Source organism: Quercus robur, chromosome 5 (assembly GCF_932294415.1).
Source record: "Quercus robur chromosome 5, dhQueRobu3.1, whole genome shotgun sequence".
In the NCBI taxonomy this organism is placed as follows: Eukaryota; Viridiplantae; Streptophyta; class Magnoliopsida; order Fagales; family Fagaceae; genus Quercus; species Quercus robur.
In genome coordinates, this window is record NC_065538.1 from 66658477 (window position 1) to 66765409 (window position 106933).

General features: G+C 38.6%; 8 protein-coding genes and 1 long non-coding RNA gene across 10 annotated transcripts; all 9 read right to left on the reverse strand.

Moving 5' to 3' along the window:
• Positions 1 to 2108: 2108 nt before the first annotated feature.
• Positions 2109 to 4073, reverse strand: LOC126726748 (berberine bridge enzyme-like 13). The gene has a single exon (XM_050432101.1). It carries the CDS (start codon positions 4007 to 4009, stop codon positions 2399 to 2401), a length of 1611 nt encoding a protein of 536 aa, XP_050288058.1. The 5' UTR covers positions 4010 to 4073; the 3' UTR covers positions 2109 to 2398.
• An 11072-nt stretch (positions 4074 to 15145) lies between these two features.
• On the reverse strand, positions 15146 to 22178 carry LOC126728577 (berberine bridge enzyme-like 21). Its single transcript, XM_050434375.1, has 2 exons — positions 20919 to 22178; positions 15146 to 15193 (listed from the first exon to the last, which is right to left on the reverse strand). The coding sequence occupies exons 1-2, from the start codon at positions 22176 to 22178 to the stop codon at positions 15146 to 15148; spliced, it is 1308 nt and encodes a 435-aa protein (XP_050290332.1).
• A 3737-nt stretch (positions 22179 to 25915) lies between these two features.
• On the reverse strand, positions 25916 to 27759 carry LOC126728578 (uncharacterized). Its single transcript, XM_050434376.1, has 3 exons — positions 27415 to 27759; positions 26606 to 27091; positions 25916 to 26485 (listed from the first exon to the last, which is right to left on the reverse strand). Exons 1-3 carry the CDS (start codon positions 27757 to 27759, stop codon positions 25916 to 25918), a joined length of 1401 nt encoding a protein of 466 aa, XP_050290333.1.
• A 1810-nt stretch (positions 27760 to 29569) lies between these two features.
• LOC126726749 (berberine bridge enzyme-like 21) lies at positions 29570 to 31229 on the reverse strand. Its single transcript, XM_050432102.1, has one exon. It carries the CDS (start codon positions 31227 to 31229, stop codon positions 29649 to 29651), a length of 1581 nt encoding a protein of 526 aa, XP_050288059.1. The 3' UTR covers positions 29570 to 29648.
• Positions 31230 to 34965: 3736 nt separating this feature from the next.
• On the reverse strand, positions 34966 to 36809 carry LOC126728579 (uncharacterized). The gene is made up of 3 exons (XM_050434378.1): positions 36465 to 36809; positions 35656 to 36141; positions 34966 to 35535 (listed from the first exon to the last, which is right to left on the reverse strand). Exons 1-3 carry the CDS (start codon positions 36807 to 36809, stop codon positions 34966 to 34968), a joined length of 1401 nt encoding a protein of 466 aa, XP_050290335.1.
• A 1810-nt stretch (positions 36810 to 38619) lies between these two features.
• LOC126726750 (berberine bridge enzyme-like 21) lies at positions 38620 to 40440 on the reverse strand. Its single transcript, XM_050432103.1, has one exon. It carries the CDS (start codon positions 40289 to 40291, stop codon positions 38699 to 38701), a length of 1593 nt encoding a protein of 530 aa, XP_050288060.1. The 5' UTR covers positions 40292 to 40440; the 3' UTR covers positions 38620 to 38698.
• A 7333-nt stretch (positions 40441 to 47773) lies between these two features.
• Positions 47774 to 49744, reverse strand: LOC126726752 (berberine bridge enzyme-like 21). The gene has a single exon (XM_050432106.1). It carries the CDS (start codon positions 49615 to 49617, stop codon positions 48031 to 48033), a length of 1587 nt encoding a protein of 528 aa, XP_050288063.1. The 5' UTR covers positions 49618 to 49744; the 3' UTR covers positions 47774 to 48030.
• A 22380-nt stretch (positions 49745 to 72124) lies between these two features.
• Positions 72125 to 76153, reverse strand: LOC126726751 (berberine bridge enzyme-like 21). 2 transcript variants are annotated; one of them, XM_050432105.1, is made up of 2 exons: positions 74263 to 76153; positions 72125 to 72329 (listed from the first exon to the last, which is right to left on the reverse strand). In XM_050432105.1, the coding sequence occupies exons 1-2, from the start codon at positions 75881 to 75883 to the stop codon at positions 72202 to 72204; spliced, it is 1749 nt and encodes a 582-aa protein (XP_050288062.1). In that variant the 5' UTR covers positions 75884 to 76153; the 3' UTR covers positions 72125 to 72201. The 2 variants fall into 2 exon arrangements, with proteins under 2 accessions (XP_050288062.1, XP_050288061.1); XM_050432104.1 differs by having other exon boundaries at positions 72125 to 72347.
• Positions 76154 to 77732: 1579 nt separating this feature from the next.
• LOC126726754 (uncharacterized) lies at positions 77733 to 80291 on the reverse strand. Its single transcript, XR_007656059.1, has 2 exons — positions 80012 to 80291; positions 77733 to 79428 (listed from the first exon to the last, which is right to left on the reverse strand). It is a non-coding gene; the product is annotated as an uncharacterized LOC126726754 (long non-coding RNA).
• Positions 80292 to 106933: the final 26642 nt, after the last annotated feature.

The window sequence follows — 106933 nt, forward strand, 5'->3', positions numbered from 1 at the left end:
CTTTTTGCCTACCTACTGTTGGGAATATTACACAAAGTAATAACGGAAGAACAAGATTAACAGAAAAGACCAAAAAAAAAAAAAAAAAAAAAACTTGGAGGCACTATATCGTTTTCCTTAACTAATATTTGTCCTCCACACTTTTGTTGCTAAAGGGTTATCGCAAATTTGTCTCCAGGATACAACCAAATTGTTAGGTTCTACAGATAGCAATTTTGGAGAATGACCATAGAATTTCTTGTGTTTCTCTTCAACTTTTGATTTTGTGAAGTTAGTTTTTCAAGAGAGCATAAGCCCCTATTTATACCCATATGATTATATTTCATGAAAAGGCACGTATGGAGAATTAGTTACTTTTTCATAAAACGGTTAACAAAGATTGAAACCTCATTATGTTTCATAAAAAGGTACGTGTGGAGAGTTAGTTACTTTTTTATAAAGCGGTTAACAAAGATTGAAACCTTTTCAATCTTTCTCAATAGTCACCAGAAAATTCTAAAAAATTCCAGAAATTCAGATTTCAAATTTTCACTTAGAAAATTCCAAAACTTGAATTTTCACTTTATGAAACCATATTCTCCAAACTCAACCATCATTATTACAACCTATCATTGTATATACCTATATATACAACACCTACTTTTTCAAGTATACTTTCCAACAGATTCTTTATCATTTTCTCTATCCCATTTAAATATTATTTTTTCATTCATTTTTTAATATTTCTTTTTCAATCTTCTTTCATTCATCTAATTTTAATGAGAAGTGTTACGTTTATTTTTTTAAGTACACTTTCCAACAGATTCTTTATCCTTTTCTCTACCCCATTTAAATATTATTTCTTCATTAATTTTTTAACATTTCTTTTTCAATCTTCTTTCATTCATCTAATTTTAATGAGAAGTGCTACGTTCTTAACATTTTATAATATTTTTACAATAAATCATATGTGGTAAGTTATTATTGATTTTAATTTGAACACATCACTTAAATATTTTTTTTCATCAGTATTAGTTAGTAACAACTCACCACTTAAGATTTATTATGAAAGTATTGTGAAAATATTGTAGTAGCATTTTTCAATTTTAATTCCTTATTCTTTATTTTATTTTCCCTTATCATTTTTTTTTTCATCCACACGTTTTTTTTCCCTCTTTTTTTCTCCTCCACACATGTATTCTTTCCGTTATCTCTATCTTCACTTTTCTTCGTTCTTTTCTTCTCTAGCACTTCGTCTACTCCAGAGCATTCAAGGAGCTCTCTCTCTTTCTTTCTCTCTCTCACACAGAGATCGCCCGTGGATGACAAAGGCTAGAGGACAATCTTTTAAATTGGTGTTTACGCATGTTTGTCCTCCGCTTGTCCTCCTCCCACCACCGCATGTCCTTCTCCCTACTGAGGCTCATATGGGTCAGCTTTGCTTTTTTTTTTTTTTTTTTTTTTTCCTAATTTGATTAGTTTTAAAATTGTGATTTGAGTTTGTATTTTGATTAAGAGCTCCGTTGATTTTTTGCTTCACTGTTGTTTTTTGATGAGAAGCAAAGAGAGAGTTTTTTCTAAAGAGAAGCAAGAGAGAGAGAGAGAGAGAGAGAAATGGAGGAAAGAGAAAAAATTATTTTTTATCCAACAAGTTGATTATTTTAATAGGTAAAAAGATTTGAATGAGCTACAGTAAAGCTACAGTACTCTCTACATCAAGAGAGCTACTATAGCAACTCTAAAAAAAAATTTGGAGATGGAGAGGCTGTTGGAGGGTTTTTTTTTTGTGTGTGTGTGTGTGTTTACTCTCCATAATTAGCTTTAGAGAGCCTATTAGAGATGCCCTTAGCCAACAATAATAATTGATTGAGGGCGCAAATTGAACTGACTTAAAAAATTTAAGTTTTATTCTTTATTTTTTATTGTAACTTGGTTAAACTCAGGTTTTAGACTTTTAGTTTGAAACCTTCTTAAAATTATAAAACATTTATACTATAATTGACTCAAATCTTTAATAAATGGTAATCTTTTTTTTGATACACATTTTTTTGGTAAGCCTTTTTGATACACATTTATTACCATATATTATTTTTTAATAAATGGTAATCACTTGATACAAGGAAGATCACTTTAATAACAGAGAGTAATATCACTTTATGGAAAAGAGAAAGCATTACATCGATTTTCTACAATACCTTTTTTTTTTTTTTTTTTTTTTGGAGACACCGATTTTCTACAACACTTGACTCTACATAAACATAACATTCGTTTATTACATAACATAACATTCGTATCAAAAAAAAAAAACATAACATTCGTTTATTACAATTTTGACTAACCGACACTAGCTATAGTAACAGAGACAAAGTGAAGTTGTCCAACCAATCCGAGCATTTACTATCTGTATCATTCACACCCATTACTTTGAAGAAACTGGAAGAACTGGGATGCTCTGTTCGTGCCTGAAGAAGTTGTCTGGGTCAACCTTGCTCTTCACTTTTACCAATCTGTCGAAGTTGTCCTTGAAATACCTGTTCCCCCAAGAACTTGCTTGTACAAAGTTTGTGTGGTTGTTTATCCCCAAATCAAGATCTCTATAATTCACATAAGCTTGCCTTGGAAACGATGAAACATAAGGAGTCATGTAGTTGTAAAGCTTCCTAATCCAGTCAAAATGCTTTGCTTGAATTTGATCACCTGGTTCTTCCCACAAAGTTACGTACTGGATTTTGAACAAAGTTCCATTTCTGTGAGGAAATGGGATTTCTGACTCTGGAATCTTGCTCATCATTCCCCCATATGGATTAAAGATCATCAAAGGACTGTCTTCTTGAAATAACCTTTGCCAGAGTCCCTCAAGTCCTGTCTCTGGAATTGGTTCTCTGACAAAGTCTGATTTGGCTTTGAAATAGTTCTTGAATGTGGATTTTCCTTGGAGCAAAACTTCTGGGGGCGTACCACTTGGGAACTGAGCAATATAAAGCACTGATTTAATCCAGCTTGTTTCAAGACAATCCTTTTTGGTTAAACCCAACTCTGGGAAACTTCCTTTCATAACTTGGAGTAATCTATCAGCACCACCAAGAAATAAAGCATTGTAAGAAGTTGTGATTGTTTTCTCACCTTTAGCACCAGCTTTGGGTGCAGGTGAGATGATGACTCTGATAAAGAGGTCTTCATCAAGCTTATCAGCAACTTGTTGCCATTTATAGAGGAGCTTTGTTCCACCTTGTTCTAAGGTCCTAGGAACTGTGAAAACTGTCACAGTTTCTGGGACAGGAACTAGCTTTATCTTCCACCAAAGAATGACTCCAAAGCTTGCTCCTCCACCACCTCTAATTGCCCAAAAATGATCTTCTCCCATGGCTTTTCTGTCAAGAATATTGCCATTTGCATCAACAATTCGAGCATCAATAACATTGTCAGCACCAAGGCCATATTTTCTCATCATGGCACCATATGCACCTCCAGTTATGTGCCCACCAATGCCTAAGCTGGTACAAAGACCAGCTGGGAAGCCATGGACTTTGCTTTTCTCATAAATTCTGTAGTAAACTTCGCCATTAGTAGCACCGGCCTGAACCCATGCACTATTGTCTGCTATATCAACATCAACAGATCTAAGCTTGGCCAAGTCAACTATTATGAAAGGTGATATAAGTTCTGATACATAGGAGAGACCCTCATAGTCATGGCCTCCACTACGTACTCTGAGATGAATTCCAAGCTTTTTGGAACAAATTACAGCTGCTTGGACATGTGCTTCATGCATAGGCAAGAAAATGAACTCAGGCTTTGGCGCTGAAGGCACTAAGTACCTAAGGTTTTGTGCAGAGGAGTTGAGGACAGTAGTGAAGGAAGAGTTGTTTGGGGTGAAAAAGGCTGTGGCTATTGGAACAGAAAACTCGGAATTGTCGTCGAGACATTGGATGAAATTTTCTTGAACTGAAGCTGAAGCTGCCAATGAAGCAGCTGACAGCACAAGGAACAAAAACATTGAACACATTGAAGAAGATTTTGGAGACACCATTGTTTTTGTTTTTCTTCTTCTTTTGATTAATTGTTTTTTTGTGTCCCCTAAGTATAATGTTAACTGAACATAGCACTCTTATTTATGGGCTTTGGTTTTGGTCTCTTATCGTGACCCCAACGTATACTTGACCTAATGCAAACGTCAAGGGTTGATTGGGATCAACATTTACGTCATGAACCTCAAATGGGTCTTCCGCGTAATTAGGTGATTGTGGAAATAGACTTTTTAATTTGTTGCAGCATGAGTCCCATGATCCAAGATATTTAGAGATTTAATTTATTTTTTCCTAGCTTGTAGAAAAAAAGGCCTCAGAATTGTCTAGGCTCTAGAACCACTTTCGGCAATTCAAACCAAATTTTGCTAGTTTACAGATTAGTTCTTCCCTGTGTTCAGATTTAGGGTCCGTTGGAGGAAAGGAAAAGTGGGAGGATAGAAAATGGTGGGAGGATAAAAAGTATTTTATTTTCTCTACTTTTTGTTTGGTTGAGAGTGGAAAAGTGGAAGGATGGAAAAAATGAGTTTGAATAAATTTACTCATATATCCTTGTTAAAGAATGATGCCCAGTTAAAACAAAAAAGTGACAAATAACCACCAAAAAAGAACAATCACCCAAATTTATTAAAAAAATAAAAATCACATCCTTAAAAAAAAAACTATCACACCCATGCCCTAGAAAATCAAAAGAAAAAAAGGGGGAAGAGGCAAGTTACTGCCCAGAAAAAAGAAAAGAAAAAAAAGGGAACGCCCAGGCCTAAAAGAAAAGAAAAAAAAAAAAAAAAAGCAACGTTACTTATTGCCCAAGGAGAAGAAAAATAAAATAAAAGGCATGTGAACATATGCATTTTTGTCTATCAAGAAAAAATTCATCCCCATTAAATTTTCTCTTCATTTTAGAGAGAAAACATTTTGGTGGGCTTGGAGAGAAAACACCTAGGCTTTACCATTTATTTTCCTTTCTCCTCACCCAGTCAAACATACTCTAAAAAAGTTTTCATTCTTATTTTTTTTTCAAAGTTTTTCATCCATCCTATTTTACCTCCAAATAAACACACCCTTAGTATAATTATTATATAAAGAATAAAATTTAATGCAAGATTCATATAACTTATAACCTGAATTTTTGTTCAATACAAACGCTTTATGCATTTAATAAGCACAGTTTGTGTTGTGATTTGAAGTCCTAACTAAGGTTCCTTTATCAATGTCACATGTGATTGTAATGTCATGACAATTTTTCGATGGCCTGTATTGGGTTCATTGGTTATGATAAAGATTCAATTTTCCTAAACCAGGAGCAAACGCCATCACTAGAATTTTCAAATTTATGTTCTATTGCAATCATATGAGATACACAGTTTTTCAAATTTACGTTCTGTAGCAATCAAATGAGAGAGAGAGAGAGAGCAGCTGATTGTGATTGTGCATTTAACCATTAACTAAAGGCATAGCAATCACATGACATGACATAACTTGTTTTCTTCTTGATAAACGGACAAGCCAGCTTAAACCAAATCAATAGTTTAATTATTTGATGTCTACATATATAATCACGGGCTTGAAAAAAAAATTAATAGTATTAGGCTGAATGGGAGAATTTATAAACCACAATAAAACAGTTACAATTTCAACTCACAGACCAAGAAGAAACTCACAGTAAAACAACATAATTGCAATAATTTCAAGGCAAAAAAAAGAAAAAACACTCATGAGGAAGAGTACGTTGTAGCCTTTGTAAGACCACCCTTACAGGCAACCACAATCTATACAAAAGTAACAAAAGCCATTTAAGAAATGCTTTACAGAATCTTCAAGCTAAAACTCCAAGTGTTGCGTATAAGTTTATAAACCCTGTTTGAAATAGAGCTTTCATATCAACAAGCTAAGAACTTGTCGGTTTGGTTTAGCTTGCTTCTACTTCTTCTTTTTTATTTTTCCCTATAATTTTCTAAAACCTCATTTCAATTATACTTCTGCTCAGCATATTTTTCAAGCAAAAGCAAATCAGATGACAATAAGTTGTTTCATTAAAAACTTATAGTCTATATCATATTTAAATGTTTAAGGCTTAAGTTAAGCCCCCTAATTCGGAAAAATTAAAATTAAAATTAAAATTTCATTACATTGAGTTTTTGATAGGATATAATTTCTTTTTAAAATAAGTGTATGCACACTGATTTGAGATATTGCATGTATCCAAATAGACTAATGGTGATGATTTTCAGGTCAAGTTTTCGTAATTTGGATAGCTAAAAAGATATGAATGACAGAGATATCAACATTTTTATCTCGTAACAAGCAATATATTGAGTAATAAATAAAAATTGTGGAGTATAAATTCTTTGTCTCATTACGAGTAAAATAGGAGAATAATTTCTTACACGTGTTCCATAAAGTGGGCATCTCATAAATAGGTGGGTTCCATTTCTGTTATTGATAATTTTTTATTATGAATAACAAGGATTATGAAAATTTTGTTAAAAAATGGCATAACACATTTGAGAGGTGGGTCATGTGATGTTAGGTAGATTATAAGTCAATATTGTTCTAATGTCAAAAAGTGTAAAACTTTAAAATTAATCATAAAGTAGGTTAAAGTTTTGAGAGGGTCAAAAAAACAGAAAAAGGAGAAGGGTAACCAGTAATAGGAGGATCATAAAATTCTTCGCAATTAAATGAAAAAACGTGGGACAAGCCTCACATGATTATATATAAAAAACGCAAACAAATCAATAATAGAAAGGGAAAGCTTTATCAAATTTAGATCATGAAAAGAAATAAAGGAAAAAGATTGGTATGTTTTACAACGAACAATACACTATTGATTGAAATTAAAGCTTTCACATTGATTCTAGATAAAGGCTTGTGTCTGTGGCACCACCATGTACTGTTGCTGGTTTAAAAAGGCAGTGTCAATGTCAAAAAACTTAAGGACTTTGCCAGGGCCCATAATTCACATGAACCCCCTCAATTTTAACTTTTACTAATTAGACAGAAAAGACTGGTGGGAATGCTTTGCAATTTCTTTCAATAAAGTGACTTTATATTTTACAAAATAGTGAAATACTGTGTAATTTTTATTTTTATTTTTTTAAGTTCCTTTCTTTTTCTTTGAATCGACTGATGTGGATGTGGTCTTGGAGATCAGGAAACATGAGTCCTCAAGTGCATTATGTAAAATATTTTTTTTAAGGGTGGCCAACATTCCAACACATTTTTTTTTAGTTAATTACCCATAATTTCTATAAGAAGCACCACGTCAATCTTATGTAATGCTCGTTCATAATTTACTGTTTGCTGATACGATTGTACCCTTATTAAATTGGGAGGTGATGGAATGTACATTAATAATGTAAACATTATTCTACTAACCCATACTACCTAGTACTACCTATATCTCCAAAAATAAAAGAGAAAAATATCTACTAACCCCATACTTTTTGTACTTTACCTTTCGATGAACTGATAGAGAGTGGCTGCAAGAGTCATCTAATCTTCCCCCACATTTTCTAGTGAACTACCCACTCCCCCATCACTTGCTCTGGCATAATAGTTTTATCCCACACTAAAAGTTCCACTATCCAAGCTTCATATCTAGGAGGTCCTCCAATTCCATTTTCCAATTGATGGGAACACTAGAAATCATTGCAGCAGGGTAACTATCTGCTTTACTCCCATCCCTTGAGGATGTCAATTGTCAAACCACAATCCCACTTTACTGCCATCACCAATTTGTCGGTTGAAGTAGCTTCTCACATCCTCCCTTAGTTTTAATACCTGCCTCCATCTCTAGGAACAATTTTGAGGAAGTTTGAGAGATTTAAATGAAATATTTTTAGATATTTTGTGATTTAAATGGAACATTTTAGTAGTTTAAAATTTAAATGAAAAATATCCATAGCTCTAAAATTTAAAATTACCGCAAAACAATATCTAATACGCCGTCTATTTCACCGTAAAAAGTTTTTAGGTAAACATTTTCAATATTTTACTTTATTTATTTCATTGTAAAAGTTGGTCAAACCTGAAAATGTTTTCCATTGATTGCAAAAATCATTTTTAAAATCCTCGGTAAAATTTTGTAAAACATTTTACAAAAAAAAAAAAAAAAAACCCTTAGTAAAACATTTGGCAAAAACACACAATGGCTCTCCCCCCATCTAGTGGTTGGATCACAGGTTCGATAGTCTAGATCGTCGGTCAGGTGGTTGGAGTTGCCAGTGGTGGTTGGGAGGCATTGGTTTTGGTGGTTTGTGCCTGGAAATTTTATATCACATAAAACACCTAAAAATGTTTTCACTAAATACATTTTAAAGCAAAACAAGCGGAGTGTAACACAACTAATTGGGATAAAAATTGAAATGATTGATCAATATTTGAATAAGAATAAAACATATTTTGATCCATTAAGTTGAAGATTTATCAAACTCGTGTTGTATTTTCTATAATGGATATATGTTTTCTTTAAAAGTCATCTATGATTTTAGAGAAAATTATTATTGTATAGTCCCGAACTATACTCTTTCTCTCTCACAAAGGGGTGGGACCCGTATCTATGAGAGAGAGAGAGAGGGAGCATCATTTGGGACTATGCAATAACACTCCTAATCTTAGAGTGTGACTTGTATTGTACGCACAGCCTTGTTTACGGTGAACTAAAAAAAAAAAAAGACCCTTAAGTCTGTGACTACTGGGTGCATGTGTTGGTTTTAAAGGCATAATTTGGATCTCTAAAAAAGAGGCAATTATCGAATACTTCACAAGCAAGTCTTTTTTTTAGAGTGTGAGACATGTGTTGTAAGTTTTTTTTGTTTTTTATTTTGATGGGACATGTGTTGTAAGTTGTCTGTGTGTATATACATATATAGAAAATAGAAATGTTATATCACTGTGATTATATATGCAGAAAATCGATATGGATTCCTCATACAATTGAAAGGAATATCTCTGATTTCATAGACCTCTTACATAAAATACTTCAGTTTTAGATACTCTTGGGATGATCCATATACATAAAACACTTCTATCACGGTTCCATGTCTAATTGTCTAACACATGAACATGGGATTGCCGCTTAATGCGCAAGGACTGACTTCTTGTGTCCCGCAAATTCTGAATCAGTGCCATAACTTATTCCAAAGTCCAAACCCACCAAAAAGTCCGTAATGAAACTTCATTTTCAATCCCTTAGTGTCAAATAAATCAACTCCAATCTGACAAATCAACTACCCCCGACTCACAATCATGCTTGAATGGGTCTAAAATCTAATGCGCCAATATATCCGATCTCCATATTCAAAACAAAGCACCTATTCGTTTTTGAACCCACTTTCCACTTCATTTAGTGGTCAGTCTTCACATTCTTTGTTTTCTTCCATGGAAGTCTAATATCTGAGTATGCATAAGGTGCCAATTAACTATGTGTAAGATGCCAACGGTTCAACTACTTTTTGGTCTGAATAATATTTGCTCGTACTAGTAAGGATTTTTAAGTCTTTCTTTAATTCTTTCTCAAAAAAAAAAAAAAGTCTTTCTTTAATATATGGCCACTAGCTAGTTTGGATAAATTTTAACAAGTTATTTTAAAATGAGTGGAGTGGGTGATTGTTTGTGCCACTATTTCCTAGAGATTCCAATGAAAAACTATTACAGGATAATCGATGCCATGTAAGACCACACTGAGGTTTAAATTGATGCATTCACATCATATGTAAAACACCAAAGATTGATATCAACCAAGGATAATTGATTTTGATATCCCATGTGTGTTCAAAGATTTGGGACTGAATTGCTAATTGAGTGCGTTCCTACAATTGTTGAAAATAATTTAAATTTTCGATTACAGTAACTAGTGGAGATAATTTCAATTTTTATAATTGTCAAAAAAAAAGAAAAGAAAAGAAAAAAGAAAAAGAAAAAGAAAAAGAAAAAGAAAGAATAACTATATTCTCATGACTCACAAGCAATACTTTATGATAAGCAGATGGTATTACTGCTCTTAATATTCTTAAATTCAGATTCACTTCTTTTTTTAATAAACCAGTATCGGTTAAATTTAAACTCCAATTTCAAATAAGTTCTTTATTTATTGTACAAAGTTTGACTCTAAACTAATTTGACACTATATTTTCTACATTACATGGTGAATTATATATATATATATATATATCTCTATATATAGGAAAAAAAAATTTAAAATTGACTTTCTAACTTTCAGTTTTTTTCATTTCAGTCCTCTAACTTTTAGTTTTGTCTTTTCAGTCCTCTAACTTTCAATTATTGTCAATTCGGTATTCTGTTAATCATCGGTTAAGTGTCTCCGTTAAATGAGCAAACGACGCCGTTTTGGCTTTATTTTATTTTATTTTATTTTTTATATTTAATTTTCTTACTTAAAAGAAATTAAAAAAAAAATTGTTATTTAAAAAAAAAAAAAAAGTTGAAGAAAGGAAAACTCATATCTTACATTTTCATGTAATAATAATCAAAACCCATATTATATATTAAAGAAAGAAAGAAAGAGATTGAGTTGCGTTGATGCGTACCCATGAATAGTGTGCCATAGAATCTTAGCAGGAGTGCGAAAGTGGATGGGACCATGAGAAGGCTTAGTGCTCATGCGCTTACGAAGGAATCTCATGCATGTATTTCATTTTTTGGCGAACAAGTCCTCCTGAGATACAAATCTCTTCACATCGAACCACCACCACCACTTTCTGACCGTTCAGAAGCTCTTTCGCTATGATCGATGATAGTCTAGCATGTGGTGCCTTGCGTTCACCACCACTCTCTTTGCGTAGATCCCTAAACCTGACAGTCTCTTACACAGAGTTTTCATTTCTTCAACTTTGTTGTTGAGGTCTAAAAAGTTATAATACCAAGGCCCAAAATAACACAATGGGTAAACCCTATATAAAAGGGTTGAGCTCACCACAAGAGAAAAGGATGGTAGGCCCAAGTCCATTAAAAAAAGATTTAAAGCCCAAAACCCACAAAAGGATAGGCCTTAAGGCCCATGAAATGAAGAGAAGAAAGGAAAAATCCTAGCCTGTTAAGATCAGAAAATCAAAGGGAGTCTAGTGATAAGAACTGGGTCGGGATACCCAGGGACTACCAGAAGCCCGGGGTTCTCGGGACATGTAGCAAAGTTGGGATGAGATTAAGATAGCTTAAAAGAAGTGCCTAGAAAACACAAAGAACGAAGAACAAATACATCTTTATCAACCACCTAATGATGCAAAAAGGATTCAGAGAGCTTGGGACTAACAATTCATGAACAAAGGGCTGGTACCTCGGGGAACCCAGAAAGAAGAACTACGAAGGGAAGTATTTGGGAAAACTTTCAACCTGGCAGAGATGGAATTAGCTCATTCGGGAAAAATGATAAAAGGAAAGGTAACCAAAAAAGCTGAATTTGAAAAGGTGAGGTGTAGAAGTCTTGAAGGAAGAGAGATTAGAAGTCAGCTCTCTAGGGACACCCTAGAAAGGAAAGTTAGCTAGAAACTTTTGCGGAAAAAGCATCAAAAGAAAAAAACTATGAGAAAATAAGGAAGGGATCAGCCATCGAAGTGGCTAGCATGACATAGGCTCTGATACCCAGGGGAAAAGAGGGGTGGAATCAGTGGTACCCCGAAACCCTAGAATGACACTGTAAAAGGGGGAGGCAGCCAACAATGAAGGGGGATTAAGCAATAGTAAATCATAACAGAATCATTGAGAAAACTCTGTCAAAAACTCAAAGAAAGTAGTAAAAGAAAGAGAAATATCGCCCAGTGTCTCAAAACAGCCACTATAGAATATACTTGGATTTAAAGAGATTCAAACTTTGCAAGTCTTAGAGGCTTAGATAGCCATCTAAGTCTGTAATTTTTGAGCTTATTTGGACCTTGTGACACGTCTTAGTGAGCACATTGTAATTTACAATTAAGAAAAGTAATGAAATATTTCACAGTGTTTTGAAGATCCTTAATAATTATTTTGTCTCTCTCTTTATTACATTGTTCCTTTACTGTTTCTTACTGTTCAATACATATATAATCTTGCTTGTTAATATGTATATATTGTAGGATTCTTGCTCTGTGCACCACTTGGTTTGAAAACAGTCCATTTAGCTACGATGAGCCAAGCCCAGTCCCTTTAAATAACAACTAAAAGGCCCAGGGTCCTTGCTTCAACTTGGGCCTGGACACTGTCCAAAAAAGGACCCTTATGTAATAATAAAACAAATTTGAAGAAAGAAAAACTCATACCTTACCTTTTCAAGTAATAATAATCAAAACCCATATTATATATTAAAGAAAGAAAGAAAGAGATTGAGTTGTGTTGATGCGTACCCATGAATAGTGCGCCATAGAATCTTAGTAGGAGCGCGAAAGTGGACGGGACCATGATAAGGCTTAGTGCTCATGCGCTTACGGAGGAATCTCATGCATGTATTTCATTTTCTGGTGAACAAGTCCTCCTGAGATATGGATCTCTTCACATCTAACCACCACCACCACCACCACTTTTTGACCGTTCAGAAGCTCTTTCGCTATGATCGATGATAGTCTAGCATGTGGTGCATTGCGTCCACCACCACCCTCTTTGCGTAGATCCCTAAACTCGACAGTCTCTTAGACAGAGTTTTCATTTCTTCAACTTTGTTATTTATTTTAATAACAGGTTTTTATTTTATTTTTTTATTTCTTTTAATTATGAAAAAAAAAAGGCCAAAATGTGTCGTTTTGCTCATTTAACGGAGACACTTAACAGATGGTTAACAGAATACTGAATTGACAACAATTAAAAGTTAGAGAACTGAAATAACAAAAATGAAAGTTAGAGAATTGAAATGAAAAAAATTGAAAGTTAAAAGGTGAGTTTTGGATTTTTGCCTTATATATAAATATATATATATATATATATATATATATATATATAAAAGTCATATGACTCATTAAACTACGAAGAGAAAAACATAACATAAAATGTATCTCAAAAGGCTGAATGTATTGATAATTTGAATTACAAGATAGAGACACATTATATTGTGATTGGGAATGATATTAGACTTATTAGTAATCATTGCAATGGTACCACAAGTGGAATCTTGCTCAAATAACATTTTCACTTTGTAAGAAAAGGTGGAAAGAATAGGATTGTAAGCTTAAGATTCACTAATTAAAGAAAAAAGAATAAAAACTGTTGTAAAGGCATGAGAGATGAGAAAATTAACTCATCTTAAGAAGTCAGAATTTACTATCAAAACAAGTCAAAACTAAATTCAAGGTTTGGACTTTTACATGTTTTTGAAAAGAGAGATATTACATTTACAACATTTTTACAACAAATCACAGGTGGTTAGTTGTTATTGGTTCAAATTTGAAACAAACACTAAGATTATTTTTTTGCCCTAACAATAACAATAAGTAACAACCTGTCACTTAGGATTTGTTGTAAAAATGTTGTAGACATATCATTTCTCTTTTGAAAATAGGATTTAGCTCCTGTTACATAAATAATGAGTCAACTATGCCTTTTATCTCTCTTGAGGTTCTTCACGCATTCCACCAAATCTTCTTAAAAGTTATAATAACAAAAGGAACTAAAACATGAATGGGAAAACAAGAAAATTATCCACCAAATCTTCATAAAAGTTATAATAACAAAAAGAACTAAAACATGTAGAGGAAAACAAGGAAATTGATTTTTACGGCCAATGGACTACACTTTCTTTAAATGTAAATGTGAATCTTGTTTGGTGTGATTCACATGTAAAACATATCTTTATGTGAGAGAAAATAGTATAGTGAAGTACACTAGATACACTGAATAATTGCACGAGAAAAACATTGTAAAAATCATTGACTTGAGAAGGAGATTTGGGAGGAGGGGGGGGGGGGGCATTTATTCAATATTACAAGAGTAATGCTCCGTACTCTCATGCGAATAGTAAGTCCTATAATAAATTTAACTAGTGAGACTTACTATTATATGATAGAAGGAAGCAATGTTCCTAATTTTTGAGGGCAGACAAAAACAATAAACAACTTCTAATTAGCTCAGTTGTTCCCAAAAGAAGTACATTATTGCGATTCGCTAGGATCAAATGGAGGGTCCAAATGGCCCCATTTATATTCTTCGACAAGTACTACAAAACAAACAACCAAAGGATAGCAAGTATTAACTAGAACAACGAAATAGTGGTTAGAGAGCGTGCAAACGTGGAATGACATTCATCACTAAACCTATCCAAAAAAATAAAAAATAAATAAAAAGCATCATTCATCACTATAATTGAACAAGATATTAGTATTAATTAAATTTTAAATGGATAAACATATTGATTCTTAATCTCTTAGTTTTGCATTTACCGTCAAAAGTTAAATGCTACAATTCAGCTTCATTGTGATTTCAAATGTTCATAATCTCCAAATCATTCCCAACTCTTCTAATTTGAAAATCAAATATGTAAAGCTCAGAAATGTTTAGTACACGGTGCTGGACATGGAAAATACTTATAACAAAACTAAGTCAAGTGCTTTTGCTAAACGGCATTTCTCATAGGATCAGAAAATCATCCAGATAAGTAACTGTTATAATCCGTATTTTTATTACTTCCTTTTTATTTTTTTATTTTTTATTTTTTTAATTTTCTTTTTGTTTGGGAAGTTTCAGAGCCACTACAATTATGTGTAAACTGGTCACATTATCTGTAGAAAGTTCAAGGATAATAGAAATAGTTCAGTAAATGCAGAATTTACAGAGTGCAGGTCTCAGACCAGGACCAGGTAATGTTCCATACAACTTTGCTTTGTGTATCCTCTCTTTCTTCACCTACCACATTATGCAGATAAGACTTCACTTCCTTTTGAGAGCTGCCATTAACTTATATAGAAGTTAAGAAAATTCTTAGGCATGCCATTCCACATGTCCACCCTAAAATGTTGAACCCAAAGCTTTTTAATCTCTGTGAATGACCATGACTATCCTTGGTTTCTGAAGAATCCTAAACTTGCCTTAGGACTGAAGGGTCGCTCTGTCCTTACTTTGCCCTTAGTTCTTGAGAGAGAAGCAAGGAAAAGAAAATACCGCACAAGATTTTGAAAAACATATCATTGAGGAAAGGGCTGAAAAATCAAGAAATATTGGATTTACCCTTTAACGAGAATTCCATGAGGTGATTCTTTTGCTACAGCAACCTGCATAAAAGGGAATTAAAGTTCATCTAACAATGTCCAAAACATTCTAGGTGCCAAAACGCGCATATACAAAGGAATTTGGTTTCAAGAAATACAGGCTCATTAATTTGAACCATCACTAGCATCATAAATTAAAATGTGCTCAAATCCACATACATGAGCATCTCTATCTGTAACAAGGTAGTAAATTTACCTCATCAGATCTCTTTTATTTTGCAAAGCCATTTGTTCACAATTTGGAATCAATCTCTTTATTAACCCTTCATATTTTATACCATACATTTTAAGCAGCATAGTTATTCAAAATTTCCTTCAAATGTTTTCTATTAGTAAGAGCAATATTAAAAAAAAAAAAAAAATGAAAGCACACATAATGGCAAAGCCATTTGTACATTAGTTGTGAAAAATCTCTCAAACCCTTCATTTTTTAAACCATGCATTTTAAGCAGCATAGTCAATCACATTTGTCTTCATATGTTTTCGATAAGTAAGAGTAATATTATTAAAAATGAAAACACTTGCAGGGGTGTATGAAGTATGTAAGGATGCCTCTAAAACATTACAATAGGAAATTTAACATTCATTAAATTCCGGAAATATAGATGGTAGACTGCCCAAAACTGTTTTCATTCATAAAAGAGATTGTAAAAAGAAAGCTTTCCACTTCACCAATGACAGCTCCTCCCATTGAAAGTCCTGCTGTTTCTTTTATGCAAATAGTCCAATAATACACAGCAGGACAGCTTTCCATATCAAAATTTTGTTGTTGTGATCATACACTCCTCTTCCTCATTGAAGCACTAACAGCCCTCATGGGAATAACCTAATGAACCCAAAAGAATGAAAGAAAGAGTGAACGAAAACAAGTAAGTTCCTACCTAATGAGATTTAGACATGCCACTGAACAATGTATTAACCTATGATCAATTTTCTTCACTAGATTTGGACATTCTACATCAACTTAGTATAATAATGCTGTGTGTAATGAGATTATCTACTTTCAAAACCTCTCCCAAGGAAGCTGTCCCAAAAAAAAAAAAAAAAGAGAAAAGAAAAGAAAAGAAAAAGCAAAAAAGCAACATTCCGTCATTCCATTGCACCTGAAATACTTTTCCGAGGGAAAGAGATACCATTAGACTCTCTCAAACCCTACAAAAGTGAGCAAACATCGAAAACTCCATTATGTTTTAATCTCCCAAATCATCCTATCTGCCCCTCCACTGGACATGTAATTTAGAATACAGCAACAAAAGGAACAATTTATGAATTCTAGTGTTCAAAAGCACACATATCTAGAATTTCTAAGCATGAAGGAAGATTGATACTGCCAAAATCAAGCATCAATTCCTAATTAAATTCTAATGTTTCTTTCTCCCCAGCTGGTCTGTATGAAGCCAAATGAAATTACTTTCCATACAAACCCACACCATCCAAACATACCAACTGAAAAATAATCAAGCATCTTCATGGGCATCCCCAATTGACAAAAGAGTACAAGTCACTAGCAGCTGAACAGTGGAGTGAACAATGGTCAACCAATTCCATTGGATTTATACATGCTAAACAAGTTAATTAGGAATTTTTTTTATCTAATCGGATTATCCACAAATAGGATCTTCCTGAAAGCATCTGTCCCAAGAGAAGAAGAAAAGGAAAAAGGAAAAAAAAAAAAAAAAAAGCTACCTTTGATGGAGGACCATGGCAACAACCTTTAAAGGACATATAAAAGGAGTTCTAAAACTAATTTTGATACCCAAGAAGACTTGATAGCAAATTATGAGTTTTTATTATCATGTGTTTTGGGAGTTAAATAGTTCTAGTCTACTTTTATTTAATTTTAATAGTCCATTGGGTCTTATTTTGGTTTTATTTGAGTTTAATAATTTTGTTTGGGCTTAGTATTAAAAGCCTAAGGAGTCCAAAAGTCCAAGTCCACTAGGAATAGGTACTAGTGATCTATTTATATGGATGTAATGCTTTCTATTGGAAGAAGAAGAATATTCTTTCTAAATTTTCACTTTTGTGTGATAACCATCTCCACGATGTGATGCCAAGGAAATCCTAGCCATGATGCCTAAAAGTTTATCTACCTTTTCTTGTTTGTTCTTAAATCTCCAGGAACTTGAAATCTATTAACCACACATTCAATTGTAACTCTTAAGTTTTAAAACCCTAAAATCTAAAACCTCTGACCTTAAACCACACATCCATCCTTTATTAAAAAAAACCACCCATCCATATAATAGCACCAAATAACCCTTAAAGCTTAAACATCCCAATTACTGACCATACGTTACTAATCACAGCCCTAAACATAAACCAAGATCTTGGTTTTTCACATTTATCCTCAAATCTTAATATCCCCTATCAGTCTATCAACATTAGAAACCCTAGATTCCTTACTAGTTTCCAGCCTTTTTCTCACCAAATCCTTGTCCAGAAGTACGAGATCTGATTTGGCTTTGTTCCTCTTTGTCCCACGACAACCTTGCCAGGGATTTTGTTACACCAACTACTCTTCCAAGGAGAGTGAATTTTATTGTGCCCTCCCAATTCCTCATAAAAAGAATGAACTTCCATTTCATTAGTCTTCCAGAAGAACCTATCTTCCCAAACACCCTCAAGAGATAAGAATATAGGAACCTAAAAAAATATTTTTTTGATAGGTTGGAGCCTAAAAAATCTATTAGTTATAATTCCCAATATTGGAAAGCATGAACAAACCAGTCTCTCCATTTTTTTTTTTTTTTTTTTGAATTGGTTATATACCAGTATGCAGTCCAATGGCCCAAAAAATCCTCAACTTTCACCATATGATATGCCTTCAAAGATGATCCCTCTTTAATGCAAGATGCCACAACCATTTTCCCAGTGTAACTTGGCTAAAGGTCATCAATTTCTTTGGCTGAAACCCCCTATATTTTATTGGAGAATAAACCAGCTTCCAATATACTAAATGGAATTTGAACTCATCTTCCATCCTTTCCTATAAAAAGTTCTGCTACAATTTTCTAACCTCTTTGGTACTTGAGAGGAAAAAAAAAAGAAAAAAGAAAAAAGAAAAAAGAAAAAAGAAAAAAGAAAAAAGAAAAAAGAAAAAGAAGATAGACTAGACAAGGTACTCTTAATAATGGCGAGTCTTCTTCCCTTTGGAAAGTATAATTCTTTCCAACCATTCAAATGCCTCTACATCCTGTTTATCATCAAGTTCCACAGTTGCCTTGAGGGGAATCCCAATGGTATACCTGAAAGGCTCATACATATTTATCCTATGTCATGACACAAAATTCTTGCCAAGTCCTATACTCTACCAACCACTACTCTGAAATTAACATGCTACTTCATAGGTTCAAGCTTAGGCCCAAAACGGCTTCAGAACATAGTAGGAAAGACATTATATTAAGAATTGTTCAGCATCAGTATCATAGAAAAGGATGGTACCATTTGCAAATAACGAGGAGGAGATCACCATAATGCCCCTAGAGGCACCCCCACTTACAACCAAAGAGATAGTCGCCTTTAACTGCTCTATTCAGCATCTTACTGTGAGTCTCAATGACAAAAATGAATAATAAAGGAAAAATTAGATCACCATGCCACAATCCTCTTGAACTTTCAAAAAAATTAGAGGGAGAGCCATTAACCCAAATTAGGAACTTCACAATAGAAATGAAAGATTAGATCCAACTTTTCCTTGTTTCACTAACTCCAACCCAACATATATAATAAACACATAGGACTTCTCAATTTCTAGCTTACCCTTGGATTCCAACTTATAATCCTACTATCAAAACATTCATTAGCAACAAGAACTGAATTAAGAATTTGTCAGCCCCCAAAAAACATTTCGTCAAGCAGAGACCAAATCCCAACATCCTTTCATGTCTTTAAGCCAATAGCTTGATCAAAAGCTTATAAACCCTTCCAACCAAAATGATTAGCTAGAAGTCCCAAATATTTCAAGTATGCATCTTCTTTGGCACAAGGGTCATAGAAGATGAATTTACACTAATATTTTTATATGATTTCATCCTGTGTCAAATTCAGCATAACATTTCATCTCAACAGTAATTACATCAGATAAACAAAGCTGATCGTTTCATTTCACTTTGAGTTTTGGGTACCCAAACCCAGCGTTGCTAAGCAGGCTTAAACAGAAAAATTTAAAGGCAAATGTCACTGAATTCAACCTAATTCCACTATTCTGATTTCCAAAAACAGTTCCATAGCATTACTAAAATAAGTAAACCATTTAGCATAGCATTCCACATAACACAGTCTTTTTGAGGCATTTTATCAAGCACACACCATGCATTATTGCTCAACCACTACCTGCATGCACATAATGTGATCAAAACCCATCAACTAAATCTTTTCATGGACTCAGTTACCCAAACTTACACTATTCAGACCACCACAAGCCTTAACTACATATGGAAAAAGTGTACTTAAGCGAAGTTCCACAACCCAATATCTTAAAATAAAACATAAGGCAACAATACATCAAACAAACCCATCATTGTAAGTTTCACAGTAACATGTTCTTAGCATTCATAAAATATTATAGACCTGAAACCTTTGCACCCAGATGGACATGGACATTACAACACTCGGACTCGGAAGCGTAATGTGGATTGGTTTAAATAGCCCAAAAGAAACTAATGGGCTCGTGGCCCTTCCATAGTCCAAATACAGCACCACAAAAAATCCACAAATTATCAATATCATAATCCAATAATTCATAACCAAAAAAATCTCATGAAAAAAAAAAAAAAAATCTCTTATAGGGGTGACAATAATTTATATGACTTTTTAATTGATTTATAAATTATGGGAAAGTCAATTATAATATTAATTTTTTTTTCAAAAGATAAAATGCAAATTTTTTTTAGAAACCAATATTAGTAATGTAGCATTGTCAACTCTTAATATTAATATCCCAATTTTTTAAAATCCTCAAACATAGTTTTGAAAACTTCGTTAGTGTGATTTTCAGTTGCATCCAAAAGTATGGGTTTATCATATTGGTGAGTTGGTCAATGTGACAAAATCAACATATTAATTCCAATTACCCAAAATTTGGAGATCCGAAGTCCTCTTCTTTTTTTATTCTTCTTCTTTGAAAAGGTTAGAATATCATATTGTAACTTTCAACTTTTTTGGTTCATATTATTTCCTTCTTGACTTAAATATTTATGGTAATAAAGTGCAATTTTATTGTCTACCATGATTTTATTTTTAATAAATCATGTCACTTGAAAATTTTTTGGTTCATGCTTTGGCCCCCCCTAGATTCAAATCCTGGTTCCATCTCTGAGTATATGCAACCTTACTGTTCATAGGTTTAAAAAAAAAAAAAAAAATTTAAGGGCAAGACTTAGGTATATTACTTAGGTGTTGTTTTTTAGGTTTCACTCTTAAAATTATGTCATGTGGATTTTTTTTATAGGATGGAAGTATATTTTTTAGTTAAGTAACCACATAACTGAATTTTAAGAAAGGAACTTAAGGAATAATATTTAAGGTATTATACTTAAGTTTTATCTTTATTTTAATATGTGGTTGTGTGTGAAGAGAAAAAGTGAGTGGGGGAAAAAGAGAGACAATAATAATTTTTATTATTTTATTAGGTAGTTTATATTATTTTATTGAGTAGTATGTAAAAATAAAAACTGAGATGTAGGGTGAGTTGTAAAATAAATAGGTAAAATAGATAAAGTAGTACTTGCTGTGCAAAAGGCGTTGCTGTTGGAGGGATTTGGTTCATTTTCCCACCATATGGATTGAAAACCAGTCCGGGTTTGCCAATGGCAACAATCTTGGTCCATAGCGATTCCAAGCCAGCTTTGGGAATTGGGGTCTTTATGTAATCTGATTTCCTCCTCACAAAGTCTGCGTCATTTACATTTCGGTCGAGCAAGACTGAAGGTGCGGTGCCATTGGGTATCTGATTCCACCATAGAACAGATTGAATCCAACTCATTTCTGCAATATCTCCTTTCTTCAGGCCTAACTCAGGGAACTCCTTGCCTAACAATGCGACGAGAGTATTTGCATCTCCTTGATACTCAGCTATAATTGTGATTCTAATAGTCTTCTCTCCCTTCTTCACTTTGGAATCCACAGGCTGGACAAGCATTCTCATGAAAAGGTTTTCATCAGTGGTTGGTGCAACTTGCTGATACTTAACAACAATATCAGTTGCATTCTCTTCCAAGTACCTCTCGAGCCGGAAAACTGAAATAGTTGGTGGAAGCGTGACCAATCTTATGTTGTATGACAGTATTACTCCAAAACTAGCTCCTCCTCCTCCTCTAATAGCCCAAAAAAGATCTTCTCCCATTGCTTTCCTATCAAGAATTCTGCCCTGTACATCCACTATTTTAGCATCAACAACATTATCTGTTGTGAGTCCAAATTTCCTTATCAAGAAACCATATCCTCCACCACTAAAGTGCCCACCAACACCAACAGTAGGACAAACCCCAGCTGGGAATCCGAGTGTTTTGCTTTTCTGAGATATACTATAATAAAGTTCTCCTAGTGTAGCACCAGTTTGAACCCAAGCAGTTTGTGTTTTCAAGTCAATGTCAATGGACCGAAGATTGAACATATCAATGATGATAAATGCGACGTCAGAGACGTATGATACACCCTCATAGTCGTGGCCTCCGCTGCGGATTCTAATCTGAATTCTGCTTTTCTTTGCGCAAACAACAGCGGCCGAGACGTGGGATTCGGCTGTTGGGGTCACGATGATGACTGGTTTCGGTGTGGCTGTGGTATTGAACCTTGCATTTCGAATGTAGTTTTGTAGCACGGATGTGTATGAAGGGCTGTCTTTGGCAACGAGAATTTTGGACACTTCGCTTGATTGTAGCTTTGCTTGGGCTGATACGCATTGAGAAATGGTGTTAAATAGAGGATCAGAGGCTGCCCATGAGGCTGAAACATGAACAATAAAAACAAAAAGGAGAGGAAGCATTGATTTTCTCATTTCTAAGTAGTTGCACCCTCCCTTTTTGTTTTGGTTTTTGCCTTTTTTTTCTCTCTTCTTTTTTTTTTTTTTTTGCCTTTTGTTTTTTGGATGAGAAGTTGTATTTTTTTTGTTTTTTTGTTTTGTGTTGTGTTTGAAAGGTTTATGCCATATATATAGGGATTAGAATTAGATCCCAAGAGACATGTAAAAGGTATGGTATGCAATCAAATGCTAAAAATATGTGAGATTAGACAACAGATAGAGTAAAAAACGCATTATCCCTCAATAAATAGTAGATTGAAAAATATTTGGGTGAAAAAAAAGGAAATGGTAATTGGTATGGAATAGATGAGCTGTACTGTTAGGAAAAAAAAGTTTCTAGATCATTTATTCAACTGTTAGGAATAGATGAGCTATATTGTATTTCCTATCTAGATCATTTATTCAACTACTTGTTGAATCATCCTTTTTTTTTTGCAAGGAATACTTTCTGAATGGTCAAAGTCATCGTGGCCATTGCCACTTTGTGCAATTGTTTGGTTGAACTCTTCCACATCTTGTTCGTACACCAAATTGACCCCACATTTCCTCACTCCCTAGACTGAAACATAGTTCTCAAATACAACCTCAATCTGACTGCATTCACCATTCCGAACAGTAGCGAACCATTCATCACGAGAAAAATACAATAGCCAAATGTGGCTCCCCAAAGCTGTCGTCCTGAAGAAAGTTTTGGAGGCATAGTGACTTTGAGGCATATCACCAAGGGCTATCACACGAGCTCCAAGACCAAATGTTTCGCCAATTACATTGACATAAGCACAAAGAACGAATCCCATCCACCTACCATTACACCAATTTGGAGGCAGCTCTATGCTTATTGAATTTCCCAAACTTTGATGTGTTGACCATCGCGGAAGGTTATTCATTTCAATAATTGTTTGGAATTTATTTTTTTGGCAAAGGAGTCCCTGTATCAAAGTAAAGTTTTTTTTTTAAAAAAAAACATGATACTCCATTTAACAATGTGCATGTGTGAGAGAGAGATAGAGAGAGCAAAGTACCTGTAGGTAACAGTTCAATATTGTAAATGCCACTCTACGGCTACTCTCATCATACCCAACCAACAGGGGTGGGCCTAACTAAAACGCCACCAAAATCATGAAGCTCATATTCAATGACAGTTGATATTTCAATAGATCTTGCCAGACAAGATTGGCTGAGGGAACTTCTATAATTCCGGTACCTTGCAAATCAAGTTCCTTCAAACACTTTATTTTCCAAAGGCTGTCTGGCAGGTTGACAAGACGGCGACATCCCGAAATATCAAGTTTTTAAAAATTCTTGAGAAAAAAAAAGGAAATGTGTGACTTTCACATTTTTCATGGGCTTCTTTCTGCATACCTGGCTACCAATTTCCTTGAGTGATGGCTCTGTGGGACAGAGATCTTCCTTATGTGTGACTTTCACAGATTCCTTTATGCAACTCCTCGAGCAGTGATTCTGACGCCTCGGGATGTATACATAGCAAATACGGTCTAGAATAGGAGCGCTTGTATGATCCTTGAACAGCCAGAATTGAGGAGCTTTTCTTCGTACCTTCTCAACTTCTGATTTCTCTCCAGGTAGTGCGTCATCTTTAAGAAAGCTCACTATAGGATCCATCCAGCTCGGACCCATTCTGACTTGATGGATCCGAACCACGTCTTGCTTGACTCCATTTGCTCTGCACAAGTCCTCAACAAGGATGACCTGTGGTAAACCCCGAGCCGAGGAGGTGGCAAGAGTGGCCAGTGAGTCTGTGTGCGTGTTTCCACTCCTAGAGACATGTGACAAGTCGAAGAATTCAAAATCTGATTGCAAGCACCGGACCTAACTCAAATGCTCTTGCATTCTCGTATCTCTAGCCTCTAGCTCACCCTTCACTTAGCCCACAACCAATCTCGAGTCAGAGAATGCTTCCATTGCCTTTCCACCCATTTTCTGTACCATGGCCAATCCTTTCAGTAAAGCCTCATATTTGGCTTCATTGTTTGTGGCTGAGAACCCTAGTCTCAATGATTTCTCTATGGTAATCTGCTTAGGGGATATTAGAACTAACCCCACCCCGGACTCCTTTTGGTTAGCTGCGCCATCAACGTACACTTTCCAGCGTGAGGGTCCTTGCATGGAGATTGTGTCAATTGATTTTTTATCCATGTTTTGCTCTCCTACGCTTATCTCTATCCGGGGTTCAGCAAATTCGGCTATTAAGTCAGTGAGGACTTGGCCCTTGACGGAGGTGCGGGGCATGTATTTGATATCGAAAGCTCCTAGAACTGTGCTCCACATAGCAATTCTTCCCGTGTAATCGGCACTTCAGAGTACAGACTTACGTGGAAGCTGAGTTAGAACAACAACTGTATGTGCTTGGAAATAATGAGGGAGTTTTCACATGGCATGTACTATTGCCAAAATTGCCTTTTCCAATGGTAAATAATGCACCTTGGCCTCATGTAATGATTTACTCACACAATAGACTGGCCGTTGTATGCCACCATTAGTTCCTATCAACACCAAGCTTACAGCATGAGGGGCCACCGCGATGTAGGCGAACAGAACCTCATCGGCCTCAGGGCTGGACATGATGGGTGGTTGGGATAGGTATTCCTTAAGTTGCTGGAAGGCTATAACGCAATCCTCGGACCATTCAAATCCTTTCCATTTATTCATCAGGAGGTAAAATGGTCGGCGCCTATCTGCAGATCTAGAAATAAACCGATTCAAGGCTGCGATCATTCCAGTGAGTATCTGGACTTCTTTGGGATTTTGAGGAGGTTGTAGATTGTGAATTGTTTTGATCTGATTTGGATTTACCTCAATTCCCCTATGGGTTACCATATAACCCAAAAATTTGCCAGACCCGACACCAAATGAGCATTTAGAGGCATTGAGACGTAGTTTGTGTTTCCTTAAGATGTCAAAAATGATTTCGAGGTCTCCCACGTGCTTAGAAACTACTTTGCTCTTCACCACCATGTTGTCTATGTAACCTTCAATACTCTTGCCCAGTTGTGGCTCAAACATTCTAGTCATCATCCTTTGGTAGGTAGACCCCGCATTCTTAAAACCAAAAGGTATCACTTTATAGTGGTAATTTCCAATGGGAGTCACGAATGCTGTTTTTTCTTGATCGTCTAGGGCTAGTGGTATTTGATGGTAGCCTTTGAAGGCATCTAAAAAGGTCATTCGAGGATGGCCTGCAGTTGCATCCACTAACTGGTTTATTCGAGGCATGGGGAACGAGTCTATCAGACACGCATTGTTTAAGTCTGTGAAGTCCACACAAACTCGCCACTTCCCACTCTTCTTTTTTACAACCACAGTGTTAGCCAACCACTCAGGGTAGAACACCTCCTTGATAGCCCCTGCTTGTTTGAGCTTTCTCACCTCATCTTTGACAGCGTTAGCGTGCTCTTTGGATGGGCGTTGGTGAGGTTGTTTTTTGGGAGTGGCTAATGGATTTATATTTAAGTGGTGGCAAATGAAGTTCGGATCAATTCCTGGGGCATCATAGGCGTCCCATGCGAATACGTCGGTGTTTTCTCTGAGGAACCCTATCAATCCCTTATTTTCCCGAGGGGGCAGTTGAGATCCCACCAGGAAGAACCTCTCCGGGTCATCGCCAATGATCACCTTTTCTAGATCCTCACATTTTGCATCTTGGCTGGTGCATAAATAGGCGACGCCGGGGTCTTTGATTGCTATGAACTTTCTTCAACGCGGGCCGAGGACTCTGCTTCGGGCTGATGTGAGATGGCAGCCACCAGGCATTCTCTCGCCATAGCCTGGCAACCTTGAATCTCCAAGACCCGACCCTCGGAAGGGAACTTCACCTTCTGATGCAAGGTGGAGGCAACGGCTCCTAGGGTATGAAGCCAAGGTCTGGCTACAATGGCAGTGTAAGGGGAGTAGGTATCCACTACAATGAAGTTAGCCTCCACTATCTCCGGGCCGATTTGCACAGGTAGTCTAATCTGGCCATTTGGCATGACTATCTTTCCATTAAAAGTCAACAAGGGGGAACCGTAGGATGTTAAGTCTTTTGGTCTCAGCTTCAGTCTCTTATAGAGATTGGGGTACATGATCTCGGCCCCATTGCCACCATCTACAATTACTCTTTTTACGTTGTAGCCCCCAATCTGAAGAGTGATTACCAACGCGTTGTCGTGAGGTTGGATGGTTCCAAATTTGTCTTCCTCGGAAAAACCCAAGATTGGATGACGATACACTTTGGGCCTTTTGGGCTCTGGGGTAAAGTCATAGGCGGGTAGCTGATCTACAGACATCACCCTAGTAGGACATGAGCCCGTCTTCCCCGGAGCGGCAAAGATTACGTTTATCGTTCCTATGGGTGGTCTCAAGAAAGTGTCTCTCTAGGGCTCCTAGCTTACCTGGCCTTGATAACCACTGGAAGGATGCAGGAGGTGCCTTAATTTCCCTTCTCGGACTAGGTGATCAAGGTGGTTCCAAAAGTTCCTGCAATCTTCTGTGTTATGTCTATGGATTTGGTGGTATTGACAATACAGACTCCTATTGCGCTTCATGGAGTCTCCAGCCATCTTGTTCAGCCACTTGAAGAATGACTCATTCTTGATTTTTTCCAAAACTTGCTGTACTGGTTCTCTGAATACAGCATTAACCATCTGTGTATTGGTCGGCTCGGATTGCCCTGTGAAATCTCTCCTTAGACGGTTATTGTTGTATCGATCCGACCTAAAATCACTCCTTCTCTGTGGGATAATCTTCTCCTTTTCTTTTCCTTGCAGCTGGTCCTCTTCCACCCTTTTGTATTTGTCAATCCAGTCCATAAGTTGACGTACACTGGTGACAGGCTTGCCAGTCAAGGATTTCCTCAGCCATGCTCGGTTGGGAGGCCACTTTTAAAAGTGCTGATGGCGACATCATCATAGTTGCCATCCATTTCATTGTACATTTCCCAATATTTGTTTGAGTATGCTTTCAGAGTTTCTCCCTCACGCATGGATAATGACAACAACGAGCTTTGAGGACGAGGAGCCCTACTGTTCGTAATGAAGTGAGAGCCGAAGGCTTGGGTGAGCTGCTTATAGGAATCTATGAAATTCGTCTTTAAGCCATTGAACCATCTCATCGCTATAGGTCCAAGGCTGGAAAGGAAGACCTTGCACATCAAGGCTTCGTTCTTGGAGTGGATGACCATTCTTTGATTAAACTAGCTCACATGCTCTACAGGGTCCGTTCGACCATTATAAACGGTGAACGTAGGCTGATAGAACCGCCGAGGTAGCCTAGCCCCTTCTATACTGCACGTGAAGGGTGACTTAGAAATCTGATCTAGAGCCTTACTCATGGCATCGTTACCCAGACCCTTACTAGATGGGTCCTTTCGCTTTCGTCTATGATGGTGCTCGTCTTTGTAAAAGAAGGTCTCGCTTGGAGGAGTTCTTGATCTCTGCCTGTAAATGCCGTCTTCTTCATCGTTAAAGGATATGTCAGAGCCGGAGGGAGATCGCCTCCGCTGTGCATAACGCAGTTTCTTTTTCAAGTCATCTATCTCCTGTTGCATGGCTTAGTTGTTGTTTTGTCTTTGGGACACGCGACTGCCCATTTGGGAGTGGCTTTGGCTCGTCTGGGTGGTATGCACACTCCCTTCTCGATTCCTTTCATTGTCCCGATTTTGCTCAGGGTCAGGAAGTTTGTACTCTGTCGTTGGGACCCTATGGGTTTTGTCTGTTGGGGATCTGTTTGCCGTGGGTTTTCTTGGTGTGGACCTGATCCTACCATGTTCAACCGTTGCACTTACTAACACACAAGTTCTCCCCAGAGACGGCGCCAATTGTAGGGACCGAGTTCGAGTACTATTCCTAAGGAATAAGTGAATTTAAGCCCAACAAACCCAATACAATAAATTTATAGAGAGTGGAGAGAGGAATTGGGCTTTAATGAATGCAACAACTATTAGGAATGATTTGAAGAATGAACAAGTAAAACAGATGTGGACTTGAGCGAACAATTTAGTCCTTAGCACTGGTCTGAGGAGCTTTTACTTATATATTTCTTTTGTGACAGTGGTAAGGGTTACAAAGTTGGCTCAGATCGCTACAGTATATCTTTTGGTTCTATTTTCCGATCCTTTTCCTCAGAGCTTCTTCTTCTTTATATACTGCTTTCCCTCTTCATCTTCACCCTACACGTGCAGGTCGGATCTGATGTTGTTGGCCCTTTCACATCAATCTCCTCCCAAAGCTCTTAGGTGGTAGCTATGAGTCTGAAAAACCATTGCTCAGGTATCATTTCCACATTAATGCGGACAGAGTGTTAGTTGTGGAGCATTTAAGGTGGAGGCAGCAGCTTTTCCTGGAATTGCTCTAGCGTCATGCTATAGTGTGCTTACTTTCTGTACCTATCTTTTCCTTGGGATGCTTTGGGAGATTGTCTTTGTTGGTAAATCAATTTTATTCTACCTCGGCCTTCGCTAGCCGAGGACAGCGTTGTCCTTGGCATGGTTTTTTGGGTCGAAATGATTTATCACTGTCTTCCTCATATATGATTTTGGGCTTCAGCCTGGGCCTCAGGCCTAGTACGAAAGGTGGACGTATGTCACTAGGCCTTATGTCCCCACACATATTATGGCTCAAGTCCTAATACTTGATATTTTTTATTTTTTTGTTCTATAATTCCATAGTTGAGGGAGGGTAAGTGAGAGAGAGATTTGAATTTTATATATTTTTGTTTGAAATACTCGAGGGTGCCAAGCAATTAATACAAGTCTCTTAGCCATATTTTTTTATAATTAGGAACAAAAATCAGATCAAAGAAAGATAATAAATATTTTATCGATAATAAAAAAAAAAAATTAATGGTTACTTTTAAATGGCACGTCGAAATATACCGTTACCAAAATATTTTATCCAATTGGCAAACCAAAACAATCATTGGAACGGAATAGACAATATTGGGTTCATCACAAAATTGCTATTGATTTATTTGATAAATAAAATAGTTCAAATGGAGAAGAGTGGATTTGATTTTTAGATGTCTTTGTTGGAAATACCAAAAAATGCTAATTGAGCTGCATGGTTTTGGTTATTGCTATTAATTATCATATTATGGCTCAAGTCCTATTATTTGATATTTTTTATTTTTTTGTTCTATAATATTCCATAGTTGAGGGAGGGTAAGTGAGAGAGAGATTTGAATTTTAGATATTTCTGTTGGAAATACTCGAGGGTGCCAAGCAATTAATACAAGTGTCTTAGCCACATTTTTTGATAATTAGGAACAAAAATCAGATCAAAGAATGGTAATAAAGATTAACGCAAAGGCAGTTAAAAGAAAAGATTAATGCAAAGAGGCTAAACAAAAAGGAATATCAATAAATGAGAAACTCTTATTCAACTGTGGGATTTAAAATTTAAAATAATCACGCCTGACAGTCCAACTACGTGTTTGTTTTTAAGCCTTTGAATGAGTTGGAATGCTCTGTTGATTCCTGAAGAAATTCTCAGGATCAACTTGAGTCTTTACCTGAACCAACCTATCAAAATTTTGGTTGAAGTACTTTTCCCCATAAACCTTTCCTTCTTCATAGGTGCCCTTTTGATTGATACCAATATCAAAGTCCCTATAGTTCAAATAAGCACTTCTAGGATTCTGTGTCACATATGGTGTAAGTGCATCGTGAAGCTTCCTTATCTCACCCGTGTGCAATTGTTCTGCCTCAGGTCCCGGTTCTGACCATGTTATTGAGTGCTGGATTTTAAACAAAAACCCAGCTCGATGTGCAAAAGGCGTTGCTGTTGGAGGGATTTGGTTCATTTTCCCACCATATGGATTGAAAACCAGTCCGGGTTTGCCAATGGCAACAATCTTGGTCCATAGCGATTCCAAGCCAGCTTTGGGAATTGGGGTCTTTATGTAATCTGATTTCCTCCTCACAAAGTCTGCGTCATTTACATTTCGGTCGAGCAAGACTGAAGGTGCGGTGCCATTGGGTATCTGATTCCACCATAGAACAGATTGAATCCAACTCATTTCTGCAATATCTCCTTTCTTCAGGCCTAACTCAGGGAACTCCTTGCCTAACAATGCGACGAGAGTATTTGCATCTCCTTGATACTCAGCTATAATTGTGATTCTAATAGTCTTCTCTCCCTTCTTCACTTTGGAATCCACAGGCTGGACAAGCATTCTCATGAAAAGGTTTTCATCAGTGGTTGGTGCAACTTGCTGATACTTAACAACAATATCAGTTGCATTCTCTTCCAAGTACCTCTCGAGCCGGAAAACTGAAATAGTTGGTGGAAGCGTGACCAATCTTATGTTGTATGACAGTATTACTCCAAAACTAGCTCCTCCTCCTCCTCTAATAGCCCAAAAAAGATCTTCTCCCATTGCTTTCCTATCAAGAATTCTGCCCTGTACATCCACTATTTTAGCATCAACAACATTATCTGTTGTGAGTCCAAATTTCCTTATCAAGAAACCATATCCTCCACCACTAAAGTGCCCACCAACACCAACAGTAGGACAAACCCCAGCTGGGAATCCGAGTGTTTTGCTTTTCTGAGATATACTATAATAAAGTTCTCCTAGTGTAGCACCAGTTTGAACCCAAGCAGTTTGTGTTTTCAAGTCAATGTCAATGGACCGAAGATTGAACATATCAATGATGATAAATGCGACATCAGAGACGTATGATACACCCTCATAGTCGTGGCCTCCGCTGCGGATTCTAATCTGAATTCTGCTTTTCTTTGCGCAAACAACAGCGGCCGAGACGTGGGATTCGGCTGTTGGGGTCACGATGATGACTGGTTTCGGTGTGGCTGTGGTATTGAACCTTGCATTTCGAATGTAGTTTTGTAGCACGGATGTGTATGAAGGGCTGTCTTTGGCAACGAGAATTTTGGACACTTCGCTTGATTGTAGCTTTGCTTGGGCTGATACGCATTGAGAAATGGTGTTAAATAGAGGATCAGAGGCTGCCCATGAGGCTGAAACATGAACAATAAAAACAAAAAGGAGAGGAAGCATTGATTTTCTCATTTCTAAGTAGTTGCACCCTCCCTTTTTGTTTTGGTTTTTGCCTTTTTTTTCTCTCTTCTTTTTTTTTTTTTTTGCCTTTTGTTTTTTGGATGAGAAGTTGTATTTTTTTTGTTTTTTTGTTTTGTGTTGTGTTTGAAAGGTTTATGCCATATATATAGGGATTAGAATTAGATCCCAAGAGACATGTAAAAGGTATGGTATGCAATCAAATGCTAAAAATATGTGAGATTAGACAACAGATAGAGTAAAAAACGCATTATCCCTCAATAAATAGTAGATTGAAAAATATTTGGGTGAAAAAAAAGGAAATGGTAATTGGTATGGAATAGATGAGCTGTACTGTTAGGAAAAAAAAGTTTCTAGATCATTTATTCAACTGTTAGGAATAGATGAGCTATATTGTATTTCCTATCTAGATCATTTATTCAACTACTTGTTGAATCATCCTTTTTTTTTTGCAAGGAATACTTTCTGAATGGTCAAAGTCATCGTGGCCATTGCCACTTTGTGCAATTGTTTGGTTGAACTCTTCCACATCTTGTTCGTACACCAAATTGACCCCACATTTCCTCACTCCCTAGACTGAAACATAGTTCTCAAATACAACCTCAATCTGACTGCATTCACCATTCCGAACAGTAGCGAACCATTCATCACGAGAAAAATACAATAGCCAAATGTGGCTCCCCAAAGCTGTCGTCCTGAAGAAAGTTTTGGAGGCATAGTGACTTTGAGGCATATCACCAAGGGCTATCACACGAGCTCCAAGACCAAATGTTTCGCCAATTACATTGACATAAGCACAAAGAACGAATCCCATCCACCTACCATTACACCAATTTGGAGGCAGCTCTATGCTTATTGAATTTCCCAAACTTTGATGTGTTGACCATCGCGGAAGGTTATTCATTTCAATAATTGTTTGGAATTTATTTTTTTGGCAAAGGAGTCCCTGTATCAAAGTAAAGTTTTTTTTTAAAAAAAAAACATGATACTCCATTTAACAATGTGCATGTGTGAGAGAGAGATAGAGAGAGCAAAGTACCTGTAGGTAACAGTTCAATATTGTAAATGCCACTCTACGGCTACTCTCATCATACCCAACCAACAGTGGTGGGCCTAACTAAAACGCCACCAAAATCATGAAGCTCATATTCAATGACAGTTGATATTTCAATAGATCTTGCCAGACAAGATTGGCTGAGGGAACTTCTATAATTCCGGTACCTTGCAAATCAAGTTCCTTCAAACACTTTATTTTCCAAAGGCTGTCTGGCAGGTTGACAAGACGGCGACATCCCGAAATATCAAGTTTTTAAAAATTCTTGAGAAAAAAAAAGGAAATGTGTGACTTTCACATTTTTCATGGGCTTCTTTCTGCATACCTGGCTACCAATTTCCTTGAGTGATGGCTCTGTGGGACAGAGATCTTCCTTATGTGTGACTTTCACAGATTCCTTTATGCAACTCCTCGAGCAGTGATTCTGACGCCTCGGGATGTATACATAGCAAATACGGTCTAGAATAGGAGCGCTTGTATGATCCTTGAACAGCCAGAATTGAGGAGCTTTTCTTCGTACCTTCTCAACTTCTGATTTCTCTCCAGGTAGTGCGTCATCTTTAAGAAAGCTCACTATAGGATCCATCCAGCTCGGACCCATTCTGACTTGATGGATCCGAACCACGTCTTGCTTGACTCCATTTGCTCTGCACAAGTCCTCAACAAGGATGACCTGTGGTAAACCCCGAGCCGAGGAGGTGGCAAGAGTGGCCAGTGAGTCTGTGTGCGTGTTTCCACTCCTAGAGACATGTGACAAGTCGAAGAATTCAAAATCTGATTGCAAGCACCGGACCTAACTCAAATGCTCTTGCATTCTCGTATCTCTAGCCTCTAGCTCACCCTTCACTTAGCCCACAACCAATCTCGAGTCAGAGAATGCTTCCATTGCCTTTCCACCCATTTTCTGTACCATGGCCAATCCTTTCAGTAAAGCCTCATATTTGGCTTCATTGTTTGTGGCTGAGAACCCTAGTCTCAATGATTTCTCTATGGTAATCTGCTTAGGGGATATTAGAACTAACCCCACCCCGGACTCCTTTTGGTTAGCTGCGCCATCAACGTACACTTTCCAGCGTGAGGGTCCTTGCATGGAGATTGTGTCAATTGATTTTTTATCCATGTTTTGCTCTCCTACGCTTATCTCTATCCGGGGTTCAGCAAATTCGGCTATTAAGTCAGTGAGGACTTGGCCCTTGACGGAGGTGCGGGGCATGTATTTGATATCGAAAGCTCCTAGAACTGTGCTCCACATAGCAATTCTTCCCGTGTAATCGGCACTTCAGAGTACAGACTTACGTGGAAGCTGAGTTAGAACAACAACTGTATGTGCTTGGAAATAATGAGGGAGTTTTCACATGGCATGTACTATTGCCAAAATTGCCTTTTCCAATGGTAAATAATGCACCTTGGCCTCATGTAATGATTTACTCACACAATAGACTGGCCGTTGTATGCCACCATTAGTTCCTATCAACACCAAGCTTACAGCATGAGGGGCCACCGCGATGTAGGCGAACAGAACCTCATCGGCCTCAGGGCTGGACATGATGGGTGGTTGGGATAGGTATTCCTTAAGTTGCTGGAAGGCTATAACGCAATCCTCGGACCATTCAAATCCTTTCCATTTATTCATCAGGAGGTAAAATGGTCGGCGCCTATCTGCAGATCTAGAAATAAACCGATTCAAGGCTGCGATCATTCCAGTGAGTATCTGGACTTCTTTGGGATTTTGAGGAGGTTGTAGATTGTGAATTGTTTTGATCTGATTTGGATTTACCTCAATTCCCCTATGGGTTACCATATAACCCAAAAATTTGCCAGACCCGACACCAAATGAGCATTTAGAGGCATTGAGACGTAGTTTGTGTTTCCTTAAGATGTCAAAAATGATTTCGAGGTCTCCCACGTGCTTAGAAACTACTTTGCTCTTCACCACCATGTTGTCTATGTAACCTTCAATACTCTTGCCCAGTTGTGGCTCAAACATTCTAGTCATCATCCTTTGGTAGGTAGACCCCGCATTCTTAAAACCAAAAGGTATCACTTTATAGTGGTAATTTCCAATGGGAGTCACGAATGCTGTTTTTTCTTGATCGTCTAGGGCTAGTGGTATTTGATGGTAGCCTTTGAAGGCATCTAAAAAGGTCATTCGAGGATGGCCTGCAGTTGCATCCACTAACTGGTTTATTCGAGGCATGGGGAACGAGTCTATCAGACACGCATTGTTTAAGTCTGTGAAGTCCACACAAACTCGCCACTTCCCACTCTTCTTTTTTACAACCACAGTGTTAGCCAACCACTCAGGGTAGAACACCTCCTTGATAGCCCCTGCTTGTTTGAGCTTTCTCACCTCATCTTTGACAGCGTTAGCGTGCTCTTTGGATGGGCGTTGGTGAGGTTGTTTTTTGGGAGTGGCTAATGGATTTATATTTAAGTGGTGGCAAATGAAGTTCGGATCAATTCCTGGGGCATCATAGGCGTCCCATGCGAATACGTCGGTGTTTTCTCTGAGGAACCCTATCAATCCCTTATTTTCCCGAGGGGGCAGTTGAGATCCCACCAGGAAGAACCTCTCCGGGTCATCGCCAATGATCACCTTTTCTAGATCCTCACATTTTGCATCTTGGCTGGTGCATAAATAGGCGACGCCGGGGTCTTTGATTGCTATGAACTTTCTTCAACGCGGGCCGAGGACTCTGCTTCGGGCTGATGTGAGATGGCAGCCACCAGGCATTCTCTCGCCATAGCCTGGCAACCTTGAATCTCCAAGACCCGACCCTCGGAAGGGAACTTCACCTTCTGATGCAAGGTGGAGGCAACGGCTCCTAGGGTATGAAGCCAAGGTCTGGCTACAATGGCAGTGTAAGGGGAGTAGGTATCCACTACAATGAAGTTAGCCTCCACTATCTCCGGGCCGATTTGCACAGGTAGTCTAATCTGGCCATTTGGCATGACTATCTTTCCATTAAAAGTCAACAAGGGGGAACCGTAGGATGTTAAGTCTTTTGGTCTCAGCTTCAGTCTCTTATAGAGATTGGGGTACATGATCTCGGCCCCATTGCCACCATCTACAATTACTCTTTTTACGTTGTAGCCCCCAATCTGAAGAGTGATTACCAACGCGTTGTCGTGAGGTTGGATGGTTCCAAATTTGTCTTCCTCGGAAAAACCCAAGATTGGATGACGATACACTTTGGGCCTTTTGGGCTCTGGGGTAAAGTCATAGGCGGGTAGCTGATCTACAGACATCACCCTAGTAGGACATGAGCCCGTCTTCCCCGGAGCGGCAAAGATTACGTTTATCGTTCCTATGGGTGGTCTCAAGAAAGTGTCTCTCTAGGGCTCCTAGCTTACCTGGCCTTGATAACCACTGGAAGGATGCAGGAGGTGCCTTAATTTCCCTTCTCGGACTAGGTGATCAAGGTGGTTCCAAAAGTTCCTGCAATCTTCTGTGTTATGTCTATGGATTTGGTGGTATTGACAATACAGACTCCTATTGCGCTTCATGGAGTCTCCAGCCATCTTGTTCAGCCACTTGAAGAATGACTCATTCTTGATTTTTTCCAAAACTTGCTGTACTGGTTCTCTGAATACAGCATTAACCATCTGTGTATTGGTCGGCTCGGATTGCCCTGTGAAATCTCTCCTTAGACGGTTATTGTTGTATCGATCCGACCTAAAATCACTCCTTCTCTGTGGGATAATCTTCTCCTTTTCTTTTCCTTGCAGCTGGTCCTCTTCCACCCTTTTGTATTTGTCAATCCAGTCCATAAGTTGACGTACACTGGTGACAGGCTTGCCAGTCAAGGATTTCCTCAGCCATGCTCGGTTGGGAGGCCACTTTTAAAAGTGCTGATGGCGACATCATCATAGTTGCCATCCATTTCATTGTACATTTCCCAATATTTGTTTGAGTATGCTTTCAGAGTTTCTCCCTCACGCATGGATAATGACAACAACGAGCTTTGAGGACGAGGAGCCCTACTGTTCGTAATGAAGTGAGAGCCGAAGGCTTGGGTGAGCTGCTTATAGGAATCTATGAAATTCGTCTTTAAGCCATTGAACCATCTCATCGCTATAGGTCCAAGGCTGGAAAGGAAGACCTTGCACATCAAGGCTTCGTTCTTGGAGTGGATGACCATTCTTTGATTAAACTAGCTCACATGCTCTACAGGGTCCGTTCGACCATTATAAACGGTGAACGTAGGCTGATAGAACCGCCGAGGTAGCCTAGCCCCTTCTATACTGCACGTGAAGGGTGACTTAGAAATCTGATCTAGAGCCTTACTCATGGCATCGTTACCCAGACCCTTACTAGATGGGTCCTTTCGCTTTCGTCTATGATGGTGCTCGTCTTTGTAAAAGAAGGTCTCGCTTGGAGGAGTTCTTGATCTCTGCCTGTAAATGCCGTCTTCTTCATCGTTAAAGGATATGTCAGAGCCGGAGGGAGATCGCCTCCGCTGTGCATAACGCAGTTTCTTTTTCAAGTCATCTATCTCCTGTTGCATGGCTTAGTTGTTGTTTTGTCTTTGGGACACGCGACTGCCCATTTGGGAGTGGCTTTGGCTCGTCTGGGTGGTATGCACACTCCCTTCTCGATTCCTTTCATTGTCCCGATTTTGCTCAGGGTCAGGAAGTTTGTACTCTGTCGTTGGGACCCTATGGGTTTTGTCTGTTGGGGATCTGTTTGCCGTGGGTTTTCTTGGTGTGGACCTGATCCTACCATGTTCAACCGTTGCACTTACTAACACACAAGTTCTCCCCAGAGACGGCGCCAATTGTAGGGACCGAGTTCGAGTACTATTCCTAAGGAATAAGTGAATTTAAGCCCAACAAACCCAATACAATAAATTTATAGAGAGTGGAGAGAGGAATTGGGCTTTAATGAATGCAACAACTATTAGGAATGATTTGAAGAATGAACAAGTAAAACAGATGTGGACTTGAGCGAACAATTTAGTCCTTAGCACTGGTCTGAGGAGCTTTTACTTATATATTTCTTTTGTGACAGTGGTAAGGGTTACAAAGTTGGCTCAGATCGCTACAGTATATCTTTTGGTTCTATTTTTCGATCCTTTTCCTCAGAGCTTCTTCTTCTTTATATACTGCTTTCCCTCTTCATCTTCACCCTACACGTGCAGGTCGGATCTGATGTTGTTGGCCCTTTCACATCAATCTCCTCCCAAAGCTCTTAGGTGGTAGCTATGAGTCTGAAAAACCATTGCTCAGGTATCATTTCCACATTAATGCGGACAGAGTGTTAGTTGTGGAGCATTTAAGGTGGAGGCAGCAGCTTTTCCTGGAATTGCTCTAGCGTCATGCTATAGTGTGCTTACTTTCTGTACCTATCTTTTCCTTGGGATGCTTTGGGAGATTGTCTTTGTTGGTAAATCAATTTTATTCTACCTCGGCCTTCGCTAGCCGAGGACAGCGTTGTCCTTGGCATGGTTTTTTGGGTCGAAATGATTTATCACTGTCTTCCTCATATATGATTTTGGGCTTCAGCCTGGGCCTCAGGCCTAGTACGAAAGGTGGACGTATGTCACTAGGCCTTATGTCCCCACACATATTATGGCTCAAGTCCTAATACTTGATATTTTTTATTTTTTTGTTCTATAATTCCATAGTTGAGGGAGGGTAAGTGAGAGAGAGATTTGAATTTTATATATTTTTGTTTGAAATACTCGAGGGTGCCAAGCAATTAATACAAGTCTCTTAGCCATATTTTTTTATAATTAGGAACAAAAATCAGATCAAAGAAAGATAATAAATATTTTATCGATAATAAAAAAAAAAAATTAATGGTTACTTTTAAATGGCACGTCGAAATATACCGTTACCAAAATATTTTATCCAATTGGCAAACCAAAACAATCATTGGAACGGAATAGACAATATTGGGTTCATCACAAAATTGCTATTGATTTATTTGATAAATAAAATAGTTCAAATGGAGAAGAGTGGATTTGATTTTTAGATGTCTTTGTTGGAAATACCAAAAAATGCTAATTGAGCTGCATGGTTTTGGTTATTGCTATTAATTATCATATTATGGCTCAAGTCCTATTATTTGATATTTTTTATTTTTTTGTTCTATAATATTCCATAGTTGAGGGAGGGTAAGTGAGAGAGAGATTTGAATTTTAGATATTTCTGTTGGAAATACTCGAGGGTGCCAAGCAATTAATACAAGTGTCTTAGCCACATTTTTTGATAATTAGGAACAAAAATCAGATCAAAGAATGGTAATAAAGATTAACGCAAAGGCAGTTAAAAGAAAAGATTAATGCAAAGAGGCTAAACAAAAAGGAATATCAATAAATGAGAAACTCTTATTCAACTGTGGGATTTAAAATTTAAAATAATCACGCCTGACAGTCCAACTACGTGTTTGTTTTTAAGCCTTTGAATGAGTTGGAATGCTCTGTTGATTCCTGAAGAAATTCTCAGGATCAACTTGAGTCTTTACCTGAACCAACCTATCAAAATTTTGGTTGAAGTACTTTTCCCCATAAACCTTTCCTTCTTCATAGGTGCCCTTTTGATTGATACCAATATCAAAGTCCCTATAGTTCAAATAAGCACTTCTAGGATTCTGTGTCACATATGGTGTAAGTGCATCGTGAAGCTTCCTTATCTCACCCGTGTGCAATTGTTCTGCCTCAGGTCCCGGTTCTGACCATGTTATTGAGTGCTGGATTTTAAACAAAAACCCAGCTCGATGTGCAAAAGGCGTTGCTGTTGGAGGGATTTGGTTCATTTTCCCACCATATGGATTGAAAACCAGTCCGGGTTTGCCAATGGCAACAATCTTGGTCCATAGCGATTCCAAGCTAGCTTTGGGAATTGGGGTCTTTATGTAATCTGATTTCCTCCTCACAAAGTCTGCGTCATTTACATTTCGGTCGAGCAAGACTGAAGGTGCGGTGCCATTGGGTATCTGATTCCACCATAGAACAGATTGAATCCAACTCATTTCTGCAATATCTCCTTTCTTCAGGCCTAACTCAGGGAACTCCTTGCCTAACAATGCGACGAGAGTATTTGCATCTCCTTGATACTCAGCTATAATTGTGATTCTAATAGTCTTCTCTCCCTTCTTCACTTTGGAATCCACAGGCTGGACAAGCATTCTCATGAAAAGGTTTTCATCAGTGGTTGGTGCAACTTGCTGATACTTAACAACAATATCAGTTGCATTCTCTTCCAAGTACCTCTCGAGCCGGAAAACTGAAATAGTTGGTGGAAGCGTGACCAATCTTATGTTGTATGACAGTATTACTCCAAAACTAGCTCCTCCTCCTCCTCTAATAGCCCAAAAAAGATCTTCTCCCATTGCTTTCCTATCAAGAATTCTGCCCTGTACATCCACTATTTTAGCATCAACAACATTATCTGTTGTGAGTCCAAATTTCCTTATCAAGAAACCATATCCTCCACCACTAAAGTGCCCACCAACACCAACAGTAGGACAAACCCCAGCTGGGAATCCGAGTGTTTTGCTTTTCTGAGATATACTATAATAAAGTTCTCCTAGTGTAGCACCAGTTTGAACCCAAGCAGTTTGTGTTTTCAAGTCAATGTCAATGGACCGAAGATTGAACATATCAATGATGATAAATGCGACATCTGAGACGTATGATACACCCTCATAGTCGTGGCCTCCGCTGCGGATTCTAATCTGAATTCCGCTTTTCTTTGCGCAAACAACAGCAGCCGAGACATGGGATTCGGCCGTTGGGGTCACGATGATGACTGGTTTCGGTGTGGCTGTGGTATTGAACCTTGCATTTCGAATGTAGTTTTGTAGCACGGATGTGTATGAAGGGCTATCTTTGGCAACGAGAATTTTGGACACTTCGCTTGATTGTAGCTTTGCTTGGGCTGATACGCATTGAGAAATGGTGTTAAATAGAGGATCAGAGGCTGCCCATGAGGCTGAAACATGAAGAAGAAAAACAAAAAGGAGAGGAAGCATTGATTTTCTCATTTCTAAGTAGTTGCACCCCCCCCTTTTTGTTTTGGTTTTTGCTTTTTTTTCTTCTTTTTTTTGCTTTTTGTTTTTTGGATGAGAAGTTGTATTTTTTTTGTTTTTTTGTTTTGTGTTGTGTTTGAAAGGTTTATGCTATATATATAGGGATTAGAATTAGATCCCAAGAGACATGTAAAAGGTATGGTATGCAATCAAATGCTAAAAATAGGTGAGATTAGACAACGGATAGAGTAAAAAACGCAGTATCCCTCCATAAATAGTAGATTGAAAAATATTTGGGAAAAAAAAAAAAAGGAAATGGTAATCGGTATGGAATAGATGGGCTGTACTGTTAGGATTTCTGAGTCTTTCCTTTTAAACCTCCATGTATTTCTCATTGTGGCTAATGTATTACTAAAAACAAGAAATGAAAAATAACGCCCTTTGACTTCTATTTTATTTTTAAATGAAGGCTTTGGAAAACAATGGGAGAGTGTACGTTTGGCTTTTTGCTGAATACAGAAGAGAATATATTCTGGCATGGTAAACAGGTATAGTTGATGCTTTGACAACTATGTTTGCTTTTTAAACCATGAAAGACTAAATCAAATTATCTGGAAAAAAAAAAAAGATATACTAAATCATAAGATTAATTTATCAGAATAATCTCTTCTCTCAAAAAAAAAGAAAAAAAAGAATAATCAATTATATTCATTTGAAATTCATATTCAAATATACATGAAAAAAATTTGATAATTCAACCTATTATGAAATTTCATGTATCTCATATCAAGTAAATAAATGATACACTCTCTTCGTACTTAATTGTTAGTCCTCTATTTTATTTTGAGATGTCCCAAAATGAACTCATCTTTTACGAGTTAATAGTCCTTTTTTATTAGAGTTGAACTTAACAAGAGTAGTTGTGGAAATTTGTACATTTTTATTTAAAAGACAATGCATTAAAATATATTCATTTAAAAAGTTAAATTTTTTAAACAAGACCAACAATTTATGACAAAGGGAGTAGTTACTTGACTATTTTTGATAATTCGATGTTACAATGGGAAAGGAAAAATTTGAACCTTAGATGTTTCTATTAGAAACACAGGTGCCAACCAACTGAGCTATTTGACTATTGACAACTATTTGTTCTGATGGAAAACCTTGTGTGAATTTTTATTTTATTTTATTTTATTTTTTTCGTGTTTTATAGTATTTGGTAACATCATAAAAAATGATTCAAAGGAAAATTCTTTGGTATGACCTATTTTTTAGAGATTATTTTTCACTAAATATTTGGAAAACAATTTTATCTCATAGTATACTAAATGTAAGGACTTGGTCTGAACTTTTAGCCCAACAGATGTATGGACTTAAGCCCAAAAAGCCTAAAGTAATAAATTTGTAGAGAATGAGTTGGAAAATTGGGCTTTCGTGAATTAAGTAATTGGCCTATAGATTTAAATGACATAAAAAGAAAGATAATAGATGTTCACTAAAGAAAAAAGTCCCTGGCCAAGTCCGAGGAGACTGATTCTTAAATATTATTCTCACTTTGCCACAAGTCTGGTTCTAGATTGCTACAATGTTTCTTTCCTTTTTCTTCTCTCTTTTTTTCTTCTGCCCCCCTTAGAAAGGGGGTCTCTCCCATTATATAGCCCCTTTTGAGTTATCTTGATCCTACACTTGTTGATCATCTGAGCCCTTACTTGAGTACGTGTCCATGTCCACTTTGGCTTTCTGTGAGTTGCGGTTGCCAAGGCAGTATTGTTCAAGGGTCTTCTCCATATAAATGCCGTCAGAAAAGTAGCTGTAGTGCATTCAATGCAGTGATAGTAGCTTTCCTTTAGATATTTTTTGGGGTTTCCTTCTCTCTTACACGTTTCTGGGGTACGTCCTTGCCATTGATGCATCCTGGGAGATCGCCTTGATCATTAGGTCCTGTGTTTGACCTAATCTTAGCCGGTCCGAGGAGACACTCCTCCTCAGACAACCTTCCCGTCCGTGTTCTGTTCGTAAAGTTTGACTCAAACCAATTTGTACTGCTTGCTTGTCTTTGGATTACTTACCTCCTCGGACAGGACCTAAGGCCCAATATGTGATTTGGGCTCTTAACCCCACACTAAATAAGGAAAATTAAAAGATCATTTTCCAACTCATTTAAAATTGTTATCAAACATAGGAAACTGAGATAGTTTTATAGAAAATATTTTTTTTTATTTAAAAAATGACTAATATTCTAGAAAACATAAATCTGAACAAATAAAGCGATAGTAGTCAAAGTTAGATCACATTAACCTCTTTCTTTAATTTTCATAATATTTACACAATGTTTTGGCTAGATAACTATTAGGGTCATTTTTTCTTCGATTGTTAAATTTAAAAAGGTCACTTGATTTATAAACCAACTTATTTATAACTTCTTTTTTTTTTTCTTTTTTTTTTTTTAATAACAAACGAGGGTATTCAAACCTTTTGAAATATTTGACTATTCACTAGCTAGTCTCACTTCTATTATGTGTATAATTGAGCGAATAAAGTTAAATTACAAGACTTTTGGCAAAATTAACTTACTTTTTTCTAGGTAGAGCTCGTTAAATTTAAGCTATACCAAATAGACACTTAGACATCCTTCAATTTTTGTTGTTGGTGACAATTGACAACAAAGGAGGTAATGGAAAGTAAATATCTCTCTTTATTTATTTATTTTTCTTGAATACTAAAAATTACTTTATCTATTTTAACAACTCATTTTACAATACATCCAATATCAAGGGTTCTATTTTTCACATTACAGCTAAAAACTATTCATCTCTCTCTCTCTCTCTCTCTTCATCTGATGCAACTAGTGGCAACAGTAGGAACTATTTTTAGAGTGGTCACTAAGAAAATTAAATTCTACAAAATCTAAAAGACAAATAACTTGAACATATCAAAGTCACAAAAAAAAAAAAAAAAAAACCATGCAAATACATGAAATATAAAAATTTCTTTTTACTAACAAAGAAAAAAAAACTGATATGAAATAAAGTGGGAACTAGGAATGCTAATATGAGAGTAATAAAGTGAGAGAGAGAGAGAGAGAGTCTAAAATGATAATAAAGAATAGAAAAATAGCTAAATTGTGAGCTAAGTTGCTAAGGAGAGCAAAATTGTTGCGACTGCGAAACCAAAGAAAGAATAACTATCAGCACCGCTAAGGATTGAACTCACAACCACAGTATTTCTCTTGGTACCCTTTTTTAAGGAAAAATGAAATTAGATATTATTTTAAGTAATGGGTTGAACAAATTACAAATTTAAATGATTAAGGATTTTTATTTTTTTTTGTTTTTGAATAGGCTTTTTGTTAAATAATTTGTTTACTTGTTATTTACTTATTTACTTTTTTGTCGTTATTTAATTTTTTTTTTTTTTTTTTTTTTTAGGGGTCAAGAACTATGTTTGGGAGGTTAGAATTATTTTTGAAGAAAAGCTATTCACAACATTTTTATAACAAATCTTATACATAAGCTATTATTGGTGAGTACAAAAATTATGTTACTATTAGACCCAAATTAGAAATAGTCACAACTTATCACATAGGATTTGTTGTAAAATTATTGTAAAGGTAACATTACTATTATTTTTGTTGAATCAAAATTATTGTTATTCTCAATGTTTAACATTTTTTTTAGGGTAGTCACAGCAGGCTAGTTTAATATATAATATTTTCTTCAAGTATATACATTCTTTTTTTTTTTTTTTTTGGCAAGACCACCCAGACATCAATGTGGAGTCGCCACTAGATTCAGCTACCCTCACAACCCACCATTCACCATTTTCACAAACCCACAACCAACCACCACTCAATCACCACCACCACTACAAGCCTTCATAAAACCCAAAAGGCCACTACAAACAACCACAACCGACCATCCCAACTGCCACAACCAAAACCCAGCAACCCACAACCCACCATCCCAGCCACCACAAGCCACCATCACAGCTGCCACAACCAAAACCCAACAACCTACAACCCACCATCCCAGCTGTCACAACTAAAACCCAACAACCCATAACACACCATCCCAATCGCCACAACCAAAAACCCAGCCACCTTCCTCTTCCACCACCGATCCAACCCACAACCCCCACAAATCACAAACCCACACACGCATCACCTATTAAACCTAACCACAACTCTACCGAAATCCAGCCAAAGCTTGAAACCTAGCCACACCCGCTGGAACCCACTCATAAACCCATACTAGTGGCCCAGCCACTAATGAAGGATGACCACCAACAAATGGGGACCACAACAATGACGAGAATAGAGAGACTGAGACAAGCACAACCTAGAACCATTGTGTGAGAGGAGAAGTGAGACAGGAGAGAATGGGAGGGGCTGTGCTTGTGGGCGAGAGGGGAATGAAAAAATAAAACCTAATAAAAAATTTATAACAATTAGAGCATCTCCAGCGGATTAGGCAAATTTTTGTACTGTTAGGAGAATGAACAGTGACTTTTACTTTTTAGTTATTCACTTTTTCAAATATACTTTCCAACAGATTCTCCATCTCATTCTCTATCTCATTTAAATATTATTTCTTCATTCATTATTTATTCTTTTTTTAATAACTACACATCTTCCAACATTTTTTTATTCAATATCTGATTATTATAATAGGAAAAAAAACATTTGAAGAATGAACAGTAGCCTATTAGACTTGATGAGCTACTGTTCATGAGCCAAAAAAAATTCTGGGTATAAAGAGTCCATTGGAGACCTATTTTGTGGGTTTACTCTCTATAGTAGAGAGGATTTTATGTTTAGCTCTTCTGTTGGAGATGCTCTTAGTAGTAGACCACCATAGCATTTAAGTTATTTTACATGCTTTGTTGTGAGGACAAAGTTTAGGTATAAAACTGGTTGTAGTCTTAAATTACAGTTTTACTTAATATCTTTTTATTGAAGATAAATTTTGACAAATCCACTATTGGATTACATCTTCTTCTTATATCCTCCATACTTGCAAAATTTCTAAAAAATTAAAAATCAATAGCTATGCTATTAATAAACTGTTTGGATTGCAAATTTTTGTAGTTTAAAATTATGCATAAAATATAAGTTTATAGATTATATAGTAAATAATATTTGATTGACACAAAATTTGACATTTGTATTGAGAGCGTAAAGAACATGCAATTTAATGGTTGGATTTTTAAAATATGTAGTAATGTTTATTTTATTAAGTAAGGTTGTAGATTTAGACTACAACCAATTTTGTAACTAAACTTTGTCATTGTTGTGAATGTGAATGCTCTTGTCACACAATGTTCACTATGAGATATAACATTTAAAATCTTAAAAATGAAATGGATTCTATCTAGTTTGCTTGAAATGAAGAGATAATTAATCATTCCTTCTTTTACACTTCAATTGGTGTTTATGGATGGAAATCAATACAAAAACTTTTGATGGCATTCAACAGCCTCATGGCCCTCATCACATTTATGAATGCTTCTTTTTTTCTTTTTCTTTTTTTGAGAAATAATTACAACATACTGCTAATCTTACAACTCGAACCCTTTTCCCCCTAGACCCCCCAGCACTTTGTACATGGGAAGGTGCCAATTCAGCTACAAGGCCTTTGTCAACTTCTCTTTTTCTTCTTTACTTGATCTTTGGGATTTTTGTAATTTTCAAATAAAGATTTTAGGTGTCACTTGCGTGTGTACTCCCTCAATTCCCATTCCTTACCTATATAAAGAAACTTATATAAATTTATTTTTCGCTTTAAAAAAATAACAAACAATTTTTTTTTTTTTGGCTTTAAAAATAAAAACAAACAAATAAACAAATAAAAGAACAGCTTGTTATACGAAGTAAACATTACATATAATTCAGTACATCTAACTATCTAAGGAGGGCTTGTAGTATTTACGACCAAAAGTTCATCCTCCGAAGTAGAAGATCCCACACAAGGAGCAGGTACATCAGGCCTCCCATTAGTTTCTCCAGTGACAGGAATATAGGATAGATGTCAACAACAACAATCTGGTCACGCCTGAGTGGACTCCAGCAGTCGGCAAGAGAACTGAAAGATTAACCACGACAAAAAAAATACATGAAACAATATTAAAGAAAGTATAGCTTATATAGGATTCCAAGCATGAGTTGACTTGTCTATGGCATCTATTTCTAGGAAAATGAGAGTCCTTCTCTAACAGACTAATGAGAGATCACAACCCCAATAACTTTTAACACTTTTCCTTTAAGCATGTGCACTACCCATTTACCCAAAAAGGAGAGGTAAACAAGCTAAGAAAGTCAAATAAAGAAGCTCTGGCTAGAGTGTGGAAAGGAGAAGTTAGTGATAATGGGAGACAACTGGGCACTATTACTACATGGTGTGGATTTCTGCTCAGACCCCACATGACTTTGGATGGGTTAAATGTGCCCAATTGGAAATAAAAACGACAAAATGAACACCTTTCTCTTAGTTGAAGATATCATTACTAACAAATGGAGGAGAGATCAAGTGCAGGATGTATGGATGATAATCACTAGATAGCAGAGTCATGGCACTATATCTCTTATTGTTAAGAAAGTCCACGCTTGCACCTCCACTTGTATTTTTCAATGGATTTAAATTTTTTTTTTTTTTTGGAAGGCTCTATAGCATGGAAATCCAATTCAGTGAAGCTCTTGTGTATCTTAAGGAAGGCATATGCTTCTAAAACTTTGATATAGAATACCAAGTAGGAAGATCAACAGCAGTAAGCTATGTTAGCACTTGGCCTATGACCTATGAGTTAAATATTATTTCTTGGTGTTTCTAAAGGAAATGTCCAATGTTCAAAACTCCTCTCGTATTCTTAAAATGTATATATAAACTATGTTAGCACTCCCCACCCCATAAAAAAAAAAAAAAAAAAAAAAAAAAAAAAAAACATGTTGGAGCATAAACCGGAATATTGCTGGTTGGAGTTTATTAGATGCAGTTGCTGTATGGAAATAATTGCTCACAAAATTGAAGACAGACATTTGTTCCCTGCTTTATGGTATTGTATGAATGTATAAAAAGGATATTGAGCTAGATGAGCATACTGAGACAAAATAGTCGAAAAGATTAGTAACATTGGCTATGTAAATTCTTAATTCCAGTTTCGGCCATGTAAGTCTCTAGAGGTAGGGAGAGAGCCAGAATTGAAGGACTCATGATATTACTTCAACTGAAAAATTAAACAGAAAGCATGGACTTTTTAGATGAGAGAGAAAATAAGTGGGTCCTCACCAGTTTCCATTCAATTTGTAACAATATTAAGCAAAATTCAGAAAGAATCTTTAGTTCTTTTGTGTTGTAAAAAGAACTATTTCATCCAAATCAACCATGATATTGATAGTGACAAGAAACCTACCTACTGACTAAGAGATAGTCAGCAACTTGATTTGAATGCTTATAAAAGTCAGCCTTAAAGACAGACAGACGATCGTCTATTATCACGCAAGTGTTGTATGGTTTCCAAATGACCACGTTCAAGTAAAAGGGATTGATACAAATCATGCCTCATAATAAGGAGGGTAAAAACCACAAAGAAAAAACAAAGAAAACAGCAAATTTCAGATTGACAATTTATTACAAATACACATTTCAGATTTTCACTAAACTATCGTAACGCATAGAGGGAACAACGTAATACAAATCATCTGAATTATGCTGAAAAGTACAATAATACAGCAATCGGTGTGACAATAAAGTCTCCCAACCCTATGCCTTACTTGGATTAGTAGGAATGCTCTGTTCATTCCTGAAGAAATTATGTGGATCAACTGCAGTCTTCACCTTCACCAACCTATGGAAGTTGTCGTTGAAGTACTTGACCCCATAAACTTCTCCTTCTTCATAGCTGTTCTTGTCATTGTTGTTGATACCAATGTCAAGGTCCCTATAGTTGAAAAATGCACTTCTTGGGTTCTTGGACACAAATGGAGTCATGTAACTATAAAGCCTCCTTATCTGAGCTGTGTAATTCTTTTCTAACTCAATTCCCTCTTCATCCCAATTCACAAAGTACTGGATTTTAAACAAATTTCCAGCACGGTGTGGAAAAGCAGTAGCAGAAGCAGGGATCTCATTCATTTTTCCGCCATACGGATTGAAAACCAACCCGGTTTTCCCAAGCTCAATCATCCTCTTCCATAACCATTCCAACCCATCTTTCGAAATTGGGGTCTGCACATAATCCGATTTCCTCTTCAAGAAATTCGCCGTGTCAGGATTTCTATCAAGCAACACAGATGGGGATGTCCCATTGTCGTAATTAGCCCACCAAACAACTGATTCAATCCAACTCATTTCCATCACACCTTCCTTCTTCAAACCCAATTCAGGAAAATCCTTATCCAACAATGCCACAAGTTCCTGAGCATTTCCAAGAAACATTGTCAAAATTGAGACTATAATAGTCTTCTCCCCCTTGTTCACTTTAGAACTCACAGGCTGTATCAACATCCTCATCCAAAGGTTGTCATCTGTCGTAGGAGCAACCTGTTGCCACTTATAGACAATGTCAGTAACATTCTCCTCTTCATCTAAAGTCCTCTCAATACGAAAAACCGAAACAGTTTCCGGTACCGGAATCAACTTAATTTTGTAAGAAAGTATGACTCCAAAACTTGCTCCTCCTCCTCCTCTAATAGCCCAAAACAAATCTTCCCCCATTGACTCCTTATCAAGAATCTTTCCATTCACATCAACTAGCTTTGCATCAAGAACATGATCCACCGACAACCCATGTTTACGCAACATATTGCCGTACCCTCCACCACTTATGTGGCCACCGATACCAACAGTGGGACAAACACTAGCAGGGAAGCCGAGAACTTTGCTCTTCTCCCAAATTCTGTAGTAAAATTCTCCAAGTGTGGCACCAGATTCAATCCAAGCGGTTTGTTCCTGAAGATTGATAGTGATGGATCGAAGATTGAACACGTCTAGGATTATAAAGGGGACATCTGAGATGTAAGAGATACCCTCATAGTCATGGCCACCACTTCGGATTTTGAGTTGAATCCCAATGTTTTTGGTACAAATCACTGTGGCTTGAACATGGGATTCTTGTGTTGGGGTCACAATGATTGTGGGTTTTGGAGTGGTTGAAGTGTTGAACCGGGAGTTTCTAATGTAGGCTCGAAGTACGGTTGTGTAGGAAGGGTTGGTCTGAGAGTATACTATATTGGAAACTTGTTCTGGTAGGTTGGTTTGGTTTGATAGGCATTGGACAAATGTTTCATAGACAGAATCTGAGGCAGAGACATGAAGAGGAAGGAGGAGAGCGAGAAAGAGAGGAATCATGAGAGCCTGCGTGGAAAGATTTGCCAAAGAGTGATTTTCTCATTGGTAATAAAATGTGAAAACTGTTTTTGTGTTTTTGAGTTCTGAGAACTTTTTATATTTGCTTTCTCTGTAGGGTCATTTTTGCTTCGTTTGTTTCAAAAGGTCACTTGATTTATAAACCAACTTATTTATAACTTTTTTTTTTTTTTTTTTTTGGGTATTCAAAGCTTTTGAAATATCTGACTATTTACTAGCTAGTCTCACTTCTTTTATGTGTATAATTGAGCGAATAAAGTTAAATTACAAGACTTTTGGCAAAACTAACTTACTTTTTTCTAAGTAGAGCCTGTTAAATTTATGCTCAACCAAATAGACACTTAGACATCCTTCAATTTTTGTTGTTGGTGACAACTGACAATGAAGGAGGTAATGGAAAGTAAATATCTCTCTTTATTTATTTATTTATTTTTCTTGAACACTAAAAGTTACTTTATCTATTTTAACGACTCCTCACTTTACAATACATCCAATATCAAGGGTTATACTTTTCACATTACAGCTAAAATCTATTCATTTTTTATTCATCTCTCTCTCTCTCTCTCTCTCTCTGATGCAACTAGTGGCAATAGTAGGAACTATTTTTAGGTGGTTACTAAGAAAATTAAATTCTACAAAATCTAAAAGAGAAATAACTTGAACATATCAATGTCACAAAAAAAAAAAAACACGCAAATACATGAAATATTAAAATTTTTTTTTACTAATAAAGAAAAAGAAAACTGATATGAGATAAAGTTGGAACTAAGAATGCTAGTATAAGAGTAATAAAGTGAGAGAGAGAGTCTAAAATGATAATAAAGAAGAGAAAAACGGCTAAATTGTGAGCTAAGTTTCTAAGGTGAGCAAAATTGTTGTGACTGTAAAGCCAAAAAAAGAATAACTATTAGCACTGTTAAGGAGAACTCACAACCACAGTGTTTCTCTTGGAACTATTTTTTAAGGAAAAATGAAATTAGATATTATTTTTAGGGATAATTACAAATTATCCACCTGTGGTTTAGTCTGAATTTAACTTACCCACCCATGATTTTATTTTTGACACTTTACCCACCCGTAGTTCATTCCGTCTATGCTCCATAATCCACCTCTAATTTTTCCGTTACTCTAACACGTTTCATCAAAAAATCAAATAAGAAATCAAATCAAACACTCATTTCCCAAACACTCTCTACGCTTGCTCACCCACTTGGATTTCTTGATCAACTAAATGAGACAATTCTAACCACCTTGTAGTCAGTTAGATTTGTGATCATAACCAAATCCAAAACCTTCATATGTGTAGTCCACGTGAGATGGATAATGAAAATGACGTGTGGGAAGGACCTTGAATTCTCTGATTGCTGGATTCCATAAGGCTATGCGGTAGAGATCATCATTGGGATGTTGATTAGAAATCAAAAAGGGACGATCGTAGAGGCAAATTACCCCGTTGATGCAGGCACCCAATATGTTCAGTTCCTGCATGTCATCATTGAAAAAAAGGATTTCCAGATTGAGATCAAGACTACCATTATCATTAGAAACAGGGTGCGAAGACAAGACACTGTTTTTGTTGATACGATCTCGATGACTGACAAGAAGAGTTGGGTTTTTTTGAGAAAAATAATGGTGGTGTTTGGCAATGAAACCTGGGTTTTGGAAAAGTGTAGACCATGACTTGTTTACACACGTGAATCGCTTTAGAGATTTCACGGGAAGCCTTGACAGGATGTCCTCCACCAAGCTTTCTGGTAGATTGGCGCTCCCCATGTTGAATTATTGATGATGATGATGATGATGATTGGACGGCACAATCCAATCCAATTAGCGATTGAGCAAGTGTAGAGAGTGTTTGGGAGATGAGTGTTTGATCTGATTTCTTATTTGATTTTTTGATGAAATGTGTTAGAGTAATAGAAAAATCAGAAGTGGGTTATGGAGCATAGACAGAATGAATCATGGGTAGGTAAAGTGTCAAAAATAAAACTACGGATGGGTAAGTTAAATTCGGGCTAAATCATAGGTGGATAATCTGTAATTATCCCTTATTTTTTTTAAGTAATGGGTTGAACAAATTACAAATTTAAATGATTAAGGATTTTTATTTTTTTGTTTTTGAATAGGCTTTTTGTTAAATAATTTGTTTACATGTTATTTACTTATTTGGTCTAGTCTTTTTTTTTTTTTTTTGTTATAACTATTTTGTTGTTATTTAAGCATATATATATATATATATATATACACACACTACTATTTAAGGGGCTGTCCCTGTTTCAACCGGATTTTTTTTTTGGTTCCAAAATAATCCTACAGCCTATGTTTAAGTAGGGACAAAACTTAGTAAAAATGCTTCTTTAACTTCCACGTAAAACACTATCTACAAAATAGGACCACACTCCTACTACACTCATGTTGGTTTTCAAACTCAAATTGCTTATTCTTCAGTTCTCCAATTCTCTCATTCTACGTTAATCTTCTTTTCACCATTATCATCATCGTTAAGAAACTCCTCTCACCCACATCTATGCTTCAGATTTCACTACAAACAACAACAACAACAGCAGATAGATTTGAGGTAAGCTCTTTTTCTAATCAAATCTCAGCCCTCTCTCTCTCTCAATCTCTCTCTCACCTTTTTATTTCTACATTTCTCACTTCGATTTCTCTCTCTATTTAGTCATGTTTTGCTTATTGTTATTTCGAGACTTATTGAATATTTTCTGGTCTATTGTTTTACAGGCCTTCACAAGATGCTATTAAAAGATGTTTCATTTTTTATGACTCTTCATTGATGTGTAGGCTTTGAGGTCAGTACTATTTGGCTTCATTCTTCTCTACATTATTTTCTGCTCTATTGTTTTACATTATCTACTGACATTAACATTTTTTATGTTGGTTTTGCTAAAGAAGAATTATCATACTGACATTAACGTCATCATTGTAATGGTGATGAAAAATTTTACTTGAATCCATTTTTTATAATGGTGATAAAAAATATTAAAATACTGATGGGTATTTGTAATTTTTTATGTTGCTTTTGCTAAAGAAGAATTATCATACTGACATTAACGTGACCATTGTAATGGTGATGAAAAATATTACTTGAAATCCATTTTTTATAATGGTGATCAAAAATATTAAAATACTAATGGGTATTTGTAATTTTTTATATTGGTTTTGCTAAAGAAGAATTATCATACTGACATTAACGTGATTATTGTAATGGTGATGAAAAATATTACTTGAAATCCATTTTTTATAATGGTGATGAAAAATATTAAAATACAAATAGGTCTTTGTAATTTTTTATGTTGGTTTTCCGGTTTGTTAGTCATCGAATTAGCATCAATTGATTCATTGTGTGTGTGTGTGTTTTTTTTTTTTTTTTTTTTGGTAAATGTTGTGAATTTGAATTTCAGATATGAGATTGATGCTGCATAGATCTCTTAAATATGTGGTTATCATTATCCTTTTCATATCATTATCTTATCTTTTTTTTTATTTGGTCAGTTTGATGGGTGTTTAAGTATTTTCTTTAATTAATGAATATTTTTTAAAGAATAGGAATGATATATATTGATTTGTCTTCTTCTTTTATTTTATTTTATTATTTTTTTTTGTGGTTATCGGGTTTGACTCATTATTTTAGTGTTTGTGTTCTAAGTAGTGCCCTATCTTCCTCTTATTATTTTTTGTTGTTGTTTTTCTTACATTTAAGCCCTACTCTCTATTTTTTTGTATTTTTTGTAGGGTGACATATCAACAATTTGGTTAGATTGCATAGCAGACACATTGGATGAATTCGGGTGAGCGAAGCGGTAGTCAATCTATCAAGTACTTGTTAAAAAACATTTTTTTTTGTAAATATCCTACCTTATGAAATTTAATATTGTCTTTTTTTGTGCCTTTCATTGCACATTTGATGATTCTGTAAGCAATTGCCATATACGCAAATTTGCTAAAACAAGAATGATACTAGAGAAGTTATCTTTAAAAATAAAATTTTAAAATTGTGATGAAAATTGCTTCTAAATAGACTAACTTTTAGGGGTAAAAACCTACACCCTTAAATATATCTTATATTTAATAGTTTAAGATGTTACGTCATTTTAAAATTTAAAATTGGTAAAATTTAATCTGATAAAAAATAACTTACCAAAAGACAAAAAGACTCCAAACAAACCATGTCTTTTGAATTTGCACTAAGCGTTACGTGTTCTCAGTTAATAAATTGAGTCCTTCAACGTCTTTTTTTTTTGGAAGGTGGTGAGTCCTTCAATGTTGGTTTCATATTTTTTTTTTACAAATTCAGCAAAAAAAAAAAAAAAAATCCCAATGTTTTAGGTATTTTAATAATATGCAATTGAGTCCTTCAACGTTGTTGGTTTTTTATTTTTTTATTTTTTATTTTTTATTTTTTTTGAGGGTGGTGAGTCCTTCAATGTTGGTTTCATATTTTTTTTACAACTTCAAGCAAAAAAAAAAAAAAAAAAAAAAATCACGATGTTTTATGTATTTTAATAATATGCCAACACTGTTTTACATTAAATTTTTTTTTTTTAAAAAAAAAACATGTTTTAAGTATTTTTATTCCTAAAATTTTGCCCACTATTTAGATATTATTTAGAAGTAATTTTTTCCATGATTTTATAATTTTATATTTAAAGAAAAGAGGAAAAAATAAAAACCCAATTTTTATAGATTTTTACTAGGTATTTTTTATTTATCAAACTTTTGGGCTTGGGTTCAAAAAAATGATACATGCACCCAAAAAAAATTTACATCGCTTGATATTAGACTTAGAGAATAGGTGGACTCCTCAAATGGTATTTACTTATATAAATAAATAAATAAAAAAGAAAAAAGAAAAGAGGCCCACCTAGAGATTCCAATGTTGCCCAATATCTAGAAGCAATTAGTTGGCAATCACATTTAAGATCCTCATGCCGTTTTTTCACATTGCATAGTGGTGCAAGCAAGATAGAAGTGTGAATCACTTGGCGTATTTCATTGGGAAATTAATGATCTATTAGTCTATTTCTTTAGCACAATATCATTTTTCTTTCATTTGATTGGTTGCCTTATCAATTTTCTCATATTTGTTTTTTTTTTTTTTTTTTGCAATGATTTAGAAGATCGAGGGATGACTATTTGAAATGCTTTGGATCAATTTTCAAAATCCAAAACCAAAACAACAGTGTAAATTTTTGGTGTTAATCTAAATTCAAATACCTATCTTACCCATTTTTTAGTTATTTTTTGGATTTTTTTTACTAAGTGACTATCTTTTAAGATTATAATAACTTCATATATAAATCCCATTAAAAAATAAGAAAAATAAATCAATAACATGAAGCCTTTTCTATACAAAAAAAAAAAAAAAAAAAAAATCAATACCCTTCTTTTTTTATTTTTTTTTATACTGAAAAAGGGAGATTACAAAAGAGCTGGGTTCAACCAGCAGTGTTTAATAGTTGTAGGGAAATTTCAAACAATTGAGCTATTTTTTAAAATTAGCCTATGAGCACGCGCTTATGCGCGTACTCAGAGGCTCTTATATTTTTTGGGTAAGGGTTAATTTAGAACATTTATTATAATTTGGGATTACGCGCGTGCTCAGAGGCTCTTCTATTTTTTGGGTAAGGGTTAGTTTGAGCATTTATTATAATTTGGGATTACTACATTCTCCAATCACAAAAAAAAAAAAAAAACCCCTAGGGGTGTGATGAAAAAATTATTTCACCACACATAATACTCATTACACCCCTAGTTTTTTTTTTTATTTTTTATTTTTTATTTTTGTGATTGGAGAATTTAGTAATCCCAAATTATAATAAATGCTCTAAATTAACCCTTATCCAAAAAATAGAAGAGCCTCTGAGCACGTGCGTAATCCCAAATTATAATAAATGTTCTAAATTAACCCTTACCCAAAAAATAGAAGAGCCTCTGAGTACGCGCGTAATCCCAAATTATAATAAATGTTCTAAATTAACCCTTACCCAAAAAATAGAAGAGCCTCTGAGTACGCGCGTGAGCGCGTGCTCAGAGGTTAGCATATATATATATATATATTGTTTTGTTTTAGGGGTTGTGGTGGGCCTTGTTGAGATGTTGGGTTGGGCTATCTCCTACTGCATAGAGGCTCAAGTGTTCTGGGTGGGAGAGTCAGGACTGGTCCAATTGGAACTCACGTTGGTCCGGCTTGCGCACAAACTATCACCCTTTTTTTGCTGAAACTTTGATCACATGCCCTTGATAGGCGTAGCTGTTACAATAAAGTTATGGCAGGCAGATACAATGGGGCGATAATAAAGGCAACACACTTGTTGTTAGACAAAACGAAACGATTGCAAGAGAATTGCAGCAGATAAATATAATAAAACAAAAAATAAAAGAGATGTGATCAAGACAAAAAAGGGAACCTTAAGGAAAAGGACAACATAACAACAAGATTTGTATCATAAGTAAAATTGCAAAGACAAGAAAAGAAATAATAATGAGATCAAAGTAAAATATTAGTCTATTGTGTTCAGTTGTGTTGCAAGACTAAGACCAAGGAGGGAAACACTTCCTTAATGTGGACAACCTCGTAAGAGAATCTTGCTGAAGAAATTATCCACTCCGAGGGAACGGGACTAAATGGTTTATGCCCAAACAAATCCTTTATCTTTAACAAAGGGTAGGCTTTTGGAGTTGGAGGGAGAGAAGGAATTAGCCTATTGGTGCATGCCTGCCATTCTATCCTCTCTATTTCTTTTACTGATTCTCTTTTCTTTCCTATTTTGTTACTTTTATTCTTTCCCACTCTTTTCTTTCTTTCTTAGTGCTTACTTGTGTAGTGTTATGGCAGTGCTGTAATTCGCTCCTAATGGTTGCTACTATTGTGATGATCTTACTGTGCATAGCGAGGGCCCTTTATATACTACTTGCTATGACTGGTTTTTACTATTTCACCCTTTAACTACTTTTGTCTGGATTTGGGTGTCCTTCCTAACCACCCATTGGTTTGTCAGCTGCCCAACCACCACATCTTACTAGTGCTGGTTGTGTCACTTCCCATTACCAGACAAAGAAAACTGTTTTGTTCGCTTGTTCATTGTGACATTCTTATCCACCACAGTATGGGTATTCTCTCTTGCTATCCCTCATGGCATGCACCTAGTGGTTCCAACTCATCCTTCCTTCTTTTAGGTGGTATGTCATCCTAGCAGGACATCTCTCCTAAAAGAATCTAAGCAGGAATCCCAGAATAGGCTTTCCCTTCTCCCCACCGCCAGACCATACCCCTCCCTTACCTCTGACCCATAACCCATCACTCCTGCATTGACTGAGTACAAGTTGGTAGTGCTTGGGCCTTGCGCGTGTTCCACTTCCGTGTACGTCAAAAGCTTGTTTGCTGCTCATGTGTTTGCCGTGGTCTAGAGGTTCATCTATGCATTCTGCCATTCATCCTTGACCTCTTATGGCGTGAACTATTTTCTGATTTTTCATTCTTCATTGGCTTGCTCCTTTCAAGGGTTGGGCCTTGCTTGATTGTAGGTTTTTCTCTCTTTAGCCCACTCTTTGCTCCTTTTGTGGTGGATTGAAGATTGAACATGTCTAGGATTATAAATCGGACATCTAAGATGTAAGATATACCCTCATAGTCATGGCTGCCACTTTGGATTTTGGGTTGAATCCCAATGTTTTTGGTACAAATCACTGTGGCTTGAACATGGGATTCTTGTGTTGGGGTCACAATGATTGTGGGTTTTGGAGTGGTTGAAGTGTTGAACCGGGAGTTTCTAATGTAGGCTCGAAGTACGGTTGTGTAGGAAGGGTTGGTTTGAGAGTATACTATATTGGAAGCTTGGTCTAGTTGGTTGGTTTGGTTTGATAGGCATTGGACAAATGTTTCATAGACAGAATCTGAGGCAGAGACATGAAGAGGAAGAAGGAGAACGAGAAAGAGAGGAATCATGAGAGTCTGCATAGAAAGATTTGCCAAAGAGTGATTTTCTCATTGGTAACAAACTGTGGAAACTGTTTTTGTGTTTTTGAGTTCTGAGAACTTTTTATATTTGCTTTCTCTGTAGGGTCATTTTTGCTTCAATTGTGTCACTTGATTTATAAACCAACTTATTTATAACTTTTTTTGTTGGGTATTCAAAGCTTTTGAAATATCTGACTATTCACTAGCTAGTCTCACTTCTTTTATGTGTATAATTGAGTGAATAAAGTTAAATTACAAGACTTTTGGCAAAACTAACTTACTTTTTTCTAGGTAGTGCCCGTTAAATTTATGCTAAACCAAATAGACACTTAGACATCCTTCAATTTTTGTTGTTGGTGACAACTGACAATGAAGGAGGTAATGGAAAGTAAATATCTCTCTTTATTTATTTATTTATTTTTCTTGAACACTAAAAGTTACTTAATCTGTTTTAACAACTCCTCGCTTTACAATGCATCCAATATCAAGGGTTTTACTTTTCACATCACAGCTAAAAACTATTCATTTTTATTCATTTCTCTCTCTCTCTCTCTCTCTCTCTCTCTCTCTCTCTCTCTCTCTGTGTGATGCAACTAGTGGCGACAGTAGGAACTATTTTTATGTGGTTACTATGAAAGTTAAATTCTACAAAATCTAAAAGAGAAATAACTTGAACATATCGATGTCACCGAAAAAAAAATGCGCAAATACATGAAATATTAAAATTTTTTTTTACTAATAAAGAAAAAAAAACTGATATGAGATAAAGTGGGAACTAAGAATGCTAGTATAAGAGTAATAAAGTGAGAGAGAGTCTAAAATGATAATAAAGAAGAGAAAAACAGCTAAATTGTGAGCTAAGTTTCTAAGGAGAGCAAAATTTTTGTGACTATAAAGCCAAAAAAAAAATAACTATTAGCATCGCTAAGGAGAACTCACAACCATAGTGTTTCTCATGGTATTGTTTTTTAAGGAAAAATGAAATTAGATATTATTTTTATGTAATGGGTTGAAAAAATTACAAATTTGAATGATTAAGGATTTTTAATTTTTTTTTTTGGTTTTTGAATAGGCTTTTTCTTAAATAATTTGTTTACATGTTGTTTTTTACTTATTTGGTCTAGTCTTGTTTTTGTTTGAGGGTTTTTTTTTTTTTTTTTTTGTTATTTAAGCATATATATATATATATATCGGTCAAATTCTAAGAGTTTGAAGATTCCTTCCTTACTGGCTTGGTCACTAACAAGGGTGTTGATAAGGGATTTGGCCTTAGCTTTACACTCTTTCTAGAAATGACCTCTTTTTCCACACTTAAAGCATTTTCCTTATGTTTTAGGTATGAACTTTCCTGTGGATTTGGATTTTCCTTTCTTATAGAAATCATCAGTTTTGAACTTTTGTTTTCTATAATACTTGGATGACGTTCTCTTCTTGTGGAACTTCTCAGAGGGTTCTTTTCTTCTGTATTTGGATTTTCTCTTGGGAATGACTAAAGGTAAGCCATACTGTGTACAGAAGTTTCCTACTTCGTACTTGGCTTTGCTCTTGCTAGCTTGGCTTTGGATTTTGAGATCTCTACACATCTTCATTCCTTCACTTTGGATTGTGCTAGAGATGTCTCCATAGGTTAGGTTATCATAGTCTATGACACCTAAGGGGCTAGCAAGGGTTTCTTTGACCTTCTGTCCAAATAATGTGGGTAAGCCATTGATGAACTTCTCCTTCCAAAATGGAGAGTTCCAATCGCTTCTATGCATGACTCTGGTGGTAAACACATCTTCATACCACCTGTATTCACCAAGGTTCTTACATCTAAGGTTACTCAACTGGTCGTAAATCCTAGATGTGATATTGCTGGGTTTACCTACGAAGTGTTTCATGATTGTGTAGATCAGGGTATTAACTCCGTCGAGAACACCTCTTCCTATGCGTTCGTCAAAGATGGGGTTCTCATTCTCATCTTTTTGGACAACATGCTTAATGTCTTTTTTAGACTCTTCTGTTAGACAGGTATTCCACCAATCTAACAGTTTTCTTGTGAATCCTAAAATCATGAGCTCTATGAGCTCTGTGTTTTGAAGTCCATCATTTAGGTAGTTATTGGCTATGGTCATATGTTGGATCTTGTTTAGGATTTCTTGTTCTGATAAACCATCTATGTTCCATTCATAGAGTTTACTAGTGGATACAGTGAACTGGGTAGTCCTTTCCTCGTACTGGAGGTCAGGAGGTGTAGGTCTAGGGTACCAATTCTTGGTTAGGCTGGTTGGGTTTACCCTGGGTTTGTAAAGCCTATTTACTTGTAAACCTCAAAATTGGTCTTCTAGATGTTCTATCTCCTTTTCAGAGCCAAACAGTAAGTCCAGACGGTAGGGCGTGAACGGAAGGGTTTGTTGTCACCAGTGTTAGGATTATGGCAGTGAGAGGTTGCAGTGTTCACGTGAGAAGGCATTTGTCTCGTTTGTACACCCTGTTTCAGATCTAAAGGTTAGATCTAGAAATTTGGAGATAAAGGTGATTAGGTTGTAATTGTTTATCTTAAGCTTTTAATTCAGAATGTTGAATAGGATGTTTCAAACTGAGGCCATCTGGGTGCGGAAGCATAATTATAAAATTACAGTTGTGAAAACCATGACTATGGTGTTACAAGTGTAAAATGGAAAATAAACTTGGGCCATCTGATTACAAGGTTATGGGTTGTAAGGAGAATTGGACCTCTGAGGTAGTTTTCCTAAATTTGGCTAAAACTGGACCTACTGAAGACTGAGCCTTAGGGTTCTTTATATAGATGGAGGAAGCCTTGGATTCTTCAGGAGATTGCTGGAATCACGGAGGGTGAATTACTTTTACTGAAGGTGAATTTATTTTTCCACCGAAAGCAAATAGTATTCTGAATGATTCTGTCAGGGCACTATTTGATGAACAATAACGGTCGCTGTTCATGAATAGTGACTTGTCCCCTTACTTTTTTGGATTACTGTTCATGCACAGTGACTAGTGCTGTGGATGAATAGTGTTATGTCTAGGACTTTTGCTGGTGTGGGTACTGTAGTGGAATAGTAACCGGACTACAAAGGTTGTTCTGGAGCTCTGGAGCTGTTTTGGAGCTATTCAAAATATCTCAATTACTATCCAAGTTGTAACCATTATAAGGATCTTGTGAATTCTGGAAAGTGTCAACTAGATTGCAATTGACTGAAGCTTCAGGAGAGTTCTTTTCTTCTAATTCTAACTTCTCTGTTTGGAGGAGCAACTGCTGAGCAAGATCTTTTAGTTTTGGGATCTTGTATTATAAGCAATGGTTCCCTAAAGATTCTAATCAATATCATAAGCATCAGATGGGCATCCATCATAGGGATCCCATGAAGGATTATAATCACAGTTATGCTCATGATATTTGTCATATAGATTACAGAAACCACAGTACAGTAAAGGTTCATAATCTGCATTTTTTGTCGTTAACTGCCTGGGATCAATGTAATCAAGCCTTTGAGTATGGAAGGCTTCGGAGTATGGCCTAGTGGTAAATACTGAAATTCTGCCAGTATTTCCTGTGAAATGGTAATTTTTCCGTAATTCACTGGTGACATCTAGAATTTCATTGTTGAAGTAGTACTTCCAACATCCTGCAAGAGCATATGGGTCTTCGTAGGATAAGTAGGAATCTCCTTCATACCAAGGGCCATTGTGTGTGTACCTGTTGACGAGTACAAGGTGATGAGCAGGTTAGATAGACATCAAATTGTTACTGTCCCATTGTGGGAGAGTGCTCCAGCATCTGATTGATATAAATGGATTTTTGATCTTTGCAACAACCTGTTGAATTATCTGGGGGAATTGGCTGATCTGATCATGGCTTGTTAACTTGATGAGTCTGATAAAGCCATATTCAAACATTCTAGAAAGACAACTTGGGTCTCTATCCTCTTCATCTGCCCCGTCTTCATAATTGACTATTAGGCCAGGAAAAGGATACTGCTTTTCATAAACCCTGTGACTGCTTCCAAAATAATCATCCCAGGTTGACTAGATGAAGGCATTTTCAATATCATCTGAGTCTTCACCATAAACTGGGAAATGAGTGGTGACCAGTATTTTGAAATGCTCAAACCATTGGTCACATGATTTAAACACAGCCTTGCTTCCCAAGATACGTACTTGTATGTCAGTAGGCAAGTTGGCGACAACATTTCTTAGCTGGTTTTGAGTCTTAAGACTTAACCTAGCATAATCTGTGCCCATGATAGTCATTTTATCCATTGAATGGATATCCTCTTTGCCAAAGAGTTGACTAATGAGAATTTGGTTAATTTCATTTCCTGCCTCAAGATTAACTAGGTGTATTTCTAGTACTCTGAGGGTTCTCTGGAAAAGACGATGGTTGTTTTGGGTAAAGGCTCTCTGAAGGTTATCAAGGACGATTTTAATGGAGGGAGGTAGATCTGTATACACTCCATTTGTAAATGGTAAGGTCCTGGATAAAACTTCTTGTAAGGTGATGGCCACATTGCCACTGGAAAATGTTATTTTTGCTGGGACAAGGTCTTGAAGGGATGTGGCTTTCCTGGATTCTGTTCCAGAAGAAGCGCCTTTATGCATTTCATAAGGATAACCTTGGATAGGTGCTTTTCCTTTGTTTCTGCTTGAAGAAGCCATTTTCCACTTACTAGTGGTATAAGTATAAAAAGTTGTTTGCCTTTCTTCCTGCCATGAATTAACAAAATAATCATTTTTAAAAACATTTTTGTTAAAATCATGAGATGTGATGGAGCAAATACTTTTATACTGAATGCATGATGATAGTTGATGAGACTGATCAGAAGGACCACCAATTGTGGAGGAGATGAAAGGTACAAATTGATCAAGGTTCTTGGCTTGATTGGGATTTTTTGAAAATGTGGGTGAAGATATTTTGGTATTGATGAGGTTAAGGGTTTTAGAGATAGAAACTTCTTGGAGACTGCTAATCTCTCTGGGTTCTGGGCTCTTGAGAAATTTAAACTTAATTGGTTGGCCAAAAGGATGGGCAGTGATTCCTTCACTATCCGTGATGAAGGGGTACAACAGACATATGAAAGGGTTTTCTAAGATGACTCTATCTGTCATATTCTTGACAAGGACAAATGTGATTTTAAAACACATATTGTCTTGGCAAATATGGGCTTTTGGGATTTTGAATTCAATCTGAATTTTTCATCCACTTGCAGAAGTCAACCTTTCTTTGGTTTTCTTGAAATATTTGGAGGGAATAATTCCTTTTTGAATGTAGTTGAGATCAGCGCCTGAATCTATTAAGGCTACTACCTCAAATTCAAAATCTTTGTTAATGACAATCCTGACTTTGGAATGCCATTTTTGGAAGTTAATCCTACCGATGGTTTGCAAGAACATCTTACTGGATGGTTCCTGTGCCATATCAGCAGTAGGGTTAACTGTTTCATCAACTTCTTCATCAGAAGGGTTTTGTAATGAGGTTCCTTCCTCATTGCCTTGATGAGAAGTGTGGTCCAACTGTTTGACGCTCTGGTCCATGAGATTGTGATCTACCCTAAGGATGGTTGACTCTTGCTTAAGGGTTCTCACGTCTGACTTGGTATCTTTAATCTCTTTCTGGAGATCTTGGACGGTAACTTCCTTCTTGGATTTGGTAAACCTATTATAGATTTTCTCCAAATCAACTTTGGGTTCCTGAATCCTAGGTTTGGATATCTGGCTTCCTTAACTAGGGTTTTATGGAACTCACTAAATCTTTGAGCCTGAACTTTGGATCTAATGTCTCTGGTTTGGATGAGAGTGGTTTCTCCCACCTTTCTCTTGTATATGGCTTGGACATTCATGTTTGTCCTAATGCACTTGTAATACACTCTGTATATCAAGGCTAACTGGCGGGTTCCATGTAACATGAGAGTTCCATAGGTCTTGATGTTGAGGGTGAGGACCTTCATGATGTGAGGGTCATCAAGTGCTACTATGAAGTTAGGGAAACAGTCGAAATGGACTGGTCCACCCCTAAGACTGGATTCTATGGTTCCTAAGAGGCTGTCATTGAATCTGATATGACGGGTATCTTTAAGGGCCATAAGGATTGAGTTGTTCAACCCATCTCTGATCAAATGTTTAACTCCAACTTGGACTAAACCTATATGGAGGAATTTGTGTCCATCTTTCTTGTGAGCTTTCAATGCTGTAGAAGGTAACAAGTAGCATGTCTTATACTCCTTGTTCATGCTGTAGACTTGTTCTATAGTCCTAACATGGTAATCTGAAAGTCTTTTTCAAGGACCATGAAGATGACTTATAGACCTGGTTTGTAGGTACCTTGGGTATGTTCCAATCTCCTAGTTTTTGATCTATGTCTGATATCTGGTAAGACTCTGAATTGAGAATTCCATCTTCTTAAGGGATCTCAAGGAGGGATGTACTGGAAGATCTAATGCTGGTAGAAGAGTTGCTTTTAAACATCCTATTCAACATTCTGAATTAAAAGCTTAAGATAAACAATTACAACCTAATCACCTTTATCTCCAAATTTCTGGATCTAACCTTTAGATCTGAAACAGGGTGTACAAACGGGACAAATGCCTTCTCATGTGAACACTGCAACCTCTCACTGCCACAATCCTAACACTGGTGACAACAAACCCTTCCGCTCACACCCTACCGTCGGGACTTACTGTTTGGTTTGGGACAAACACTCAACTTGGGACATACTGGTCTTACTGGGTTACAAACAACACAGATCTGGTCTTACACGTCTCAACAATACACATCTGTAACAAACTTTGGGCTAAAAATAGGAATAAGAAAAGGCAGATAACTGGGAAGTAATTGATTAGCTTGAACAAATAATCACAGAATAATGAACAGAAATTTAAATGGGAGGCTCAGCCTACCACCAAAAGAAATTACAGTAAACAAAGACTGAGAGGAAATGAAGAAAGTGATGAATGGGAATGGAAGAGTTATCATAAAATAGATGTAAAACAAAATATAACTTGTAGGAGATAACGTAATTAAAGTAATGCACAAAATAATGGATAACTATGGCGGTTATACCATCCAACTTGATTAAATATATAGTAACTTACAACTTCTATCGGCCAAACTTGGCTCTGATACCAAAAGGGGGTAAGTTACAGACTGTGGAGGTCGACTGAGGCCATCTGGGTGCGGAAGCATAAATATAAAATTACAGTTGTGAAAACCATGACTATGGTGTTACAAGTGTAAACTGGAAAATAAACTTAGGCCATCTGATCTCAACTGCATTCAAGAAGGAATTATTCCCTCCAAATACTTTAAGAAAACCAAAGAAAGGTTGACTTCTGCAAGTGGAGGAAAAATGCAGATTGAATTCAAAATCCCAAAAGCCCATGTTTGCCAAGACAATACGTGTTTCAAAACCACATTTGTCCTTGTCAAGAACATGACAGATAGGGTCATCTTAGGAAACCCTTTCATGTGTCTGTGATACCCTTTCACCACGGATAGTGAAGGAATCACTACCCATCCTTTTAACCAACCAGTTAAGTTTAAGTTTCTTAGGAGCTTAGAACCTAGAGAGATTAGTAGTCTCCAGGAAGTTTCTGTCTCCAAAACCCTTAACCTCATCAATGCCAAAACCCAACACCTTAAGTATCTTAGCAATGAACTAAGCCACAAAAGGATCTTTTAGTTCCTTGCTAGATTTTTCGGTGATTTGGATGGAGTCTAGACTTGATTGGGATCTTGTATTGTAGGCAATGGTTCTCTGAACTAGAGGAGGAAATTCTTTGTGAATCTGGGAAATAATGTCATTATACCTGAAATTATCCCATCATTTTATGAAGAATTCCCTGTCTAAAAGGTTTTGATTGATTGCATTATTCTACATACTGATCCAGTGAATTCTGTACTTGATTGACAAATGCAGGATTGCTGGAAACTGGGAAGTATGACTGGTGACTTGAAACCTGGAGCTGCAATACCTTAAGGCATCCTGAAGGGGCTCTGGAAGGATCTGGGGGATTGATCCAAACATTTCCCACCACTTAATGAACCATGAAGGTACTAGGCCGAAGAATTTCTTGTCAAACATCATGAACCAAGAATGGTCAAAGTTCTTGTTTTGGTAAAATAGAACCTTTTCAAAGGCGTCCATATAATCATAATAATTGTATTGGGGTTTTTGGCAGATACAAATCAGAGAGTCTAATAGGTACAAAACAGCGTTTACCACACCCTTTGGCCATTACAAATGCAACGTAATGCCCTTTGGTCTCAAAAATGCGCCTTTTGAATTCCAAAACATCATGAATGAGATTTTCAATCCATTCTCCAGTCATGCTATTGTGTACATTGATGATGTACTCTTTTTTTTTTTCAGAATCCCTGACTTAACATTGGAAACACCTTCGAGCATTCCTCTATACCATCAAGCTCAATGGTCTTGTTGTTTTAGCTCCAAAGATTAAGCTTTTCCAAACTAGTGTCCGATTCTTAGGCTTTGATATAAGACATGGTGTCATTAAACCCATAAATAGAGCCATTCAGTTTGTGGATAAGTTTCCAGATGAAATCCTAGAAAAAACCCAACTCCAGAGATTTCTAGGATCCCTCAACTACATTTCTGATTTTTATCAAAATCTCAGACAGCAATGCAAACCTCTCTTTGATAGACTTCAGACCAATCCTTCTCCTTGGACCCCCACTCATACCACGGTTGTCCAAGAAATCAAAAAATATGTCAAGACACTTCCTTGTCTAGGAATCCCTTTAGAAAATTCCTTCACGATTGTCCAGACAAATGCCTCTAACATTGGTTATGATGGCATTCTCCTTCAGCGTGTTAGTCCCACTTCCCCTGAACAGATTGTCTGTTTTCATTCCAGAATTTGGACTCCCACTCAGCTAAATTATAGTACTATTAAAATAGAAATTTTATCTATAGTACTATGCATTTCAAAATTTCAAAGTGATCTTTTGAATCAAAAGTTTTTAATATGGATTGATTGTAAATCTACAAAACATGTTTTAGAAAAAAATGTTCAAAACATTGCATCAAAATAGATTTTTGCACGATGACAAGCCATCCTCTCAATTTTTGATTTTGACATAGAATTCATAGAAGGAACTCAAAACAGTATCCCTGACTTCCTAACCCATGAATTTTTACAGAATCCAATCCAAGATGTCTGGGAAAAGACCCGTACAACCCCAACCTCCAAAGTTGCCCAAACAGCAAACCACTAGTAGTACTAGTCAGGCAAAGAACCTTGGCCTTTAGTACCCTTTTCTTCCAGTCCAGCAAAAGTCTTACCTGTGTCACCATCCATTGTTGCCAACCGTTATTTGGTGTCTACCATTCCGAAACCAAACTACGAAAGGCCCCATGGTCAGCACAGTTATAGCTCTGCCCTAGCCACCCCACCTCCCAAGACAGTCACTCCATACACAGTCGAAGAACCTTTTGGCCAGATACTACCCCAAAAGCCTTCCTCTCTTCCTTCCAGAACAGGAAGATCCCCTTATGTCAAAAAGCCTTTTGTCCAGCATATCTCTAATATTGAGCCACACTTGGTTTATATAATAGAACCTTTAGCATTAGCAATGGAAGTTTTACCCTTAGAATGGCATTTCCTCCCTAAGCATCCAGAAAAGAACATCAAATTCTATAAGAGCATTCTCATCCAAGAAAAGTCTGCTCATATAGAAAATGTCATGAACAGGACAAAGCCCTCAAAAGTCCTTTACCATAAATTCATCATTACAGGTTTTGTAAGTTGCGAAGACTGGGGACATCCCTCCTCACTCAAGACTTTTACAACACTTAAAGGGACCAGAACCCCAATACAATTATTATGATTATATGGACGCCTTTGAAAAGGTTCTATTTTACCAAAACAAGAACTTTGACCATTCTTGGTTCATGATGTTTGACAAGAAATTCTCTGGCCTAGTACCTTCATGGTTCATTAAGTAGTGGGAAATGTTTGGATCAATCCCCCAAATCCTCCCAGAGCCCCTTCACGATGCCTTAAGGTATTTCAGCTCCAGGTTTCAAGTCACCAGTCATACTTCCTAGTTTCCAGCAATCCTGCATTTGTCAATCAAGTACAGAATTCACTGGATCAGTATGTGGAATTATGCAATCAATCAAAATCTTTTAGACAGGGAATTCTTCGTAAAATGGTGGGATAGTTCCAGGTATAATGACATTATCTCCCAGATTCACAAAGACTTTCCTCCTCTAGTTTAGAGAACCATTGCCTACAATACAAGATCCCAATCAAGTCTAGACTCCGTCCAGATTGCCGGAAAATCTAACAAGGAACTAAAGGATCTTGCTCAGCAATTGCTCCTCCAATCAGAGAAGTTAGAGTCAGAAGAAAAGAACTCTCCTGCCTCTTCAGAAGCTTCAGTGAATCGCAATCCAGTCGATCCCTTCCAGGATTCTCAGGATCCGTATGATGGTTACAACTTGGACAGTGATTGAGATATTTTGAAGCGCTCCAGGACAACCTTTGTAGTCCAGTTACTATTCATCTACAGTACCTGCACCAGTAAAGTTCCAGACAGGACACTATTCATCCATAGCACCAGTCACTGTGCATGAACAGTATTCCAGAAAAGCAAGGGGACAAGTCACTATTCATGAATAGTAACTTTACTGTTCATCAAACAGTGCCCTGACAGAATCATTCAAAACACTATTTGCTTTGGGTGGAAAAGAAATTCACCTTCAGTAAAAGCAATTTACTCTCCGTGATTCCAACAATCTCCTGAAGAATCCAAGGCTTCCTCTAGCTATATAAGGAACCCTCAGCTCCATTCTTCAGCAGGTCCAGTTTTAGCCAAATTTAGGAAAATTACTCAAAGGTCCAATTCTCCTTACAACCCATAACCTTGTAATCAGATGGCCCAAATTTATTTTCTAGTTTACACTTGTAACACCATAGTCATGGTTTTCACAACTGTAATTTTATATTTATGCTTCTGCACCCAGATGACCTCAGTCGGCCTCCCTAGCCTGTAACTTACCCCCTCATATATATATATATATATATATATTGTTCTAGGGGTTATGGTGGGCCTTTTCGAGATGTTGGGTTGGGCTATCTCCTGCTGCATTGAGGCCCAAGTGTTCTAGGTAGGAGAGTCAGGACCGGTTCAATTGGAACTCAACTTGGTTTGGCTTGCGCACAAACTATTCCCCCCTTTTTTTGCAAAAACTTTGATCACATGCCCATGGCAGGCGTAGCTGTTACAACAGAGTTATGGCAGGCAGATACAATGGGGCGATAATCAAGGCAACACACTTGATGTTAGACAAAACGAAATGATTGCAAGAGAATTGCAACAGATAAATATAATAAAACAATAATAAAAGAGATGTGAACAAGAAAAAAAAGGGATCCTTAAGGAAAAGGACAACATAACAACAAGATTCGTATCGTAAGTAAAATTGCAAAGACAAGAAAAGAAATAATAATGAGATCAAAATAAAATATTAGTCTGCTGTGTTCAGTTGTGTTGCAAGACTAAGACCAAGGAGGGAACCACTTCCTTAATGTGGACAAACTCGTAAGAGAATCTTGCTATAGAAATTATCCACTTTGAGGAAGCAGGCTTGAATGGTTTATGCCCAATCAAATCCTTTATCTTTAACAAAGGGTAGGCTTTTGGGGGGAGAGAAGAAATTAGCCTATTGGTGCATGTCTGCCATTCTACTCTCTCTATTTCTTTTACTGATTCTCTTTTCTTTACTGTTTTGTTACTTTTATTCTTTCCCACTCTTTTCTTTCTTTCTTAATGCTTACTCGTGTAGTGTTATAGCGGTGCTGTAATTCGCTCTTAGTGGTTGCTACTATTGCGATGATCTTACTGTGCATAGCAAGGGCCTTTTATATACTACTTGCCATGACTAGTTTTTATTATTTTACCCTTTAACTACTTTTGTCTGGATTTGGGTGTCCTTCCCAACCACCCGCTGGTTTGTCAGCTGCCTAGCCACCACCACTTACTAGTGTTGGCTGTGCCACTTCCTATTACTAGACAAAGAAAAATGTTTTGTTTGTTTGTTTGTTCATCGCGACATTCTTATCCACCACAGTGTGGGTATTCTCTCTTGCTATCCCTTATGGCATGCACCTAGTGGTTCCAACTCATCCCTCTTTCTTTTAGGTGGTATGTCATCCTAGCAGGACATCTTCCCCAAAAGAATCTGAGTGGGAACCCCAGAATAGGCTTTCCCTTTTCCCCACCCCAGATCATACCCTCCCTTACCTCTAACCCATGACCCACCACTCCTATATTGGCTGGGTACAAGTTGGTAGTGCTTGGGCCTTGCGCATGCTCCACTTCCGTGTACGTCAAAAGCTTGTTCGCTGCTCATGCATTTGCCGTGGTCTAGAAGTTCATCTATGCATTTTGCCGCTCATCCTTAACCTCATATGGCATGAACTATTTTCTAATTTTCCATTCTTCATTGGCTTGCTCCTTTCAAGGGCTGGGCCTTGCTTGATTGTGGGTTTTTGTCTCTTTAGCCCACTCTTTGCTCCTTTCATGATTTTGCTACCATTCCTGCCATGCCACTCTGCTATTCCTACTGTGGTGTTATTTGACCGGTGCTTACTGGGCCTTTTTCGGGCCCGCTGCATGTTCTTCTCTCAATTGGTTACAATGTCCCAGCATGGTCATTGGATTTATACTCATGATACTTTAGGCTTTCTTGACCCATTACATTGCCTGTGGGCTCTTTTGGCCCATTTCTTTCTCCTTGGGCGTCCTCAGCTCATTTGCTTTCCTTAGGCATCCTTGGCCCACTTTCTAATTTTGCATTTCCTTGGGCTTTTACTAACTCTTTTGGGCTTTCCCGGCCTAATTACCGTATCCTTCATCCTCAGGGCTCACAAGCTTTCCAGCAACCCATTACTTTCTTACTTCATTGCTTTGGGCTTGCTGTGGCCCATTCTTACTTTTTTACATTACATAATGGCCATAGGTTTACTACTTCTTTCTCTAGGCTCCTTTAGGCCCATGTGCTTTCCTCAAGGCCCATTTATTTACTTTATGGGCCTATGATCCATTTTTCTTGCCATTTGAGCTTAATAGTTTTTCTATCAATCCACTAACTCATTTTTGCCCATATTGTTGGGCTTCTTCTTGCAATTGGGGTTCCACAAAATAAGCATCAACAGGGGTTAAGAACTATGTTCGGGAGGTCAGAATTATTTTTGAAAAAATGCTATGTTCACAACATTTTCATAACAAATTTTATACATAAGCTATTATTAGTGAGTACAAAAATGATGTTAGTATTAGGCCCAAATTAGAAACAGTCACAACTTACCAAATAAGATTTGTTGTAAAATTATTGTAAAAATTTTGTAGATGTAGCATTACTCTTATTTTTGTTAAATCAAAGTTATTGTGATTCTCAATGTTCAACATTTTTTTAGGGTGGTCACAATAGGCCTATTTAATATATATATATATATATATATATATATTTTAAAGTATATATGTTCATTTTTTTTGAAAGACAACCTGGACATCAATGTGGAGTCGCCATTGGATTCAGCTACCCTCATAACCCACCATTCACCATTTTCACAAACCCACAACCAACCACCACTCAATCATCACCACCACTACAAACCTTCATAAAACCCAAAAAACCACTACAAATAACCATAACTGACCATCCCAACTGCCACAACCAAAATCCAGCAACCCACAACCCACCATCCCAATCGCCACAACTAAAACCTAGCAACCCGCAACACACCATCCCAATCGCCACAACCAAAACCCAGCCACCTTCCTCTTCTACCACCAATCCAACCCACAACCCCCACAAATCACAAACCCACACACACATCACCTATCAAACCCAACCACAACTCTGCCGAAATCTAGCCAAAGCTTAAAACCTAGCTACACCTGCTGAAACCCACTCACACAAACCCATACTAGTGACCTAGCCACTAATGAAGGATGACCACCAACAAATGGGGACCACGAAAATGACGAGAAGAGAGAGACTGAGACAAGCACAACCTAGAGCCACTAATGGAGCAAGGTTTTAGTGTTTGGAGCTATAAAAAAAGCATTTAAATTATTTTACATGCTTTGTTGTGAATGCTCTTGTAACACAATGTTCACTATTAGATATAAGATTTAAAATCTTAAAAATAAAATGGATTCTATCTAGTTTGCTTGAAATGAAGAGATAATTAATCATTCCTTCTTTTACACTTCAATTGGTGTTTATGGATGGAAATCAATACAAGAACTTTTGATGGCATTCAACCTCATGGCTCACATCACATTAATGGATGGTTCTCTTTTTCTTCTTTACTTGATCTTTGGGATTTTTGTAATTTTCAAATAAAGATTTTAGGTGTCACTTGCGCGTGTACTCCCTCGATTCCTATTCCTTTTCTATATAATGAAACTTATATAAATTTATTTTTCGCTTTAAAAACAATAACAAACAATTTTTATTTTTATTTTTTTAGGCTTTAAAAATAAAAACAAATAAAAGAACAGCTTGTTATACGAAGTAAGCAATATAATTCAGTACATCTAAGGAGGGCTTGTAGTATTTACGACCAAAAGTTCATCCTCTGAAGTTGAAGATCCCACACAAGGAGCAGGTACATCAGGCCTCCCATTAGTCTCTCCAGTGATAGGATAGATGTCAACAACAATCTGGTCACGCCTGAGTGGACTCCTGCAGTCGGCAAGAGAACTGAAAGATTAACCATAACAAAAAAATATACATGAGACAATATTAAAGAAAGTATAACTTATATAGGATTCCAAGCATGAATTGACTTGTCTATGGCATCTATTTCTAGGAAAATGAGTCATTCTCTAACAGGCTAATGAGAGATCACAACCCCAATAACTTTTTGACACTTTTCCTTTAAAGCATGTGCACTACCCATCCACCCAAAAAGGGGGGGTAAACAAGCTAAGAAAGTCGAATAAAGAAGCTCTGGCTAGTGTGTGGAAAGGAGAAGTTAGTGATAATGGGATACAACTGCGTACTATTACTACATGGTGTGGATTTCTGCTCAAACCCCGCATGACTTTGGATGGGTTAAATGTGCCCAATTGGAAATAAAAACGACAAAATGAACACTTTTCTCTTAGTTGAGGATATCATTACTAAGAAATGGAGGAGAGATCAAGTGCAGGATGATAATCACCAGATAGCAGAGTCATGGCACTATATCTCCACTTGTATTTTCAATGGATTTTAATTTAAAATTTTTTTTTTTTTGGAAGGCTCTATAGCATGGAAATCCAATTCAGTGAAGCTCTTGTGTATCTTAAGGAAGGCATATGCTTCGAAAACTTTGATATAGAATACCAAGTAGGAAGATCAACAGCAGTAAGCTATGTTAGCACTTGGCCTATGACCTATGAGTTAAATATTATTTCTGAGTGTTTCTAAAGGAGACGTACAATGTTCAAAACTCCTCTCCTATTCTTAAAATGTATATATAAACTATGTTAGCACTCCCCACCCCATAAAATGTAAAAAACATCTTGTTGGAGAATAAACCGGAATATTGCTGGTTGGAGTTTATTAGATGCAGTTGCTGTATGGAAATGAATACTCATAAAATTGAGGACAGGCATTTGTTCCCTGCTTTATGGTATTGTATGAATGTATAAAAAGGATATTGAGCTAGATGAGCATGCTGAGACAAAATAGTCGAAAAGATTAGTAACATTAGTTATGTAAATTCTTATTTCCAGTTTCTGCCATATAAGTCTCTAGAGGTAGGGAGAGAGCCAGAATTGAAGGACTCATGATATTACTTCAACTGAAAAATTAAACAGAAAGCATGGACTTTTAGATGAGGGAGAAAATAAGTGGGTCCTGATTGTCACTAAGTCAAGATCTATTAAATTAATTAGGAAAGGGGGCACTGGTACTCGTTATACCTTACTTAACCGTGTCCCAAAGAATAAAGCCACCATTGAATTTTCCATGCAATTACAATTCAATGATTGGCTTTTTATTTTTTATTTATCTTTAATCTCTTTACTATGTGCCAATTGGCAATTGCCAAAGTGAAAGAAAATGCATATTGCGACTTCAAGCATTCTAAACTGACGGCCAGGCTATAAACTGTTTTGACAATCGACATGATGGAAAAGACATTCCTCACCAGCTTCCATTCAATTTGTAACAATATAAACAAAATTCAGAAAGAACTTTTAGTTCTTTTGTGTTGTAAAAAGAACTACTTCATCCAAATCAACCGTGATATTGATAGTGACAGGAAACCAACCTACTGACTAAGAGATAGTCAGCAACTTGATTTGAATGCTTCTAAAAGTCAGCCTTAAAGACAGACAGGCCATCGTCTATCACGCAAGTGTTGTACGGTTTCCAAATGACCACGTTCAAGTAAAAGGGATTGATATAAATCATGCCTCATAATAAGGAGGGTAAAACCACAAAGAAAAAACAAAGACAACAGCAAATTTCAGATTGACAATTTATTACAAATACATATTTCAGATTTTCACTAAACTATCGTAACGACTAGAGGGAACAACGTAATACAATTTATCTGAATTATGCAGAAAAGGCCAATAATACAGCAATCTGTGTGACAATAAAGTTTCCTAACCCTATGGCTTACTTGGATTAGTAGGAATGCTCTGTTCATTCCTGAAGAAATTATGTGGATCAACTGCAGTCTTCACCTTCACCAACCTATGGAAGTTGTCATTGAAGTACTTGACCCCATAAACTTCTCCTTCTTCATAGCTGTTCTTATCATTGTTGTTGATACCAATGTCAAGGTCCCTATAGTTGAGAAATGCACTTCTTGGGTTCTTGGACACAAATGGAGTCATGTAACTATAAAGCCTCCTTATCTGAGCTGTGTAATTCTTTTCTAACTCAATTCCCTCTTCATCCCAATTCATAGAGTACTGGATTTTAAACAAATTTCCGGCACGGTGTGGAAAAGCAGTAGCAGAAGCAGGGATCTCATTCATTTTTCCGCCATACGGATTGAAAACCAACCCGGTTTTCCCAAGCTCAATCATCCTCTTCCATAACCATTCCAACCCATCTTTCGAAATTGGGGTCTGCACATAATCCGATTTCCTCTTCAAGAAATTCGCCGAGTCAGGATTTCTATCAAGCAACACAGATGGGGATGTCCCATTGTCGACATTAGCCCACCAAACAGCTGATTCAATCCAACTCATTTCCGTCACACCTTCCTTCTTCATACCCAATTCAGGAAAATCCTTATCCAACAATGCCACAAGTTCCTCAGCATTTCCCAGAAACATTGTCAAAATTGAGATTCTAATAGTCTTCTCCCCCTTATTCACTTTAGAACTCACAGGCTGTACCAACATCCTCATCCAAAGGTTGTCATCTGTCGTAGGAGCAACCTGTTGCCACTTATAGACAATGTCAGTAACATTCTCCTCTTCATCTAAACTCCTCTCAATACGGAAAACCGAAACAGTTTCCGGTACCGGAATCAAGTTGATTTTGTAGGAAAGTATAACTCCAAAACTCGCTCCTCCACCTCCTCTAATAGCCCAAAACAAATCTTCCCCCATTGACTCCTTATCAAGAATCTTTCCATTCACATCAACTAGCTTTGCATCAAGAACATGATCCACCGACAACCCATGTTTACGCAACATACTGCCGTACCCTCCACCGCTTAAGTGGCCACCGACACCAACAGTGGGACAAAGACCAGCAGGGAAGCCAAGAACTTTACTCTTCTCCCAAATTCTATAGTAAAGTTCTCCAAGTGTGGCACCAGATTCAACCCAAGCGGTTTGTTCCTGAAGATTGATAGTGATGGATCGAAGATTGAACATGTCTAGGATTATAAATGGGACATCTGAGATGTAAGAGATACCCTCATAGTCATGGCCGCCACTTCGGATTTTGAGTTGAATCCCAATGTTTTTGGTACAAATCACTGTGGCTTGAACATGGGATTCTTGTGTTGGGGTCACAATCATTGTGGGTTTTGGAGTGGTTGAAGTGTTGAACCGGGAGTTTCTAATGTAGGCTCGAAGTACGGTTGTGTAGGAAGGGTTGGTCTGAGAGTATACTATATTGGAAACTTGGTCTGGTTGGTTGGTTTGGTTTGATAGGCATTGGACAAAGGTTTCATATACAGAATCTGAGGCAGAGACATGAAGAGGAAGAAGGAGAACAAGAAAGAGAGGAATCATGAGAGCCTGCATAGAAAGACTTACCAAAGAGTGCGATTTTCTCATTTCTAACAAACTGTGAAAACTGTTTTTGTGTTTTTGAGTTTTGAGAACTTTTTATATTTGATCTGTAGGCTTTATTGACAAGAATGGTTTGGGTCTGGTGTGCGTGTATGCTCTATTTGACTATGGGAAATGCCAAGCTTCTTTGCTCCTGCCCTTTAAACCGTCCAAAATTTTGACTAGAAAAATCGGTGGAAATTTTACGTTCGTTTGACAAGTCAGCATTTATTAGTCTTCAATAGTTTTTTGCTTTTGCAATTCTTTTAGATGGAATACTATTTGTATGATTCGATTCATACATAATACCATTGTGTACATATATTGACCAAAAAAAAAAAAAAAAAAAAAGAATATTTGACAAATAGTTTTGATATATGTTACCGAGGCAGATTGTTAGTTTAAAAAAATAAATTTCTATAAATATTTATCAACTCTAACTAGCACAAAAAATATTGTGAAATTTTTTGTGTACATGTAATGATCCTAGATAAAAAATGAAGATAAGATTTTGGGTTTGATTTGACGGTGTTTGGACCACTCGAAACTTTCAACCAGTTGAAAAATTGGAAATTGTCGGAAACTGTTTGGCGTAGTTTCCTTAATCCCACAGTTATCGGCTTGTGGATAACGACAACCATATGTGGGTCGAAGTTCTATTATTTGTGCAAGTGGTTCGAGAACATGTGACTTTTATTTTGGTGGCCTAACCATGATTAAATATTAGGGTCCCTGTGTTTTTGGTATTATTTATGAAGACCAGATAATGGCGTCATTGCCATGGACTAATTTATTAAGCATCCACTGAATGAAAAATCTATTCTTCAATTCTAAAGTTCTTCATATTCTTTGGTGTTGACAATGTCGTTCCAACTTCGTGAACCAACGAAATAGAAGTTTAACTATATATCACCTCTTACAATTCTGCTTCATATGCTTTATCTTTGAGTAATCACATGAGCATTGTGCATTGGGTTCATCTCCATTTTTTAATCAAACCATAATTCAAAAAATTAGAAGCAAAAATAAATGGGAAAAACACCTTTTGCTCTCGGCCATTAAAGTAGGAAATGGTTATTATTTTTGAAATATGAAACATATCCACGTGGAGGAGGGTTAAAATACATTTTATTTTTTCGGCCCAACTTTGGAGAAGGAGTTTGATATCAAATAATATCATGTAAAAAATATCAAAATCCAATAAGTGAAAGATATGTTTACAAAAAATGACTACCCTACAAACAAATGTAAAACATGTGTTAGTGGGTGACTATTTTTGCACACGTCTTTGATTTATTGGATTTCGACACGGATGATGTGGTATCATTTGATACAAAATATTTTTTCCCAACTTTGGGAAAAGAAGCTTGGTAATTAAGGATCCGTTTGGTTGGAATGGTGGAAAAGTAGGATGATAGAATATTGCGGGAGGATGGAAAAGTAGGAGGATAAAAAAGATTTAAATTTCCCTCATATGTGTTTGGTTGGAGAAATGGAAAAGCAGAGAGATGAAAAACTCTTTTATTTGTTTCATAGGAAAAATGAGAAGATGGAAAATGGAGTTGTTATAAATTTACAATTATGTTTCCATTAAATAGAACAAAAAAGTAACACATTTAAATTTTTTTTTTTAAAAAATTGTGTATGAACACTTCAATTTTTTTTTTTTTTTTTTTAAAGAAGCACAAGTCAAAGAAAGATCATCATAAAAAAAAATAAAAAAAATAAAAAAATAATGAGAAGTACAAGAAAAGACAAAAGAAAAAAAAAAAGAAAAAAGAAAAAAAGAAGAAGAATAGAGGAAAATAACGCAAAACAAAAAGAAAGATTTTTTTTTTTTATATATAACAAAAAAAAAAAAAAAGAGATAGTACAACGGAAAGAGAGAAAAAATCAAAGGAGAAAAAAAATGCAAAACTAGTGACACATACGACAAACCCATGTGCACTTACACATGGGTATTTTGGTCTTCTTTATACATACTAAGTTTTCCTTTTAAGTTTTCTTCTCATTTTGGGGAGAAAATATTTTGGTGGGTCTGGAGAGAAAACATCTAGGCCCCACCACTTTTTTTTCCCTTCCTTTCTCCCAACCAAACACCCACTAAAAATACTTTCCTCCCTCCCTCCCAAACTAAAAGCTAAGCATAGCATTTATGTTGCTACGCTTCTATTACGCCACATCATCCACCAATTTCCTATACTTTCTCACCTTAAAATTATACTTCCTCCAATATATCTCTCTTACTTTTATCTTTTTATCTCCCTACTACTCTATATCTTTACGTTGAAATTGCTCATTCCCTTCATCTTTCTTTTATTTTGACTCTTCTTCTCCACATTTTATTTACTATAAAAATTTATCATTTTCATTCAATCCATATTTTTCTCATACAAAGAGGTAAGTACTCTCTCTCTCTCTCTCTCTCTCTCTCTCTCTCTCTCTCTCTCTTGGTGTGCTTTTAATTCTTTATTGCATCTTTAATTTAGGTTGATGAATTTTTGTGTTGAACTCTACTTTTGGGTTGATATGATTTGTGTCACGCCTCGAACCCAAAAGGGTCTAAAGCATGAGAAAACATCTCAAGGGTACCTGTTAATTTTTCCCTTTTGAACAATTCAATCCAAATAAATTCTACAAAACCATTTCCAAAAATAATATGACAAGAATGATTAGAATGATACAGCACAAAGCTTCTCAAAATGCTCGCATGAAACTACATACTATAATTTGTGAGCAATAACAATACAATTTCAAACCCAAGGCCACATGAGAATGCCGTCACAAAGATAGAACTAATCTACCGTCACAAAGACGGAACTCATCGCCGACACACAGTTGGAACTAATTATGCCACTACAAAGACGGAACTCATCGCTGTCACAAAGACGGAACTAATATGCCGTCACAAAGATGAAACTCAACGGCGTCACAAAGACGGAACTCAATAACTATCACAAAGACGGGTGCTAAGATACCAATGCCACACAGACTATAGTATCTTGCTAGGTAATCATTGGGTAATCACATGTCATAGCATATGGGTAGAATATAAAGAGCTCACAAATTGCCTTTAATTCAAAGTACATAATTCACTTCCAAGTAGTTTCATAAAATATTTGGATACCCAAGATATTCACAAGGTTCTCAAAGCCCTTAACTTATTTTTTGTCAAAAAGATTTTGTATTAACTTCCCAAATAACATAGATTAAGATAAAACATCTTTATATTTTGCAAATAATGCAATAAATCCATAAAATCCATTCTTAAGAATTTAATCAAAGATGCTAGTCTTTTCCATGCTAACAAATCATGCAATTCCCCATATGTAATAAGAATATGCACTTTCATATATAATCATATATAGTAGGATCACAATACAACACTTTTTAGAAAAACATAGTTCCACAAATAATTTTTCTAAATGTGTTTGACCCAAAAACAACGTTTATGCAACATGATTATTTTCCAAAAATCCCATTAAAAAGCTACTTACCTCGCAACCTGCAAAAGCCTAATTTTCCAAGCTCCAAATGAAATTAGCTAGAACCTAAACAATATCAAGCAAACCTATCACAATAAGCATAAAGCTTGACATTGAATCTAGCTATGAATTAGGGATTGCTAACTAAGCAATTAATTAGGCAAGCCTAATGTTTAACCTCACAAATAATGTATTCCACTTCAAAAGATTTTCAACAAATTAATTCACATGGCATAGGCTCCGATTTATAAATTAACCCATTCAATATCATCTCCCTAATACTAAAATCTTAACAATTTATGAGTAGCTTCCATAAGATATACACAACATCATCAAGAGACCCATGAAACCAAAATCACAATATTCTCCAACACAAACCATTTAAATCTTTTACTAGCTCCAAATAACTCACCATCTATTTCACATTAAAGAGCCAAAACCCCCAAATCTTCACCACTTAGATAGCCACCATTGTAAAAACTATAAACCCACTCATCAAATAATTCCATCAGCATAAAACCCATACATATAAACACATGAATATCACTTCCGACACTCATAAATCACATAGGTATCATTATCAAAGCTTAGAAAAAGAAAGCCTCTAGCATAAGCATATAAACCCACCAAAAATATTAGAAATTTTTACCTCAAATACTAGAGATGAGTGAGTCTTAGCTTTTTCCTATGGAGTTTTCTGGTAAACCTTCCTAGAAAAAGATGGTGGAGGTGGTGGAGTGATGCACCGGTGGGAGTGTGTGAATGGAGATATGAGTGTGTTTGTCTTTGTGTGAAAAGAAAGAAAAGAGATGAGAAAGTGAGGGGTATGGCTGGCTAAGGGTGAGGAAGAGATATTTTGTGACATTTGTGTGGTTGGGAGTTAAGGGGGTAGGTAGGTGGGGCTTACGTGTGGCTCCTTAAAAATCTGATCCCTTTCTTCTTCTTCTTCTTCTTCTTCTTCTTCTTATTTTTATTTTTATTTATTTTTTAATAATGGGTTGGGGCATTACAATTTGGTTGTGTTTTTATTTGTTTTTATTTTATTTATTTTATTTTTTATTTTCTTCTCTTTAATTGATAGATGTTATCCTATGACATTATATAGTATTCAATGATATAATGTTATTTTATTATATACCATGTTGTTGTGAAATTTCAAAGTACTCGCAAGTGTACGAACCATACCGAAATATAGTTTGACAAGAACGAAGTCAAACTCACAATGACTTGAATGAACGTAGAAAAATTAATCAAATCTTAACCAAATTAATCCTAATCTAGTTTAATAAAAATAGGTTGCTTTGAAATTAAATAAACTAAGCAAAGATATAATATAAAGCAGTGAAGAGATGTAAACAATCTAGAGAAAGGAATTAAGGTTTTGGAATCTGCCTTATTAATTCATATTAGCATATATTTATGATCATTAATTTTTCCCAACCACTACATGATAATCTAAAAATCAATCATGCTACCATGGAAAATATTATTATTAAAACTTCTATTTAAATATCTAAAGCATGTTCTTCTTTGCTTCTTAAGTATAAAATCAAATCATCAATTGTATCCATAGCCAAACAAATCACAAGAGATATACAATTTTAAAATCAAGAAATAAAAAACCAAGCATTCAATTAATTAAGAAAAATCCTAAATCATGAGAAAAACATGATTGAATTCATATCTAGAATCTCATCTCAGTCAATTGATATGAAGCAAGAACAATTTAAATCATTAAAGAACAAATATTGTGGGAAAAATCAAATCACATAAATAATATTGATAATCCTTAACAAGGTTTCATCCTCAACCTCAATAATAAATTTAGCTACTCATAATAATTGAAATAAAACACAAGAATAAAATACTAAACATTAAACTAGACAAATTATTAAAATTAACTGTCATGGAAGAAAACCAAAGAGGTACCTGCGACCCGTATGTTCAACCCCCTGCCGTCGCACTAGCCTCCTCTAAATTTTGCCCTAAAAAGCCTTTAAATAGGTCAAGAAATCCTACTACAAGTTGAATTCCCGTTTGGAGAAAATTCCAAATTTTTGGCCCATTTAATATCAGAATTCGGACTTTTGGTAAACTAAAATTTGTAGCCCTTTAAGTTAACTTTCTAGCCCATCATCTAGATTGGATGTTTGAGCAAAAAGTTATGCCAAAAATATAATCTGATGTGCAGGCTGGAATCCTAATCCGAATTGGACTTGGATTTGGTGTAAATTTCCTTTGATTCCTTGCTCCAATTGGACTTAAATTTAATTGGGTTGGCTTTCTTTAACTTCATCATGACCCTTGTAAAAGTAAAGTCCATTAACTTTCTTCTTTGCACAGAGTCACTTATTTAATTCCATTCTCCTTCAAAAGACAAATTCAAGCAATAAAATTTAATTAAGCACAAAATTGATTATTCAGCATTATTCCAAAATCAAATATAAAACGCATGAATTAACTCAAAATAAGTATGATAATACTTTCTAACAATGATATAAATATGCAAAATTAAGCTATTATCAATGCACATCACATGTCTTGGATAATTTGATATTTATAATTATATGCTTTTGAGTTAATTTTTAGATATTTTGAAATTGAGAATTTGAGTTTACATCAAAATACAATATACATGTCTATATATTTGAGTTTGTCTTTCAATTATTTGAATAATATCTGTAGTTGCACGATTTTCCTGGCCCAACTTATGTTGATTAGGCCTTGGCCCAAAGCGCAACCCACAATAAATATTTGTAGAGGATGGGTCAAAGAACTTAGCCTCAGTGAACTTGTTCGGCCTAATGCATGGACAATATTGTTTGCAAAAAGAAAATAAAAACACCAGAATGGATATTTCTCAAGTATGATTTTATTTCTCTTTGTTCCTGATACAGTTCTCGCGTTTTTCTTCTTTGAGGGACTCCACAACATTATATATTTCTCTTCTTTTCATCTCAACCTTACACCTGTTAATCATCCAAGCATCCACTTGAGCACCTGTCCCATCAGACGCCCTCATCAGTCCCTTTGTGAGTTGTAGAGGCCAAGGCGGTACTGTTCAGGAGTCTTTTCCTCATTAATGCGGCCAAGAGGGTGGTTGGGGCGCAATTAATGTGGTGGTAGCCTTCCATGAGATATTTTGGATTTAATTCATTTTATATGTTGGGAAGATGAGCTGAAATGGCTGGGGAAAGTTCCTCGTCTGGGCTTCGTGATGTCCGAGGAGGAGTTACTCCTCGGACAGGTTTCCTTGGCGCTATTGGGATTGAGTAACGCTTCATATGAGGCTTCTCTTCGGACAGGACGCTCCTCGGACGGGCCTGAGTTTGGAATAGCCCATCATTTTTGGGCCGGGCCCCACAATAGCCCCTCAAAACTCCGGTTTTTACCTCCCTTCGAGGGGAAAAGCGGGGTTTTGATGTTTGTGAGTGGAGGGAAATAAGGAGATCGTGGGGCGCGCGTGCGGACCGTTACTTTTGACGCGCTACAATTTACGAGGCGTGGCCATTAACTTCTGGAGGCGTTATGTTCCCTTCATCCAACGGCTTGGCGTGGATCGAACGGCCATCGTTTTTTCCCGTATTTTTAGGCAGGGATGATCTTTTATCTCTCCTCCCGGCTATATAAGACGTCAGAGGGGTTCAGTTCCTTCTTTCATCTGCATTTCACAAACCTCAAAAGACTCCAGAGAAATCCATCGAATCCCAGAGATATACGAACACTTGCGTCCGTTACGCCGCCGTAGCCGTTTTTGTGAAGCGTTTCGTCCAAGAGAGATTTCCAAGCGTCCCCTTGAGCGTTTTGTGAAGGTATCAGTACATTTCACTTTTCTCTCCGTTTCAATTCCCTCCTCGGACGCTACTTTTCTTTTCAGTCTTTACTTTCATTTCCCCAGTTCAGTTCAGATGGGTAGATTCGAAAAATTAGTAAAAACTCCAGCCGCTATGGAAGCCTTTAGGGCGAAATACCACATTCCCCCGGGGGTTGGGCTGCGGCACTGTCCTCTTGAAGGAATATTGACAGATAGAGTTGAGGGAGAAGTCGTTATCCCCATGATTGCTTTCATAGAGGGAGGGATGACGCTTCCCATGCGTAGGATTACAAGGGAATACCTGTTCAACCATAGGTTGACGCCGTATCAGTGTGCCCCGAATATGTTCAAGATACTAGGCTGTGTAGACGTCTTAGACGAGTGAATGAATCTAGGCCTCACCTGGCACGATGTGGCTTATCTGTACGAATGTCACCGCCTCGGGGATGATGGGTATTATCTTAAATCCCGGAACGAGGACGTTAGGTTGATCTCTTGTCTCCCAGTATCCAATAAGACCGTGAAGAATGACTTCCTCATTGCCTCTGGGGAGTGGTTCGACGGTATTCATTGTCCAACTCGGGCAGGGAACCCAGGTGCGGCGTTTTTAGGATCGGTCCTTTTTGGGAAAGGATTTAGTATTAAGGGGTTATTATTTTTTTTTTGTTTTGTGTGTAATTGGAAAATTTCATGGACTAACCCCACTTTTCTTGGTTGTTTGCAGACAAAGTTCACGTCGCTCCTCGGATAAGCCTTGTGAACGTGCCAGCGCTGAACTATCTTCTCAGGTCGGAGATTTACGCTACCGAGGACGGACAGTTGCGTGCGGCCCATATGGTTTTGGGCTATCAACCTCTGAGCAGCGCTTTCCAGGCAATCGGTCACGCTATAAGGGCTGGCAGTCCGTGGCTGGCTAGGATTGACGTGTCCCAGGACGGGTTCCTAGCTCCACACGATCTGCCACCAGTTGTGTTGCCTGGTGTCAGAAATCCCTACTTAGCAGAGCAGCTACCTCCGGTAAACGAGCCTGGCCCCGCTGTTTTGGTTGAAGAAGAGGCTGAATCATCTCGTCTTTCCCTTGAGGAAGAGATAGACAAGTTTTACTTCGAGGAGGAAATTCAGCAAAACCCCTTGGTGGAGCTTTCTAATCCCGACGCAGAGCAGGACCAACATTCCGCAGTTGGTATTCCCTCAATCGTTATCTGCTCGGACGATACTTCAGACGAAGAGATAGAGCCCATGGCAGGAAAGGGAAAGACTCTAAAGGAGCTGATGTCCTCCCGAGGGAAAGGTCAGTCATCGAAGAGTCAGTCATCGAAGGGACCAACTCCACCACAGGTCAAAACCCTTCCCCTTGTGGTCCCTCAGGGCGTCTCGGATCCTGGTCTTAAGGTTAATCCGGACCTGAAGAAGAAGAGGCCGGTTGACACTCCTGAGGAAGGTGAGGTGACTGCCCAGCCGACCAAGCAGCAAAAGACCACACGGGCGCCAAGGAGCAGAAGGGGTAACTCCTCGGAGAGCCGGGATGAGGAGAACGTTGCTGAAGTGCGCGCTGCCCCTCGTGCATGGAACCCCAAGTTGGAACTGGATGAGGTGGCCATCCTTTCCAATGCTTCGGTCCGAGAGTATAACCGAGGCAGGGCAGGGTACGTGGCTGATGCCTTAGAGCAACCCCTACTCCTTCCTCGGGACATGGAGGCCTATAGGCGGTTCTCTCAGCACGAGCTCTTCCTATCCCTAAAAAGGGATCTCGCGTTGGTAAGTAATCCTTTTACTGTTTTATTAATTTACTTATCCCTGTTAGATTTCTTTAACACTTTTATTTCGTTCGCAGATTACTCAGCAGGTGTTCGTGGTTGATGAGTTTTGCCGCGATAGCCGTAGTCGGGTTGAGGCTGAGACCCAGGCTCGGGCAGAGATGGAGAAAGCCTTGGGGTCCCTCAAGCACGAGCACCTTAAACTCACGGACGAGTTCAAGGTGTCGGAGAACCGGCGCAAAAGTGCAGAGGCTGGTTTAAAGAGTGCTGAGACCCAGGCGGAGGACCAGTGCAAAGAGCTGTACATGACGCAGCTTAACCTCATCACCGAGAGGCAGGCAGCGCAGGATCTCAAGATTGCCCTGCAAAAAGTAGAGGATGAGCTGAGGCGGGTAAAGGAGGAGGCCCAGCTGATCCGAGAGGCTACAGAGGCCGAGAAGAATGCTGCTCGCCAGCTCGGGGCTGAAGAGACGGAGGCCAGGCTGTTTGAGGAGATTCCCGAGGTATGCAGGGAGTACTGCGGCATTTCATGGGCTCATGCTCTCGACGCTGCAGGAGTTCCTGCGGATTCGGCACTAAGACTGCCCGAGAGCATCTTCTATCCTAGGGAGATCCGTGCGAATCCTGAAGACGCCCAAGTGGCTTCGGAGCAGGACTTGGCGGTGCCTGATGCCGTCCTTGTGCCTGATATGGCGGAGGATCCCGCTGCAGACTCTACCATCGAGGTTCCTCCTCCTCAGCCCGAGCAGAAAGAAGATCCTCCTGCTCAAGCTTAGCCTTTTAGGCTTTCAATCTCTGTAAATAGTTTTTATTTTTTATTTTATTTTATTTTAATTTTTTTTAAATGAGAGTTATCCTACTTTTCCCTTTTTTATAAGGACCTCTCTTTCTAATGTACTCGGAATATTAATATAAAATGTTCGTTTTGCCTACTACGGATGTGCGTTAGTAGCACTCTTCTTTAAACATTTACGATCGATGTGGATATAGGTAATCGGTCAAAATAAAATGGGTTTTTGGCGCTGCGCATTTGACGATTGCGATGGTACTAAACTGTGCGCACGCATTAAAATGATTTCCTTTAAGTAATAATCTCCCAATCTATCACAAGTAATAATTTCCCCAAAAGTCTGTGGTCCGAGGAGCCAGGCAGGACTTAGGTTCTGCTTAAAACTATGAATTGTCATGAGTAATAATTTCCCCAAAGTCTGTGGTCTGAGGAGCCATGCAGGACTTAGGTTTTGTTTAAAACTATGAACTATCATGAGTAATAATTTCCCCAAAAGTCTGTGGTCTGAGGAGCCATGCAGGACTTAGGTTTTGTTTAAAACTTATAAATAGTTGGCTTAAGTATTAATTTCCCCTAAGTCTGTGGTCCGAGGAGCCATGCAGGACTTAGGTTCTGTTTAAAACTTATAAATAGTTGTAATGTAGACTGGCAAGCGGCAAATAGTCATAAAAGAAAACGTATGCTAAGCCATTCTTATTAATAATAATACCTCCTGAGGTTATTTACATTCCATGGTCGAGGTACAGCTTTTTCATCCAAATCTTCTAGGTAGTAGGCGCCTATTCCGGCCACGGATGTGACACGGTATGGTCCCTCCCAATTGGGCCCCAACTTGCCCCAAGAGGGGTTCTTTGCGCTGCCAAGAATCTTCCTCATCACGAGATCACCTGGACCCATGGGCCGCAATTTGACGTTAGCATCGTACCCTTGTCTCAGCTTCTGGTGATAGTAGGCCATGTGAATCGTGGCCTTTTCCCTTCTTTCCTCGGCTAGGTCCAGACTTCTTCCGAGCAATTCATCGTTATGGCTTGGGGTAAACGAGCTAGATCTTAGCGTGGGGAAATTGTTCTCGATCGGAAGCACAGCCTCAGCCCCATAAGTCATTGAGAAGGGGGTTTCACCGGTTGAACGCCGCGGCGTTGTCCGATAGGTCCATAAGACGTGCGGTAGTTCTTCTACCCATCTCCCCTTTGACTCATCCAGTCTTTTCTTCAATCCGTTCACTATGACCTTGTTCACGGCCTCGACTTGCCCATTTCCTTGGGGGTATGCAGGGGTGGAATATCAATTAATGATCCCAAATTCACGGCAATACTCCCTAAAATTCTTGCTGTCAAACTGAAGACCATTGTCGGAAATGAGTGTTCTCGGAGTTCCGAAGCGGGTGATAATGTTCTTCCAGATGAATTTCTGGGCGTCCACGTCCCTGATGTTGGCCAAAGGTTCAGCCTCCACCCATTTAGTGAAGTAATCGGTTCCGACTATTATGTATCGCTTGTTCCCCGCAGCCTTGGGGAAAGGCCCGACAATATCAAGACCCCATTGCGCGAACGGCCATGGACTGGAGAGTGGGTTGAGAACCCCTTCGGGTTGGTGGATATTCGGGGCAAATCTTTGGCACTGATCGCACTTCTTAGCGTATTCCTGGGCCTGTCTCTGCATGTTTGGCCACCAGTATCCTTGGGTGACTTCCACATACTCCCTCATGCAACTCCTTAAGAAGAGACTCGGACTCTTCTGGATGTACGCAGAGCAAGTACGGTCCAGAGTAGGAGCGCCGATAGAGTTTGCGATCCTCTGATAGCCAAAAACGAGGAGCATTTCTACGTATCTTCTCGGCTTCTAGTTTTTCTTCCGGTAGGATCTCGTCTTGGAGGAAATTCCTTATAGGGTCCATCCAACTAGGGCTCTGTCTAATCTGATGGACTTGGGTCGGGTTTCCACTGATGGGACTGGCCTTGACTAGATCTTCGACTAGGATCATTCGTGGCAAATTACGTGCCGAGGACGTGGCAAGAGTGGCCAACGAGTCTGCATGAGTGTTTATGCTCCTGGAAATGTGCGTCAGGCTGAAGGATTCAAAACTCGTCTGTAGCCGTTTGACTTGTCCCAGATACTCTTGCATCCTAGTATCTCGAGCTTCTAGCTCTCCTATCACTTGTCCGACCACTAATCTGGAGTCTGAGAACGCTTCTATTACTCTTCCACCCAATCTTTGAACCATTGCCATTCCTTGAAGTAAGGCTTCGTATTCGGCTTCATTGTTCGTAGCCGAGAATCCGAGTCTTAATGACTTTTCAATGACAGCGCCGTCCGGCGATATTAACACTATCCCAACTCCTGATCCTCTCTGGTTGGCCGCGCCATCCACGTAGACCTTCCAATGCATGGTCCTCCCAGCTGAAACTGCGCCAACCAGTTTTCCACCCAGGTCTTTCCTCTCGGTCATCGTTTCTATAGAGGGCTCAGCAAACTCCGCTACCAAGTCTGCGAGGACCTGTCCTTTGACGGAGGGTCTGGGCATATATTTAATATCAAAAGCCCCCAAAAGAGCACTCCACATGGAGATCCTTCCTGTGTAGTCAGCGCTTCGAAGCACGGCTCGAAGGGGAAGCTGAGTCAGAACGATGACCGTATGCGCCTGAAAGTAATGAGGAAGCTTCCGGGTTGCATGCACTATCGCCAGAATTGCCTTTTCTAAGGGTAGGTATCGCACCTCGGCCTCATGTAGTGATTTGCTCACATAGTACACCGGTCGCTGCACCCCATTATCATCCCGTATCAGTACCGGGCTTACGGCGTGGGGAGCTACGGCGATGTAGGCAAACAGCACCTCGTCTGCCTCCGGACTGGACATGATGGGTGGTCGGGACAGGTAGTCCTTAAGCTGTTGGAAAGCCTGAACGCAATCCTCCGACCATTTAAACTCTTTCCACTTGTTTATCAGGAGGTAAAAAGGCCGACATCGATCCGCCGATCGCGATATGAACCGGTTTAATGCCGCAATCATGCCAGTGAGCTTCTGCACCTCCTTCGGGTTCTGAGGAGTCTGTAGACTGTTAATGGCTTTGATTTGGTCGGGACTTACTTCTATTCCCCTATGGGTGACCATGTACCCTAGGAATTTCCCAGACCCGACCCCGAATGAACATTTGGTGGCATTCAGCCGCAATCGGTGCTCCCTTAAGATAGCAAAGACTGTTCCAAGTTTTTTCACGTGCTCGGACACCCTTTTACTCTTCACAACCATATCGTCTATATACACTTCAATGATCTTGCCCAGTTGTGGCTCGAACATCCGAGTCATCATCCTTTGGTAGGTTGAGCCCGCGTTCTTTAGCCCGAATGGCATCACCTTATAATGATAATTTCCGATGGGCGTCATGAAAGCCGTTTTCTCTTGGTCCTCTAGCGCAAGGGGTATCTGATGATAGCCCTGGAAGGCGTCCAGGAAGCTCATTCGGGGGTGCCCCACGGTTGCATCCACCAATCGATCGATTTTGGGTAGAGGGAATGGGTCCTTGGGGCACGCCTTGTTCAGGTCCGTGAAGTCCACGCAGACCCTCCACTTCCCCGTCTTCTTCCTTACCACCACTGTGTTCGCCAACCATTCGGGATAAAAGACCTCTTTGATAGCCCCTGCTCTTTTCAACCTGGCCACCTCGTCTCTTACGGCGCTAGCGTGTTCCTTTGAAGGGCGTCGGGGTGGCTGCTTCCTCGGAGTGGAAGAGGGGTTGACGTTCAGGTGGTGGCAGATGAGGCTAGGATTAACTCCCGGTGCATCGTAGGCGTCCCAAGCCAATACGTCGACATTTTCTCTGAGAAATCTGACCAGGTCCTCCTTTTCTTGAGAGGGCAATTCAGAGCCGACTTGAAAGAACTTCTCCGGGTCATTGTTGACAGCAACTTTATCTAAACCTTCACACCTTATCTCCTCGGCCAGCCCCTCGTCTTGCTTTGCCGAGGAGGCTGGTTGCTATAAGTTCTTTGGGATCGAGGACTCGACCAAGGGCCGATGTAAAATGGCGGCCACCACACACTTCTTGGCCACGGCCTGATCTCCTCGGATCTCTTCCACTCGTCCTCTGGATGGGTATTTTACTTTTTCGTGAAGTGTGGAGGTCACGGCCTCTAGGCTGTGGATCCATGGCCTTGCAACTATCGCGGTGTAGGGTGAATAAGCGTCGACCACGATAAAATTCACCTCCACCACTTCCGCCCCAGTCTGAACAGGCAGTCGGATTTGCCCCTTTGGCGTAACAATCTTCCCCTCGAAGCTGAGAAGGGGGGAGTCATAAGCTGCCAAATCTTCTGGCTTCAAGTTCAGCCCCTTGTATAGGTCGGGGTACATTATCTCCACCGCACTTCCCGAGTCTACTAACACTCTTTTCACATCGAAACCCCCAATCCGCAAGGTGACCACCAAGGCATCATCGTGAGGTTGAATTGTTCCTCTCTTATCCTCATCCGAGAATCCCAGTATCAAAGAGCTTCCCTTTTTTATCCTTTTGGGCTCCCTTTGCCTGCCCTCGGAGGGAAGGAGGTCCACGGCTAATACCCTGGGGATGGGTGGCCCAGTTCTTCCCGGTGCAGCGAGGATGACATGTATCGTCCCGGTGGGGGGTCTTAAAGACACGTCCCTTCGAGGTTCTTGTGTTGCTTGGCCGGGATGGCCGCTCGATGGGTGCAGCAGGTGACGTAGCTTTCCTTCTCGGACCAATTGATCCAGGTGATTCCACAGATTCCTGCAGTCCTCAGTAGTATGCCCGTGGTCCTGATGATAGTGGCAGTACAGATTCTGGTTACGCTTGGAAGGATCTCCAGCCATCTTTCCCGGCCACCTGAAATAGGGTTCATTCCTTACTTTCTCCAGTACTCGTTGTACCGGCTTTCTGAATACGGCATTCACTGTTTGCGAGTTGCTCTGCCTAGCCTGTCGCGGAAAATCTCTCCTCGGCTGACCAGGATTGTGACGTTCCGTCCTGAAATCATTTGCTTTAAGGGGGATAACCTTCTCCTTTCCCTTCCCTTGCAGCTGATCCTCCTCCAATCTTTTGTACTTGTCGATCCTATCCATTAGCTGTTGGACGTCAGTAACTGGTTTTCCGGTGAGGGATTTCCTTAAGCCATGCCCGGTGGGGAGGCCGCTTTTGAATGTGCTGATAGCAACATTATCATGGTTGTCATCTAAATCGTTATACACCTCCCAATACCTATCCGAGTATGCTTTCAGGGTTTCTCCTTCATGCATGGATAAGGATAGTAGCGAACTGAGAGGTCGAGGGACTCTGGTGTTTGTAATAAAACGGGAGCAAAAAGCTTGAGTGAGCTGCTTGTAGGAGCCTACGGAGTTTGTCTTCAGGCTGTTGAACCACCTCATTGCCATCGATCCCAAGCTGGATGGGAAGATCTTGCACATTAGGGCTTTGTTTTGCGAATAGATCGCCATTTTTTGGTTGAACTGACTCACGTGCTCTACCGGGTCTGTTCTGCCGGTATAGATGGCGAATACCGGTTGGTTGAAGCGTCTTGGCAGCTTAGCCCCTTCGATTCTATTCGTGAAGGGTGACCTTGAGACCTGATCCAACGCCTTCTTCATGGCGTCGCTCCCCGAACCTTTGCTGGATGGGCTCTCATACTTCCGTACTGGGCGTGGTTCCTTTTCGTAAGAAAAGGTCTCACTTGGGGGGGTCCTTGACCTTCGTCTGTAACTCATGTCCTCCGCGTTAGAAGACTCGCCTGAGTCAGAGGGAGATCGTCTTCGCTGTACATGTCGTAACTTCCTTTTTAAGTCATCTATCTCTCGTTGCATGGCCTGGTGACTATTTCTCCTCTGAGACACGTGACTTCCTATCTGAGTGTGACTCTGGCTCGTCCGGGTGGTATGCACACTCCCCTCACGATTCCCCCTGCCGCCTGGGTTGGTTGGGTTATTTTGCCTCTGGGACTCGGCGGGTCGTGTCCGTTGGGAGTTAGCTTGGTGAGGATCCTCCTGGTGCGGATCTAGTTCTGCCATGCTCGACCGTTGCACTAGCTGATGCCTTAGCTCTTCCTACAGACGGCGCCAATTGTAGTTGCACGATTTTCCTGGCCCAACTTATGTTGATTAGGCCTTGGCCCAAAGCGCAACCCACAATAAATATTTGTAGAGGATGGGTCAAAGAACTTAGCCTCAGTGAACTTGTTCGGCCTAATGCATGGACAATATTGTTTGCAAAAAGAAAATAAAAACACCAGAATGGATATTTCTCAAGTATGATTTTATTTCTCTTTGTTCCTGATACAGTTCTCGCGTTTTTCTTCTTTGAGGGACTCCACTACATTATATATTTCTCTTCTTTTCATCTCAACCTTACACCTGTTAATCATCCAAGCATCCACTTGAGCACCTGTCCCATCAGACGCCCTCACCAGTCCCTTTGTGAGTTGCAGAGGCCAAGGCGGTACTGTTCAGGAGTCTTTTCCTCATTAATGCGGCCAAGAGGGTGGTTGGGGCGCAATTAATGTGGTGGTAGCCTTCCATGAGATATTTTGGATTTAATTCATTTTATATGTTGGGAAGATGAGCTGAAATGGCTGGGGAAAGTTCCTCGTCTGGGCTTCGTGATGTCCGAGGAGGAGTTACTCCTCGGACAGGTTTCCTTGGCGCTATTGGGATTGAGTAACGCTTCATATGAGGCTTCTCTTCGGACAGGACGCTCCTCGGACGGGCCTGAGTTTGGAATAGCCCATCATTTTTGGGCCGGGCCCCACAATATCAATTCTAAATTTATGATGAGATTTGATTATCATGATAATTTCCTTAAGAAAATGAGAAATTAGAATAATTTATTTGAAACTTAAAAAATTTTAGTTGTACCCAAAAAAAAGAAGGAAAACATAACACACTATACCAAAAGTTTGAAGAATATAGAGCACTTCCAAAAGAATATAGACCATTACTTATCACTATCATGACTTACACATTCTTGAGTCTAAATATAGTTTTACATTTTTCCTCCACTTTTAAGAAAACTCAAAGTCAGTCTTTACAAATTGATGTGACAATAAATATAATTAGTCAATTTCAATAACCTAGTAAATGCATTTTTAAATTACTTATCGTGATTGGTGATACATTTTGTTGGAATATTTTTATATAAAATAAAATATTTTAAATATTGTTTAATTGGTGATTTAATATTTATACGTTTTTAATATAATATGATAACCTAACTATGATGAGTTGGCTCAAGTCAATTAGTGAATGACATTAGTGACTTTAAAAGCTATATATTATCTTTTTATTGTTATCAGTTTCAAACTTTCCTTATAAAATGTTGTATTCTAACGTTAACATTTTACTACCGTATTTGATGCGTCAAACAATAACAGGAAAGAAACTATGTCTAATGTTAATGCCATTAAACTTGGTATATTATCATCAGCCGCGTTATTGACTATTTTATTGACTATTGATTTCATAGCATTATGAGTTTATGACCATAAAAAATGATTTTTTTAAAAAAAAGGCTGATCGCTTAGCCTATTTAAACTTTAAAGGCCTTCATGTTCGGCCAATGAAGGAAGAACTGAACAAAAACTTTACGCTCTGTTTGTTTCACTGAAAAACCTTCTATAAAGATAGTTTTCCATATTTTCCAGTGTTTGGTAACATAAAAAAAAAATTGGTCAACGGAAAATTATCTTTAGTCAACAAAAAACTTTTATAAAAATAAGGCTTACTTTCTATAGGTTCTTTTCCAAAAAAAAATTTTGGAAAACAATCTCTCTCTCACGTGGCACATAACTCCTATAAATATTATCTTCTTCTAACTCAGGAAACAATATTTTCTTTCGCTCATTCAGCCTTTCTCACAATAAAATCTCTCATTTCTTCTTTTCCCTTTATTTTTTTCTCTCTTCTCACACTCTCACTATCACCCCCTATAACCTCTTCTCTTCCCATAGATTTCTCTCTCTATCTACCCCTCTTCTCTTTTTTCTCCCTATTTTTTCTCCCCTCTATAACACTATTCTTAAATAAGGTTTTTTTTTTTTTTTTTTTTTCTTCCTCCTCATAGATCCGTCAACAGTTCTATAAATTTTTTTGGTATTTATCAAACTATTTGTACTGGATTAGTTTGTCGGTAAAACTATTTGGCATATGTGGCATTTTGAACTATTTAAAATGGAACTTATGGGTATAATGGTTATTTTGCTCTTGATTTGTGCCCCTATAGTACACTTCCAGTGTACTTGGTTTTGTTTTTTTTTTTTTCTAATAAAATTTCTTACGTTACTTATCAAAAATACTATTCATATACATGAACAAGATGAGTATTTGAGATCATAAAAATTGGACAGCTAATTTTAATTGTATCCATTGTCAAAATTTTAGTTTGAAAATCAAATTCAATCTTGGTTTTTTTATTATTATTTATTTATATTGATTACATTAGGTGGGTTTACACAATACACATATTATACATGTTTTAAATTATACAAGAAATGTTTTAAAACTTGTGGATACTAAACACCAGAAAACGTTCTCAAGCTCATTTTTAAGGTTGTTACCAAACACCGGAAAATGAGATAGTTTTCCAGAAAATGCTTTCTAGAAAATAAACTATTTTCCAGAAAACGTTATTGCTGAAACAAACAGAGCGTTAGAAAGAAAGCTGATGCTTTATCTTCTCTACTTCTTCCTCCTACTTTAAAATAAATAAATAAAAAATAAATAAAATCTTCATATATTATATTTTCTAGGTAAAAGAAAGTACTATTTGAGAGCTTCAAATCCTACAAGTGGTGTAGACTTGTAAGGATAATCAGCAAAGGGTCTGGTGGCCTGTTTGGTACTGTTGTTTAAACAACAGTACATGTATTTCCACAACACTTTGTCACTCACACATATTTCCACAACACTTAAAACAACATTCCTAAAAATCTCTTACAAAAATGGGCCCTAGGTTGTTGTATCACAGGGGCGACACGCATGATGTTTAGTCTACAACACTGGAAACCCCATAGACGCGTGTATCATCTCAAGATAGTGACTTGGTCTACGCCTTAATCCCGCTATCTGAAAACATATATGAATTGACAGTAATTTGCTTCTAATGTTATGAGTTCAATTTTAAAGTATCATCAAGGTAATATCTCTCCATTTTTCTCTAATTTCATGGTAAATTCTAATTTATGTGATATGTGATTATTTAAATGATAATTTTTAATATTACTTATTTATCAATTATTGTTCATAGGAACAACACATTTTTGTAAGCCTTAGATTTTAAAATTTATAATATCTCTAGCATCATTCGTTCAAAATACTTGTTTATCATCTTCTTGAAATGTCACTAATCACATTCATTATTGCATTATATTTTAAATTTTTTGCAATAAAATTTTAAATATGTTTTAATTTTAGCATTTTTCCAAAAAAAAAAAAAAAAGTCATACTAAAAAGTAAAAGTAATGGATTTTTTTATAATAAAAAAATTATAATATAAAACACTAATGAGTTAAATATTATTTAAACAATAACAAAAAGGCGCATTTTGAGGATATCACCTTAGGCCTCCAAATCTATTGGGCTAGCAATGTTCATTGATGATGCCGAGAAAATCACCAATAGGTTGCACAGCACTCGCACACTTAAAGTAGACCTACACAACAAAATAATAGAAGACCTCATAGAGAGCATCGGTGTGGTGCCGGCCAGATACCCTCCGAAGGTCAAGTTAGAATTATTCTCACAGCTCTAGAGTGCTAAAGAGGGTAAATTACGCGTATCTTGATTTGTGAGGGTATTGGGGCTTTTATAGTAGTAGAAGGTTGGCCTTTCTTCCTTAATATAGAAGTATTTTCCTTATAGGACTCTACTTGAGTAATCTCAAACGTGATGGGCAAAACATTTCCTTGTAGAGTGGGTCTTTCATTGAGCGCATATCTTCTAGAATTATCCTTGCACTAGGATTCCAATTTCCTTTGGGATTCTCTCGGATTTCAAACGTGGGCAACAAGTATTTTAAGTCATGCTAGGCCCTGGGCTCTCACCTATTGCCGGCCCATGGGCTTGGATCCGTCAGGCCCAATGTAGCGAAGGTTCGTCATGCTGTTTTTTACAGCATCAGTTGTCCCCTTCACCCTATGGTTCGTCATGATTTAGGTGGTCGGACCAGTAGGATGACGGTTCAATTTAACTGGGCTTGACGGTCCAAGATTATTTAGATTGACGGTTGAAGACTCTTGAAGTTGATGGTTGAAGACTCTTGAAGTTGATGGTTCTTAAAGAGGACATGTACTGTGAACATTTGTTGACAGGTTGTCAAGCATTTATGAGGCATGCCATGTGTCACTTTTTGATTGGATTTTGTACCGGATCGAAGCGTCGCTTCGTCTTCCGTGCATCTCTCATATATATATCACACTTCTCCTCCTACATTTCTACACTTTTCAGCCAAAACATATTGTCAGAGTGACATCGTCAACCTTGTCAGAGCACTTCGTCGAACATCCGTACCTGTCAACTATTCAACCGTCTACTTTTCGTTACTCAGAGACCGGTGAGTATTGTTATTATTACTTTTTCCAAGTCTTGCATTTTGTGCTTACATTTTGCTAGACCTACACACCCGTCAGTCACTACTAGATCCGTCAATCTTAGGTTTTGTCGTCGATTGTAGGTAATGTCTAGCGCGTCAAGTAATCAGTCAGTAGTTTGTGACGGGGCGGAATACAAGTAAGTATACCCGTTCGGTCATAAAGACCCAGAAAGTCCCGGCGAAGAGAGGAGTCCGTCCGCCTCTTCCTCGTCCTCAACAAATGAGGATATGGGGATGGTTGAAGTAGAAGATACGTCTGATGACGGCGAGGATCAACCATTGGGATCCGTCATTGGTGCTGATGGACTTAGGGAGTTCATCATGCTACCAGAATGGACGATGCATAAATTCACATCCGTCATCAGGGAGAAACATTTCAGCACTTTTAGGGCTAACTTCCAAATTCCAGACTACATTCCAATCCGTCTACCCTATGTATCAGAGAAATGTTATTACGAAGGGGTAGAAGGTGTCGGAGTGTACGAGCAGATGTTGAAGGCGGGACTTAGGTTCCCGCTAAGTACCCTACATAGAGAACTCTTAAAATATTTGGGTCTGTCCGTCACCCAGATATCCCCTAATGCCTGGAGGGTCTTCATAGCAATGGAGATTCTCTATGGTGCTATGACAAACGGCGCTAGGAGGCTGACGGTGCGTGAATTCCTTCATTGCTACCATCCAGACGAGATTGACAGGTCAAGGGGAATGTATAGTTTTGCAAGTAGGAGCCCATTGTTGAAGGTCATTTTTGAAACACCCGACCCAAATAGAGATTGGAAGAGTCGTTACTTCTTCCTAGAGGGTGACGAGTGGATGAGCCGTCCAGGAGAGACGGAGTATATGCCCGTCGACACAACTTGGGGAGTGTTACATTCATCTTGTATGCATCCGTCCTAATTTTGCAAATACTTTTTATATTTGTCAGTTATGGTTCTTTCTTTTAACAGTCCATTTTTTCTACAGGTAGACGGCGCCCTCAAGTTAGTATTGAGGAGTTCAGCTTCCTCGAGAAGATTTTTCAGAAGACCAAGTCGGAAGAAAGGACTTGGGCAAAGTTGGTAAACCCAAACACCATTTACTGGTATTGTGACGGTCCTGAACCCACTCCTGAAGTCTTCAGATATAATGAAAGAATTCATAGACGTAAGTCCGTCAACCTTTATTTTGTATAAACGGCTTAAACTTAGTTAATGACTTTATCTGTCCTTCTTTGCAGAGATGGTTGATGCTAAGAGGAGGGCTCTGATAAAGGCACAGGCTGCCAAAAGAAAAGAGTCCGGCAATGTGGTTCCAAAGGGGACGGCTCTGTCGATAAAAAGAAAGCCTCCATCCAAATCAGACCGTCCGCTTAAGTAGCAGAAGGTTTCTCTGGACCTAATTGTCGGGTTAATGGCTGAGGGTGCGAAGACTGTCACCCCAATAAAGCATGGGTCGGGCAAAGGTTTGATGAAGGCCCCGTCCACAAGCCAGGAGAAGCCTCCTCCTTTCCTTCGTGATGACTCCAAATTTGCCCTAGAGAAGCTTTCTTCTATAATCTCGTTTAAGGATTACGAGGATTTGGGTAATCACTTGACGAAGGAGATGGGGGAGACGGGTCTCTTTGCTGTTGCACAGGTAATGTTTTTTCCGTCGTTTTACGCCCATCCATTCTACTTTGTCTTTGTCTAACACTCTTAAATTGTTTGTTTCAGTCCTTGGTCATGATGAAGGGTCTAATGGACCGGTGCCTTAACCGTGAGGTGGCCTTGGAACGTGTTCGAGCAAAGGCGGAGCAGACGGAGAGTGAGCTGAGTTAACTTAGCAAGTGGAAGTCCACTATGGAGAAAAAAGTTTGACCTTTCAGAGCAGGAAAGGAAAGAGCTTGAGCAGAAGACGGATGAGGCTGGGAAGGCCCTGGAGGCTAAAGAAAAGGAAATCCAACACTTGAAGGAAAAGCTCCGTCAGGCGAAGGAGGTAGCGGTCCGAGAATACCATGATTCCGACGCCTTATTGGGCAAGCTGGGGGGCTTGTTCCTTAAAGGCTTTGATGACGCACTCCGTCAAGTTAAGAAAGCCTACCCTGAACTGGACTTGTCAATGACCAAGACTAGACGTCTGCTTTGCCCGTTGCCTCAGAGAACACAGACGACCTCTTTGCTGAGGATGCAGTTCAAGGTGACGGAGAATCAGCTCCAGCAAAAAATGTTTAAGATGCCGACTCGAAAATGTAATTAATTAAAATTTTTTTTTTTGGAGAACGATCCGCCCTTAATTTTGTGTATTAAACAGTTACCCTCTGAGGGTTTCATCCGTCATTATTGCATTATTTTACAATTTTGTGCTTGCTATATCAATCTTTATTATTGAATGATGCATAAATATCCGTCCTCTTCAAGTTGTTCAATATAGAACTGGCCATTTTTATGGACTTGTGTAGTTTTTGGTTTTTTTGGACGATCTGTCCTACTTGAATTTTTTTTTTTTTAGGTAACCTATCCCGTCCTTTATTGTGGACTTGGAAATAGTCACCTAACGGGGCAATCCGTGTAGTTGACGGGCTTGTGTCCGTCCAATTAGAATTTGTTGCACATCAAACGCTGTCTAGGACTACTCGTCTATGTGGTGGATTTTGTTTTAACCATCCATTTTTATCGACTTTAAGGAGTTTCTTAGGTCAGGGACAATTTGCCTACATAGCGTAATTTAATTTCATCCGTCTATTCATGGGCTGTGATTGTTGCCCGTCTAGGATGATCCGTCCATTTTTTGGACTTCAAATTTTCATCCTTTTAGGATGATCCGTCCACTTTGTGGACTTGTTTTGTATCCGTCCATTTTGGACTTTGAATTTTCATCCTCTTGGGATGATCCGTCCACTTTGTGGACTTGTCCATTTTGGACTTCAAACTTTCATCCTCTTGGGATGATCCGTCCACTTTGTGGACTTATTTTGTATCCGTCCATTTTGGACTTCAAATTTTCATCCTCTTGGGATGACCCGTCCACTTTGAGGACTTGTTCATTTTGGACTTCAAATTTTCATCCTTTTGGGATGATCCGTCCACTTTGTGGACTTGTTTTGTATCCGTCCATTTTGGACTTCAAATTTTCATCCTCTTGGGATGATCCGTCCACTTTGTGGACTTGTCGATTTTGGACTTCAAACTTTCATCTTTTTGGGATGATCCGTCCACTTTGTGGACTTGTTCATTTTGAACTTCAAACTTTCATCCTATTGGGATGATCCATCCACTTTGTGGACTTGTTTTGTATCCGTCCATTTTGGATTTCAAATTTTCATCATCTTGGGATGATCCGTCCACTTTGTGGACGGGTCCATTTTGGACTTCAAACTTTCATCCTCTCGGGATGATCTGTCCACGTTTGTGGACTTGTTTTGTATCCGTCCATTTTGGACTTCAAATTTTCATCCTCTTGGGATGATCCGTCCACTTTGTGGACTGTGTAACCTATCCATTCATAATAAACATCCATGTGGAAAATAAAAGTTGTATCTGAATATTCTTCTTAAAAGAAAATGCGTTTGTAGAAAAAAGTACCTGCCCCCTTGGGCTTAAAAAGGCACAAAAAGATTGTAGCAAAAATAGTTAAAGAAAAACTAGCAATTGTAGCTAAAGGTTAAATAAACTGGGCAATTAGGATCGTTGTTGTTCTCCGTATTACTTCTACTGGTAGTACTTTTGCAGGTGCTTAGTATTCCATGGATGTGGCAGCTTCTGTCCGTCTAACATCTCCAGGTGGTAAGTGCCTTTCCTCTGCCATGATGTAACTTGGTAAGGTCCTTCCCAATTAGGGTTGAGCTTCCCTTGGGTAGGGTCTCTAGTGGCGCCCATGACCTTCTTGAGTACGAGATCTCCAACTTGGAAGGCTCTGTGTTGGACCCGAGAGTTGTAGTGTTTAGCCATGCGGTCTTGGTATCTAGCGAGCCTTTGTTCTGCGGTCGTCTTGATCTCGGCTACTAGGTCAAGCTGTAGCCGCATTGCCTCGTCGTTTTTGTTCTCGTCATGGTTGTGCACCCTTTAGCTCGTGAGCCCAACTTTTGCCGGGATGACTGCTTCGCTCCCGTACGTTAGTTGGAACGGTGTCTCCCCTGTTGGTGTCCTTGTCGTCGTCCTGTATGCCCATAGTATGCTTGGCAATTCTTCAAGCCATATACCCTTTGCCCCCTCGAGCCGAGTTTTGATATTCTTAAGCAAGGATCGGTTCGTGACTTCGACCTGACCATTAGCCTGAGGATGGGCGGGGGAGGAGTAGTGGTTCTTTATTCCTAACTATGAGCAAAAATCCTGGAAGGAGTCGTTGTTGAATTGCCTCCCATTATCCGAGACAAGGACTCTAGGAATGCCAAACCTGCATATGATGCACCTCCAGACAAAACTTCGTACGTTCTTCTCCGTAATGGTGGCCAAAGCTTGAGCTTCCACCCACTTTGTAAAGTAGTCAATGCCCACTACTAGGAACTTCAGTTGTCGTACTGTTGTAGGGAATGGTCCCATAATGTCTAATCCCCACTGAGCGAACGGCCATGGGGCCATCATCAGGGTCAGCTCTTCGGTTGGTTGTCTAATAATATTGCTGAATCTTTGGCATTTGTCACAGGTCTTAACATAAGCCTCGGCATCTTTCTGCATGGTTGGCCAGTAGTACCCTGCTCGCACAAGCTTGTGCACCAACGACCTTGACCCCGAATGGTTTCCGCAGATTCCCTCGTGTACCTCCCTTATGACGTAGTCTACTTCTTCCGTACCCAAGCATCTCAGATATGGACGTGAGAAGCCTCTTTTGTACAGGACGTCTTTTATCAAGATGAACCTCACCACCTGGACCTTCAGCTTTCTCGCAGCCTCCTTCCCGTCTGGTAAAACCCCGTTTTTTAAGTATGAAGCTATCGGTGTGGTCCAATTACTTTCGGAGCCTATCTCCTGCATGTCGTCGAAATCTATTAGTGAAGAAAACTGAACAAAAGAGAGTACATTACCAGGGATTATCATATGCTCTGCTGAAGCGGCTTTGGCTAGACGGTCGGCGTGCTCATTTTCTCCTCTGGGAATTTGGATGATTTTGGCCTCTAGGTCGTCTACTCTTGCCTTTACTTGATCAAGGTACCTCTTCATGCTTTCGCCCTTGCATTCATAGTCCCCATTCACTTGATTAGCCATGACCTGAGAGTCGTAGTGAATGACTACACTTGTGGCTCATGCTACTTTAGCGAGGTCGAGGCCTGCTACTAATACTTCGTACTCTGCTTCATTGTTGGTGGTGGGGAAGTCGAGACGGACCATACATTCAACCCTGTCTCCTTCAGGTGACAGTGGTATAATGCCAGCCCCCCCATCTCGTCTGTTGGATGATCCGTCAGTATATATGCTCCAATGAGGGGACTCTTCTGCCCCCTTGTCCTCATCATGAGTGAATTCTACTGTGAAGTCAGCGACGATCTGTCCTTTGATGGCGGTCCGTGGGTGGTACTTGATATCAAACTCGCTCAACTCTATAGTCCATAACGCCAATTGACTCGCAGTTTCAGGATTGCTCATCGCTCGTCACAAGGGCTTGTCGGTCAGGACGTTCACTGTATGGGCTTGAAAGTATGGCTTAAGCTTGCGAGCCGCTGTAACTAATGCAAAGGCAAGTTTCTCTATAGGTGGGTATCTTTCTTCGGCACCGCGGAGTGCCCGACTGGCGTAGTATACGGGCTTTTGCACCCTATCCTCTTCTCTGATCAAGGCGACGCTGACTGCCGCAGGGGATACGGCCAGGTAGAGGAAAAGCCCTTCACCTGGTTGCGAGGGACTCAGCAACAGTGGGGAAGATAGATAGGCTTTCAACTCCTCGAATGCTCGCTGACACTCGGCAGTCCACTCGAAAGACTTCTTCAATGTGCGAAAGAAGGGTAAGCACTTGTTTGTGGCTCTTGACACGAATCTATTCAATGCCGTTATTTTGCAGTTGAGGCTTTGTACCTCCTTCACATTTCTTGGTGGAGCCATCTCCATTATTGCTCGGATCTTGTCCGGGTTGGCCTTAATCCCCCTTTGAGATACCATGAATCCTAGGAATTTTCTCGCCGTCACCCCGAAGGCGCACTTTCCCAGATTGAGCTTCATGTTGTAGGAGCGAAGGGTGTTGAATGTTTCTCTAAGGTCTTCCAGGTGATCTTCCTCCCTTCGGCTCTTTACTAGCATGTCATCAACATAGACTTGAACATTTCTCCCGATTTCCTGCACGAACATCTTATTCATAAGCCTTTGGTACGTTGCGCCCGCGTTCTTTAGGCTGAAGGGCATTACTTTGTAACAGAAGAGGCCTTGACTGGTCACGAACGAAGTTTTCTCCTGATCAGCTTCGTGCATTCGGATTTGGTTGTAGCCTGAGAAAGCGTCCATGAAGCTTAGTAGCTGGTGCCGATCCATTGAGTCTACTAGGATGTCGACCTGTGGGAGGGGATAGCTGTCTTTAGGGCAGGCTTTGTTAAGATCAGTGAAGTCCACGCACATCCGCCATTTCCCGCTAGCTTTCTTAACCATTACTACGTTCGCCAGCCAATCGGGGCAGTAAACTTCCCTAATGAAATTTACTTCCTGTAGTTTGCGGACTTCTTCTGCTATAGCTTGATCTCGTTCCGGGGTGAACACTCTCTTCTTCTGTCAGACGGGTAGAAAGGAAGGCGATACATTCAACTTGTGTACCATGACTGAAGGGTCTATTCCTGGCATGTCGTCATGACTCCAGGCGAATACGTCTCGATTGCTCCTGAGAAAAGTTATGAGCTCTTGACGGATTGCGGGGTTAGTGAGTGTTCCGATTTTGGTTGTTCGGTTAGGATCAAAACTGTCAAGAGGTATCTCCTCTAGTTTCTCTACCGGCTCCGTCACAGTCCGGTGCTCTTGTATATTCAAGGCTTGGACCTGATCCTCCATCTCCATCATGGCTACATAGCATTCACGCGCGGCCATTTGACTTCCGTGCAGCTCTCCCACTCCATAGTCGGTAGGGAACTTAATCATCAGGTGGTAAGTTGAAGTTACCGCCTTCCAAGAATTGAACGTGGGTCGTCTGAGGATAGCGTTGTAGGTAGACGAGCAATCAACCACTAGGAATGTTACATCCTTGATGATCTGCTGGGGGTAATCGCCTACCGCCACGGATAATGTGACTGCGCCCAGGGGGAATACCTGGCTTCCTCCGAAACTAATGAGCGGGGCGTTTGTCAGAATCAATCGTTCCTTGTTGATCCTCATCTACTGGAATGCTGGGTAGTATAGGATATTTGATGAGCTGCCGTTGTCGACCAACACCCGGTGCATGTTGTAATCCCCTACTCATATGCTGACGACGAGCGCATCGTCATATAGGTGGTGAAGACGTCACACATCTTCTTCTAAGAATCCGATAATGGGGCATTCTCTCCGTGCTATCTTCGGCACGGTTCCTGTCAGCTAAACATTTTGCACCATCCTGAGGTAGGTTTTACGAGCATTTTTTGAAGACCCGGTTACAGCTGTTCCTTCCACTATAATCCTTATGTCCCCTATGGGGGGTTTTGGTCGCTCATTCTCCCGTCGGGGGTGCTGTTCTTGTGGGGGTGGATCTGTTCTCCCTTTGCTAACGAACCTCTACAGTTTTCCTTGTATGATAAGGGCTTCAATTTGCTGCTTCAGGTCATAGCAATCGGGCCGTGTCGTGACCATGGTCACGGTGGAAGTGGCAATATTTATCCCTAGATCGTTTGTTGGGATCACTCTTCAGCTTTCTAGGGAACGTCAGAGCCCCCTCGTCCTTGATTTGCATTAGGACTTGATCTATCGGGGTGGTCAATGGAGTGAAGCTTGTGAATCTTCCCCCAGGGGCTTAGGGCGTCTCTCATCCCTTCGGTTTCCTGTCCTTACTTTCTTCCGGCCTTGATCCTGTCGGGTGTCTTCTTGTCTTTCTCTTTTCTTGGGTCTCTTTTCTCTGGCCAACAGCGCGTCTTCAGCGTTCATATACTTGGTGGCCCTGTAAAGTACTTCTGACATGGTCTTCAGGTCGTTTTTGTACAGGGAGAACAAAAACTTACCCTCCTTCAGCCCATTTATGAATGCTGCTACAAGTATCTTGTCGTTGGCTTCGTCGATCGAGAATGCCTCCTTATTGAAGCGGGATATGTAGGCCCTCAACGTTTCCTCCTCTCACTGCTTGATACTCATTAAGCAAGCCATAGACTTCTTGTATCGATGTCCTCAATGAAGTGCGTAGTAAATTGAGCGCTTAGCTCCTTAAAGGTGCTGATGGAGTTGGGTGCCAGCCGGCTGAACCAAATTCTTGCCGCACCTTTTAGCGTTGTAGGGAAGGCCCTACACATAATTGCGTCTGCTACTCCTTGAAGGTGCATCAAGGTCTTAAAGGTCTCTAGGTGGTCTAGAGGGTCCTTGACCCCATCATAACTATCCATATGTGGCATGCAGAGCTTACTCGGCAGGGGGAAGGAGTTGACGGAAGTGGTGAATGGCGAGTCAGTCCGGTTAACAAGGTCGTCAAGGTCGCTGGACACTCGTCCCTTGAGAGCGTTTATCATTACTTCCATCTGTTCCTTCATTACCTGCATCTCCGCGATAATAGATGGCGGAGTCGTATCCACAAGGTAGGGAAGGCTCATGTTTTGTCGCTCCGGTCTACTTGGGGCGTTATTGGCCTGTGGTCCCTCTTGATTCCTCCTTTCGGCGCTGGTTCCTTCTTGATCCGCTCATTGGTTATTTGGTGCTGCGTTTTTTTGGTTCAGTTGCTCCTCCAGGTCGCGGTTTTGTTTGGTGAGGCGCTCCACGGCTGCAGCGAGAGTCTTAACCTGCTTCTCAAGTGCAGTCGTGGGGGGTTCTTCTTCTTGAATGTCGTTAGTGGTCGATTGAGAATGCCTCCTTATTGAAGCGGGATATGTAGGCCCTCAACGTTTCCTCCTCTCACTGCTTGATACTCATTAAGCAAGCCGTAGACTTCTTGTATCGATATCCTCAATGAAGTGCGCAGTAAATTGAGCGCTTAGCTCCTTAAAGGTACTGATGGAGTTGGGTGCCAGCCGGCTGAACCAAATTCTTGCCGCACCTTTTAGCGTTGTAGGGAAGGCCCTACACATAATTGCGTCTGCTACTCCTTGAAGGTGCATCAAGGTCTTAAAGGTCTCTAGGTGGTCTAGAGGGTCCTTGACCCCATCATAACTATCCATATGTGGCATGCAGAGCTTACTCGGCAGGGGGAAGGAGTTGACGGAAGTGGTGAATGGCGAGTCAGTCCGGTTAACAAGGTCGTCAAGGTCGCTGGACACTCGTCCCTTGAGATCGTTCATCATTACTTCCATCTGTTCCTTCATTACCTGCATCTCCGCGATAATAGATGGCGGAGTCGTATCCACAAGGGAGGGAAGGCTCATGTTTTGTCGCTCCAGTCTACTTGGGGCGTTATTGGCCTGTGGTCCCTCTTGATTCCTCCTTTCGGCGCTGGTTCCTTCTTGATCCGCTCCTTGGTTATTTGGTGCTGCGTTTTTTTGGTTCAGTTGCTCCTCCAAGTCGCGGTTTTGTTTGGTGAGGCGCTCCACGGCTACAGCGAGAGTCTTAACCTGCTTCTCAAGTGCAGTGGTGGGGGGTTCTTCTTCTTGAATGTCGTTAGTGGTCGATCGAGAATGCCTCCTTATTGAAGCGGGATATGTAGGCCCTCAACGTTTCCTCCTCTCACTGCTTGATACTCATTAAGAAAGCCGTAGACTTCTTGTATCGATGTCCTCAATGAAGTGCGCAGTAAATTGAGCGCTTAGCTCCTTAAAGGTGCTGATGGAGTTGGGTGCCAGCCGGCTGAACCAAATTCTTGCCGCACCTTTTAGCGTTGTAGGGAAGGCCCTACACATAATTGCGTCTGCTACTCCTTGAAGGTGCATCAACGTCTTAAAGGTCTCTAGGTGGTCTAGAGGGTCCTTGACCCCATCATAACTATCCATATGTGGCATGCAGAGCTTACTCGGCAGGGGGAAGGAGTTGACGGAAGTGGTGAATGGCGAGTCAGTCCGGTTAACAAGGTCGTCAAGGTCGCTGGACACTCGTCCCTTGAGAGCGTTCATCATTACTTCCATCTGTTCCTTCATTACCTGCATCTCCGCAATAATAGATGGCGGAGTCGTATCCACAAGGGAGGGAAGGCTCATGTTTTGTCGCTCCGGTCTACTTGGGGCATTATTGGCCTGTGGTCCCTCTTGATTCCTCCTTTCGGCGCTGGTTCCTTCTTGATCCGCTCCTTGGTTATTTGGTGTTGCGTTTTTTTGGTTCAGTTGCTCCTCCAGGTCGCAGTTTTGTTTGGTGAGGCGCTCCACGGCTGCAGTGAGAGTCTTAACCTGCTTCTCAGGTGCAGTCGTGGGGGGTTCTTGTTCTTGAATGTCGTTAGTGGTCGCCATTGAGCGAGTGAGCACCATGCAACTCTTTTGTCCGGGAAGCGATAATGTGGCTTAAACGTTTTTCCCACAGACGGCGTCAACTGATGATGCTGAGAAAATCACCAATAGGTCGCACAGCACTCGCACACTCAAAGTAGACCTATACAACAAAATAATAGAAGACCTCACAGAGAGCACCGGTGTGGTGCCGGCCAAATACCCTCCGTAGGT

Excerpts from the sequence above, each read along its gene's own strand:
- LOC126726748 (XM_050432101.1), bottom strand. The coding sequence starts at position 4,009 with ATGGTGTCTCCAAAATCTTCTTCAATGTGTTCAATGTTTTTGTTCCTT.
- LOC126728577 (XM_050434375.1), bottom strand. The coding sequence starts at position 22,178 with ATGCTTCCTCTCCTTTTTGTTTTTATTGTTCATGTTTCAGCCTCATGG. Across the intron at positions 15,194-20,918 it reads CAACGCCTTTTGCACAGCAA|GTTGCTGTAGCAAAAGAATC; the intron begins GTACTACTTTAT and ends CCTTTTATGCAG.
- LOC126728578 (XM_050434376.1), bottom strand. The coding sequence starts at position 27,759 with ATGCAACAGGAGATAGATGACTTGAAAAAGAAACTGCGTTATGCACAG. Across the intron at positions 27,092-27,414 it reads GAACGGACCCTGTAGAGCAT|TGGCCTCCCAACCGAGCATG; the intron begins GTGAGCTAGTTT and ends CACTTTTAAAAG. Across the intron at positions 26,486-26,605 it reads CCAGTGGTTATCAAGGCCAG|CTACCCGCCTATGACTTTAC; the intron begins GTAAGCTAGGAG and ends TCTGTAGATCAG.
- LOC126726749 (XM_050432102.1), bottom strand. The coding sequence starts at position 31,229 with ATGCTTCCTCTCCTTTTTGTTTTTATTGTTCATGTTTCAGCCTCATGG.
- LOC126728579 (XM_050434378.1), bottom strand. The coding sequence starts at position 36,809 with ATGCAACAGGAGATAGATGACTTGAAAAAGAAACTGCGTTATGCACAG. Across the intron at positions 36,142-36,464 it reads GAACGGACCCTGTAGAGCAT|TGGCCTCCCAACCGAGCATG; the intron begins GTGAGCTAGTTT and ends CACTTTTAAAAG. Across the intron at positions 35,536-35,655 it reads CCAGTGGTTATCAAGGCCAG|CTACCCGCCTATGACTTTAC; the intron begins GTAAGCTAGGAG and ends TCTGTAGATCAG.
- LOC126726750 (XM_050432103.1), bottom strand. The coding sequence starts at position 40,291 with ATGAGAAAATCAATGCTTCCTCTCCTTTTTGTTTTTCTTCTTCATGTT.
- LOC126726752 (XM_050432106.1), bottom strand. The coding sequence starts at position 49,617 with ATGATTCCTCTCTTTCTCGCTCTCCTCCTTCCTCTTCATGTCTCTGCC.
- LOC126726751 (XM_050432104.1), bottom strand. The coding sequence starts at position 75,883 with ATGAGAAAATCGCACTCTTTGGTAAGTCTTTCTATGCAGGCTCTCATG. Across the intron at positions 72,348-74,262 it reads GAGCATTCCTACTAATCCAA|TTCTCTTGCCGACTGCAGGA; the intron begins GTAAGCCATAGG and ends TTAATCTTTCAG.